The sequence below is a fragment of the Ictidomys tridecemlineatus genome, chromosome 11 (genome assembly GCF_052094955.1).
Source record: "Ictidomys tridecemlineatus isolate mIctTri1 chromosome 11, mIctTri1.hap1, whole genome shotgun sequence".
Lineage (NCBI taxonomy): Eukaryota > Metazoa > Chordata > Mammalia > Rodentia > Sciuridae > Ictidomys > Ictidomys tridecemlineatus.
The window spans coordinates 48,046,987-48,191,165 of record NC_135487.1 but is presented as its reverse complement, the minus strand read 5'-3'; the positions used below and the strand labels follow the sequence as shown (position 1 = coordinate 48,191,165).

Genomic DNA, 144,179 nt, shown 5'->3' with positions numbered 1-144,179 from the left:
TGATGGTGAGATGAAGAGATTTTCAGACCTGCAGAGTTTACGACAATTTACCAGCCAAAAACCTGTCTTAGGAGAATTACTGAACCCTGTGCTCCGACAGAAGGAAGAATCAAATCTAGGAGGAGGATATGGGATCCCTATAAAGGGGGTAAGCATATTAATGTATAAAGTTATGTGTAAAGTGTAAGTAGGGTCTTGATGAGTTGCTTAGGCCTCAGCTTTTGCTGAGGCTGGCATTGAACTAAATCCTCTTGCCTCAGTCTCCTGAGCTACTAGAATTATAGGCATGTGCCACTGTGCTTGGTTACAAGGTCTTATTGCAATAAACAGACAAGTGATGAAAGTAAGTTGTCATTTAAAATCTGTTATGTACAAAGCATCAGGGATAGCGATATAGAAGGACCAAGGTAGGCATAAAGACATCATGAAAATTTGTTGCCAATACTACTAAAGCAGGTATGAATTTTGGAATAATCATAGACAAACTTGCCTTGCTTGGGGATTAGGCCTTCACAAAGATGTCATTACTACAAGGCCCTGGGTTTGATCCTCAGCACCACAATAAAGGAAGAAAGGTTGAAGCAGTTCTCCCAGTACTTGCTCATTGTCAAAGTGGTAGTCATAGTAAATTTAAGAGAGTGAAGTGAAAATTTTAATTCTGTAAGAGCCATAAAATTTAAAATACTTTTCTTTTGACTTTCAGGGTAACGATGTAGTAAATTCAAAACAGGAAGCTGGAGGAACAGCAAGTGATGGCTTGCATTCTTTATTCATCAAAGAGGTGAAAGTCTCTAGGCCAGAAGTGAAGAGCTTAGAGACCCCAGAGGAAGAGTTTTCAGAGTGGAAGGATAAAGGAATCCCTACCTTTGAGATGACAGGAAAAGACTCAGAGACCCACAAGGATGACATCTTTTGCATAAGGGCTGAAGAGGAAGAAGGGGCCTGTGACATAGAAGAGGAGGGACAAGAGGCCTTGCAGGTGAATTTTGATACCTCCGGGGAAGAAGAGTGGTGGGAGTGTGAGTGATGGGAGGATGAGGAGGAGAGCAGATATTTCCCAATATTATGTGAGAAATGCCATGCTCCTAAGATAACTGTAAGGGTAATGAAGGGAGATTATGAAAAGATTATTACTTTCAATTGGGAATGAAATTCTGACTGAGGAGAAAGGAAGAAGGAGGGTTTTTTACATGGAAGACTGTTCAAACACACACATCCAGAGTCGCAGACCTAATCCAGGAAACAAAGAAACTATAAAACTATGATCAGTATCTTCAGAGAGATGGAAGAAGAGATTGGAAAAATTTTAAAAAATGCCTTCTAGATATCTTGGAAACTAACAATTCAATAGAGGTTCTGAGGAGTAGAATAGACATCCTTGAAGAAAGACTTTGCAATCTAGATGATGAAATGGAAGAAATCTCTAATGATACCATACAGATAGCCAAGCAGATAATAAAGAAATGCTAAGGGAGAGGGAGGATAGATTCAGAAGTGCCAACATCTGTTTGATAGGAATCCCAGAAAAAGACAGTGAAGAGAAGTAAGCAGAGGACATACTGCAGGAAATAATTGAAGAAAATTTTCTAGACCTTCAGGATTCTAGTCTTGGGATAGTGAGTATTCACCGAATCCCCAGCGTGATTGACAAAAACAGACTCACTCCTAGGCACATGTTGGTGAAGATTTTGAATTGTAGTGATAAAGAGAAAATTCTAAAGGTTTTTAGAGAGAAAAAAGAAATCACCTACAGAGGCACAAGAATCTGACTGACAGCCGACTTCTCACTTGGCACCCTGGATGCAAGAAGTTAATGGAGCAACATCATAAAGTGCTTCAGGAGACAGGCTTTCGCCCTAGAATTCTGTATCCAGCCAAACTGGCATTTGATTTCCAGGGTAAAACAAAGATATTTTTTGGATTTGGAAGAATTTAGGAAGTTTATTTCTTGTGTACTCACTTTGAAAGAATTATTGGAGAAAACAACATAGGTGGCTGCAACTGTCGCTTTCATCACCCCAACATATATTAGAAAATTGACAAATACAACATCTCTGTACAGAAGAGTGGAATCTAACTGTTTATTTGGAGACGAGGGGAAAGGAGTGGTATTACCTAGATGTTATGTAGGTCAAAGGGCATATTTTAAAAATGTAATGGTACTCATCATAGTTTGCCTAGGGAAGTTTCTGTATTACTGAGGGGGGAGGAAGGAACAGATGGGAAAGTAATAGAAATGTACAGGGGAAAGGTGGTAGGGTAAAGTAGAGAAGAAAAAATGCAAATGCTAAATGTATGAGGAAGGATATTTCATAATTTTATCATGTATCATTGAATCTGCTTTTTCCATTTGAAAATACTCATTTTGCTATTAAAAGTTTTACCTTTTCCAATGTACTTTGTCATTACTGTGTGTAGTTGAATAGTTTTTTAATTTCACTGCCTAACTCCATACAGATCAACTCTCTTCCCTGTGTTTTCAATAATTGTGCTTTATTTTTTGCAGTACTGGTGGTTGAATCAGGATCTTGCCCATACGAGAAAAGCCTTCTACCATTGAGTTGCACCCCACTCCTGATGCAGATCTTAGAAAATGAGAAATCACAGAGGGTTACAGCCTTTGGTCTGGGAAGACAGTTGGGAAGATGGGCCCCTTAGTCAGAATTGCTCCATAATCTTTCTACTCTCTCACAACTTTGCCTGGACAGCTTTACAGAATTCCCACACTTTTAAAAGACTTCTTATGGGAAGTTTTAAAAAACAACTGTCCCACATAATACTCAGTCTGCTTCCCATGGAACGAGTGTGACATTGTAACTAGATGTTTATGTTCCTATGACCACTATAAGAAATTAATAAAATTGAAATAGAACTTGAATCTCAGGTTTGGGGACCAGAAATGCAGCATCACTATCATTTGACTGAAATCACTATTACAGGCTTCAGGAAGAATGTGTTCTTACTCTTCAAACTTTTGGTGGCTGCTGGCATCCCTTGGTTTTTGGTCAGGTGCCAAGTTACTGCTGTTTGCCCTTGCAATCCAAGGCTATTCTTTCCCAGAGGCAGGAACTCTGTCCCTCTCATAAGGATACTTGAAACTGCATTTAGGACCTATGCAGATATCCAGGATCATCCTCTAATGTCCAAAAGACCACTTGGTCACATTTGCAAAGTCCCTTTTTGCCACATAGGTTTGATGTCCAGGGTCTCAAAATGGGGGCTGGATTCCTCTCCCTCCAATACTATGGATTGAACTATAGGATTCTCTGCACTGAGCTACACCTCCAGCTCTTTTGTTTTAAGACAGGGTCTTCTAAGTTGCTGAAACAGTCCTCAGTTTGTGAGCCTCCTGCCTCAGTCTCCCCGCTGGGTGTTTTGAAGAAGAGTATAGATTGGGGCCCTACAGGCTGTGGGAGGTGATAAAATGTTGACAAAGCCACCCTTCAAACATCTCTAGTCATCCTCTGTGAAAGCTGAAGGGGTAAGTGGTTGTAGATTAAATAGCATCCTTCCTCCCACCCCCAAGTCCCTTAGAATTTCAATGGGACATTGAAAAGTGGTGTGATTCAGTTAATTGAGATGAGGTCATACTAGATTAATTGTCCTTAAGCCAATCACTGGTGTCCTCGAAAGATCCACAAGAGTATGTTTAGGTGAGGTAGTTTGAAGTGATAGCTCCACTAGCCCAGGGACACCTTGTATGCCCAGCAACCAGCGAAAGCTAAAGGGCAAGGAAGGATTCTTGTGTTACTCTGTGAGCATGATCTATAAGCAAGTACCCTGACCTCCCTCCAGGCTGAACAGTCAGGCAACTTCTCTGTGAAGGTGTGGGGTGAATTGTGTGGAGACTCATGCTTCATATTACCTTCAGAACTTAGCAAACTATGGGTTTAATTACCAAGCCCTTCTTAAAGAAAAATGTATACACAGTGGCTGGGGGAGTAACTTGATGGTAGAACATCTGCTTATCCTGCACACATGTAAATGGTTCCACCCTGGGACATAAGATAAAAGCCAAACTTTCCTTTTCTCATCCATAATTTATTTGGGGGGGGGTGAATTACTGGGAATTGAACCTAGGGGTGATTTACCACTGAGCAACACCCAGCACTTTTTACTTTTGAGACAGTCTCACTCACTAAATGCTTAGGGTCTTGCTAAGTCACTGAGGCCTGCCTGTAATCCTCCTGCCTCAGCCTTCCAAGCTGCTGGGATTACAGGTGTGCACCCCTGAGCCCAGCCACACATAATTTTTGCTTACTGGACGTGTAGACTAAAAAGCATGACCTTGAATGCCATTGTATATTATTTGTAAGCCAATCTGCTACTATTGGACACGTGGGCTGTTTCTCCATTGGAGACAGCCTGGAGAGGACCCAGGAAGTGAGAAGGTGTCAGCTGAGCCTTCCCTTCATGGTAAACACTGGGGTGCTTTTTATACACACATCATTTCACCCTCACTAAAGTCTTCTGTGCCATTATCTGCCATGTTATAGGTGAGGAAATAAAAAATCATGCAAATTACTTGCCCAAATTTACAGAAGTAGATAGTAATATGAATTATCTAAAATTTCAAATGGTCCATCCTTTCCACACTTATTATATTTGCATTTCTCTACAATTCCTCCAAGTACTTATTATTCTATTTATTTTTGTTTTTCTGGGTATGGAATATAAGATTCTGCATTCGAGGTAAGCACTATACCACTGATCTAGCACAGTTATAGTTTTTTTTTTCTAAGATAGGGTCTCATTAAATTGCCTCTTTGCTAAAGAGGATGGCCTCAAACTTGCAATCCTCCTGCCTCAGCATCCTGAGCTGGTGGGATTACAGGCATGTACCATGATGTCCAGAGCCACAGAGTTTTCATTTTGCCAATTTGAAACTCTGCATGTTAAACATAACTTCCTTCCTACTCACCAGAATTTTCAACTTCATGTTTCTTTTAATTATTATTATTATTATTTTTTGCATATTCAATTCTTTTTTAAAAATTTTTTTATTAGATACACATGACATTACAATGATCTTGGCAATTCATACATGTAAATCATTGGGGAACTTTGTATTTTTATTATTTGGACTATTCTAAATACCCCATGTGAGTGGGATGATAGAATATTAGTTCTCTTGTGACTGACATTTCACTTCCATAATATCCCTGAGACTCATCTGTGTTGTAGCCGGTGTCAGCATCTCCTTGAAATAGGCTGTGGAATATTCCATTGTACAGATGTACTGCATCTTCATTCATCCATCCATAGATGGGCTTTTCTGTTTCCACATCTTGGCTATGGTGAATAATGCGGCCATCATTATGAGTGTGTAAAAATCCCTTTGAGGTCCTGCTCTGGATATATACCTAGAAGTAGAGTTGTTGGGTCATATGATAATTCAGATTTTAGTTTTACTTTTCTGTTTGTTTATTTTGTTTTTTGAGGAATTTCCTTGTTTTCCATAGTAGCTGTATCATTTTATATTGTTGACTGCATCTGGGTTTTTATTTTGACACAGGGTCTTGATAAGTTGCTGAAGGACTTTCTAAATTTCCCAGGCTGGCCTCCAACTTGAGAGCCTCCAGACTCACTGGAATTACAGGCATGCACAACTATGCCTGGCTTAAAGAAGATTTTGAGGCTTAATTTTTTCCTTCTCCTTCGTGGAGGTTCACATGCTGCTGCTAGAGCCCCCTGAGGCTCTAGCTTCTGGCTTAGACTGCAACCAGGTCTGGCCACTTGGCCTGCCCATGTCATTTGCAATCAGTACCATTGCTGCACACGTGCACACACCTTGACTTCACATGCACCCCACAAGTTGGGGCCAGCAGGACTGGGGTACAGGGCCTGTGCATTCCTGTGCCTGGAGAAAGCTGCTTCAACCTCCTTCTCTTTCATCCTTTCCTAAGGAGGCTAATTTAGTGGGCCTCCAACAGTCACCTCCATCAAAGCAAGCAAGTTTCATATGAAAGCAGGTTCTGGTTGGAAAGCCCACAGATCTACCAAATAAAAAGACCTGAACACTTGCCTCCAAGTAATCTGCATGCATCTTCTTTGGATAGAACATTATAAGAGGGGAATCTCACTCCTGATCACATTTTCTCTCCACAACCTTTTTACTTCCTTCCTCCCTCCCTCCCTTCTCTCTCTCTCTCTCTCTCTCTCTCTCTCTCTCTCTCTCTTAGTGCTGGGATTAGATCTGGGCCTCATACATGCAGGCAGATACTCTACCACTGAGATACACTCCCAGACCTGCTGATTGAATTACTAGCTGCTAATGGGATCCTCCAGTGTTTACAAAGCTTGATGCAAATTTACACTCCTTGTACTTAAAACTCTTATAAAACAAGTGTAAAACAGACAGACTCAACACTGAACCACAAAGGAAGCTATGAGTGAATTAAATCAAAAGCATTAATATAATCTTATCCACGATGGAATTTAGTAGCTACTCACAGGGTGATTATTCCTAACCACTGCAGAACAGGCACTTTTTAATTTTGCATACCTTTTTGAGTTAAAATCAATAGAAACCTTCCTTCCCCCAGTGTCAACAGAACCTACAGGTATTGGCAGTGGGGGGACAGTGACCTAGATGGGGCTGACAGCAAGTTCTTTTCTCTATCTCTCCATGAACATGTGGACTCAATCTATTGAAATATTTTGGGCTTTGATAGCAAATTGTTGAGAAATTAACATGCAATTACCTGATGCAAAACTCCTAAGTCTTCCAGCAAAATGTGCTAGGTTCCTTAAGATGAAGGGGGTTGGGATCTGCCTCAACAAATCCTCTTCTTTATTCCTACACTCTATCTCCAGGAACAAGTGGAGACCTCTGGGCTGGGTGCAGTGGTGCATGCCTGTATCCCAGCAGCTAAGAGGCTGAGGCAGGAGGATTTCGAGTTCAAAGCCAGCCTCAGTGGTTTCATGAGGCCCTATATAACTTAGTGAGAACCTGTTTCTGAAGGAAATATTTAAAAAAGGACTGGGTGTATTGCTCAGTGGTTAAGCCTCTCTGGGTTCAACACCGCAGTAAAAAAAAAAAAGGGGGGGGGGCGGGAAGGCCTCTTTGTTTAGAGTACAGCCCAGGTGCACCAGGGGCAGAATACTAATGAGTTTCAATTGTAATCTGTTTGTAATCTAATTCTAAATTTGGATATGGCTGCCCTACAGTAGGTCTCTCCAGACTAAGAATAGACTCTGCTGGAAAGAAAGGCAAATGTTATATTCTGTTATTCTAGAATTTGTGTTCTAATTCATGAAATTTGAATTTTAAAAGGTGTATATATTTAAAAGACAGTTAAAGCAAGTTTCAAAATTAAGTTCAGGCTAGGGGTGAAGCCAGGGGCACTCTATCCCTGAGCTACATCTCTAGCCCTTTGTATTTGTGGACAAGGTCTCCCTGAATTGTCCAGGCTGGGTTCTAACTTGCAGTCCTTGAGCCTCAACTTCCCCTGAGTAGTTGGCATTGCAGGTTTGTACTACAAGGCAAGAGAGATTTCTAAAGACACTAAGCAATTTCTCCCATCATTCATTCCATGTCCCCCCCCACCACCACCACTCTGGACTAGCAGTTCTGAGTGAACTATGTCCTACAGAGGTTTCTCAAGTGACTTGTGTAGTACAGGGGGGTTTAATCCTCCATACCAAGCAAGAAGAAAATGGAGAACAATAAAAAAATAAATAAAAACCCTCCTTCTTTTCTAGTGCATTAAGCTGACACGACAGAGGGCTTGGTTTGCTTGGTTGGTTTCCTGTTCTTGGGGGTTAACCTCAGGGGTGCTTTACCACTGAACTGACATCTCCAGGCCTTTTTATTTTGAGGCAGGATCTCACTAAGTATTTGAGGCTGGCCTCAAACTTGCCATCCTTCTGAGTGTCCAGTCTCTGGGATTTAGGCCTGCACTGCCACACCTGGCTAGTAAGGACAGTTTTGCAGACACCTACTAATTATAATTTTCATTCAGTCCTGGCTGAGAGTGCCTTGGAAGAATTTCTAGAACAATGTTCAATAATATTTGTAATGTCAGGCATCATCTTAACACCTGATATTATCAGAAATGCTGCACTTTAGCATTAAACTCATCTTGCCTTGGATTTAGAGAATTATTTCCTGTGGGCTAGCCCATGCCACCTGTTGATCTTCAATGGTATTAGAGATGGCCTTTTGGAATTCATAGGAATAATTTATAATTTAAAATATTTTGTTATTTAATAATATGTTGTTGTGAACAGAATGTGTTTAGTCAAAATTCATGTGTTGAAGCTGTAATGTGGTCATATTTGGAGGCTGGGTTTGGGAGGTAATTAGGTTCAGATCAGGTCATGAGTGTGGACCCTCATGATGTGATTAGAGTCCTTAGATAGAAGAGGAAGAGAGGACACACTGAAGAGAGCCCAGGGGAGCCCAAGGTGGGAAGGCAGCTGTGTGTGTGCAGGTGAGATGTGAGTGCCCCACGCCCAACTTTTTTTTACTTTAAAATGTTTTCATATCTCATTACAAGTAAAATTGGTCTGTAGTTATCTTTACTAGGTTCCCAGATGAGTGACATGTTGATTTTGTAAAATGCATTCAGATATTACCTTTATTGCTGCATTGTTTTGGATAGTTTAAACGCAGCAAAATATCAATTCTTTGACTATTTAAAGAGTTGCATGTGAAATGACATCAGACTAGAGTTTTTGAGAAAAATTTTAACATTTTCTTTCATATTCTTTAGGCTTTATATTTTTTCTAATCTAATTTTATTAATACACATGTTTTTAGAAGATCCTGCATTCATGGGCCTTCAAATTTATTAAAGTAGTACATAACAGTCTCAAGTCTATTTATTTATATTTCCTCTACATATGAAGAAATTTTCCCTTTATTATTTCTAATCTTGTGTTTTTGCTCTCTCCTTTTTCTTTTTCTCCCCCTTATTTCTTAGGCTATTACCAATGCTTATCTTGTTCAGTGATGCACATTTTATATTTACAAATTAAATTTTCATATTTTCTTAATCATTAACTTCTGACCTATAACACTATTGCACTCTTTCATATACTCTTGGGGAGATTTATTTCCTTATTTAATTTTTACTATGGGGGATTGATTGAACCCAGAGGCACTTAAGCCCTGAAGAATATCCCCAGCCCTTTTTTAAAAAAAATTGAGACAGGGTGTTGCTAAATTGCTTAGGGTCTCACTCAGTTACTGAGACTGGCCTCCACTGTTGATCCTCTTGCCTTAGCCTCTGGAGTCACTGGAATTACAGGCATTCACCACCAAGCATGGCTCATAATTTATTGTGTGTTTTTTTTTGTTTGTTTGTTTGTTTTGGTACTGGGGATAGAATTTAGGGTGCTAGATCACTACATTTATAGCCTTTTTAAATATTTTATTTAGAGACAGGCTTCCTTAGGGCCTTCCTAAGTTGCTGAGGCTGACCTTGGAATCATAACCCTTGGTCCTCAGAGTTCTTATTCAATGGGATTACAGATATGCACCACTTCCTCCAGCTTTTTTTTTTTTTAACTTCTTCAAATAGGTGAATTTTCTTTTCTTTTGGGGGTTGGGGGTTTGGGTGGGGATTGTTGTTTTTTTTCCCCACTTTTGTTATTTTCTAGTGGCAGTTAGTGACTTTCTTTGTGGTAGCAGCTATGGGCTCAACTGCATCATCTGTTGACCTTCTGGGACAGCATGCCCACTGGAGATGACCTTTTGAAACCTGACTAGTTTTCAAGGTATTTTGGAACCTATGTTCAAAAGAATAGAGAATCCTGAGCAAGATGGGAACATGCAGATACTGGGCATGGAGACATCAATGAGGCAGAAGACACCATATGGGAAATTCTTAGAGGAGGGGAAAAGGAGCCTCACAGTCTAGCAGGAGGGAGTGACCACTTTTGCGTGGTGGCTGTTAGGAAGTGGGGAAGCTGGGCCAGAACACAATGGAGTGTGAATCCAAGGCTGGAGTTCAGAGAACTTCTGTAGGCAGTGGGGAGCTATTGATGGGTCTATTGAGGGCAGGATGCCATGAGCTGAGAGAGGTTCAGCAGACGCATCGGACAACTGGGCAGTGGGCACTCCTGCCAGGTCAGTTCTCAAAGTCAGGGTGCGCTGGAACTCAGGAGCACTTTGGAAGAGTGCTAGGTACAGATGTCCTTGGGATGAAAGTATTTGGAGAGGCTCTGAGTCCCTAAAGGAAAGGAGGGAAGAGAAGAAAAGAGAATGAAAACTTTTCCATGGGTAGGAGGAGAGAGGATCTGAGATGGAGCCCTGGGGAGGACAGCCAGGGAGAGCAGCATGGCAGAAGCCCAGGACAGAGCAGCACTAAGCTCAGGAAGTCAGTGCATTAGCACTGCGCATGGTGGAGGAGTGACAAAACAGAGGAAGAGAGAATGGGAGAGACTGTTCCCAGTAGAGAGCTCCCTCATTCTGGCACCAAACCTGCAAAGGAGTGTTAAGGAGCTAAATGGAAGCAATGATGGAAAGTAGAAAGAAGGGGTCCTTACTGTTGTTGGGTGGTCAGACTTTTCCTTATCTGGCTGGATAGCACACACTTGTTGAAAATATTGACCAGTGCTTTGTTTCTTTCTTTTTCTTTCTTTCTTTTCTTTTTTTTTTTTTTTTTTTGGTGGTGATGGGGATTGAAACCAGGGCCTTGTGCATGCTAAGCAAGCACTGTACCAACTGAGCTATAGCCCCAGCCCCTGGGGCTTTCTTTTTGATAATTAATTTTGTCAAAGAGAAGTCAAGTAGATGAAAAAATCAAAGTCAAGGAGTATTTCCTTCATGTTAGAGATTTGCTTCAAGTTTCCTATAAATAGAAGTCTCTCTAAAGGTATTGGGAATTTGATTTATAAAGATTGTGGATATGTTGAACTTTTCCATGCAAGTGAGCTCTAACAAATGCCTTGTGGGCTCTCAATAAATGTTAGCCACCCCACCTTTTACTCCAAGTACTTTCTAGGTAAATCAGGCTCGGTATTCCACCCTAGGGAGGTAGCTTATTCCTGATTAGAAGGAGATCAAGTCTGCTCCTGGGGGCCAGACATGTCTGCTTCTTTTGCAGAACCAGGCTATGTGCTTGCCAACCTGGCTTGACCTTTCCAGGCACGTTAGGATTTACCTCTGCTAAGCCTGCTCACATCTTTGTCTCCTTTGTTTTTTTGGTACCAGGGATTGAACCCACCATTCTCCTGTCACCCATTTCTGATGCGTCTCCACCATTCAGTATGTCACCCCATCTTGGCATGCCCCAGTTCCTGATTCCTTTCCTGCAGGGCTTTGTCTTCATCCCCACCCAAATTGCTCTATACCCAGTGTCTCATAAGAACCTTCCAACTGATCCCTTTGCTTCCAGTCTTCCTCTGTGATCATGGGAAGAAGCAAATCTGATCAAATGGCCCCATTATTCAGAAATTTTTCATTGCTCCCACTGCTCAAAGCAATTTGCTTTTTTTTTTTTTCTCCCCTGTACTGGGCTTGAGCTCAAGGCTACTCTACCTCTAAGCTACACCTCCTGTAGTTTCAGATGATTCATCTCCAAACCTTGGGGTTCACTTATTTAATTGTTGATTCATTTGCTGATATCCAGTAGTCTCTCTGAAAGGTGCAGAATATTCACCCAGAAGCTAGAGACATGCTGCTTCCATGGGACAACATCCAGGATGATGGAAGAGCTCCTTGTTGGGCTCAGGAATTCAAGGGTGGTGTGTTCCACCAGCCATGTGATCTTGGTTACCTTACCCCATGCACCTTTCCATTTGGGACCTCAGTTTTCTGTACCAAAATGGCAGCAGCTATATCAACCTCAGAGGGTCATAGGGGGTTTAAATGATTTTGGCACAGGTTATTTATCATTATCATCATCATCGTCGTCATCATCAATGTCTTCACCTTACAGCGATCTTTATTTAAGAAGCCTGGGTCTATCAGGGCTGCTTCATAGGCTGGCTTGGTAGAATGGGCCAGTTTGCAGAGTTGATAAATATCAGAGAGGTATTTCCAGTTTCACAAATAGAGATTATTCTGTAAAGTTTGATCCTTCATCCAGTTGCCCAGAGCTGTGGGTTTCCCAGCCATCTGGCTACAAGCACTGTATTGCCTCATTAAATCTACAACAGCCTTGTGAGGTTGATTTTTTCTTGCTACCACCATATGGTGTTATAGTTAAAGCTTCATCCTAGAGTTTCATAAACTGACTTCTAAACCACTCACATATAATTGAATCAAGCCTTTATTGAAGCACACTGGTGACGACTGACCAGAACATAAAGCTGTTTCCCTGTTCAGCCCCAAACAATTGCAAGGGCACTCCTTATAAGCCTGAAAACCACAAAAGGGAGGTTCAAGGTCCAGCCTATGCAAGCAATCCATGTTACAGAAGGGGGAGAGTGCAGTCAAGTGGCAGGAAGCCTAACCCATCACAATTAACCCAATCACTCCAGTTACAGAAACAGAGCCCCGTTAACCTAGGTAGTTCCCCATTAGGTAGTTCTGTGTTCTTAAAATTTTCTATAGCAAAAGGAAAAGAACATCTGTACCAAAATGGCAGCAGCTATATCAACCTCAGAGGGTCATGGTGGGGTTTAAATGATTTTGGCACAGGTTATTTATCATCATCATCATCATCATTGTCATCATCAATGTCCTCACCTTACAGCGATCTCCCCCATGGCTCCACATGTATCAGTGCTGGGTGCAAGGTGCTGTGGAGACAGAGACTAAGATGACAGTCCCTGCCAACAACTATACAGTCCTTGAGAACAGGAGAGATTCACAAAGGTCCCGGTTATGACCCTTCTACTTGCCATGGTTGTTTTACAGAGTGGAGTCACAAAACAAAATGGAGTCACATTTTCTTTTACTATCACAGTGGTTCATTGGATTCTGCTGGCCATCAAGGCACTTTTCAGGACCAGAAGTTCAACACTAACCTACTTGTGAACTGTCCATAAGTCTCATCTTATCAGTCAGACTGCTGTTCCAAGCTGGGTGGGTCAGGAGCAGGCACACCAGGTTGGCATTGCCATGGTGACAGGCCAGCATGAGAGCCCACAATCCATCGTGGTCCTGCAGGTTGACCTCTGCCTGGCAGCTCAGTAGAACTTGGACCATGTCCTCCTGGTCATGGGTGAGTGACCCCCAGCATCAGGGCGGTCTGGCCTCCCTACACACGGGGCAATGGGGATATGGTGAGGCTGCTGCAGGTGCTGGGGTGCTCGGCAGGGACTCCTCAAGAACGTGACCATTCCTTCCAATGTGGCTTTCCTTCTCTGTCTGGCAGAATTCTCCTTCCCCAGGGTGCTAGTCAGGTACTCCATCTGCTCTAAAGGCTTTCCAACCCGCCACCACCACCCAGGTGGGACTCATCACACTGGACATCACAGCTTGTCAATCTCTCCTGTTCTCAAGGACTGTACAGTTGTTGGCAGGGACTGTCATCTTTGTCTCTGTCTCCACAGGACCTAGCACCCAGCACTGATACATGTGGAGCCATGGGGGACATGAAGGTTGAGTGCTTCAGTGGCCTGCCTTCCTATCACCGCCCTGGCCCAGCCTTCCCCAGGAAGCCTTGGTCTGCTCCACACCTCTGGCCTTTTTAGATTAATGATACCCAGAAGCCTTTGTTTCAGGGAGATCTCAGGTCCCTGTGGCTTTTCTAATCTGTAGCTGTTGACATCCCTGTGATCATGAGTGGACACAGCAAGAGAATCAGAAATCGAGTCCCATCTCCAGCTCTGCCAGCCACCAACGTGGGACCCTGGCTGCCTCGATGCCTTCCCTGAATCCTAACTTTGTTTACAAATGAATGGCCTTTCTGTGTGTATCTCACAGGACTTTTGAGGGAATCACATAAGATAAAGGATGTAAATAGAGTAACGTGTGGTGGTAATTTTTCTGATTAAAAATGAACAATATCTTATTTCCCTTATATTTTCTTGTACATACTATTTAAAATTTTTTTATTTGTTCTTTTTAGTTTCTCATGACACTAGAGCATATTTTGACATATTATACATATAAGGAGTGTGCCTTTCCATTCTTGTGGTAGTACATGACGGGGAGTTACACTGGTTGTGTATTCATATGTGAAGGAAGGAAAGTTATGTCGGATTCATTTTACTCTTTCCTGTTCCCATCTTCCTTGTATACACTATTTACATGTTGATATTTTCCTATAGTCCTCTTACAAGAATTTATTATATATATGTATTTTAATATTTTATTTTTTAGATATTGGTGGACACAATATTTTAATTTTATTTCTATGGGGTGCTCAGTGCCTCACACATGCTAGGTGAGCGCTCTACTACTGAGCCACAATCCCAGCCTGAATTGATTATATTTTGCCCCTGTGGTTCTCCTGCACTCCGGGCAGGTCAGCGCTTTCTCTCAGATGGGATACTGGGCTTTGTAAGATGGCAAAGACTGTGCTTTCCTTCCTTTCAGATTTCTTGTGGCTCTGTATGCCATGTCTAAAAAGTGCTGAGGACGTGTTTGCCGCTGTGCTGGCTGATTACAACTCCAACCTGCAGTCCCTATGCATTCTGCTGCCCTGTTCAGCACCCTGGGGCTTTGAAAAAAGAAAGGGGGCTTGGAATCAGAAAAATCCAGGCACTGCCACTTAGGACCCACATGAATGTGTGCAAGATATCCTCCATATCTCTCCCTGGTCCGGGAAGACAGGAATGAACAGCATTCTTGGTCTGGAGGACTTGTGGTGAGAGCGAGGTCTTCTGCACGCCCTGGGTATGTGTTACCTATCAGGGTCTTCATGCGGGTTGGAGATGGTTATGGCAATTGCCCAGTTCCTGGTGTGCATTACTACATGTTCTGGTCCCCTACTTATCTGAAACCCAGACACATCTTTCCAGAGAAGCCTGTATTCATTTTTTGGTGTGTTTTACTTAGCCTCAAGGTAATTCTCCACATATTTAGGTGTTTAGGTTCAAGGAGAAGGAGGAGGAATTCTCTAAATATTTTAGGTGTTTAGTTTCATTTTAGAATCCATGAGCCTTAAGCTGCTTTCTTGACAACACCAACTTCCCAGAGACACTGGCAAATGTTGTTCCTTTGGTCACCTCACCTTAAAGCTGAATAACCTAGCAGATTTGGTTTCTATTTGCCCTAATCACCTGCAATGCCCCTCCTGCTGCGGGTTGCTGGATTCTAATAAGAAAGTCATCCTCAGTCCCTGCCTGGTGTAGGTCAGAACCCTTAGTTGCATAAGCAAAAGTGTGGAAAGATTGGAGGTTCTGGAGAGTGGACATGAGATACTCCTGTGAGGCCGGTGAGAGGATAAAACTGCTTCCAGGTCCCCCTGGATCACAATGTCTGGAAGCTCCTGTGTCCACAAGACCCAGAGAAAACAGAGCATCCCTCAGCAGGATCCAGCTGCCCCCTCAGCTGGAACACAGGGAAACACTGGGAGGCCACATTGCAGTTTTCCAAACATCTCCTTTTCTTATACTATTGTTTTTCAAACTTTCTAAGCAAATGAAAATTTTTGCACCAGATTTCCCCTCCAATTTTAGGGTTTATTTATACTTATCTATTAAAGTGAACCAGAATAGTGAGATTATGTGTAGACGGAGTAGAGCGATTTTGATCCAGGGTCTTACTCAGTGGACTAAGTTGCTTAGGTCCTCACTACGTTGCTGAGGCCACACTTGAAGTTGCAATCCTCATGCCTCTGCCTCCCAAATCACTAGAATTACAGATGTGGGCCACTGCAACTGGCCAAACTACTCTTTTTGTTCTATTCAGGCCTTAAAGTGGTTGGAGAAGGCTCATAGAAGTCCACTGCTTTAAAGGATAATCTCAACCAGAAACACCCTCTAAGTTGACACATCAAATTAACTCTCTCACAACATCATGGAACCTTGAGTGGACCCCCTTAGGAATGGCCTTTGCTTAGGTAAACATGGATATCTTGTATATTCTTATATTCAACCCCATTCAATCCCTGTCCCTCTAGTATGCACAGCTGTAAGGCAGCCCTGATCACTGCTTCTACCTCCCCAGAACCCCAGAGCAGATAGCTGGAGACCTGGCCTCTGCCATCCCTCCACCCAGGGATCCTATATACACTTAGATACTAATCAGGTGGCTTGTCAGGCACTTGGGGCAATGTCCAAACACAGCATAGTTGAGGGGCCCTCCATGATTTCATTTCCATGGAAGTCTCCAGCATTAGGTTAACTCTTGTCTCAAAAAACACAACCCAGGACAAGCTGAGCTCTCTCACCATTGGCCTTTGTGAGCACTATCCCTGAGCACTGATGGCAGTTCTCCTGGCATAACATGGACCGCCATCATCAGTGTCATTGGGAGACATGTACATGTATGTTCTACTTTGGAACAACTGAGTCAGGACCTCTAGAGCGGAACGCAGAAATCTGTGTTCTGATGATCACTTAAGTTTGAGTACATTAAGCCCTCATTGCCCTTTCTTCTTCTAGACTGTGGCCATTCACAATTGCCAGGTTCTTTTTTGATAAATACAAGTGGACATCAATTTTAGAAGCAGATAGGAACACAGGTAAACCCTAGTCATGGTCTTCCTAGATGAGCTATGTCACACTGAAGAGCAAGTATCACATTGAGTCGGCAACTATATCAACATTTATTAGAAGAAGAAACAACATACAGCCCCCACCTTTCCAGAAAGCCCAGCAAGCTAATCACTCTGTTTGTTTGAGGCAGGTGGTTTTTGATTTTTTATTTCCAGTACTGGGCATTGAACCTAGGGGTCCTATATGCTAAGCAATATCTCTACCACTGAACTACACCCCAAGCCTTTTTTTTTTTTTTGAGATGGGGTGTCACTAAGTTGTTTAGGTTGACCTTGAACTTGTGATCCTCTTGATTCAGCTTCCAAGTAGCTGAAGCCTGTGCCACCACACCTGGCAGGACAGTGATTCATAGCCTCTGCTATGCATTAAAATCACCTGGGGATATTTTAAATTCCCATGCCCAGGCTACAATCCAGACTACTCAAATGGGAACTAGAGAGAGGAAGAGATGAAGAATTTTTGTTTTGTTTTCTTTGAAGCTCCTGAGAGGATCTCAGGTGCAGCCAGAGTTGGAAATAACTGTTTTAGAGCCTCCCACAAACATTTGGCTTAAAGGCTTCAGTCCCAGGCAATTACAATAATATTTTCTATCCAATCAGGTACGGGGAGGGGGGCCTTTGGGAGAAGACAAGCAGAACTGAGGGTGCCAGTTCAAGCATCTTCACAGGGTAGAGTCGAGTCCAGACAGGGGCCACAAATCCCCACAAACTTCTCCAAGGACCTCCAGCTGAGGTGTCATCGCCAGCTGCAGCCATAGACGCTTCATATGGCCACGCGGGGGCGCACGAGAGGCGCTGCGATTCTGGGTCCCTGGAATCTAACCCTCCAGCTGGAGAACAAAAGTGGTTTTAGCTGAGTCCTCAATGGAAACTGGAAAGGAGGGGAGAGGGAGGGCAGCACAAGCATGCAATAAATGTACACGGAGAGGAGAAAGGAATGGCCCCCGAGCCCGGAGTAATGAGGGGCTTCTCGACCGCCCCTGTTGCTTGGCATCCCGATGTTGGTGACCCCTGCACCCACAGCCAGGTCATTAATGGACCATACAGGAAGGTGGACATGATCTTCATACTTGTGAGGTTCCATTGCCTTCCAGTCTCCATTTTTCCTTTAGCCATTCGGATCCCTTTGTCTGGCCCTTGACATGGAGCACCTGGATACAAATGTGAGGCTTCAGGGCTTGGGCATGGATTTCAGTCCTCAGGTGTCCCCATCCCTTCCCTTCTCTTGTCCCCTTTCAAGAATTGAAAGAACTTTTTTTATTTTATTGTGTATTTAAAGCACTGAGTGCAAACAGTAGGTGAACTGAGGAGGAGGAGGAGGAGGGAGCAAAGGATGAGGAGGAGCAGAGGAGGAGAGGGAGAAAGAGAAGTAGACTGGGGATGCAGCTCATTGATAAAGTGCCCCAGGGTTAGATCCCCAACATTAACAATTGAACAATAATTAAAACTGATCTTTAAAATCCAGAGACTCCTTTGGGGCACAGTAGGGCATGGCTGTAATCCCTGAGACTCTGGAGGTTGAGACAGGAGAATCACAAGTTCAAAGCCAGTCTCAGTAACAGCCAGGCACAAAGCAGCTCTGTAAGACCCTGTCTCTAAAATGCAAAATAGGGCTGGGGACTTAGCTCAGAGGCCCAGTGCCCCTGAGTTCAATCCCCAGTACCACCATCACCACCCCAATAGAAAACCCCAAAATAGAGACTCAATTCCGGGTTTGGTGGCCCAGGCCTATAACCTTCACATCTTGGGAGGCTGAGGAGGTAGGCTCACAACTTCCAGGCCAGCCTCAGCAACTTAGTGAGGCCATGAATAACTTAGCAAAAGACCCTGTCTCAGAATAAAAAGGCCTGGGGATGTAGCTCAGTGGTAAAGTTTCCCTGGGTTCAATTCCCAGTGCTCCCCTCTAAAAAACTAACAACACATAGGAGGTACAACACAATTTTTTAATGCCTTAAGTAATGTATTACAGGTTGACTATGTGTCAACTTCAAGAGATACAAAACGGAATAAGACTCATTTCCTGGGCTCATCTTGCTGAGTCATCTGGGGAGGCAGATGGGAAACAGGGATTGCAGGAGAGGAAGACAATGCTAGTCCTACAAAGAAGCAGGGCTAGGGAGCATGCCTATGGAGCAAGGGTCAGGGAAGTCACCTGCAGAGGCTGCAGAGCAGTAGGAGTTAGCCAGGTGGCCAGAGAAGTGATGGGGGTGTGCTTCCACATGGTGTCCCTGGAAAACAGCAGCATTGGAGAAGAGCAGGTTCCACAAACCACTCAAAGTCATATGTGCCTCCAGCATGAGATGTGAGAAGCGGGTCCTCATGAGGAGCCTGCAGTTCACCCCTGCAGCATGACAGGGTCACTGAGGTGTCTTCATGTGGGGAGTTTTAGTCAGATTTGCCCTTTAAAGCAATGAAGGTTTGGCCTTCATAGCATTGTTTTGTAGTTCTTGTTTTGCAATGGTTATTTGTTTATTGATTTTGTTGCTGGGAATTAAACCCAGGGTCTTGGGCACGATAGGCAAGCCTTCTACCACTCTACTACTGATCTACACCCTCAGCCCTAATGGTATCTTTTTTTTTCTCAGAGTGTGTTCCGTAAAGAGTTCCCATTATAATCCTGGATAGGGGCAGGTGCATATTTAAGATATCAGAATCTCCCCCAGTGTGATGGCACCTCCTGTAATTTCAGCAACTCAGGAAGCTGAGGCAGAAGGATTGCCAGTTCAAGGCCAGGATCAGAAATTTATAGGGACCTTTTCTCAAACTAAATAAACTAAAAGGGAGCTGCAACTCAGTGGTAGAGTTCCCAAGTTTAATCCCCAGTACCAAAAAGTAGAATCTGCATTTTAACCTACTTCCTCAGGAGATTCTTCATTGACACACACAAACACCAAATTATAAAGAACCTCAGATTTAGCAACTGAAAAAGCAGAGGAAACCCTGCTTCTAATAATCGAAGAACCAGAAAATGTCACATCATCCTGACCAGAAGATGGTGCAGATTTTCCATTTACTGATTTCATAAGTGGCTATAAAGATGGAAATCTTGTTCAAAAGACATTGCCTGATCTCCCTGCCTAAATCCAGCAGAGGGTCCCCAGACATTGTGATGACAGAGAAGAAACTGGAAAGACTGTGGGGGTCTGGGTGGGGTGTGCTGGGGATTCAACTCAGGTCTACCTGAGCGCTAAACACATATCCTGCCCCTGAGCTGCACCCCAGCCCCAGAAAGACTCTTTCATAACAGGTGGGAACAGCCATTCATCTCCACAGAAGGCTCTTCTTTAGAGAAAAATTACCTTATAAGGACCTGTCCTCTAGGCTAGAATAGTACCAAGCCCCAAAGGAAATTTCTAATCTTCTTCTACTTAGACTGCAGAGTCAGGGTGAGAAGAGGTGGGCTTCCATAGAATTTCTGGCCTCCAGCCCTGGAAAAAGAAGAGGCTTCTAGACCCAGGGCAAGTGCAGATGGCTCCACACGGTCCCTAGTGATCCCTCCCCACCAGTTTTTCCTAGTTCCTATTTGAGTCCTGCATCCATAGGGCTGGAAGCAGAGCCACCACCTTGGCACCAATGCTGAGGAAGAGGTAAGTAGTTGTGGGTGTGCAGCAGCCATATCTGTGCAAAACGCCTTGTTCCTCTACACTCAGCATCCTCTTTTTTTGTTATTGTTGATATTTGTTTGTTTTTTTTTTTTGTGTGTGTGTGTGTGTGTGGTGCTAGGGATCAAACCCATGGCCTTGTTCATGTGAGGCAAGCACTGACCAGCTGAGGTATATCCCCAGCCCTTTTTGTTTTGTTGGTTTGTTTATTTGGTACTAGGGATTAAAGCCAGGGGCACTTAACCAATGAGCTACATCCCCAGCCCTTTTCTTTATATTTTATTTTGAGACAGGGCCTAGATAAATTGCTAAATTGGCCTTCAACTCATAATCCTCATACTTTAGGCTTCTGAACTGCTGGGATTACAGGTGTGGACCACTGCACCTGGCTCAGAGCCCACTGATGAATTCCAAAAAGTCTTATCCAGCTTTCCCTCCCATATTCCCTCTCCCTATCCCACTAAGAATCAGCCTCCTTATGTCAAAGAAAACATTCCACATTTGGTTTCTTGGGATTGGCTAACTTCACTTAACACTATCTTCTCTAACTCTTATCCATTTACATGCAAATGCCATGATTTTATTCTCTTTTATTGCTGAGTAATATTCCATTGTGTATATATGCCACATGTATTTTTATCCATTCATCTATTAAAGGTCATCTAGGTTGGTTCCACAATTCAACTATTGTAAATTGTGCTACTATAAACATTGATGTGGCTGTGTCCCTGTAGTATGCTGTTTTCAGGTCTTTTGAGTATAGACCAAGGAGAGGGATTGTTGAGTCATATGGTGGTTTTATTCCATGTTTTCCAAGGAATCTCCATAGTGCTTTCCATATTGGCTGCAACAATTTGCAGTCCCACCAGGAATGTATGAGTGTACCTTTTCCCCCACATCCTTATTGTTGTTTGTATGCATAATAGCTATCATTTTGACTGGATGAGATGAAATCTTAGAGTGGATTTGATTTGCATTTCTCTAATTGTTAGTGATGATGAACATTTTTTCAGGTGATTGTTGATTGCACATATCTTCTAAGAAGTGTCTCTTCAAGACAAGATAATATAAATGGAAGAAATGATTTACAGTAGAAGGGGTAGAGAGAGAAAAGGGGAGAGGAGGGGAGGGGAGGGGGGATAGTAGAGAATAGGACAGACAGCAAAATACATCAGACACTAGAAAGGCAATATGTCAATCAATGGAAGGGTAACTGATGTGATACAGCAATCTGTATACAGGGTAAAGTTGGGAGTTCATAACCCGCTTGAATCAAACTGTGAAATATGATGTATTAAGAACTATGTAATGTTTTGAACGACCAACAATAAAAAAAAATAAATTAAATAAATTAAAAAAATAAAAAAAAAAGAAGTGTCTCTTCAGGTCCTTGGCCCATTTATTGATTGATTTTTGCTGTCTAGCTTTTTGAGTTCTTTATATGCCTTTGTGATTAGTGCTCTATCTGATATGTGAGGGGACATGATTTGATTCGAAGATGTAGGCTCTGTATTCATGTCACAGATTCTTTTTTTTTTTTTTTTTTTGCTGAGAAGAAACCTTTTAGTTTGAGTCCATCCCATTTATTGACTCTTGATTTTAATTCTTGTGCCAGAGGACTCTTATTAATGAAGTTTAGGCCTAATACCACATGATGGAGATTAGGGCTTACTTTTTCTTCTATTAGACATAGTGTCTCTGGGAGTATTCCTATATTCTCGATTTTTTATGAGTTGAATTTTGTGCATGGTGAGAGATAGGGGTTTAATTTCATTTTGTTGCATATGGATTTTCAGTTTTCTCAGCACCATTTGTAGAAGAGCCTATCTTTCCCCCAATACATGTTCTTGGTACGTTTGTCTAATGTAAGATAAGTGTAGTTTTGTGGGGTAGTTTCTATGTCCTCTATTCTGTACCATTGAGCTATATATCCCCAGCCCTTTTTGTTTTGTTTGTTTATTTGGTACTGGGGATTGAAGCCAGGGACATTGGTCTATGAGTCTATTTTGGTGCCAATACCATGCTGTTCTTTTTATATTGCTCTGCACTATCATTTAAGGTCTTGGAGAGTGATGCCACCTGCTTCACTCTGGGGATGGAGGCCTCATTGCCTGTGTACCTGATGAAAATGGCAGAAATCAGTGGATTGGGGCTTCTGTAGTGGATGATGTGCAGAGATTTCCAACTTATTTTTTTCTGTTAACATATGATTGAAATAATATAAACAAAAATCATACATCCAAAATAAAATAAAACGTACTGTTCTTGGGGCTGGAGTTGTGGCTCAATGGTAGAGAGCTTGCCTAGCATGTGTGAGGGCCTAGGTTCAACCTCAGCTCCACATATAAATAAAGTTATTGTGTGCAACTACAACTAAAAATAAATTAGTATTAAAAATAAATAAAATGTATTGTTCTTTGGTGAAGACACTATGTAAGCTAGAAGTGGCCACAACATCCGGTTTATGACTCAGTTCTCCAACTCACAGTTCACTTCATGCTATAAATCTTTTGAGGGATTTTAATCCTAAATCTTGGCTAAACTCTTCAGGTTTAACCTGTTGGCCTCAAAAATCCTGAGCAGTCGTTTACCTCTGTGTGTGTGTGTGTGTGTGTGTGTGTGTGTGTGTGTGTGTGTGTGTGTGTTTATTACTACAGTAATCAGTTATGTGCTTTCCTTGAAATTAAAGTGAGAGGCACTGCTCCGTGAAACGCTAGGCATAAAATCCCAGGCAACTCTGCTACAGACAACAGCAAAAGAAATGCCAAGAACCATGCCAGCACAAACAGACATTTCTATGTGAGAAGCAAATCAAATGTCATTTCTTGCAACCAAAGATCTTTATGCCAAAAATTCAGTTGCGGGCTGGGGATGTAACTCAGCACTAGAGCACTTACTTGTCTAGCTTATGTGAGGCCCAGGGTTAAATTTCCAGTCCTGCAAAAATTTTACATTAAATTTTAAAAGGGTTAGTGTATGGTGCAGTGGCAGAGAGTTTGTCTATCAGGCCATGAGGTCCTGGGTTCAATGCTCAGCAGTATAACAAAAGAAAAACAAAACGAAACAAAAAAGAACAGATAAATAATTGGAGTTTGTATGTCGACAGACAATTGAGGTTGTTTTGTGTGCTTGTTGGGTGCTAGTGATGGAACCAGGAGCATCTTCACCTATGCTACATGAGGTTTTTACCACTGAGCACCAGTCATAGTGGGTAGATTTGTTTTGTTTTAGAGAAAGGATCCGAATAAGTTGCTTAAGGCCTAGCTAAGTTGCTGAGGCTGGCTTTGAACTCATGATCTTCTTGCCTCAGCCTCCCCAGTTGCTGAGATCACAGGCAGCCTCTGCCACCTCATCAGAGAGTTTTATGGGGGTTTTTTTTGTAGGAGGCTAGGGATACCAGGGATTGAACTCAGGGGCACTCGACCTCTAAGCCACATTCCTAGCCCTATTTTGTATTTTATTTAGACACAGGGTCTCACTGAGTTGCTTAGGGCCTCACTTTTGCTGATGCTGCCTTTTAACTTGGGATCCTACTGCCTCAGCCTCCCAGCTACTAGGATTACAGGTGTGCAGCCCCAAGACCAGTCCAGTCTTATATTTTTGATACTTTAATTTTGACCTGAATAATTTTGATTCTTTCCTATTGAGATATAAAACAAAACTGTGAATGCAATTGCACTGATTAAGTTTCATGAGTATTGTAAATGTTCTCAAATGCAGTCAATTTTAAAATATTGTCTTACCATTAAAAAGTAACAAGTTGGGGCTGGCATTGTGCTTCAATTGTAGAGTACTTGCCTAGCATGTGTGGGGCACTGGGATCCATTCTCAACACCACATATAAATAAATAAAATAAAGATCCATACCAACTAAAAATAAAAAAGTAACAACTTTTCATTTTCCAAGACTCCATAATGGTTTTCATGAATGTTCCAGTTGATGGTCTTTTGTTTCTTTTCTTCTTCTTCTTTTTTTTTTTTTTTTTTTTGGTGGTACTGGGGATGGAATTCAAGGTGCTTTACCACTGAGTTCCATACCCAAAGGTGCTTAACCACTGAGCCACATCCCCAGTCCTTTTTATTTTGAGATAGGGTGTCATTAAATGGCTTGGAGCCTTGCTAAATTGCTGAGACTGGCCTTGAACTTGCAATCCTCCTGCCTCAGCTTCCTAAACCTTACTGGGATGATAGGTTTGCACCTTCATGCCATGCTCAGACTGATGGTTTTAAGATTATCAATGAGCCAGTGTGTAACATACACTTGTAATCCCAGTGTAACAGTGGTCCATTGATGGTTTGGGTACAGCCTTGCTGCTCTGCCATTGCGACTGATTTTTATTGATTGATTTATTTTAAAATGGATATACATATTTTCTTTCTCTTCCTGCTTCTCACTAATCACATCATCCTCCCTAATCTCAGGGGAAACAGGATTCCTGGACAGTTTTTTGTCCCTGAGCACACACCCAACACAGGAAAAAAGTAATACTGACTTTGGGGATGGCACCAGAAGATCTCAGAAACTACTGTGTCCCAGATTTTAGTGGATTACAATTTGAGACAGAAGACTTGGAATGTAGACTTTGAATCACCTCTTTTCATTTTTTAATCTTTTTTTCAGTTGTAGATGGACACTGTGACATCAGGCAAGGTGGGCAGTGACCAAAATTGGCAGATTTAAAAAGGCCTCTGAATGAGGATTTATTCAAGATATCACTCCCAGGCGGAACTCATCAGACCCACAGAGTGGAAGGGAGAAGGGTCTGAGGAGAAACCACGTGGGAGCTTGACCAGACTGGACTTTTATGAGGCTTACAGCAGGAAGGGAAGGGCTTAGGTCAGGAAAAGGTGTTTTCAGTGTCCCTTGTCCCACTGGAGTTGGTTGGGGGAGCTGGCTGAGCTCCAGGATTGGCCAGGGGGTCCCGCTGATTGACAGGACTTTCCCTGGTCACCTGATTGTTTATTTCCTGAGCCTGCTGCTTTGTTCTAAGTCATGGCCACCGACCTGACAGACACAAGTTTTTTATTTTATTTATTCATTCTTTTGCAGTGCTGAGGATGGAACCCAGTGCCTCAGGCATGCTAAGTGAGCATTCTACCACTGAGCCCTGGCCCCACCACCTGAATAACCTCTTTAAAAACCCCCTGTTCCCCTTGATGGGCAGAATCCTCTCAAACAGGAGTCCCCTGTGCTTGTCTTTTGCTACCAAAGCAACCTAAGTTCTTTTTTTTTTTTTTTTTTTCTCAAGAGTGTATCGTCTTTGAGGACATGGGCTGAATGTTCGGTCACATCAGGATCTCAGAAGGCTGAAGCAAGAGAGCCCCAAGTTTGAGGTCAGACTGGGCAATTAGGGAAGACCTGTACCAAAAGAAAAAGTAAAAATAAAAAAGACTGAGGATATAGCTCACTAGTAAAGTAACTTTGGGTTCAACCACTAGTACAAAAAAAAAAAAATCAATGATGCTAAGATGAAAAGCAAACACCACATGTTTTTTTTCTTTGTTAGTTGTAGTTTTACACAATACATTTATTTTATTTATTTATTTTTATGTGTTGCTGAGAATCCAACCCAGGGCCTTGCAGGTGATTGGCAAACACTCTCCCTCTGAGCCACAATCCCCACCCTGTTTTTATTTTTAAATTGTATTTATTAGTTAGTTAGTGATTCCCATTTTGGGTCTTGGGTCAATTCACGGCCTTGCACATGCTAAGCATGTGCTCTAGCTATGAGCTACACATCCAGGTCCAAACATCAGGTTCTTTTTGGGCTTGATCAGAGGTTGTTGCCTGGTTTCTGTGATGATGAGGTATAGCATCAAGGAATTTGAAATCACTGATGATCACAGAGCTGGGAAAATTGTGGACTCACAAGCAGGTTAAACGGTTGGGGAGTCCTCAGCTCCAGACTTGATGTGCAACTCAAAGATCTAGAAAAACAGAATAATATGTTTTTTATCCTGTCAGGTTGGCTTCACTGTACTGATAATTTCAGGGGAAACATGAAGAAGCAAAAGAGAAACATAAGAGGGGAAAAACCCTGGACTCTTTCTAGGGATGCAATATACACCAAACCAAAATATTTCCTCTGTTTTGTTGTTGTTGTTATTTGTTGTTTGGGGTTTTTTGGGGGGTTTTTTTTGGTACTAGGGATTGAACTTAGGGGCACTCAACCACTGAGTCCCATCTCCAGACCTTTTTTAAATTTTATTTACAGATAGGGTCTCGCTAAATTGTTTAGGGCCTCGCTATTGCTGAGACCGGCTTTGAACTCTTTTTTTTTTTAAATTTACTTATTTATCTATCTACCTACTTATTTATCTATCTTGGTCCTCCTGTATCAGCCTTCTTAGCCTCCAGGATTACAGGCATGTGGGAGACCAGGCCCAGCTGGCCTAGAACTCTTGATCCTCCTGAGCCATTGGAATTACAAGCCTCTGTCACTGTGCCTGACAAAACAAAGTTTTCAATGAACAAATCATTCAAAAAACTGTTGCCAAAAGCTCAATCCTTGTACCTGTTGATGCCAGTCCAATAACAAAGACACAGTTTTGAGAAAAAGGAAAAAGAAGGTTGATTGCTTTACCAGCAAAGGAGAAACATAGGGGGCTGCTGTCCTAAAAGCTTCTGCCCATCAACAGGAACAGGAGGCTTTTACAGAGGGGATTCAGAGAAAATGAGATTAGGGAAGAGAGATCAGGAAGGTGGTGAGGGGTTAGGGAAGAGAAGCTCAAGGAAAAGAAGATCAGGGGTGAGAACATCAGGAAGAAGTTTAGGGAAAAGAAGATCAGGGAGGAGAAGATCAGGGAGATGGAGACTGGGAAAAAGAAAAAAAAATTAAGTTTCAAAGCCACAAGGGATATAGTCAATTACAAAGCTATTCAGGTCCTTTCCTTCTGGAGGGGTCAGTGTGCCCCACAGACAGCACACTGCAATTTGAAGACCTCTGCTCTAAGGAGCCATCACCCCAATGGCAGCCTACCCCCCAGCCAGCTGGCTGTATGGGAGGTGCACCATAAACAGGCTGATTAAAGCTGAGAGGCTGCCTTAGTCTTTGTAGAGGGGCTGAGTAGAGCCAGACCAGTTGGGGGTTATTTCAGTGATCAGAGGGAAGATGGGCTTGCACAGAGTTGGTGCATAGAAGAGGGATGGAAGTGGATTTAGGAATGGATGAACTGTGGGATTAAAGAAAATCTTTTGTGGGCTGAGCAGTTAGGCACAAGGAGGTGCTTTTTAAAATTATTATTTTTATTTTATTGGTTCCAGAGATTGACCAAAGGGGCACTTTACCACTGAGCTACATCCCCTGGCCCATTTTTTTTAATTTACTTATTTATCTATCTATTTATTTATTTTGAGACAGGGTCTCATTAAATCCCTAGGCTGGCCTAAAACTCATCATCTTTCTGCCTCGGCCTCTGGATTCCCTAGGAATACAGGTGTGTGGCCAAGTGAACAAGTGCCTTTCCTAGACACAAGTCTGCAGGCAGGATAGGTGGGGTGGAGATCTCAGTGGCAGGCTTAGGGAGAGACTCTAGGGAGGGGCCATGGCTGGGATGGGATTCCAAGGAGGGGAGGAATGCAGATCTAGAGGGGATTGGACCTAAAAATCTCAAAATCCTCAGGAGGGGAGGAGCCAAGGAAGAGGTGAGCAGTGAAATAGCCTTGGCTGAGACAGTCTCCCACCTTTGTTCACTGAGCAGCGCTGAGGTAGTGATCTCCACCCAGGTTCCTCCCAGGTAAGCAAGGCCAGGGAGCAGGCCCCGCAATTGGGCTGTCTCATGTCTTGCCCTGCTTCCTTCCCTGTGGGTTGTGGTTGGCTAGGACACAGGATTTTTTAAATCCCTATTTTCAAAGTGGGGGTAGTAAACTAGCAGGGCCATGAGAAGAAAATGAAGCATGTGAAGAGGTTCATACAGGTCCTGTCTGTAAAAAATTGACACCGTTGGGGGTGAGAACTTAATAGTGTCTTTTTCAGGAGCAGTGTAATAGCCAGAGCTGTGGAGCAGGCGCCTGGTTTTCCATCTTCTCCATTGCCCACAGGAAAATTTGAACTTTTTTTTTTTTTGCACTGAGGATTGAACCGAGGGGCACCCGACTATCCCCAAAACGTTTTATATTTTATTTAGAGACAGGATTTCCCCAAGCTGCTTAGTACCTCCCTATTGCTGAGGCTGGCTTTGAACTCTCCATCCTCTGCCTCAGCCTTTTGTACCTCTGGGATTAAAGGCCTGTGATACCACCCCCAGCTCTTATTAAGGAAACATAGTAGACAAGTAACTACTCTTTTCCCTCTTGATAAGATGGTAATTTCCTGCAACAGTCAAACTTAAATCTTCAATATCATGGACTTGACTTCTAGGTAGAGACTGCTGCACACATCGTTTAGACCACATCGTCCTCTGTGAAACTGGTCTGTTCCTGGCAGAGGCACCCAAGTGGGTGAGTAGTTGAGGCTTGGCCAAGGGTTTGGGGACTGGACAGTGGCGGGCAGGTCTGCAGAGTGGGGGAGTCCGCGGTGGGGAAAGGGTATCTTAGAGTGAATCAGGTGAAGTGACCCTTTACAATCTCAGGAGTTCTAGATTAGAACTTCAGTGCCCAGCTCCATGGCACACACTGTAATCCCTGCAATTTGGAAGGCTGAAGCCAGGGAATCAAAAGTTTGAGGCCAGCCTCAGACATTTAGTTTGATCCTGTCTCAAAAAATGAAAAGGGGCCATTCGAGGTAGCACAAGCCTGTAATTTCAGCATCTGGGGAAGCTAAGACAGGAGAATGGCAAGTTCAAAGCCAGCCTCAGCAAAGGTGAGGCACTAAGCAACTAGGTGAGACCCTGTCTCTAAATAAAATACAAAATAGTGCTGGGGATGTGGCTCAGCTGTCTAGTGCCCCTGAGTTCAATCCCTTGGTACAAAAAAAAAAAAAAAAAAAAAGTTGGGAGGGGCATGCTGAGGGTGTGTCTCAGTTATGGAGCTCTCCCCCCCAAGGATCAATGCCAACCTCCTTTCCTAAATAAATAAATAAATAAAAGGAGTTTAGCTTGGGGCTGGGATTGTGGCTCAGAGGGAGAGAGCTTGCCTGGCTTTCTTGAGGCACTGGGTTCAATCCTTAGACCTTAGCACCACGCAAAGATATTCTGTCCACTTATAAAACCTCAGTTTAGATACCAAGTTTATAATGATTAAATATAAATTCCAGTTTAATTAATGAAAAGAAACCCGAGCAGTGATCAATTTCCCACTCAAGATCCTAGCTACTCTGGGTGGAGAGTCCCTAGGAAAGCAAGGTAAAACAGGCTGAGCAATTTTTCTGGTTAGCATTATAACCTAAGTGAAGCTGAGGCAGGAGGCATGAGTTAGCATTATAGACCCAAGGAACTGAAAAAATGAGCTTTCTTTGTAAGTTCATTTTCTTAGTATCTATGCAATAGGAGGCAGTATCCTTAGGAAAAAGTGAGACTGTTGAGCAATTCACAGGCCTGGGGCCTTAGGGCTGGGTGGGTGGGTGAATTCTCCCTACACTTTTTTTTTAGATGTTGATGAACCTTTATTTTCATTTATTTATTCATATGAAGAGTTGAGAATGGAAGCCATGGTCCAAGGCTGTACTGGATGCAGGCCAGGGCTCCACTGCTGAGCCACAGCCTGGCCCCCTCCCTAGTTTTAGGAATGGGAAAAGAAAACATTGATTGGTGATTTATTGGCTTATGGCCTCCTTCTTTTCATAGGTTTATTAGCTATCTGCAATAAATCATTAAGGTAAATGACTTAAAAAGAGGCCTTTTTTCCTGACAGTATTAATGAATTTCCCACTCCAGGTTGGGGGTAGGAGCCTGGAGGGTCAGGCTCTGTATTTGAGGCCCTCCATTGCATCCCCAGTGTCTCACAAAAGTTCCACTTTAGTATAGGCTCTGGCCTCCTTAGCCACTCAGTTTGGTGGGCTCTTACTTAGGGGGTGCAGGGTAAGAGGATAAGGTAGAGTGCCAAGTTCAGTTCTAGTTAATGAGTATGCTTCCTTGGGTCAGGGGCCTCTCTCATTTTTTAATGACTTCATATTTTTGTTATAATTTTCTCCTTTGATACTATTGGAGTTTGGTTCTGATTCTGAGGCCAGGTGGTTGAGAACCTTTTAGTCTCTACAGATCTCTTCTCCTTGTTGTGCACTCTTCCATAGTTTGGACATTTTGGTGTCTTTGTTCTAAGTCAGAAGTGGGAATGTGGGTAATTTCCAGTTTCTCTCATGGTACCTGTGGCTTTCTCAGGACACATGACCCTAAAAAGTGAGTGTTGGGTGGTAGGGCCTCTGCCAGGTTATTGACCCCAAGATCTAACAATTCCTGGGGTCCCTTTAATTTCAGCAAGGGCTGGTTTTTGCCCTAGTACTGGCCGTAGGAGCTTTCAAATATAGGGATGTGGGTTTTTGTGTGTTATTAGGGGGAGTTTAGGGGATTGAACCCAGGGCCTTGGGCCTGCTAGGCAAGTACTCTACCACTGAGCCCTGGCTCCAGGGAACTTATTTTTTGGTACCAGAGATTGAACCCAAACTCAGAGGCGCTTAAGAACTGAACCTCATCCCTACCCCTTTGTATTTTTTACTCTGAGACAGCCTGGGTAAGTTCTGAGGCTGGCTTTCAATTCCTGATTCCACAGAATGACAGCCAGGTGCCCTGCACCCAGCTCCATGAAACTTTTGATTTGCCTTCCTCAAATTAATAAAAAATTGAGAATCTTCATATTTTTGCTCCGAGGCTTTTGTGTATATGCTTACAAATACAATTGCAGTATATATTGTTGGATCAGTCGGGGCAGGCAATGGCCAAAGGAGGCAGATTTAAAAGGACTGCTGAATAGGCTTTATTGAGATATCACTTGATCAGACCCACAGAGGGGACAGGAGAAGGGTCTGAGGAGAAACCTTGTGGAAGCTCTACTGGACTGGACTTTTATGGGGCTTACAGCAGAAAGGGAAGGGCTTAGGACAGGAAAAGGTGTTTCTAGGGTCCCTTGCCCCCTTGAAGTTGGTCAGGGGAGTTGGCTGAACTCCAGGATTGGCCAGGGGGGTCCTGTTGATTGACAGGCGTTTCTGCCAGCATCTGATTGATATTCTTTTCCAGAGCAGCTGCTTTGTTCTAAGTTGCCACTAAGTCGCCACCAAGTCGCCGCCTAACATACATTTTTTCTGCCACTTTTTTTTTAAGCTGGGGATTGAACCCAGGTGCCTTTTACCACCAATCTACATCCCCAGTCCTTTTTTTCTTTTGAGAACAGGTCTCACTGAGTTGCTGAGGGTCTCCCTGAGTTACTGAGGCTGGCTTTCAACCTTCAGCCCTCCTGCCTCAGCTTTAGGTGTGATTACAGGCATGCCCCTCTGGCATACTCATTTGTTTGTATGTAAATCTATGTATATATACACATACAGATTTATATTGTTTATTTTAAACTAGGAGAGGAGCAGAAGTGTTTCAGATTTTTGTTTTTTCAGATGTTTTTTTGTTTCAGATTTTGGAATAAAGCCTGTGTGTCTGTGTATGAAATGAGATGACAAAGTTGATTGATGTGAAGTATTTTATTGGTTTCAGTTTGGTGCTCTATAAACTCTGCATTTTGGAGCATCTCAGATTTAGGATTTTGATTTTGGAGTGCTCAAACTACATATATACAATATAATGTGCAAGTTTTAGTTTCATAATTGGCATGTCATAGATATTATATAGAATTATATGATGTGTACAAACTGTCATTGGATTAACCTTTGTCTTATCAGAGGGCATTGTTTTCTAGTCACAGCAACCTCAATATTCAAAACCTTGTTTCTAGGTTTTTTTGAGTACTGGGGATTGAACCTAGAAGTGCTTAATCACTAAGTTACTAAGGCTGGCCTTGAACTTGGAAGCCTGCTACACACTGCTGATTCTGGGATAGTAGGTGCATGTAACTGCACCCTACAAGACATTCTTTTGTTATTGTTGTAGATAGACCCAATGCTTTTTATTTTTATGTAGTGCTGAGGATTAAACCTAGTTCCTTACATGTGCTGGGCAGGCGCTCTGCCATTGAGCTGCACATTCTTAAACAATTATAATTTTACCCAGCTAGTGAAATTAATATTCCTCTCTTACTCTGTCCATCCAAAATCTCTGCTGCTTTATAATTAATCTATTCTGAAGAATAAACAAATATTACAATGCATTTGGAACATTCTGGTAAGTCTATAATTATATGGTTGTCACAAGCCACATGTAAAAACTGTTGTTCTTTTTGAACAGATTTTTTGATAAGATTTTTAAGCCGGAGTTTCTCAAACTGAAGACAATTTTAAAAAGTAAACCAAACACACACACACAAAAATTGGTCTGTTCCAATTAGAATCCAAATAAGGCACACAGGTTGCATATAGCCAGTTCTGTTATTGTGAGCTCGAGAAGGCCCCTCTCTGGCCTGGGTATGATTATTCAAGTCCTGTACAAGGCTCTGTGTTATGGGTTGTTGTGGCTGCTTCCTGATTTGCGCACCACACCTGGTGCTGTGTTGTGCTTAGTTTATTTCATTAAGAAGGTGACTTTTTTTTTTGCCACGAGTTTGTCTGTTTTAGATTTGCCCAACAACTCCACATTCCCTTTGACCCCAGCTCCCAGCAATCACCTGTGTGTATGAATTTGACTAATGTGGGAGCTCAAATGGAGTATTTCTTAGTTCGGGCCTACTTTACTTAGTTTCTATTCAGGTTTCTCTATGTTGTATTCTGTGTCAGAATTTCCTTTAAGGTTGTGTGATGTTCCACAGCATGTATATGCCGAGCCTTATTCACCTATTCACGCATGGTTAGGTATTTAGGTTATTTACCTCTGGCTGCTGTAAATAATGATGTTATGCTGTGGACTGGGATCCAGGAACAGTGGAGCCTACTTGTAATACCAGCAACTCAGGAGGCTGAGGCACTAAGATTCCAAGTTTGAGGCCTGCCTTACCAACTTAGGCCATAAGCAATCTAATGGGACCCTTGTATCCAACTCCCACCATTGCCCTGCAAAAAAATAAAATGAAATGAAATTTTAAAAGGACTTAGGACATAGTTTAATGATAGAGCAATCCTGGGTTCAATCTTCAGTATGTATATTCCTCCCCCCCAAAAAAATTATACTACAATGAACATGTGCAAATGAACAATGTACAAATATCTGAGTCCCTGCTTTTCTTCTTCTGGGTATATACACAGAAGCAGATGGCTCTTACAGTAACTATTTTTTTACAGTATCTATATTTACCTGCACATGATAATTATATGTAGTAGTGTGACGCATCATTCCATATTTGTATATGCACATAACATTTTGATTAATGTCATCACCCAGTACCTTCCCTGTCCTCCCTTCTCCATGCTCTTGCTTGTTCCACTGAGCTACCTTCCATTATTACTAATTATTATATGATGACAATTATATAATTATATGTAATAATTATACTAATAATAATTATACTAATTATTATATGATAAGGAGGTGAGGGGTATATGATGATTACATAGAAAAGTGGGGTTTATTGTGACATATATGCACATGGGCCTTGCATAATTTGGTCAGTTTTGCTCCCTGGTACTTACCCATGCCTCCCCCTTCCCCTCCTGTTTCCTTCCCTCTATGGTGGTCTCCCTTCTATTTTAGTGAGATCTTTTAATTCTTCTTTCTTTCTCTCTAGCTTCCACCTAAGGGGAAACATACAGGCATGTGCACCATGCCCAATTTCCCTGGCCTTTTTGTTTTATTGTGAGGCAGGGTCTTTCTAAATCCCACAAAGCTGGGATTATAGGGGTGTGTCATGGCACCCAGCTATTTGTTTTAAGATGGGGGTCTCTGTTGCCCAGGTTTTTCTGGAACCTGTGGGCTCAAATATTCATCCCACCTCAAACTCCCTAGCAGTTGGGATCACAGGCACAAAGGGCTACATACCTAGTTAATTCCTACTACTTTTGATAATTTACCCTGATCTCCATTCCAAGAACCACTGAACCCCTGCAAGATGGTGTGTTTTTTGGTTTTTTGTTTTGTTTTGTGTGAGGATTGAACCAGGGCTGTGTGCATGCTAGGCAAGCACTCTACCAAAATAGCTATTTCCCCAGCCCAAGGATATGATTTTTGAACAGCTTGGGAATTGTTGGCAGTGGTGAACTGGACTGATAAGACCTGAGTACCCACCAGGCCACAGAGAGGAAGAGGGTGGGACAATCTCTGCTGTCAATCAAGCCAGTTGTTCTGTGCTTTTCCTCCCTTGTGCCTGTTAGCTGCCAAATCAGAAACAGAGTGGCCTGTTGCTGAGGTCAGGCACTTGCACGATACAGTACATACAATTATTGAAACCAAAGAGGAGGGGCTGAGGCTGTGGTTCAGTGGTAGAGCACTTGCCTGGCATGTGTGAGGTACTTGGTTTGATTCTGAGCATCACATATAAATAAATAAAGTTCTATCAACAACTAAGAATATATATGTATATTCAATTTAACTGAGGCTTCTGCAGGAGGTGGGAAGAGGGGAGTGGTTTACTTCTGCAATAATATTTGTACTCTGGAAAAATAATATTCTTCATTGACTTGACAGCTAATTTTAATTTTTTTTAATTTAATTTTTTAATTTTTTTCTTTTTTTTGGTGCTCTGGGTTGAACTCAAGGGCATAGAACCACTAAGCCATATCACTATCTTTTCTTTTTGACATTTAAATTTTACTGGTAGGTGGACACAATATCTTTATTTTTTTTTTTTCGTGGTGCTAAGGATCAAATTCAGTGCCTTACATGCTAATCTAGTGCTCTATAACTGAGCCACAACCCCAAACCCCTATCCCTTTATAATGGCCTTGAACTTATGAGCGTCCTGCCTCAGCTTCCTAAGTAGCTGAGATTTGAGGTTGACACCACCACATACAGTTTGTCAGCTGATTTTGAGGAATGGTCCTAATGTTACCAATCTCTGTAATTAAAAAGACTTCTCTTCCTTGGTTTTGTGCAGGATTCCATCCAGGTTGGTATGGTACTTTGTTAAAAAAAAAAAATGTTTGTTTTGGTTAATCTGTTTGCTCGTTATGCAGAATGTAAACTGAAAAATTAATATTATGGGAAATCAACTAGTTCCACTAGTTTTAGTTATCAGCTGTCAGGCTCATCTGTTTTCTTCCTGTACTGGGGAATGAACCCAGGGCCTTGCATATGCTACGCATGTACTGTGCCACTGAGCTACATCCCCCACACTTTTTATATATATATTTGTGAGACAGGATCTTGTGAAATGGCTCAGGCTGACCTTAAACTTGTGATCTTCAAGTTCCTGAGGAGCCTCAAGTTCCCCAGCTTCCTGAGTAACTGAAATTACAGTATATGCCACCACACAGCGTGTCAATGGGTTTTAATGATCATGCAAATTGTGAATACTGACTTTTCTCATTCTAGTGTTCATATGCCCATCTCATTAGTTGTCCTCTACTTATTTTTATGGAGTACATATTGTTAATGAAGTTCATATTACTGTGAAATTCATTGGTAAATAATTTTTTAATTTATATTTCAGGATTTTATTTTTAAGGATTTTAGATTTCTGGAGCCTAGCCAGTGTGCAAGAACTAAAATTACTCTTCAAAATAGAAAACAATACGATCTGGACAATATAGACACCCTGTCAACTGTACAGTCCAAAATGTCTAGATTTGCAAGGGAACAGGAGCAAACCACCTGTGTGAAAAGAACTCAGCTAAGAGGAACTGATGAGGAGATACCTCGGATGTTAGATTTCAAGTACAAAGATTATATATCAACAACTATTGTGGAGAAATTTAAGATCTTCATGGAAATGCAGGACCTGATGTTTTTTGAGATGAGGGAAACCCTGAAAAATGACCTAAAGGAAATGCTGGTAAAAAGTAAGATTTCTGAAACAAAAGATAGAGAGCACTGTGGTAGCAGGGAAGAGTGGCAGGAAGCGAGAGATTTCGCTTCACAAAAAACAGAGTTGAGGGAACAAGAAGAAAAAAATTCTAAATTCACTGAATATACTGAAAACTTATCTTTTAGAAAAGAGGAAATAGACGAGCCGAGTTGTAAATGGGACAAAGCCAAGATGTCCACTAGCAATCAAGGGAAGAAATTACCCCAGAATGAGCCCCAAAGTTACCAAGCCATTGGAGGGATGGCAGAAGCCTCAGATATGAAGGACGACACATGTAGAAATGGCAGTCACCACATACGACTGCCCGACAAAGAGAAGAGAAAGCACAGGGAGGGTGGAGCAGTAAGAGCAATGGAGAAAGAAAACCACCAGAGCCTCAGTAACAAAGAGAAGACCGTCAAAGCATCAAAAGAAGAAACTCTGATGGATGAAGGAGCCGTGCTCACCCTGGCTGCAGACCCTCTGGCATCAGCCACCTTGGAAGTCAGTAAGCAGTGGGGCGACATCTTCAACATTTTGAGAGAAAATGGCTTTTGCCCTGAGTTTCAATGTGAGGTCCAATTAACATTTAAATATGATTTTGAGACGAAGCTATTTTCAGACCTGCAGAGTTTACGACAATTTACCAGCCAAAAACCTGTTTTAGAAGAATTACTGAACCATGTGCTCCCACAGAAGGAAGAACCAAATCTAGGAGGAAGATATGGGCTCCCCGTAAAAGGGGTAAGTATATTAATATGTCAAGTGATGTGCAAAGTGTAAGTAGTAGTTGGTGCAGTTATTCCAGAGAAAATTAGTTTTGTGGTTTTTTTTTTTTTTTTTTTTTTTGTGCTGGGCTCTGAACTCAGGGCCTACACAGGCGAGGTTAGCATTCTACCAACTGAGCTGTATCCCCAGCCTGGAAAATCAGTATTTATGAAACAATTCCATTAAAGAAAAAGCATGACATTAAAAATAATTTCTTTGACATTTCTTTACAATTTTTATTTACATTTACTTATTTGGGGTGATGAGAATTGAGCCCAGGGGTACTTTACCAGCAATTTTTTTTGTCTTTAAGTTTTTAAATTCTGTTTTGTGTGTGTGTGGTGCTGAGGATCAAACCCAGTGTCTCACACCTGCTAGGTGACTGCTCCACAACTGAGCCCCATCCCCAGCCCTTTTTTGTATTTTATTTAGAGGCAGCTTCTCCATGAGTTGCTTAGACCTCAGCTTTTGCTGAGGCTGGTTTTGAACTTACATCCTCCTGCCTCAGTCTCATGAGCCTCTAGGATTATAGGCAAGCACCACTGTGCCTGGTTACAAGGACTTATTGCAATAAACAGGCAAGTGATGAAAATAGTCATTTAAAGTCTGTTATGTACAAAGCATTAAGGGATAGGAATGTAGAAGGACCAAGGTAGGCATAAAGACATCATGAAAATTTGATGCAAGTACTACTAAAGTAGCTATGAATATGTTGGAATAATCATAGAGACACTTGCCTTGCTTGGGGACTAGGCCTTCCCAAACATGTAATTACTTCAAGGCCCCAGGTTTGATGCCTAGTACCACCAAAAAAAAAAAAAAGAATTATTGAAGCAGTTCTCCCAGTACTTACTCACTGTCAAATGGTAGTCATATTAAATTTAGAGAGTGAAGTGAAACTTTTTAATTCTATAAGAGACACACAATTTACAACAATTTTTTTTAATTTTTTTTATTTTCAGGGTAATGCTCTAGTAAATTCAAAATGTGAAGCTGGAGGAACAGCAAGTGATGGCTTGCATTTCTTATTCACCAAAGAGGTAAAAGTCACTATGCCAGAAGTGAAGAACATAGAGACTTGGGAGACGGAGTGGAAGGATAAAGGAATTCCTACCTTTGATGTAACAGGAGAAAACTCAGAGACCAACAAGGATGACATCATTTTGGTGAGGGCAGAAGAGGAAGAAGGGGCCTGTGCCATAGAAGAGGAGACCTCTGGGGAAGACGAGGAGGAGGAGGAGTGGTGGGAGGAGGAGGAGGAGGAGTGGTGGGAGGAGGAGGAAGACTGGTGAGAGGAGGAGGAGGGTGAGGATGACTCAATATTATGTGAGAAACTGGACTCAACCTTATTCCTGCGACAAGGACAAGTGTGATGGGAAAGATGGGAGCTGATGAAGAGATTATGGTGTTCAGTAAGGTAAGGAATTCTGACAACAAGGAGGAAGAGGAAGTAGGAGGGTTTTTATGGGGAAGACTCTTCAAGCACAAACATACAAAGAGGCAGACCTAATCCAGGAAACAGAAACAAACTACAGAACAACTGTGATCGGTGTCCTCCGAGAGATGGGAGAAGAGATTGGAAAAATTAAAAAATGCCTTCCAGATGTCCTGGAAACTAAGAATTCAATAGATGAACTGTGGTGTAGTATAGAAAAGCTTGAAGAAAGACTTTGCAATCTAGATGAGGAAACGTCACAATTCTCTGAGGATATCATAGATATTTTGGCCTATCACATAGCAATTAAACACTAAGGGAGAGGGAGGATAGATTCAGAAGTGCCAACCTCCGTTTGATAGGAATCCCAGAAAAAGAGAATGAAGAGAATGAAGCAGAGGACATATTGCAGGAAGTAATTGAAGATTTTCCAGAGCTTAGGCATTCTAATCTTGGGATAGCTAGGGCTCACCGAATCCCCAATGTGATTGACAAAAACAGACTGACTCTGAGACACATCTTGGTGAAGTTTTTGAATTGTAGTGATAAAGAGAAAATCCAAAAGGCTTCTAGAGAGAAAAAAGAAAACACCTACAGAAAGGCTTTTGCCCTAGAATCCTGTATCCAGCCAAATTGGCATTTGATTTCCAGGGTCAAACAAAGATATTTTTTGATATGGAAGAATTTAGGAAGTTTATTTCTTGTGTACGAACTTTGAAAGAATTATTGGAGAAAACAAAAGTGGCTGCAACTTACACTCTCCTCACCCCAACATTGATCTAGAAAATTGACGAATACAACATCATGTCTGTCTGGAAGAGTGGGAGCTAACTGGGGATGAGGAAAAAGAAGTGGTCTTACCCAGATGTTAGGAAGGTTAAAGAGCATATTTTAAAAATTTAATGATAGCCATTGTAGTTTGCCTAGGGTGAAGATTCTGTATTACTGAGTGGGGAGGAAGGAATCTGTCCATGGAACATATGGGGAAAGTAATAGAAATGTACAGGGTAAAGGTGGTAGGGTAGAGAAGAAAAAATGCAAATGCTGAATGTATGGGGAAGGATATTTCATAATTTTATCATGTATCAGTGAATCTGCTTTTTCCATTTGAATATACTCATTTTGCTATTCAAAGTTTTACCTTTTCCAACATACTTTGTCATTACTCTCTTCCCTGTGTTTTCCTTTTTTTTAATTGTTTTCAGTTTGAATTTTTAATATTTATTTTTTTAGTTGTACCCCACTCCAGATGCAGAGATTAGAAAACGAGAAACCACAGAGGGTTAAGGCATTTGGTCTGGGTAGACAGTTGGGAAGATGGGCCCCTTAGTCAGAGTTGCCCCATTATCTTTTCATTCTCGAAATTTTGCCTTGACAGCTTTATAGAATTCCCACACATTTTTAGAAGACTTATTTCGGGAAGTTGCAAAAAATAATGTTCTGCATACTACTCAGCCTGCTTCCCATAGTATCATCTTCAATATCGAGTGTGACATTGTTAACTAGATGTTTAGGTTTCTATGGCCCTAAAGAAATTAATAAGATTGAAAATAGAAACTGAATTTCAGGTTTGGGGCCGCAAGTGCAGCGTCACTATTATTTGACTGAAGTCACAATTAAAGCCTTCAAGGAGAATGTGTTCTTCCAGCTTCAAGTGGCTGCTGGCATCCCCTGGCTTTTGGTCAGGTGCCACGTTACTGCTGTTTCACTCTTGTAACCCAAGGCTATTCTTTCCCAGAGGGAGTAATTCTGTCCCTCTCATAAGGATACTTGCAACCGCATTTAGGACCTATGCAGATGATCTAAGATCATCTTCTCATGTCCAAAAGACCATTTGGTCAAATTTCCAAGTCCAATGGTGTGCCCGGGTTCTCAAAATTGGGGCATAGTTGCTCCCCCTCCAATACTATGGATTTAATTATGGGATTCTCTGCACTGAGCTACACCTCCAACCCTTATTTTAAGACAAGGTCTTCTAAGTGGCTGAAATTGTCCTCAGTTTGTGAGCCTCCTACCTCAGTCTCCCCACTGGGTGTTTTGAAGAAGAGTATGGCTTTGGGGCCTACAGGCTGAGGGAGGTGATAAAAGGTTGACAAAGCCACCCTTCACACATCTCTAGTCATCCTCTGTGAAAGCTGAAGGAGTAAGTGGTTATAGATTAAATAGCATCCTTCCTCCCACCCCCAAGTCCCTTGGAATCTCAATGTGACATTGAAAAGTGGTGTGATTCAGGTAATTGAGATGCAGTCATGCTAGATTAATTGTCCTTAAGCCAATCCCTGGTATCCTTGAAAGATTCACAAGAGCATGTCAAGGTGAGGTAGCTTGGAGTGATAGCTCCACAAGCCAGGGACACCCTGTATGCCCAGCAACCAGCAAAAGCTAAAGGGCAAGGAAGGATTCTTGTGTTACTCTGTGAGCATGATCTATAAGCAAGTACCCTGACCTCCCTCCAGGCTGAACAGTCAGGCAACTTCTCTGTGAAGGTGTGGGGTGAATTGTGTGGAGACTCATGCTTCATATTACCTTCAGAACTTAGCAAACTATGGGTTTAATTACCAAGCCCTTCTTAAAAATGTATACACAGTGGCTGGGGAAGTAACTTGATGGTAGAACATCTGCTTATCCTGCACACATGCAAATGGCTCCACCCTGGGACATAAGATAAAAGCCAAACTTTCCTTTTCTCATCCATAATTTATTTGGGGGGCGGGGTGAATTACTGGGAATTGAACCTAGGGATGTTTTACCACTGAGCAACACCCAGCACTTTTTACTTTTTATTTTGAGACAGTCTCACTCACTAAATGCTTAGGGTCTTGCTAAGTCACTGGGGCCTGCCTGTAATCCTCCTGCCTCAGACTTCCAAGCTGCTGGGATTATAGGTGTGCACCCCTGAGCCCAGCCACACATAATTTTTGCTTACTGGCCTTGTAGACTAAAATGCATGACCTTAAATGCCATTGAATATTATTTGTAAGCCAATCTGCTACTATTGGACACGGGAGCTGTTTCTTGACGGGAGACAGCCTGGGGAGGACCCAGGAAGTCAGAAGGTGGTGTCAGCTGAGCCTTCCCTTCATGGTAAACACTGGCCTGCTTTTTAGACACACATCATTTCACCCTCACTGAAGTCTCCTGTGCCATTATGTGCCATGTTATAGGTTAGAAAATAAAAAATCATGCAAATTACTTGCCCATATTTACAGAAGTAAATAGTAATATGAATGATAGAAAATTCCAAATGGTGCATCCTTTCCACATTTACACTATTTATATTTTTGTGTAATTCCTACATGTACTTATTATTTTATTTATTTTTGTGGTGCTGGAGATGGAATATAAGATTCTGCTTGTGAGGTAATCGCTATACCCCTGAGCTACCACAGCCTTAGCTTCTTTTTTCTTTTTTTTAAGATAGGGTTTCAATAAATTGCCTAGAGCTTTGCTACATTACTGAAGCTGTAATCACTTGCAATCCTCCTGTCTCAGCCTCCTGAGTTGTTGGGATTACAGGCATGTACCATGATTTCCAGAGCCACAAAATTTTCATTTTGCCAAATTGAAACTCTGCCTGTTAAACACAACTACCCTCCCACTCCCCATAAATGTCAACTTTCTGTTTTTATTATTCAGAGTATTCTAGATACCCCATGTGAGTGGAATCATAGAATATTAGTTCTCTTGTGACTGACATTTCACTTCCATAATATCCCTGAGGCTCATCTGTGATGTAGCAGGTGTCAGCATCTCCTTGAAAAAGGCTGTGGAATATTCCTTTGTACAGATGTACTGCATCAGCATTCATCATCCATAGATGGGCATTTCTGTTTCTTTCACGTCTTGGCTATGGTGAATAATGCTACAATTATTATGAGTGGGTAAAAATCCCTTTGAGGTCCTGTTCTGGATAAATATGGAGGAGAAAAATTGTTGAGTCATAAGACAATTCAGTTTTTAGGGTTTTTTGGTTGTTGTTTTGGGGGTTTGGGGGAAATTTCCTTATCATTTTCCATAGTAGCTGTATTTTTTTTACATTTGCAACTGCATCTGGGTTTTTATTTTGACACAGGGTCTTGATAAGTTTCTGAAGGATTTGCTAAGTTGCCCAGGCTGGTCTCCAACTTGAGAGCCTCCTGTCTCAGCCTCCAGAGTCACTGGAATTACAGGCATGCACCACTATGCCTGGCTTAAACAAGATTTTGAGACATAATTTTTTCCTTCTCCTTCATGGAGGTTCACATGCTGTTGCTTGAGCCCCCTGAGGCTCTGGCTTCTGGCTCAGACTGCAACCAGGCCTGGCCACCTGGCCTGCCCATGTCATTTGCAACCAGCACCACTGCTGCACCTTGACTTCACGCGCGCCCCACAAGTTGGAGCCAGCAGGACTGGGGTATCTGGTCCATGCCTTCCTGCATCTGGAGACTGCTGCTTCAACCTCCTTCTCTTTCATCCTTTCCTAAGGAGGCTAACTTAGTGGGCCTCCAAAAGTCACCTCTATCAAAAGCAAGCAAGTTTCATATGAAAGCAGGTTCTGGTTGGAAAGCCCACTGCTCTACCAAATAAAAGACCTGAATACCTGCTTCTAAGTAATCTGCATGCATCTTCTTTGGATAGTGCAGTGTAAGAGGGAAATCTCACTGCTGATCACATTTTCTCTCCACAACATTTTTCCTTCCTTCCTCTCTCCCTCCCTTCTCTTTCTCTTTCTCTCTCTCTCTCTCTCTCTCTCTCTCTCTCTCTCTCTCTCTCTCTCTCTCTCTCTCTTAGTGCTGGGGATTAGATCGGGGCCTCATACATGCAAACAGATACTATACCACTGAGCTACACCCCCCAGACCTACTGATTGAATTACTAACTACTGATGGGATCATCCAGTGTTTACCAAGCTTGATGCAAATTTAGATTTCTTGGACTTAAAACTCTTATAAAACAGACAGACTCAACACTGAACAACAAAGGAAGCTATGAGGGAATAAAATCAAAAGCATTAATGTAATCTTATCCACAATGCTGTCTTTGCTGGAATTTAATAGCTGGTTACAGTGTGATTATTGCTAACCACTGCAGAAAAGGCACATTTAAATTTTGTTTACCTTTTTTGAGATCGGATTTTAGAAGGGATTTCTCTCTTGAAACCAAAAGAAACCTTCCTTTCCCCAGTGTCAACAGAAGCTGCTGGTATTGGCAGTGCTGAGACAATGACCTAGATGGTGCTGACAGCAAGCTCCTTTCTCCACCTCTCCAAGTTGAAACACAATTCAGTTGTTCCCAAGAACATGTGGACTCAATGTATTGAAACATTTTGCACTTGGCTAGCAAATTGTTGAGAAATTAACATGCAATTACCTGACGCAAAACTCCTAAATCCCCAGCAAGATGTGCTAGGTCGCTTAAGATGAAGAGGGATGGGGTCTGTCTCAACAAATCCTCTTCTTTATTCCTATACTCTATCCCCAGGCCAAGAGCTCATAAGTGGAGACCTCTGGATTGGGCGCAGTGATGCATGTCTGTAGTCCCAGCAGCTCAGAGGCTGAGGCAGGAGGATTGTGAGTTCAAAGCCAACCTCAGCAGTTTAGTGAGGCCCTAAGTAACTCAGTGAGACCCTGTTTCTAAAGGAAATATTTTTAAAAAGGGCTGGGAATATGGCTCAGTGGTTAAACCCCTCTGGTTTCAGCCCCCAGTATAAAAAATAAATAAAAAGTGGAGGCCTCTGTGTTCAGAGCACAGCCCAGGTGCACCAGGGCAGAAGACTAATGAGTTTTAATTACAATCTGTAATCTAATTCCAAATTTGGGTATGGCTGCCCTATAGTAGATCTCTCCAGACTAAGAATAGACTCTGCTGTAAAGAAAGGCAAATGTTATACTCTGTTATTCTAGAATTTGTATTCTAATTCAGGAAATTTGAATTGTGAAAAGTGTATATATTCAAGAGACAATTAAAGCAAATTTCAAAATTAAGTCTAGGCAAGGAGTGAAGCCAGGGGCATTCTAGCCCTAAGCTACATCTCCAGCCCTTTTTATTTTGGGAGAAGTTCTCCCTGATTTCCTCAGGCTGAGCTCTAACTACTAATTAAAATTATAAGTATAATTTTCATTCATTCCTTGCCAAGAACTTCTAGAATAGTGTTCAATAATATTTGTAATGTCAGGCATTATCTTACACCTGGTATTATCAGAAATGCTGCACTTGAGCATTAAACTCATCCTTCCTTGGATTTACAGAATTATTTCCGGGGCTGGGGATGTGGCTCAAGCGGTAGCGCGCTCGCCTGGCATGCGTGCGGCCCGGGTTCAATCCTCAGCACCACATACCAACAAAGATGTTGTGTCTGCCGAGAACTAAAAAATAAATATTAAAAATTCTCTCTCTCTCTCCCCCTCTCTCATTCTCTCTTAAAAAAAAAAAAAAAAAAAGAATTATTTCCTATGGGGCTCGACACTGCCGTCTGTTGATCATCAATGGTATCACACTCACTAGAGATGGCCTTTTGGAATTAAGGATAATTTATCATTTAAAATATTTTATTATTTAATAATATGTTGTTGAGAACAGAATGTGTTTACTCAAAATTCATGTGTTGAAGTTGTAATATGGTCATATTTGGAGGCTGGGTTTGGGAGGTAATTAGGTTTAGATCAGGTCATGAGTGTGGACCCTCATGATGTTATTAGAGTCCTTAGAAGAGGAAGAGAGGACACACTGAAGAGAGCCCAGGGGAGCCCGAGGTGGGAAGGCAGCTGTGTGTGTGCAGGTGAGATGTGAGTGCCCCACGCCCAGCTTTTTTTACTTTAAAATGTTTTCATATCTAATTACAAGTAAAATTGGTCTGACATTTTCTTTACTAGGTTCCCAGATGAGTGACATGTTGATTTTGTAAAGTCCATTAAGATGGTTCCTATATTGCTGTATTGTTTTGAATAGTTTAAAATGCACATAATATCTATTCTTTGACTATTTAAAGAGTTGCATGTAGAATTACATCAGTCTAGAGTTTTTGAGGAGAATTCTAAAATTTTCTTTCTTATTCTTTATGCTTTGTATCTTTTTCTAATCTAATACAATTGCTTATTGAATACACATGCTTACTGAAGATCATCCATGCGTGGGTTTCAAATTTATTAAAGTAATCCGTAACAGTCTCAAGTGTATTTATATTTCTCTACATTGGAGCAAGTTTCCCTTTATTATTTCTTTCTTTTTTTGAGTGCATTGTCTTTTTTATGTTTTATTTTCAGCACCATCTCCAAGTGTATACACAATATGATTATGACTTGGCACAGTTTTTAAAGGTGAAAAAGGCTAGTTGCTAGTTCAGTTATAAAACATCTGGTACATAAAAGGAGCTGTATTCTACCTGCTCCAGACTGCATTTTACACCTCCAGTTAGGATGGAAACAAGCCACAAGGAGGGAATACCCACCCAAATTAATACTGAAAAGAATTAAATTTCACTTCTTATGATGCTTATAATTGCTTCACCTGGAATTAGAATATAACTAAGGACAACTAAAATAGTGCATCAAACAATAAAATAGTCATTTTGCTGACATTCTAAAAATCGTCAGTTTTAAGCTCAGTTCAGAGGCTATTAAAAAAATATACTAGACCTAGTAAAATGCCTCCATTCATAAAACGAAACACCCAAGATTAGAGATAATTTCATACCAACGCGCATCTAAAATAGGTCGACGTATACAGTAAATAAACAGCGTCTCTCGGCTGCCATATTCAGTTAGTGAAATACACACCCAGCCTTCCTCGCAGTTCTGGATGTGTGCAAACTAGAAACTAGAGACACAGTCCCCCTTGTCCATCCCACTCCAAAAAAAAAAAAAAATCAGCGTCTAGTCTCAATCTGCTTGACAGTTCTCCGCACAGCTGACCTCACGACGTTCCAGGTTGAGCCAGTGCTGACAGCTGGGCATCTCCCCAATAAACAGGGAAAGATCGTTAGCAGAACAAAACGGAGGGCAGGCAGCGACTGCGGTAGCATCAGGAGCCCCCAGACTGGACGCCGGCCCTCAGCGCAGCTTCCCGCCTGGCAGGCTGTCCCTAGCGCCGCGCAGCGGCGGACGCGCGGCAGGCAGGCTGGCACTTTGGAGAGCGGTCAGTACTTGATGGTGTGCGCGTTGTCGCCGCTGGCGCCGCTCAGGGGGCACGTGTAGCGACGCAGCACCGGGCACAACACTCTCCCGTCGGGGCCCTTCAGAATGTGGGTGGTGTAGAGAGCCACCGCCTCCTTGTAGTTCCAGCAGAACACGCACACCTGCAGCTCGGGTTTGAGCAGCCGGGAGGCGGCCGTCCCCGAGGTAGCTTGCAGTCGGGTCTCGGCCGCCCACGCTGGGGCCCATTCCTCTCGCGGCGTCACCTCGTGGGTGATGGTGGCGGCGGGCGCACAGCCCAGCAGCACCGCGGCGGCGCGACCTGCGAACGGGCTCGGGTTGGCGAAGCGCTCCTCCAGCAGACCATTTTCCAATGGGCCTGCGCAGAGCTCCAGCGCGCATAGCTCCAGCGCGCCCCCCAGGAAGCGGCTCCCGGACCCAGCTCCTCGCTGTCGTAGCGTGGTTCGCGGTCCACCGCCTTGGAGATGAGCATAGCGAGCCCCAGTCGTTCCACAAGCTGAAGGGCGCGGGGGCGCGGCCACGGCGGGGCGAGCAGGGCGCCCAGGGAAAAGCCTCCACGGGCGGGCTGCGGGTCGCTCGCCGCCTCCCAGCCAAAGGCGCAGGCCTGAGGGAAGAAATGCACAGAGCCTGCTTGCTGGCCAGCTGCTCCCTTTATTATTTCTAATTTTGTGTTTTTGCTCTCTCCTTTTCGTTCTTCCCCTTTTCTTTCTTAGGCTATTATCAATCCTCGTCTTGTTCAGTGATGCACATTCTATATTTACAAATTAAATTTTCATAGTTTCTTAATCATTAACTTCTGACCTATAATACTATTGCACTCTTTCTTCTGCTATTGGGGGGATTTAATTATTTACTTATTTTGTGGTACTGGGGATTGATTGAACCCCGAGGCACTTAAGCCCTGAAGCATTTCCCCAGCCCTTTTAAAAAAGAATTCAGGACAGTGTGTTGCTAAATTGCTTAGGCTCTCACTCAGTTGCTGAGACTGGCCTCACTGGGGATCCTCCTGCCTAAGCCTCTGGAGTTACTGGGATTTAAAGGTATTTACCAACAAGCATGGCTCAAAATGTATTGTGTTTTTTTGTTTGCTTGTTTCTTCTGTTTTGGTATTGGGGACAAAACTTCAGGGCGCTTCACCACCGAGCCATATCTCCACCCTTTTTAATATTTTATTTAGAGACAGGGTCACTTAGGGCCTCCCCAAATTTCTGAGGCCGACCTTGAACTCATGATCCTTGGTCCTCAGGCTCCTGATCCGATAGGATATCAGATGTGCACTACCTCCTCCGACCGTTTTCTGTTTGTTTGTTTGTTTGTTTGTTTGTTTTTAACTTCTTCATATAGGTGAATTTTCTTTTTGTGTGTGTGAGGTGTGGGTTTGGGTGGGGATTATTGTTTTGTTGTTGTTTTTCACTTCTGTTATTTTCTAGTGGCAGTTAGTGACTTTCTTTGGGGTAGCAGCTATGGGCTCAACTGCATCATCTGTTGACCTTCTGGGACAGCATGCCCACTGGAGATGACCTTTTGAAACTTGACTACTTTTCAAGGTATTTTGGAACCTATGTTCAAAAGACTAGAGAATCCTGAGCAAGATGGGAACATGCAGATACTGGGCTTGGAGACATCAAGGAGGCAGAAGGCACCATACAGGAAATTCTTAGAGGAGGGGAAAAGGAGCCTCACAGTCTAGCAGGAGGGAGTGACCCATTTGGGATTGGTGGCTGTTAGGAAGTGGGGAAGCTGGGCTAGACCACACTGGAGTGTGAAACCAAGGCTTTAGTTCAGAGAACTTCTGTAGGCAGCGGGGAGCTTTTGATGGGTCTATTGAGGGCAGGATGCCATGAGCTGAGAGGGGTTCAGCAGATGCAGTGGACAGCTGGGTGGTAGACACTCCTGCCAGATCAGTTCTCAAAGTCAGGGTGTGCTGGAACTCAGGAGCACTTTGGAAGAGTCCTAGGTATAGATGTCCTTGGGATGAAAGTATTTGGAGAGGCTCTGGCTCCCTAAGGGAAAGGAGGGAAGAGAAGAAAAGAGAATGAAAACTTTTCAATGGGTAGGAGGAGAGAGGATCTGAGATGGAGCCCTGGGGGAGGAGAGCCAGGGAGAGCAGCATGGCAGAAGCCCAGGACAGAGCAGCACTAAGCTCAGGAAGTCACTGCATTAGCACTGCACATGGTGGAGGAGTGACAAAACAGAGGAAGAGAGAATGGGAGAGACTGTTTCCAGTAGAGGGCTCCCTCATTCTGGCACCAAACCTGTTAATGAGCAAAATGGAAGCACTGATGGGAAGTAGGTTCTAGAAAGAAGGGGTTCTTACTGTTGTTGGGAGGTCAGACTTTTCCTTGACTGGCTGGGTAGCACATTCTTGTTGAAGATATTCACTGGTGCTTTTTTTTTTTTTTTTTTTTTTTTTTTTGGTGGTGGTTCTGGGGCTTGAACCCAGGGCCTTATACATGGTAAGCAAGCACTATACCAACTGAGCTATAGCCCCCACCTCTGGTGCTTTTTAAAAAAATTATGTCAAAGAAAAGTCCACTAGATGAAGAAACCTAAGCTAAGTAGTATTTCCTTCATATTAGAGACTTGCTTCAAGTTTCCTATAAATAGATGTCTCTCTAAATATTGGGAATATTTGATTGTGGATTGTGAATATGTTGAAGTTTTCTATGCAAATGATGTCTAACAAATGCCTGTGGGCTCTCAATAAATGTTAGTCACCTCACCTTCCACTCCAAGTACTTTCTAGGTAAATCAGGCTCAGTGTTCCATCCTAGGGAGGTAGATTATTGCTGATTAGAAAAGAGATCAAGTCTGCTCCTGGGGCCATACGTGTCTGCTTCCAGGTCCAGGCTGTGTGCTTCCAGCCTGGCTTGACCTTTCCAGGCACATCAGCATTTACCTCTGCTAAGCCTGCTCTCTTCTTTGTCTCTCTCTGTCTCTCTCTCTTTTTTTTTTTTTTTTTTTTTGGTATTAGGGATTGAACCCACGGGCACTTGTTCACTGAGCCATATTTCCAACCCTTTTTTATATTTTATTGAGAGAGAGGGTCTCACTGAGTTGCTTAAGGCCTCGCTAAGTTGCTGAGGCTGAGTTTGAACTTCTGATCCTCCTGTCTCAGCTTCTAGGATTCCAGGCATGCTCCAGGGTGCCTGGCTCCAGGGTGTCTGTCTGCAACTGGGTAATCACTTTGGAAGCTACAAGACAGTCCTCTTGCTTCCAGACTGCACATAGACCAGGAGGCATGTGGAAAAGGTCACGTGTCGTCCAATGTGACTTGTCCTCCAACAAACACTCATACAAACCATGCTGGATTCTAGTAGATAAAAGTCTGTCCAGATCTTGAACAACTCTCCTAGCCCATGATGGAACATGAATTCAAAGGGCATCACTGTGTTGTGTGGTGTGAGGGATCAGTTTCTGGTTTTCAGGATTATTTTTACTGTCTTGATGAGTGACTGAAAGGTGTCCAGGTCGACATGCTTGGCTATTCTGATGCTTATCTGAAATGCTTAGAATTAAAAATATTTGGGATTTTTTTCAGATTTTGGAATAATAACATAAACCTCATGTGTTTGGGATGGGAATCAAGCCTAAACATGAAATTTTAATTTGTGTATATGAGCGTATGTGTGGGGGTGGTCTGAAGATTGAACCCAGGGATGCTTTAACAGTGAGCTCAATTCCCAGCTATTTTTATTTTGAGATACGGTCTCATTAAATTGCCAAGTTTGGCCTTGAACTTGTGATCTACCACATAGGCAAAAAAAGGAAAATGCTTCCCCTCAAATTTGTGGCTGACCAGCCATTTCATAAATACCCTTTTATGAGTTTTCTTGGACAGCCATGTCAAAACACCACACACTGTGTGGCTTAAAGCCACAAAATTTACTTTCATAATTCTAGTTCTTTGTTTCCAGCAGCTTCTGGCTCCGGGTTTCCCCTGCACGGTGGCTGCTTCGTTCCAATACTGCCTCTATCCTCAGATGGCCTCTAAGTGGGGTCCCCTTTGTTGAGCTGTTGATGTTGGTTTGGGACATGCTGCATTTGACCTTCCTGTGGGCTAGTCAGAGGGAAGTGTCCACATGGAAGTTAGGCTGAGCAGGGGTGGTGTGGTAGATTCATGGCTTTTCATCCAGGTGAATGTGTCTACATTACTTATATCTAATACAATGTAAGTTCTATGTAAGTAGTAGTTTTACTGTATTGTAGAGGGACTCATGAGAAGAGAAATAGCCTGTATGTGTTTAGTACACATGAAATACATCTTTCAGTTCACAGTTGGTTGAATCCACAGATGTTAAGCCCTCAGATGTGGAGGGCTGGCGGACCCGGGGATGTCAAGCTGCTAAGCACATGGCCAGGTCTAGGGGAACGGAAAGCTCTCTGTGGAGCTCTGCCCTGAGCCAAGCATTGTGCTGAGTGCTCTAGCCGATTAAATGCTTGCAAGAACAGAGGAGGAACTGCCATCCCAGTTTTTAGATCAAGAGCCTGAATGGCCAAGTGGCCCACTGGGATGCAATCCCTGAGACGTCTGAGTAGACACCAGGCCTTGGTTGTCTTCTGCAGGCTGCATACCCAGAGGAGGCATGGGAAAGACACTCACCTAGGGCAGTTACTGTAGGCAAGGGAGGTATGCATCGGAGCCTTCATGGAGCAAAGGTTGACCTGGTCACATCAGGAAGTAGTTTCTCACCACTGCTCTGCTCTGACCATCTGCCCCAGTCTTTCTATCTGAAGAGTTCCTTGTGACCCTCAGCCCACATGGCTGACCTTGGCACCAGTAGCTTCTGAGATCCACATGTTACAACCTGGACACCAGAAGGGGGCTGAAGCCCTCTTCTAAATCCCAGCTTCTAGTTCCTGATTGGCACAGGTAGTGTGTGGTACCTGCCTTTTTGGGGCCAGATCCAAGTTATTTCTCTTGCAGGAACATGGCAGCTTACTAGTGCAGTCCTGGGATGAGGGATGGGTCTAGGAAGGGAAGTTTCCAGGCCAGGGGAACTTGGTAGGAAGTCCAGGAGGCAGCTACTCCATAAGCTTATACTTTGCTCTTGATCTGATCCCCCCTCCTAGTTCCTTCTTGCTCCTACCTTCAATTTGTCTTGACCTCTACTCATGCAAATTCAGCTTCTGTCCTCATGTCTCTTGCACTCTGTGGTTGCACTCTCTGACAATAATCCACCACTATTGCCTGAAACTCTACATGTTTTTCTATTCAATGGCTTTGCATCGATTTCCGCACCACGTCATTTCAAACTCACTGGTTTACTGGCTACTTTAGGGGACCCAGTTTGTATTCAGGCATCTGCCAGGTGACCCCTTTCTGTAGGTCTTTGGGCTGAGTGCTTCCACCGTGGTCATGAACAGGGGCTGGTACCAGGAGGAGACATCCACCGTACCTAGCTTTGCCATGATGCTCCTTCCAAAAGGCTTTCCTAAGCTTTTCAATGATGAAGTCCACTTATGGTATAACATTAGACCCTTGAGATTGCCACAGGGTATTGAGGACATTTGTCCAACTCTACAGAGATCCAAATGTACTGTGTCTTAAACAAGTTAGATATTATTCCTTGCTCAAATATCAAATAGGGAATGAGTAGTCCAGAGCAGATTGGATGGGGTCGAGGCTGCTTCTGACTCGATGTTCCATCATCCCTCAGGTGTGGGCCTCATCATCATGGATCAAGCTCTCTGGTTACCACATTCCAGCCAGTGGGAGGGGGAAAATGCGTCCCCTTCACTGACAATGCAGGAGCCAGAGTTTGCACCCTTTGCCTTGCTAATAGCTCATTAGCCAGAACTTATTTGCTTGGCCACACCAAACTCAAGGGGGGCTGGGAAATGGAGTCTGTCCCTTGGGTGGTTAGGTGCCCAGCTCAAATTTGGGAGTTGTGTTACTAAGGAGGAACAGAACCTAGATATGACAGACAATGGTACCACCATTCTCCTGTCACCCATTTCTGATACCTCTCCACCATTCAGTATGTCACCCCATGTTGGCAGGCCCCAATTCCTGATTCCTTTCCTGCTGGGCTCTGTCTTCATCCCCACCCAAATTGCTCTATACCCAGTGTCTCATAGAAACCTTCCAACTGATCCCTTTGCTTCCAGTCTCCCCCTGTGATCATCAGAAGAAGCAAATCTGATCAAATGGCCCCACTATTCAGAAATTTTTCATTGGCTCCCACTGCCCATCACAATTTGCTTTTTTGGTTTTTTTTTTTTTTTCTTTTCCTGTACTGGACTTGAGCTCAAGGCTACTCTACCACCACGCTATACTTGCAACCCTTTTTACTTTATTTTATTTTATTTTTTGTACCAAGAATTGTACCCAGAGAGTTTCACCACTGAGCCCTGTTCCCAGCCTTTTTACTTTTTGAGACAGGATCTCACTAAGTTGCCTAGGGCCTTGCTAAGTTGCTGAGGATGGCTTTGAACTTGAGTCACTGGCATTACAGGCACACACCACCATGCCTGGCCTTTTTCAATTTTTGTTTTGAGACAGGATCTCACGAACTTGCTGAGATGGGTCTCAAACTTGCTAACCTCCTGCCTCAATCTCCCGAGTTTATGGGATATAGCTATGAACCACTGTGACTGGCAGGGGGGTGCATGGGATTTCTGAATCTTTGAAGTTAGCAAATTTTGCACAGATGTGCATTTTCTGAGAGCTTCTATTCTCCAAGTGGTCTGTGAAGCAGACTTCTGGAGTTCTAGGCTCACATACTAATTCTTAAGATTAACACGTGACACATCTCCCCACTTCACCCCCAAATCTCATCTCTGTTCACTTCTCCCACACAACTAGAGTCATCCTGAAGTTCTCATTGCTCACCAGGCCACGCCTTTTCACAGGCCCAGTCCAGTGTCTGCTGCTCTGTCCCCAGTGCTCTAGCTAGCTCCCACCCACCCTTATGGCTTTGTCCAAAGCCACCTCCTCTGGGAGCTTTCCTGACTCCCTCTGGCAGTCAGTTCCCACAGCACTGTGCAGTCCTTACTCCCCTGTGAACCGGGAGGAGGTGTGGAACTTTGAAGAAGAGGGGTCTAGTGGGTGGTGTTTGGGTCAATTGAAAGGGGAAAGGAATTGAAAGGGGACCCTGGTTAGTTCTTTTATGAGGGGCTGTCAGAAAAGCTGGAGCTCAGACCATCCAGCTCTCCAGCTTCCTGTTTCGAGATGTGATTCTTGGGCTGGGGATGTGGCTCAAGCGGTAGCGCGCTTGCCTGGCATGCGTGCGGCCCGGGTTCGATCCTCAGCACCACATATCAACAAAGATGTTATGTCCGCCAAAAAGTAAATAAATAAATAAATAAATTCTCTCTCTCTCTCTCTCTCTCTCTAAAAAAAAAAAAAAAGAGATGTGATTCTTCCTCTTCCATGAGCTCCTATCATCAGTCATAGGTCCCTTGCCAAAGCCTGGGCCATGAGGATTAGACTTACAGCCTTCAAAACTGTAAGCAAAATAAACCTCTTTTTCTTCATAAGTAGGCTATCTCACGTATGTTGTTATAGAAATTAAACAATGAATAATATAGACCTGCACTGTGAGTTCCCAAGAATCAATAGCAGAGAAATGCACAGAAATTTTGAGACAGAAGACTGAGAGGCAGCACTTTTAATATACAAACAATAAGGACAGGCCAGAGCCCTTCTGCCTGAACTGTGGATGTAGCCCAATAGCCTCAGCATCCTCTGGAAACTGGTCAGAAATGTAGACTCTCAGTCCCCACCCAGACTAACTTCTTTCTAACAAGGTCCCAGAGGATTTATATGCACATTAAAATTTGCAAAGCACGGGGACAGAGAATGTATAATTGTAGTTTTTTGCTCTAACAACATGTTTTGTGGTCAAAATAAATCCATTTAAAGCACTTTTCCCCCTCATTATTTGCCCCAACCTCTTCACCTCTGAGCAGCATCAACACGCATGAATGCTCTTGCTCTGAGACTTGGCATCTCTTGAATCACAATAGCAAAAAGAAGTTTTCCACACCATTTCTGAGGACAGCCTTTATGCGTTATAAACTGGATTCCAAAACTTCCATCAGCAGTTTGTTGTGCACCACCTCCAGGAGGTAGGTTGTAGGATGATTTCTGCTTTTAGAGATAATGAATCCAGGGTCCCAGGAAGCTTTGTGACTCACCCAATGAGTGCCATGCAAGTTAGCATTCCAGCCACAAGGAAAACTCATGCTTTTGCGTATTCAGCAGGAGGCTCACCAACCTGGATGTCTCTTTTCTTTTTATATAAAGGGGAGTTTTGTGGGTTTTTTTTTTTTTTGGCATAAGAGATGTTCAGAAAGAACAATTCATAGATAATCTATGTGAGCTACTGAATATGAGCCATGCATGTGTGGGGCTAGAGAACAGGGAATTCTCAAGGAGGAATTGTCCAGTGGAGAGAGGTCAGTGCGGGGAGAGCCCTGCCCTGTTCACCCACTCCTGCTGCAGCTATGGCTCAAGGGCTCTTCAGCTAGGATCCCCGACACCTCAGAGCAGGTGCTTGCTCACAGGAACAGCACTGGGGATTACTGTGAGGCTAAGGATGAATGTGGTGGCTTTTGAATGACAATAATCCATCTCCAGGATCTCACTCGGATTCGTTGCCTCCATGGGCTGGGAATAGCTGATAGAACTGGACCCTGCCACTCTGTGATGCACATCATTGACTTGGACTTCCTGATTAATGCCATTTCTAGGGGCAGATTGGAGCCACTTGATGACTCAGAAATGGTCAAGAGCATTATAGTTGGCAATGATGCCAATATGCTTCTTCCCACCTTGTCTGAATTCAAGATTTCTCTGTCAAGCCCCAAATGGGACTTGATCGTTTTCACCTGACTTCATGGTGATTTCCCGAAGGTCCTCTTGAGAATGATTCAAACCCTTGCCATCCTCTCAAGACATGCATATTCAATGGGACATATATGTATATATTTGATTAAAAACAAAATGACAGTGCATTTTAAAATTCCTTGTAAAAAGTATTGCTTTTCTAACGTGTGAATGTGCTCCTGCCTGCCTGCCACACGGTGTTGCCAAGGCAGAGTCACAAGGAATTCAAAGCTGAAGATGTTTGGTATTTGGGAGAAAGCTAATGTACCCTGCACTCTGCACCTTGCACTCTGCTCTGAAACCCTTGAAGTTCTGAAGCTTGGCCTTAGGCGTAAACTACAAAGCATCCTAATGACCAGAATTTCACAACAGGAATGTATGTACATATGACATAGTTTCTTCTCTTGAGGGGCAACCCTCAGGCTGTAACCCTGTCCTCTCCAAGGGTGAAGGAGGAGTGCAGAGAAGGAGCCTTTTCTTCCTGGCTGCTGGTTCCTCTGCAGCCTCTACAGCCCCAGGGACCTGCTCTGCGTGGGCCTGCAGAAGGCCTGCAATTTCCACATGGGACGGTGATTGCAGAACGATGGACAGAGCGGTGTGGCCAGCCTACAGAGGAGGAAGAAAGGAGAAACAAATTGTACCCGATCTGCCTCCAGATCCAGCGAGAGAGGGGGATAGGGGGCACGCCTGGGGCGGAGGGGTCTATGTCAAGTAGCCCAGGGAATGTGCCCTGTGCCTCTGCCGGGAGTTCTGTGTTGAGAGCAAATGTTCACTGTTGATGAGAGATGCTGGGCCTCCGAGCCCCCACAGGAAAGACTCCAGGAGCAGAAGGGCTGCCCTCTCCTGTAAATGCAGAGCAGCAGGCACAAGCCTCAGTCCCCACCAGGCACCTTCCGCTGGAAGGAGACACTGTTCTCACCCAAGTCACTCTGGGTGTGAATTCTGGTGTGAATCCTGAGGGAAGCCTGAGCCATGTGACTGGCCCCTGGTGGGGTCTAGAACCCATCTTCATGCTGCTCACACTGCCTGGCTTTCCTACCCTGACCCACCTCTGCTAAAGCAGATACCTGCCTCCCTGTTCTACCTAACATTAATGTCCCTCCTTCCAGGTTAGAGCCTTGCCCTGCCCTGCCCTGCAGCAGACCTGGCCCTCAGAGCTGCCCTGGCACCTCCCCACCCAGCACTTGGGGGGGGTTGGCTGTCTAAACTCACTTGGATTTCAGTACGCGCCCAACCCAGGTTCTCACCAGCGGCTCTATTGACATTTGGGGCCAGATAACTCTGACTTCACTGCTGTCCCTGGGCACCGTCAATGTTTAGAGCACCCCGGGCCTCTGCCCACCAGATGCCAGGAACACTCCTGCGCCCCTGGTGATCCATACAGATGGCTTCAGACATTGTCAAATATCACCCGAGGGGCAAGATGACCCCCACCTGAGAACCACTGGACTAAACAAAGTATGGCAGCCAGCTGGCTTCTCCTTCAGAGGCCTGTCTCCCTCCACTGAGTGACACCCCCTGCCCCACTCCAAACCTTCACCCTCCCTATTCCCTCTGGATACTGCCTGTCAATGCTGATGTGCCAGCTGTTTGGTTTTCGTGTCACTGTTCAATTAGTCATAATCATCACAATGACCATCAACAATATACGTCACAGAAGTCCAGTATGGTGTTGTGGTCATTACAGCCTTAGGCATAGTATACTGCTAAACCCATTTTACTGATGAGCATCACAGAGGCTCAGAAGGGGTAGGTGACCTTCCCAAGGCAGAGTCACTGGACCCAGATTCAAACTCCTGGGCTTTGAGTTTTAAAGTCAGTGCTTTTAACAATCACTCTTGAGGTGTCCAAAGAGCAAAAGATACCCACCCCCATCCCCACCCCATGGCTCTTCTACCTCTAGAAAGTGGCCACTTAGCTCTCTTACCTGTGACAGAGGTTAAGGGCCCAGGAGAACTCTCACATTCCCTCCTTGATTATCTGGGCTAACCAGGAACTCCCCAAACTCACACCCTGCCGGTCCCACAGCCCTCCCCTCTCAGCCCTCTTCTGGGCAGTAGTGGTGGTCACTTCTGAGAGTGCTCTGGGCCTTTGATGTACAGCCCTGTTTTAGGTTAAGGCTGCCTCCTTCATCCGCAGGGCACCCTGGTAGGGAGCTGGGGAACCCAGACCTTCTGACCTCATGATATTTGGAAAGGGGCTTGTATCTTCAGCAGCCCACCCTGTTCCTGTGTGAATTTCAAGAGGGTCTGTGTTTTCTAATTATTTCAGAAATGACTTTGGGGCACAGCTGGGGTTTGCAGGACATGGGGACACTGGACAGGGAGCCTGATGTCTGGTGTGATGCAGGGGACTCGGCTTGAAAGCTGAAGGGTCAATCTTGGGTAGTTCAGATATGACCAGGGAAAGGTGCTATCCCTGGGCAGGGCTCCCCTCTCCAGGCTTTTGTTCCCCTAGAATTGAGGATGTTAAGAAAGCTTAAGATGTCTGCTTGAGCCCTGGGATTGGAATGCCAGGGTAATGGATGCCGGAGTCAGGCCGGAGCTGGGATCTCTGCTCTAAGGATGGGCTCCCTGTAGCTTGAGCATGTGAGGGAACATTTCTAGGCCTGTTTCCCTATCAGCAAATGTGAGGAAAACTGTGCCTGCCTCGCTGGACCTTGAAGAGGATGAGCAATGATGCGTGGGAAAGGTTTAGTTCCCATGAGCACTTCAGAAACTGTGCCTCCTGTAGCTTCTGATGAGTGGTCTCTAAAATTTGGGGTTCACTTATTCAACTGATGATTCATTTGTTGATATGTGGTAGACTCTCTGAAAGATGCAAAGATTCACCTGAGACCTAGAGATATGCTGCTTCCATGGGACAACAACGAGGATGATGGGAGAGCTGGATGTTGGGCTCAGGAGTTCAAGGGAGGTGGGTTCCACCAGCTGTGTGATCTTGGGTACTTTACCCCATGAATCTTACTATTTAGGAGCTCAGTTTCCTCTAGCAAAATGGTGGCAGCTATATCAACCTCAGAAGGTCATCGTGGTTTTAAATGATTTTAGCACAGGTTAGTTATCATCATCATCATCATCTCATCATCATCATCATCATCATCAATGTCCTCACCTTACCGAGACATTTATTTAAGAAACCTGGGTCTAGCAGGTCTACTTCACAGGCTGGCTCGGTGGAATGGGCCAGTTTGCAGAGTGGATCAATATCAGAGAAGTATTTCCATTTTCACAACTAGAGATGACTCTGTGAAGTTTGCTCCTTCATCCAGTTGTCCAGAGCCATGGGTTTCCCAGCTGTCAAGCTCCAAGCACTGTATTGCCTCATTAAATCTACAACAGCTTTGTAAGGTTGATTTTCTTTTTTTTTTTTTTTTTTTTTGCTACCACTGTATGATTCCCTGGATTCTGCTGGCCATCAAGGCACTTTTCAGGACCAGAAGTTAAACACTAACCTACTTGTTAACTGCCCATAAGTCTCACCTTATCAGTCAAGGTGCTGTCACAAGCCGGGTGGGCCAGGAGCAGGCGCACCAGGTCGGCATTGCCATGGTGACAGGCCATCATGAGAGCTGACAATCCATCGTGGTCCTGCAGGTTGACATCTGCCTGGCAGCTCAGTAGCGCTTGGACCATGTCCCCCTGGTCGTGGGTGACCCCCAGCATCAGGGCAGTCTGGCCTCCCTGCACACGGGGCAACGGGGATATGGTGAGGCTGCGGCCGGTGCCAGGGTGCTCGGCAGGAACTCCTCAAGAAAGTGACCATTCCTTCCAACGTGGCTTTCCTTCTCTGTCTGGCAGAATTCTCCTTCCCCAGGGTGCTAGTCAGGTATTCCATCTGCTCTAAAGTCTTTCCAACCCCACCCCCAACACCACTACCCAGGTGGGATTCATCACACTGGGCATTGCAGCTTGTCAATCTCTCCTGTTCTCAAGGCTACACCTTCTGTAATTTCTGATGATTGGACTCCAAAAGTTGGGGTTCACTTATTCAATTGTTGTTTCATATGCTGATATATTGGCAGGGACTGTCATCTTTGTCTCTGTCTCCACAGGACCTAGCACCCAGCACTGATACATGTGGAGCCATGGGGGACATGAAGGTTGAGTGCTTCAGTGGCCTGCCTTCCTATCACCGCCCTGGCCCAGCCTTCCCCAGGAAGCCTTGGTCTGCTCCACGCCTCTGGTCTTTTTACATTAATGATGCCCAGAAGCCTTTGTTTCAATAAGCACTCAGGTCCCTGTGGCTTTTCTAATCCATAGTCATTGACATCCCTGTGATCACCAGCGGACAAAGCAAGAGAATCCGAAATCGAGTCCCATCTCCAGCTCTGCCAACCACCAACGTGGGACACTGGCTGACTCGATGCCTTCCCTGAATTCTAACTTTGTTTACAAATGAATGGCCTTTCTGAGTGTATCTCACAGGACTTTTGTGGGAATCAAATAAGATAAAGGATGTAAATAGAGTAACGTGTGGTGGTAATTTTTCTGATTAAAAACTGACAATTTCTTACTTCCCATAGATTTTCTTGTATATTCTATTTAAATTTTTTTATTGGTTCTTTTTAGTTTCTCATGACAGTAGAGCGTATTTTGACATATTATATATATGTCCAAGAATGGGAAGTTATACTCCATATATATATATACCTTATGACTCTGAACGCCATGTCTAAAAAGAGCTGAGGACGTGTTTGCTGCTGTGCTGGCTGATTACAACCCCAATCTACAGTCCCTGTGCATTCTGCTGCCCTGTTCAGTGCCCTGGGGCTTTGAAAAAAAAAGGGGGTTTAGAATCAGAAAAATCCAGGCACTGCCAGTTAGGACCCACATGAATGTGTGCAAGATATCCTCCATATCTCTCCCTGGTCAGGGAAGACAGGAGTGACCAGCATTCTTGGTCTAGTGGACTTGTAGTGAGCCCTGGGCATATGTTACCTGTCAGGGTCTTCATGCTGGTTGGAGATGGTGTATGGCAATTGCCAGTTCTTGACAGTTATGCCATCATCTATGTTCACTCCAAATGGATAGGGAAGGGGCTAGGGTTGTGACTCAGTGGTAGAGCCCTGGCCTAGCATATGTGAGTCCCTGGATTTGATCCTTAGCACTACATAAAAATAAATAAATAAAACAAAGGTATTGTATCCAAGTACAACTGAAAAATAAATATTAAAAAAAGGGAGACAGGAGAGTGAAATGTACCTATTCATTCCTGTGTGGTCAACATGGCAAGTGACCTCTGGAGGGGTCCCCACTATTCTATGTAGTACCTTGTCCAATTCAAAGCCCTGCTAGGTAAGACCACTCCCCTGCCCTGTGTTCTCAAGAAGAGGATTCCAGGCCCCAAGGCTCTGATTGCCTTGAATACCTTTGCTGTTCACAAGATCTCTCTTGGTGTGAATCTCAAACAACTTCTACCTAATCACTCTATGGGAAGTTCAGAACACTGATTTTGGGTCACTTTACACATTTATCAGAGTTGTTGGGGTAACAGACAGGCTGCTTGAGAAGAGCATAGGGTTCCTGACATTGCAGGTCATGGGCTCAGAGAGCATTGTAATGAAGCTGGAGGCTGGATGCCTGGCATATGCCTGTAATCCCAGCAGCTCAGGAGGCTGAGACAGAAGGATGTGAGTTCAAAGCCAGTTTCAGCAATTTAGCTAAGCCCTAAGCAACTGGGTGAGACCCTCTCTCTAAATAAAATACAAAAAAGGGCTGGGGATGTGGTTCAGGGGTGAGTGCCCCTCAGTTCAATCCCTGGTAGTAATAATAATAATAATAATAATAATAATAATAATAATATTATTATTATTAAGATGAAGACTATTTGGTATTTTACAAATTAAAAAAAAAAAGGGAGGGGAGGAACTCACCGAGGTGACTTTCAAGTGTTGTTCTTACCAGAGGCAAAAGTACCCAGTGAATTAGTGGGCCCATGTGTCCTAGTAGACCCTAATGTCCTGACTCCCTGGCTACTACCTTTGTTGTAGGGCCCTTTTAGCTCTGGCAGAAATTACTCTCATCATCTTGACCCACAGGACTGTTCCTGGGAACCACAACATGATTTATGTGCCCAAAACAATGTCATCACACTGGTTGGTGGAGTGGGAAGAAACACAGGGGCATTTTCTTTATTTTTATGTTTTCTTTTTTGGGTACCAGGGATTGAACTCAGGGGCACTCAACAACTGGTCCGCATTCCCAGCCCTTTTTTGTGTTTTATTTAGAAACAGAGTCTCGTTGAGTTGCTTAGGCCTCAGCTTTTGTGAGGCTGGCTTTGAACTCACAATCCTCATGCCTCAGTTTCCAAAGCTGGTGGGATTGCAGGTGTGCACCACTGCACCTGGTCCTCAGCGATGTTTTCTTTTCCTTGTCTTTTTTCCTTTTTTTTTTTTTTGTTACCAGAAATTGAACTCAAGGTCACTTAACCACTGAGCCACATTCCCAGTCCTTTTTTTATGTTTTATTTTGAGACAGGGTCTTGCTAAGTCCTTAGAGCCTCATGAAATTGCTGAGGCTGGCCTTGAACTTGAGATCCTCTTGCCTCCGCTGTCCAAGTTGCTGGAATTACAAGTGTGTGGCATTGTACTCAGTGATGGGTATTTGAGATCTGGTTATTTCAAGGACTGTGGAAGTGTGCCAGGCAGAGTGCTCACTCACCAGCAAACTCTCTAATGATGCTCTCATCCAAGCTGAAGCCTGGGAAATGAGCGTCCTTATCATTCCTGGGACTGGTCAACAACAGTTCCTGTATGTCCTGGCTATCTGTCAATTCTGTCCACCAGGCTGGAAACTGATGACTTTGTTAAAAGCCTTTGGAAAGGAGGAATGACAGAGGTGGTAACTTTCTTAAAGGACTAGGCCTCCAAAGAGCATCCTCACTGGCTAGATGCCTGTGGGTCATGATCAAGGTAGACTGCCAATGGGGCTTATTTTTTTATTTCTCAAAAGGCTAATGGTAGAAATGTTTGGTTCAAAAAGCCAAGTGCAGGTGGAATATGCTCAGCTTTAGAAGGTCACTGACCCATTCCCTGGCTGTCTGGGTCTCAGGAACCTTTAAAGAAACCAAATGTTCTACCTCTAGCAATTAGAGAAATGCGAATTAAAAGTACACTGGGATTCCATCTCAGTCCAGTCAGAATGGCAATTATCAAGAATACAAGTCACAATAAATATTGGCAAGGATGTGGGGGATAATGTATGCTCATATATTGCTGGTAGAACTTCAAATTGGTGCAACCTATGAGGAAAGCAGTATGGACATTCCTAAGAAAACTTGGAATGGAACCACCATTTGACCCAGATATCCCATTCCATGGTTTATACACAAAGGATTTAAAATCAGCACACTACACTGACACAGCCATATCAATGTTTATAGCAGCTTAGTTCACAATACCCTTAACCTAGGTACCCTTCAACAGATGAATGGATAAAGAAAATGTGGAATATATATACAATGGGATACTACTCAGCCATAAAAAGATGACTTTATGACTTTGCCAGTAAATGGATGAATCTGGGCACTATCATGTTAAGCCAATCTCAGACAATCAAAGGTCAGATGTTGTCTTTGATATGTGGATGCTAAAATACAACAAGGGTGGAAGGGAGAATGGAAGGTCAGTGGATTAGACAAAGTAGAATGAAGGGAAGGGAGGGGAATGGGAATAGGAAAGACAGAAGAATGAATCAGACACCACTTTCCTATACTTATATATGAATACATGACAAACGTGACTCATATCGTGTACAATCTCAAGTATGGGATCCTAATTAGAATAAGCTATACTCCATGTATGTATAATATGTGAAAATACACTCTACTATCATGTCTGTCAACAAAGAACAAATAAAAATTAAAAAGAAAACCAAATATTCAGGCTTTGGATGGATGAGGATTGGAGGCCAAGCCTTCTTGGGTGAAAAATTCTCCATGAATCTGTATGGAATTTCTTGCCTCACCGGCAGACTAAAACTTGAAGGTTTCCCACATCTATTAAACAAGAGAGAGATCTCCTTCACGCCACCTACCTGAGTTGCTTGGATGTTCACATTTCCTTCTCTTAAGAGCTTCCAGACAACAGCCATGTCTTCATCGGTCTCCGCAGAAGCCAAGGGAGTGATCATCACGGCAGTATAGCCAGCTTTGTTTTGGTGGTCGACATTGCAGACCCCTGCAAGATGAGCAACCAGGGATGGAATAGCCCCAAGGGGCCAGAAGGCAGCCTCCACTTTAGCCAGGTCAACAAGACGCTGCTTGCTGGTTAATAATCCAAGGAATAGAGCCTCGCCACCCACAGCAGGAGTCACTGGTTTACAATTCTGGCAGCATTTAAAGCTGGCTACCTTTCTTTAACAACTTTTCTGAGGATACCCAGGAAGGGAGGTCCACAGGAGGCCAGAGATGGCCAAAGGGTCAATGACCATGACTTTACTTTCTAAACCTGAGCATATGACATTATTCTCATTTTACAGATGAGGACTCTGAAAGGCTAAGAAGATGCATAAACTATTCATGTGCAGGTGAAGCAGAACCAGGGCTCAGGACTGTCTGGGTCCTGAGCCCATCTGTCACCAGCCACATGTACCCACAGCTGTGCACTGCAGGTCTCACTCTCACTAGCTCATGTCTGTATGTAACTCAAGCTGGTGGCTGGGCATGTAAGTCCTTTAGGATAAACATAGAAAATCTTCCAGAAATGACCATCTCACTTGAAAAACAGTGAGATAAAAACACCATAACTTTTGAATAAAAGAAGAATAAACCTTTCACAACAGAATGAAAAAATGTGCGAAAAATTCTCAAACATGCACACACACATTTTAAATTTTATGTTTTTTTTTTAAACATATTTCTGTTTTTGAAACAGGGTCTTGCCAAGTTGTCCAGGCTGGCCTTGAACTTGTGATCCTCTTGTCTCTGCCTCCCCAGACACTGGGATTACAGGTGCGTGCTACTGCACCCAGCTAAAACTGGTATACTTTTTGAGATGAAGTAATAAAGAAGAAATGAAAAGAAATTCTTGGTTTGTGGTCCTGAGGCTATCCAAAGGAGAAGTAAGGATTGTGAGACACAGATGTCTCTTATGTAAATGATGTCACTTCTCCAGGGTAGTATTGTGTGCAAAACCAAATTGTCCCTGTGCAGTTGTTCATTAGAAAAGCCTAGGTGGCTCTTTTGGGCAAAATAACAAAATTATCTCAGTAGATCAAGACAGTCTTTCTTAGGCTGCCCTCCTCTGTGGAAAACAGTGAACTACAGAACCTACCTCATAGGTTTATTGTGGAATTTATAGTTAATGTATTTAAATCTCTCAGAGCATGCCTAACACATAGTAAAAGCTTAGTGTTAACAATGATTATTCAGAATAGTATTCTTGTAGATTAGGAATTCATTAGAAGAAATCTAATTATGGAACAATGTCAATTAGGGCTACTTACAGGTTCTGTGCAAGGAGAGAACCCAGCATTTGTTTGATATTCCCTCTGCTCCACCCCAAGCATTTTTAGGAAGTGTGCCATTGTTATACCTGAGTGCCAACGGATCTGCAAACCTTGGTCTGGCTGACTCATTAGCAGTTTTTCCTCTCAGCCCCTCTGACCATGGCTGTGATCGAGTGGGTTACGAACCTTGAATGATAACCCAGTGCACCACCTCAGCAGCCTGTCCTGATTAGGAGTGAGGGTGGACACTGCTGTGTTAACAATTTTTGGTTTTACCCCTACTTTTAGTTTGCTTTAAGATGTGAATAGGCCTCAGGTTACCAGCGCTCTTATCTCTTCAGAACATGATGTGCCCCACACTGCAGTGAGGTCCTCACCAGGGGCCCAGAAAAGGGCTGAGGATCCACATTCATGCCACATACTTCTGAAAGGCTCGCCATTGAGCATGCTCCAACTCAACAAGCTTGTACCACTAGGGACACAGCTTATGGAGGTGTACTCTGTGGTTCTATTCTCAATAACAATGAGTCACAGCCTGGCTGGTGGTGCACACCTGTAATCCCAGCAGCTCCGGAGGCTGAGGCAGGAGGCCCATGAGTTCAAAGCCAGTTTCAGCAAAAAGGAGGTGCTAAGCAACTCAGGGAGACCCTATATTTTAAATAAAATATAAAATAGGGCTGGAGATGTGGCTCAGTGGTTGAAGATCCCTCAGTTCAATCCCAGGTAAGAAGAAGAAGAAGGAGGAGGAGGAGGAGGAGGAGGAAGAGGAGGAGGAGGAGAAGTCACTTTCTGTACAGCACTTTACAGTTTGTAATGTGCTTTTCATATACTTCACAATGGCCTCTGAAGGGAGCCCAGGTTTGGGAGTGTGACAGATCTGTCACTCTCAACACCCTTTCTACTGATGAGAGAAAGTAATGGCATTTTGGGCCTGTTCTCCACAACCCTTTTCACCCTCTATGCTAGTACATCAAAGGGGAAGCTTCCAAACCACCTTAAAGTTGATGAGTGTTAGCTGGATGTCTAATCAATGGTAGCAGAAATTTACAGCACCCAAATCTTAGGGTGTCTGCTCACTGTCCTGGCCTAGCCCACCTAGAACTCCTAATAGGCTACAAGTCTGGGAGCTACTTAAGACAGGGCTCCATGTTACTAGTCTTTGGATTCTTCACACACATATTAGGTGCTCTCAAAGCCTCAGACTATCCCTGTAAACCACTTGAGGATAGTAGAAAAAGTCTAGATTGGGAGAGTGACAGAACTTGGTTTGAATTCTGGCTTTGTGACAGATTCTGGGATCTCAACCAAATTTACTGACATCGCTGGGCCTCAGTTTCCTCACTTGGAAAATGCAATTAATATCTGTTTCACAATCTCCACAAGGATTGTATATGTGAACATGCATGTCATACCTAAACCAGTTTTGGGGATGGGGAAGACACTCAAAAGACTCTAGCTACTGTTCTTCATGTTCTCAATTGAAGGCCCAGAATACTGGGCATGGTAAGGGGAATACAGAGGCATGCTCCACTGAACCATGTGCCTCCCTCAACTGAGCTACCATGTTGATGGTACCCAGGAATCCATGAATAACTGAAATCAATAACATTGACTCAATCTTAGAACTGGAACTTAATTGCTGGGATTGAACCCAGGATCTTGTGCATCCGAGGCAAGCACTCTACCAACTGAGCTATATCCCCAGCCCCAATGGAATTTAATTTCTTGATGATGTGAGAATTAGAGAGAAGTTTAGGCTATTTTTACATATGTCACCTTTCTGGTTTGGAAGAGCCTAGAGGCTGCTTAAAAGAAGAGTGGAGAACTGGAAGTACACTGGAGTTTAACTGAACTCCAAGAGTCATCCATTACTCATTCCTTTAACAGAGAGCATCATCCAGGAACTGGATTAGGAACTTGGACAGAAAGGGACAGACAAGAGCCCCTTTTTACAGAATTATTCTATTGGGTAGAAATACATAAAAAGATCATCTAAAGAAAAATAAAACAGGTGTTCCTCTAGAGCAACAGATGGGGTGTAACCCCTTTAAATAGAGTCACCAGAATGACTTTAGGTGACATTTGGGCTGTGACCTGGGTAATAAGGAGCCAGTCCTACAAAAAGTTTTAGGAGAAAGAATCTAGATAGAAATAAAATACAAAGATCCCAGGAGCAATGAGCTAGGTGAGTCTGAGGCCAGCATGGCTGGGTGGAACACAGGAGGAGAGTGTGGTGACACAGGGACAGCTATGCCAGGTGGGATCCTGCAGGGCAGACCATGGAAGCAGGCAGAGGAAGTTAAGTTAGATGAACAAGACCTGAGAAGTGGGAAAGCTGTTGGTTTCTGAGATCAGACACTGCAACCCCCACTCCACCCCCACCCCGCCCTATGCTTCCTTAATAAGGGAGCAGATCAGCCTCTGCTCCAATTCCTGGAGCCAGACTCTCCCAAGACTCCAGTGCTTTTGCTCTAGCCAGCCCCTCCCGAAACTCTACTACTTTAAATTTTGGATTTGGAATTCTCAATAGCTTTCTGGACATTTCCGCTTGGATGACCACTAGAAACTGAAAATCTGCCTCCCCACACTTGCTCCTTTCCCTTTTACAACACCATCATCTTCTCAGCCATCGAAGCTTGACAGAGAGCTCTGACTCCCCAGGTCCATCACAGCCAGGTGGTCACTAACTCTCCAGTGACTTTTTGCTCTTCTATTCCTGCTATGATCATCTAGTCCTCACTACCTCTCTGTGGACCCTTGCAGTGGACTCCCAACTAGCCTGCCACCTCCTCCTCTCTTCTTCCACTAATCTGCTCCTACCACCAAATTATGCTTCTTAGAGAATTGCCCTGGTGATAGAGCTCCCTACACAAAAATCTGTACTACTTCCCAGCACCTTTCAAACAGGTGTCAGTCTAGCACACAAGGACACAAGGTGCTCCATGCCAATGGCTCCAACTTACCTTCCCAACTTTTGTTCACATCTTGTCCAAACCAGGAGCCATTCTGACCTCCAGGTGTCTTGTCTTTTCTTTCCCTCTATGGTGCTCTCCTCACCTGGACACTTCTCTGCCTGTGGAACCCCATCTGCTTCAGGGCACCTTTCCTGCTCATGCATTGAATATTATCTCACTTCTTCTGCATCCCTAAATCACATTCTGCATCTCTCTTCGGAGCCATCTTGCCCTGCTCTTTTGCATATCAGGTTGTAGCCAGTATTGACCTCATAAGTAATCAATAATTATCTCGCAAACAATAAAGGAGTCCAATTGGTCAAATGGAGCCAAGACCTTTGTTAAAAAGTATCTTAGAAAGACAAGAAATAGTGACCTTTCCTAAGGCAGTGTGGTAGAGCTCTGAAGTTGAAAAGACCAAATCTAGAGTCTGCTCTACTATTTATCAGCACTGTGACCTGAGTAAGTTTTAGAACTCTCTGAGCCTGCAAATTGAGAATAATATCATAAGTCTATTGTGGAGAATGAATGACATGATATAGGCAATGTGGCATAGTCCAGTTTCTGGAGTAAAGAAGGAACTCTGAGGAGTGAAGAATTTTCTTGCTGGAAAGAGGTATGGTACAAGAATGGCCCTCAGCTACAGAGGAGGCTGAGAGAGGAGGATTGCTTGATCCTAGGAGTTGGAGGCCAGCCAGGTAACAAAGTGAGATCCTCTTTAAAAAAAAAAAAAAAAAAAAAAAAGGTCTGGGATCCAGACTGCAGGTGCAGTCGTTTCTGACCTGTGTCCAGCAGCAGCTTCACGATGGAGAAGTTGGAGTGGGACACACTGTAGTGGAGGGCTGTGTTCCCGTTATGATCAGCCAAGTTGACAAGCAGCTTCAGGAGATGTGGGGAGTGAGGCTGGACTCCAGCGAGGTAGGTGGCCACCATGGCAGGGCTAGATGACTTCCGGCTGGAAACACGGAACCACTCTTGACTGATGGTGTTCAAGCTTTGCCTCTGAAACCCCAAAAGATTCCAATTCTGAGAGGTTCCCTGGTCTAGGATGTCCCACTTGACACCAGGACGTGTCAGCTTTGAATGTTTCTGCCTCCATCCCTTATCTCCCTGTATCCCTGCAGGGGATTTATGCAGAGGACTGACAGACAGCAAGTTTGATAATGCAGGAACACATGGGACCTGTGATCAACCCTCCATGGGAGGTAGCAAGGTGTTCTGGGATGACACTGCAATAACCAGGAACAACTCCCTTTCCTAGGTGATGGCCTGAAACTAGTGTAAGTTGAGGTCACATCCTGTGTGCACCGGATTACTAAAACTCTCTTTCATGCCCACATGGTCAGTCTACATTGACTTACCCCATATGGCATGAGGACTCTTGCCTTTTTATACTAGGCATAGCTGGAAAGTCACAACATTATACAGACAATCATACGCAATTTATGCTGGAAATAAAACCCAAACACTTGGGCTTGAATTATTCTTGACTTTCTTTTCCTTTTTTTTTTTTTTTTTTTTTTTGTGGTGCAAGGACTTGAACCCAGGGCCTTGTGCATTCTAGACAAGCACTCTACCTCTGAGCTACATCTCCAGCCCTGTTCTTGGCTATGAGTTTTGTTGGGCTCTCCAAAGGGAAAAGTTTAACAACCCATGACAGGACCCCTGCTCTCTGTAGCATCTGGCTCCCCTGGACCATAGGAGTGTCAAAGTCAATGACATCAACTCTGTATGTAACATGACCTAAGGGCTTAAGATGACACAAGTTTAGATTATTTACCTAAAGGGGAGAGGAAGCTATTGGGGTATGGTTGTTATGAATGATTTCATGCTCATTCTGGAAAGAGCACTGGGTTTGGAGTCACTAAGTCAATGTGATTAGGTTTGAGTCCTGTTTCAGCTTGTGACCTTGGAAGTATATAACGTTTTTGAATACTACTTGTCCCTATTACAAACTGGGAATGGAAAAATGGGCTGTGTTCCTTATTTCCAAGTCTCTGCAGAGTGGGGTTCTTGCATAGCCTGTGTTGTCTCTCCTGCAGGGGCAAGGAGGGAGCACAGGGGGACATCCATGCTCAGATCCTAATGTGGGTGTGGTTGTGGGGTTGCACATACATGGCCTCTGATCACTTGCTTTTCCAAGTCAGGAACAGAGAAATCACTTGTGGCCAAAAGACTTTTACGTATCAGAATCTCTCCCTGCCTTTCTCCTTCTCCCTCCACCTTCCTTTCCCTCTCTCTCTCTCTCTCTCTCTCTCTCTCTCTCTCTCTCTCTCTCTCATCCTAGAAAGGAATATCTGCTTCACCCAAGGAATCTTCAAGAAAATCTGGAGAAAGACCCTCATAGGAAGGAACATAGCACTGGATTTTAAATGAAGACGTAAGACTTAGTTTCATAATTTGTTTAAGAACAAGAAACAGGAGTTTCAATTCACATCCACACCGCACACTGCTTCTTTAAGTCTGGGAACTGCCATATGCCAAATCAGCTACAATAAAATAATAAAAATTGCCTGGCCAAGTAATAAACTCTGCTGAATTGATATTTTTACTCTTTGGGCTCTTCTGCAGAGGAGAGCAAAATAGGTTTTAAAACGCTTACAGGTTGTTCTGCTGTGTTTCTGACAGCTCTCTCCTACCGTGGGAAATGTGCCCATGTCAGTAGCTCTTGATTAAAAGTAGGACCCAATCATCGCATGTTCAAATCTCCATGGGCCATGAAGGTACAAAGGATCAAACATGGATTTTCTTGTTTCTGGACCCATAGGTGCACTTTAAGAAAAGCAGTAATAACTATGGAATTAAGTGTCAGAGCTTCAGGGGGTGGACACACATCACTCATCACCACTGTTGTGTTGATGAGGAGGCAGGCTCTGAGCCTTGCCATCACACACTTCTTGCCTCACAGGTGAGGTTCTGGGACCAGAACCCACAGCTCCCATTCCACGAGCTCTTCCCACTCCACCCATATGTTTCCCCAACCTCAGGGCAGAGGTTTGAGCCTCAGCCACAAACACTTTGGTGACAGACACTCGGGTGACCATGCCAAATCTCGCTTGGTAAATGCCTCTGAGCCCCTGACCTACTTTCTCATGCAGATTGTTCCTTCCACATCCTCAGCATAATCCATCATTTTAGGTGGCAGCATTTGGGTAAATGACAAAATTCCCTGAGGACAGGGACTCCTGTGTGCACACTCACACCCAGGCAAAGTCACACCAGTGGGAAATCTTTACACGACAATGGAAAATCAGAGTACCAAGAGCTGGTCGGTGGTGTCCCAGTTTCCGGCAGATACTGGCTCAATGCTCGGCATGCATTAAGAAATTCTTCTGAGGGTTTATATCTAAAGAAAACAAACACACACACAGAGAGAAGCACATTTATGTAATCATTCTCCACGTTGATAAAAAACAACCTTCATTTTCCTCTTTCACTTCTCAGCAACTCAAACACCCAAACCTGGTAACTCCCCCAGGATAGGGAACATTCCTCAGAAGTGTGGGGTGATCTGAGCACCCTGCTGATGTGGCTCTGAAGAGCCTTTGCATCCTGCTCTTGTTGGAACAGATAAACCAAGTTGCAGAGGCTGTGGGCTCAACACAATGCCTGACTCACTGGGGACTGGAGGGCTGCTGTTCTGATGCTAGATGAAATTTTTCTTCCTGGGTGGACTAGAAAAAAAAAATCCAACGAACCCAACACATACCAGCAAATCTCTTCAGGTCCTTCTTCCACAAAGGAACCACAAGGGCTCAGAGTTCACAAAATGAGAATCACTGACACTGGGTGCCACAGCGACATGCACACAGGCCTCAGTGGGCTCTAATGGCACCGATCCCCAAGAGCCCACTCACTTTTATTTATTTTTAATTTTTTGCAGTACTGAGAATAAAACCCAGGGGCGCTCTACCATCAAATTGCCATCTCAGACATTTTTATTTTTTGAAAGACAGAGTCTCACTAAGTTGCCCAGGTTGACCTAGAACTTGAGATCCTCCTGCCTCAGCCTACCAAACAGCTGGGATTGCAGGTGTGCACCACCACGCCTGCTTGCTCAGCACAGTCTTATTGGGCTGCCATACAGAGCACCCTGTGCACCTGCTCACAAACCAGCCTCTGTTGCTGCTCAGCATTCCCCCAGGAGCAGGCTGCAGGTGGTGATGATGATGATAGTGGTGGTCCTGACTCAGCTATTGCTACTCTCATCGGGATCCCATTCCATGGCAGGAACTGTGTGAGGCACCTTAGTGCTTTTTCTTACACAATTTTCAGATCAAATCTAATAATAGTGATAATAATAGTGATTATTATTATCTACATTTTTTCAGATAAGGAAAGGGATGTGACCCAAGCTTAAGGACCTTGCCAAAGAATACCATGGCAGAGGCAGTTCTTGAATCAAGGTGTGGTCAGCTCCAAAGGCTGGTCACTTTCTTTTCAAAGTAAGGAAAAGAAAAACTCCCCCTCTCCTTTCTTCTTCTCCCTCACCTTGCTTCTCTTTCTCTCTCTCTCTCTCCCCCCACCCTCCCCGTCACATCACGTACCTCCCATCACTTTACAGGGTGGTGTCACCTGGCCAACAAGAGAGGCAGAGAAGTATGTGGTCAGAACCGGCAGGTCCAAACTGCTCTGCTAGAGCATCACTTCCCTCCACAGCCTCCATCTCCACACCTGTAAAGTGGGGATCATAGTGATGGCTGCCTTGCAGGATGGTGAAAAGGCTTATATAAAATAATACTTGTCCCTCCATCACATTTCCAGGGCTAGGTGAATGTTGGCTTTATCCTCAGAGCTCTACCTCTGACAGAATATTCCAGGAGTCATGTCTGTTTAGTTCAGCCACTGCCCAGAGCCCAGCCTGGAAGAAAATTCAACAAACTCTGCCCAACGGGTGGATCAACAAATGACCCAATGACCGGATGGAAGGGTGAGCGCATGCCCTCGCCCCTCACCAGAGGAGTGGCTGTCCCCTCTACACCCACCTGACTCACCTCTCAGCCTTGAGATGGGGGGCTTCTTCCCCAAACCCGCTTTCCTGGCCTGTGCTGTCAGTGCCTTCAGGGACATCCCGTCCAGCCTCGCAGCTGGTGGCATCTTTGCCCCGCCTGTGTTCTGGGCCACCACATTTCTTCTCAGCCTCGCTGTCAGACAAGTCCTCTGGAGAGCTGTCCTCACCACTGGTCTCCTCGCTGGAAGTGGTCTCATAGCTGGAGAAGGAGAAGAGGTCACTCGTCCTGTCCTACCTGCCCAGGGCTATGTCATCACCAAGGAGAACAAGGCAGGTCTCAGGTCACACTCCCCAGTTTACTAACCACATCCCGCAGGCCAGGATGAGGAGGCTCCCAGGAACCCTACAGTCAGAGAAACAGGCTCTGGTGCTGGATACCATTTGTGAAGAAAAGCTAATTTTTGTCTTTGCAGCAAATACACCAACACCCTATCCCTGAATTGGCTGATGATTTGATGATTCAGACAGGCAATCCAAGGTTCTCACAGAGCCATTTGCTTCTGGAATCCTAATGTTAGGTCCAGAGAGGAGCCCAAGTATAGGTTAGCATCCCCACCTCCACCCTGAGTTCCCTGAATTGCCGACAAGTCTTCACATCTCTGGGTGGAAGGCAGGCCTCCTGCGGCTCTCTCCTCCCCAGCCCAGGGTGAGACTGGTAAGGGGTGAGCTCACCTGCACCTGCTCCCAGCAGGACTCAGATACTCAAACACACACCTGCTTTTCTCACCTGAAGCCTGTTAGAACTACAACTTGGAGCAGCAAAAGTGTGGTCTCAGGTACTTGTGGCTTTGCTCCTGACAGTGATTCTTACATTCAGCTATAAAGGATCCTATTGCCTTGTCACAACCAGAGACCAGGGGCATAGTACTGGACGATTTACCGATTCCCCTGCCGATATTCAACAGGAGATCCCAATGGAGGATGCTGGTATTAAGATCTGGGATTTGAGGACACTCCACAGACCCACAGGGATCAGTGACTATGGTTGCTGCTGAACCCCTAAGGTCCTTTATCCATCAGTGGCTTCTACATAAGAACTCTGTGCTCACTGGATCTGCAAACCCAGCAGTCTCCCGGGTATGCCTGCATTCTGTTTTGCTAATTCTCAGATATTTCTTCTCCATTGTGTTTGGAATAACAGTTTCCTTTTGTGATAAAGAAATGGGGGACATACTATGTTTACCAAGCTGTGTTCATCTTAGAATTGCTTCCATAAAAACTTCACCTAGGGCTAGAAGTGTCATTCTGTGGTAGAGCACTTGCTTAGTATGTGCAAGGCCCCAGGGTTTTGATCCCCAGCACCACAAAGGAAACAAAACACAACAAAAACCAATTCAAATAAAATTTTTACCTGGAAGAAATTTATTGAGCACCTACTATGTGCTAGGTAGTGTTCTAAGTGCTTATATCAAAGCCCCTGCCTTAGGGGAGCTTATATTCTAGTAGAGAGAGGCAGATACAGACATGCAACAAATATTATATACAGAAAGTGATAAGAATAATGCACAAAGTTAAAAAGGGCCATGGGATAATGATGGGAGAAGAGCTACTTCAATTAGGACATGGGTTCTTAACCTCAGCTGTACATTAGAACTCTTGGAGGTGGGTAGCATTCCCAGTAGGTGGACTGTCTCCCAGACTAATTAAACCTGAGTCTTCAGGAAGGAGATCAGGATTATTTATGCTCCCACACCCCAGGAGGGGCTCAGTCTAAGCAGGGGAAGCAAATGCCAGGGCCTTGAGATGGGCCTGAGCTCAGCATGTTGGAGGGAGGCGAGGCAGGAGCTGAGGTGGAAGAGAAGGCTGAACCATGATCTAGTTCCTCCAGGTTTGGGCACAGAGAGGGACTGTGAAGGGCATTTAAGCTGGGCAGCAGCATGACGTGCATTAGGCTTGGAGATTAGGCTGATCCTCCTCCTCTGCATGTGAACTGGTAAAAGCACAAAACATGGTTCTTCATGGGCCAGAGGGTCACACACCAGAGGAAGTGGGAGCAGCAGCCCACCTGACAACCTGCTTCATCATTTCTGATGTTTCTCTCACAGAAACTACAACAATGATGCCACCCCCGATTGTGTCTAGTGTTTTGTGTGACTTAAGTTTGCAGGATCCCCACTTTTTCTGGGCAGTCTCCTGGACACACCGCCTGCTGGGCTGGACCCATCCTTGGGCTTCCACAGCATCCTGTGCTTCCTTGACTAATACAACTGGCCTTGGCACGTCAGCATTTCTCCCTTGTTTCTTGACGTATCTGAGAGCTAAAGGTAGGGACCTTGATCTATTTGACTTTTTTTTTTTTAGTACCCACGACCTAGCATATTGCTGGCATTTAATAAATGCTGAATGAGCAATTTAGAAAATACATTCATGTGCTTAGTGACATCATAGATGTTTTGAATTTTGTAAGTACTTTGTGGTGTCCCATAGTGACAAAAAGTGCCTAATGCTGCATTTCTTAGAGGTATCCCTGGTTGTTAGGTGACATGTGACTGTAATTTTCTTTCTTTCTTTCTTTCTTTTTGGCACTGGGGAATGAGCCCCAGAAGGTTTTACCACTGAGCTACATCCCAGATCCTTTTAAAAATATCTTTTCTTTTTAGACAGGGTCTCACTAAGAAGCTGAGGCTGGCCTCAAACTTGCAATCCTCATGCTTCAGCCTCATGAGTTGTTGGGATTAGAGGCATGTGCCACTGTGCCCAGCTGCAGGACTATATTCTAAATCCAATGTTTAAGTCCCTAGACTACAGAAGGCTTGGTTCATGTTCTTTATCAATAGACTGGTTGTTTCCCTTCATTGCCCAAAACTTGGGTTTGGTTTGCAGTAAGTTAAAGGAGAATCATTTTAAACACATTCAATTGTACTAGTTTCAGTGTCATGGTTCGGGTTAAAGACCTTCCTCAAAGGGTCCATGTTCCCCAAAACTCCCAGAAACCACCCAGAGTCCTGGCCCTGGGGGAGACCAAAGCCAAGTATATTAAAAGCAGAGGTTCCAACAAACCAGCACATCTGGCAAAGAGCCAAACATGTGCAAACCCGACATGGAGTTTTAAAGGACCTTGGAGATTAATTCCCTTGCAGAAGAACAAAAACCAGATGCTTCCCCCTAGAAAAGAGAGCACCGAGGACAACAGCAAGAGAGGTAGCAGGGAAGGCAGTCGGGGCTTCACAAGCGATGCTTACCCACCGTTAACCCCAACAAACTGAAGGTTCTTTTTGGTCCCATTACCTCCTGCACGGAAGCCATAGTCTTTCTTTTTCATTATGGATTTAAGGCTGGTCGGCGGGGAGCTCTCTAGGTAGATACAACATCACAGGTTAGAAAGATCTTGGAGTAGCAAAAGCAGGGCTTTTCCTTTAAGGGGATACAGGTTACAGGTGTGTGAAAAGGTGGACAGGGACAGAAACAGATAATGCAAATCAAATGTTTTGAGGACTTTGGGCAGAAGTCTGGCTTTCTGGTGGCTGTCAACAGAATGGTTCCTGTTAATGATGCCCCTCTCTGTATGGCTGAGTAGAGAGACTGGAACATTCTCCCAGGGAACCACATGGGCACATGTCACTGTTGTCCCTATCTTATGGCTAGGAAATCTGAGACTCAGGCTTCCTTGGGGAATGGCAGAGCAGGAACAGAACTGAGGTCTGTGGACTCATGGTCCAGTACCCTTCTCCACTCAAGGGCACCTCAGCAGTCCTTTCTAGCTCATGTGCACATTGACACTTGTGATGTGGGGGTAGTGATGACACTGGAGACATGTGAGCAAGGGCACAACCTCATGCTGTGCTCAGTGGTATGGGAGGCATTTCCCAAGGGACAAGATGGAAACTAGTGCCAAAATGAGAAGGCAGCCAACCTGTGACCTGTGGCAGGAAGCAGACTTGCATGCTGCCCACTGAGCCAAGCATGGTAATGGCTCCACTCTACTCAACAGTGAAGAGTGTGAGATGGGTCAGAAGAGGAGGAGCTGCTCTGGCCCATGTGAGCCCCTGCCCCCATGCATTCACACAGAAAATACAGTGAACAGTTCCCAATCTCTATATAATGCTCATCCAAAACCAGGCTAGAGAAAACCTCTGATGTGGGAGAGCCAGAAAGCGTTTTCCCTGTTCCAGCAGGAATGCTGGAACCCAGGAAACCAGCAGGGAGGCTGAGGGGAGCACCCAGGGCAGGACCACCCTTGGCCAAGACTTTGCCTTTGTGTGATGAAATGAGAACAGCGCCCCCTCTGCATAGACCCAGTGCTGCAGGCACATGGTTTGGCAAAGGGAGCCTGGGTTGGATTTCAGCTCCTATTTGCCCTCCCTGGCTGGCATCTTTGTGGCTGACACTATCTGTACAGCTGTATGTGGTGGCCCTGCAGTCAGACTCACACCTACACAAGGAGAGTAGAGGTGCGGCCCCCATGGTTACACAGGTCACTTTTTATTCCACTAGGCTCCTGGAGGTGCTCAAATCTTTTTAGAAATCTACTCATGTAACCCAAACCCCTTTTCCCTTGGATTTGTCATATAAAGGAGAAAAGGTTCCCTGCCTTGGGCACCAGTATTTACCAGTTGGAGGGGAGGAGGGCGGGGCTGCAGGCTCCTGTGGGGGAGCCTGGGCTGAGTAGGCAGACAGCAGCTGGTTGAGGGAGCTGAGCAGCTGGCTCTGGATGCTGCTGAGCTTGGAGGCAGGCTGCTTGATGGCTCTGGCCAGCTCCGGGTACCCATGCTCCAGGCAGCTCCACTGCTCCTGCAGGAGCTCCTGGATCTTTTTCACATATTGCCCAATGGTGGCATCTGTTGGAGAGCTTGAGGGCCTTCCAGGGTGCTCCTTCCCAGGGAGCTCCTCCCTGACCCCTGGGGCAGCCTCTCTGTCACTACTCCAAGAAGAACCTTGTGCTGCCCTGGCCAGGCTCTCGCCTCCTGCCTGCAGGCCTCCCTCGTGCTCAGAGCCTGCTTCTTCAATCCTGAGTTCAGTGGGGAGGCAGCAATGTAAAGGGGAGGCAAGGACCTTCTCGGGTCCCTGTGGCAGTGAGAGCTGGGGCGGTAGCACAGGCTCTGCCAGTCTCTGACCCGCTCCAGTGTGACCATTTTGCCCCCATAGGAAGCCATTCTCCTCTCCCCCGGCCCCCCAGCTTTCAGAGCCTGTGATGCTCAGAAGGTTGACCCCGATGCTCTTGTCACATGACTCCCCTGGGAAGAGCCCATGGGGAGGGTCAGTGTTCACCATGGCATCAGCCTGGCCCTGGGCATCTCTGGACGTCTCTTGGCTAAGCTTTTCTTGCAACTGGGCTACAGTGCACTCCAGCTCTCGAATCCTCCGCTCCCGCATCTTGATTTCCTCTTCCTGCTTCTGAAGGGCAGCTCGGACCTGGGTCAGTTCCTTGGTTCTGCCAGACAATTCACCCTCAAGGGCTGAGACCTGCTCCTTCAGGGTGGAGATGCTGTTGGGGTCCACCAGGGCAAGGCCCAGGCTTTCCTCAGTTACCCGGATGCCGATGCTTCTCACATCCAACTCTATGGGCGGGGGTGGGATCTCACTGATGTTGAGCTCGATTTCCTCCAGAGGGAGCTCATGCTCAGGGATGGGAGATGGCAGAGGTGGGGGGCTGGGTGTTGAGGATCCAGGGGTGAGAACCCCCTCTGCTTCTCTGGTTTGGTGTTCCCCTTCCACATCCTCTAGGAGTGCATTCTGGACTGCAGGAGGAGGCCCTGGGAGAAACAGGTGATTTGGAGCCTTCACTTCCCCCTCTGCAGGCTCAGCCCCCTCCTGGACCAGCTCTGGGAGCCCTGCCACCAGGTCTCCCAAATCGCGGACTGTCAGTTGGGCTGATGCTCGAGGGCTGGAGCTGTGAAAACCTGCAAATCCTTCCGCTGGGCCAAAGGTGCCATCCCAGATGCTGCCGTCCCCCTGCAGAGGAGGGAAGGCAGGAGGTGCTGGAAGACCCGAGCTTAGGTTTGGCTCCTCCAAGGCCCTGTTTTGTGGCAGCGTGGCTGGCATGCTGGATGCTCTCAAAAGCTGGGGCCGCCCACTCCCAGAAGTGAGCTGGGCTTCCTCTGGAGCAGCAGCCTCCAGCTGCCTGGAGGCCTCCGCCAATAGGGCCTTCCTATGATAGCTCACCTGGCTCCCACTGGCTGAGACATGGGGAGGATCACCTAGCAGCAGTGACTGGGTTTGCTCCTGGGTCCTGGGTGACACCTTCCTTGGCACTGCGGGAGACCAGTTTTGCTGGGGGATAGTAACATGGGGGCGAGCCCCACTGTCGGGAAGGCTGAAATTGCGGGGCAACGTGCTAAACTTGGCCTGCTTGGCTCTTCTGTGGATAGGAATCCTTTTGATGGTGTTCCCTTTCTCAATGTCATCTACATACTTGAGGAAGTCCAGGTCCAAGTGAAAGCCATATGGGGTCTCCACAGAGAACGGGTGGCTCCTTGGAGGGTCTTTCTCTTCATTCCCCCGAGAGATCTGGTCTTTGGCTGAGAGGAAGAAGAAGGAGGTGGGGGAGGGGGAGGAGGAGGAGAAAAGTTAACAAAATTTACAGTGATAAAAGTTAATATCTGTGATTTCAACTTGACAATGTCACATGAGATTTCTCCCAAATGTTCTTGCCTCTAAATTGTGCTGAGAAGCTCACAGTCCTTTTGGCTGTACTGGGAAACCATCTTATTAAAGCAATGTGTATTTAGCCAGTGCCTGCAAGGGAACAGGTAGAGGGAATGATTTTTAATTTGCAGTATGTCATCTCAGATGTTGCTGTGGAATCTGCCTGTAGACCAGAGAAACAACATTATCTCATACTTTTTTTCCCAGTTGGAGTCATGTAACCATTGGAATGAAGTGGCCAGGAACTGGCACATCAGGGGGACTAATTGGCAATTATGGATATGGAAGGTTTAGAAAGATGAGATACACAATTTGCTCAGCATAAATAAGAAACTTGCATTACTCAAATGGGAACTAGTAAATCTTGCTACACTGGAGGTATCAAGGAGTTACGCCCTCTACATTATTGAAGCTTCCTCCCATGCCTGAGCCTCCAGTTACAAGAAGATCAGAGAGAACTGCAACAAGTGAGCCTGCATAGCTAATGCTCTTTCCCCCTGAAAATTGCCTAGTGCTTAACAAGTGATCATGCGTAGCTGAATTCCACTTTCAAACACCATGCCCTGTAAGGGAATACATTTTTCATAGGTTGGAAAAAAGGCAGGGAGGGAGAAGGGCCAACAAATGTCAAAAGGGACACAGGGCCAATGTTTTCCAAGAGATATGGACTCTGTGGATCCTGTGGCTTTTAAGGCAGCCTGAACTATGGGGGATGCTATGGGGAACTTTACACCAAGGTGCCATTGGGCTCCTTGCAGCATCGACCTACTGGCTCCCTCAGAGGCCACTAAGAACAAGTCAGTCCTTCAACTGTTGGAGTCCCTAGCAACTTGTCTCCAGGCATCCTCTTCTTCCGGTCAGAAGAACCGGGTTCTTTCAGCATTCCTCATGTGATACTATTACCTCTGACATTCTGCTGAGCATATTCTGAAAATGCTGAGCTCAAAAGAAGTTCAGAATACAGATTCTGGAGCTCCATCTATTTCTCTACTCCTAGCCTTGCTGCATCTCATCATCTGTAAAAAGGGAAAAATAATAGGTAATATAGCATTATTATGAGACCTAATTAATTAATAATGAATATTAGGTGCCTGACACAATGCCTAGCACATAATAAACACCTGATACTTGCTCAGTAGTGATTATCTTTGTGGAAGACCAAAATATTGAGAACTGAGGCTCCAGGATGGAAATCAACTCGTATGATTCACTGTTGCATATTCTGGGTCCACAAGTTCTTTGTGATCGATTCCTTGGCTCTAAGGGGAGGGGGCCCCTGGGTGGAAAAAGCAGCATAGCAACAAAGCAGCAGTAATTCAATTGACTTCCCTCAGCCACGATTTATTCAGCTCCCATGGGTCAGTTGCTAAGCTAGGTCTCAAGAGCATGAGGATGAGTCAGGTATAGCTGCCCTGCCCTCTAGGGATTGATGTGATCCTGTAGGAGTACTGCCACACGTGCGGTATAGGAGGGTAAGGGGTGCCAAATCAGACTCAAGGTACAGTCTTCTCTGACTTATTTTTCCAGTTTCTCTAAAAACGATTTTCTTAAACATGGAAGCTAATTTTGCCTTGGTGAGAGAGTAGAAATCACAAAAGTGACATAGGACTGGGTGTTAAATGAACAAACTGGAATTTATCAGGAGAATTGGAGGCTGAAAGATATTATACCAGTTATCTCCAGATGGTACCATCAATTCCTACCCTCTTTAGACAAGCAAGCAAATTCCACATTGAGAGGTGGAGTCTGTTTCTCCATGCCTTTGGATCTGGGCTGATCTGTGACTGCTTTGACCAAAAGAATATGGCAGAAATGATGCTGAGAGAATTCTATGGTGGGTCTCTTAGGATGCCCAGTTGGTGGGAAGTTGGCTGCCATGTAAGTCCAACTTCCCTTAAGCTGCTTTTTGGTGAGGAAGCCCACAGAGGGAGAAAGGTCCTGCAGAGAAAGGAAGAGTAATGTCTCACCAGCTCTCAACGATTCCAGCCATCCTAGCCCAGGAGCTAGGCAGGAGAAAAACAGTCACCAACTCAGCTGGGCACAGATGGCACAGGCTTGTAATCCCAGTGATTCAGGAGGCTGAGGCGGGAGGACTGCAAGTTCAAACCTCAGCAACTCAGCAAGACCCCCATCTCAAAATAAAAGTGTAAAGAGGGCTGAGGCTAAATATCAGTGATAAAGTGTGACTGGGTTCAGTCTCCAGTACTGCTAAATAAATAAACACACATAAATAAAAGTCACTAGCTGTCATCCAACTTCAACTACAGGAAGGGCCCCAAGTGAGGAGCACTCAGTTGAATCTGCATCAATATTAAATTATGGGGGTAAACCACCAAGTTTCGGGGGGCGGGGGTTGTTATCATCCAATAGATAGCCAGGACAGATATTCTAAATAGACACCAGAATGTGCAAAGACATGAGACATGGAATTGCATTGTGTGCCAGGGCTCTGTAAATGCAGCTCACATGGCCAAAACCTAAAGTGTGGAAGAGAAGAACAAGGAGCAGAAAAAAAAATTGGAAAGGGAAGCAAGCGCCAGGTCATGGAGGAACCTACATACATGCCAATAAGTTTTGATCTTATTCTCTAGGTAACAGGAGTCAATAAGGGTTTTAAACAAGGGAGTGGGGGGCTGGACTTAGCTCAGTAGTAGAGTGCCAGCTCAGCATGCATGAGGCCTAGGATTCATTCCCCAGCATTCCAAGAAAAGATTAAACAAGGAGGAGACTAAGTCAAGTGTGATTTCAAAAGGAGCATCTTGCAGAGGACTGTTATTATTCTGTGCTGCTAGGAGTTGAACCTATGACCTTGTGCATGCTGGAAAAGTACTCTGCCCCTGAGTAATACCCCCAGCCCTCTCAGAGAACTGGAAGAAGGATAAAACCAGGGACCAGCTGGGAGACTGCTGATGTGGTCAAGGTCAGAGAAACTAAAGGTAATGGAGGGAAAGGGACAAGATGAAAAAAGGTACAAATGATGGTGCTACCTGGGGCACACTGGGGCTTGATTTTCCCTGAGGATGATGACAGATTAGGGCTGAGCTCTTCCCATGTGCCTGCCTGATACCTGCTTCTTCTGGCTAATGCCACATGTGGGCCAGGTGGCTCTCTGTGCTTAGGGAAGTATAGTTGCCTCCAAAAAATGAGACAAAGCCAACTAGACATATGAAGACTGAACTCGTGAACATGGACACAACAGAGCCTGCCAGCCATCATTACTGAGCAGAGCCACAGGCCTGTGGGCAACTATATCACAAGCATAGCATGGTAGGGAACAGGATTGTGTTGCTGCTGATCTACACCATGCTTCCTATTGGGTTTTAGAACTTCTGTAGCAGGTATCTGGCCTCCAGATAGAAAAGGAGAAAACACTCTTCTAGCATTTCCCCCAAACTCCCTATCACTTCCCATTCACTCACATAGTTTTTCTTATACCAATTACATCTCCCTTCCACCCCAAAGCAGCAGGCTGCTTCAGTAAATGAGAGCAATGATTCCAATTACACTCAGCTATATTCTTAAGTCCTTTGATTCACTCAAAAGCCTCCTGGAGTACAAGGACAGGACAAATCAGAGAGGAGACATTTGTCTCAAGTTAAGTGGAAAACAGATTTATGACCCAGAAAGCAAAGACCTCTCCTAAAGGAGAGTCTGCATTATTTACCCTTATTGCCTCTGTTCAGTAGAAATGCACTGATTTGCCCAGAGGCCTCTGGGAGCAGGTTCAGAACACAAATGCAATAATAGCATCAAGTAAGAAACAGCAGGTTCAGAGGCAGAATCTTCCACAGGGAGGCAAGGGGAACCAAAGGAGTCAGAGAGTAAGCAGTTATCATGGATGAGAGGTTTAATAGGCACTTTCTTAAACCCATCCTCATGTGCATGCATGCGTGTGTATGCATGTACGTGTGCGCGCACTCACACACACAGAGTGTCACTCATGATCCATCACGCTGCCCTGGCTGCCACATGCCACTCTTCAGCTCTTTTCTTTTTCCCAGTGCAGGCAGAATGTTGGATCTCCATGATGGAGCTTGAGCTGATAGGCAGGAAGACCCAGCCTCACCACATGCTCCACTCCTGTTAATTCTACCTGGTGACAGGTATGCAGGAGCTCACAATTCCAGGCATGGGGCCAGGACAAGAATTAATTAGGAGAACTGTCTGTACTCAAAATGACAATTGGATCAGATAAGCCAAGCACAGCTAGCTGGCTGGATTTGAATTCTAGTTGTCTCCTACCTGTGAGGCTCTAGGCAAATTTTTTCTTTTCTCTATGCCTCAATTTCTCCATATATAAAGAGAAGATAATAATTCTTAGAATTGTCGCACTATTAAGGCTCATGGCACAGAGTAGGTACTCAATGAGCATCCTAAAGGTGGTGGAGTGGCAGGGCGGGGGGCTTGGCTCTGAACAGGTGGGGGAGGAATTTGCTAAAGGTTCTCTCCCTAACTCTGTGAGGACTACAGCCTCAGGAGGGAATGAGAGCCCAAGAAAATAATTCTGGAGAAAAAGGAAAAATGAGTTTTGGCAAAAGAAAAATGTAAGATACAGGAGGCTCGAAGCTACCAGGAACTGTCTTTTTCTGAAAATAAAGCCAAGCCTCAGAGTCACACACAGGCAGAGGAAGAGGGCTGGGAAGGGACAAGGTAAAGAGGGAGTGCCACAGAATCATCTGGAGGGACAAAAGAAAGTTCAGCAGGTGTCTAAACCAATTAGAGGCACTGAAAGTGAGAAAGAAACATTCAAAAGTCTGTCATCAGTGTCTGGAGGAAATGGGAAAAACAGAAACAGGAGAGAAAAATGGCTAAAAATAAAGCCAGAAAGAACGGGAATTAAGTCAGCCTCTTCAAAAGGCCAAGGCAGCCAGGGAGGCTTTCCTGCTTGGCCTTCACTCTGAGACGCTGTGCTTGCAGGGAGGGGCGCCTCTTGGGAGCTGCTGTGGGTAATCTGTGGAGATGGGTGATGCTGAGGATGCAGAGCAGGGAACAATGAGGCCAGGTGGCAGGACGACAGGCCCCAGGCACTAAGGTATTAGCTGGTGCTCTGTGGGAACCACTTCCAGTGATGCACTGCAAAGACAGCTCTCTGGGGAGAAAGGTAGGCCCTTGAAATATATGGCAATGCATCTGGAAAAAGGCAAGAGGCAGGGCTGCAGCTGATGTCTGCTCCCTAGGTCCTGGGCCAAAAAGGGCCATGTGATGCATTGGGGATTCCAGGCTTTCCTATTTCTAACACTGGGTGATCTGGAAAAAGAATTTCATCCAAAGTCAGAAGATCAGGGTCTAGACTATGACCTTCAGCAAGTTTCTTGGGAGGGGAAGAGGGAAATATTTATCAAGACATCCACTGTGCTTGATAGTTGTTATTCAACAACTTTACATGCATTATCACATTCAGTTCTTTACCAATCCTAGGAAATAATATTCATACTTGTTTATAGAGGGGGTATGATAGACAGTTTTCAGAAATAGCCACAATATTACCCCAGCCTTGGTACCCAACAACTACCCTGACCACAGGGTGGGACTGTGACTGGCATTGTCCATGAGGGCAATGGCAAATGTGGCATACGCAGAGATGAGCATTGGTTGTACATTGAGATTTGTCTCTTCTTGTTGTGTTTGAACATTTCTGCCACCATGTGTGAATGGGCCCCAGCTAGCTTCCTGGATGATGAGCAACAGTTGAGTAAGTCGGCCAACACCAACCATCACTGACAGCCCAGGTGACATTCTCAACCATCAGACGTGTGAATGAGGCCATTCCAAACTGTCCAACCCAGCCAAGCTACCCAGAACACCATGTGAATGCACCTAGGCAGCTCAGATCAGGATAACAAGCCTGCCAACCCAAAGAATCTTCTGACAAATAATAACTGGCTTTAAATCACAAAAATTTTAGTGGTTTAGTAAGTGGCAAAGCTATCTTACCTACAAGGGGACTGAGGCTCAGAGACATTAAATGACTTGTAGAGTCACAAAGCTGTGAATGGAGACACTTTCGCCACATGCCTCTTGACTTCAAATTCCTCATCTATAAAACAAAGGTAATGAAGGAGGGTACCCTGCTCCCTTCCTGATGCTTGAATGAGATGAGAAGATGCTCTGAAAATTACACAGGTCCAATATTTTGTATTTTATGATTTCATTTTCATTCTCTATTCTTCTGTAGTTCACACCTGAAATACATGATCTGGGCTTCCCTACACTGCCTGTTTAGGGAATGTCTCCTACAGGCCTCTCATAGGCTATTTCCAGGATTTATGGTAACTATCCCATTCCAACCCAAGTGTCCCTTTAAACAAGGGAATAGTAAGCCTCCTGCCTTCCATCTGTCTTCTCCATCTTAGGGAATGTGACTGTCTGCCTCTCAGGCACTCTTCATTCGCTCAGTCTGAAAGAAAGAAGGGTAGAGGGTGGAGAGTTCCTTCAAATTTAAGAGCTGAGAAGGGGCTGTGGCTGTGGTTCAGTGGTAGAGCACATGCCTGGCATGTGTGAGGCACTGGGTTAGATTCTGAGCACCATGTATAAATAAATAAAGATCTATCAACAACTAAAAAAATAAAAATAAAAGAGTTGAGGAAACACAGCATCAAAGAAAATAACACCCATCTCTGCCTTTCTCCCAGAGTTCATAGACCCCTGAGGAAGGAAAGAAAGAGCCTGAGCACATTTGTAGAGCCCAGTTCTGGTGTGTCTTTGTGGATTGTGAGTGATGGTTGACAGTGAAGGAGCACTTGGTCCAACCCCCTAGTATGGGAGATAAGGAAACTGAGGCTGAGGAGAAAAGGGTCTGCCCAAGGTCTCTCACGCTATTAAAGAAGGAGCTGAAACCAGACCCAAGACTTCTCACAACCAGCACAGTGCTCATTCCATAAAATCAACAGCTGACATTTACCTACCCATAACCTGGTAAGAGACTTCCAATGCATTTTGTGAAAAGGTTAGAATAAGAATACCTGTCAATGACCTGCAACACCCCAATCAAATACAAGACAAAGATGAGATAATTGTAAGTACTGACAAGGGGCTGACACATATGGTGATTTCTTACTGTGGGCAGAACAGAGGAAGTTCAACCCAGGTGGTCAGAAGACATCAGTATTTATCCAAGTAGAACATTGTCCTGGCTGAATTAGTGTCCCTTGAGGTTTGGCCATAAATTCTCCCAGAAGTTTTAATCCATTCCCAGGACTGGACTCTTAAAATGGTAAACAACCTTGCTCCTGCCCCCATTACAATAAATCACCCAGGAAATTGTCTTTTTATGATTATAACTCCATACACATCAAATAATGAAATTTCTGTGATACCACAGCAGTGAAAGCAGGACTGTTTTAGGAATTCCAAATTGCTTAATAACAACATCCAGATCAGAAATGTGAGCTACTGATGAGGGAAGGGCTGGCGGAACTGAGAGGAAGAGAGATCCATGAAGAGGGTGGAAAACAGGGAACCAATAAGTAACCAGAGAAGAAAAATATCAGGCCTGTCAAGTAAGAGAGAAATGCTGTTATAGTTTGGATGTGAGGGTCCCCCAAAAGCTCATGTGTGAGACAACATAAGAAGGTTCAGCAGAAAAATGGTTGGTTTAGGAAAGGCTTAAGCCAATCAGTGAATCAATCCCCTAATGCGGATTAACCATGGTAACTGGAGGCAGATGGGGTGTGGCTGTAGGAGATGGGTCACTAGGACATGCCTTGGGGATACATATTTTGTTTCTGAATAGTGAAGATCTCTCTCTCTCTCTCTCTCTCTCTCTCTCTCTCTCTCTCTCTCTCTCTCTCTCTCTCTCTCTCTCTCTCTCCCTCTCTCCCCCTCTCTCCCCCTCTCTCCCTCTCTCTCCCTCTCCCCCTCCCCCTCCCTCTCCCTCTCCCCTTCCCCCCCTCAGTGCTGGGGATTAGATCCAGGCCTCATACATGTAGGCAGATACTCTACCACTGATCTATACCCTTCAGACCTGCTGATGGGATTACTAGCTGCTGATGCGATCCTCCAGTGTTTACCAAGCTTGATGGAAATTTACATTCCTTGGGCTTAAAACTCTTATAAAACAAGTGTAAAACAGACAGACTCAACACTGAACCACAAAGGAAGCTATGAGGCAATGAAATCAAAAGCATTAATATAATCTTATCCATGATGCTGTCTTTGCTGGAATTTAGTACCTGCTCACAGTGTGATTATTCCTAACCACTGCAGAACAGGCTCTTTTGAATTTTGCATACCTTTTTGAAACCAGAGTTTGGTAGGGATTTCTCTCTTGAAACCAATAGAAACCTTCCTTTCCCCAGTATCAACAAAAGCTGCTGGTATTGGCAGTGCTGAGACAATGACCTAGATGGTGCTGACAGCAAGCTCCTTTTTACACCTCTCTAAGGTGAAACACAATTCAGTTGTCCCTGAGAACATGTGGAATCAATCTATTGAAACATTTTGAGCTTTGCTAGCAAATTGTTGAGAAATTAACATGCAATTACCTGATGCCAAACTCCTAAGTCCCCTAGCAAAAATGTGCTAGGTCCCTTAAGGTGAAGGGGGTTGGGGTCTGCTCAACAAATCCTCTTCTTTATTCCTACACTCTATCCCCAGGCCTAGAGCCTTATAAGTGGAGGCCTCTGGGTTGGGCACAGTGGTGCATGCTTGTAATCCCAGCAGCTAAGAGGCTGAGGCAGGAGGATTTTGAGCTCAAAGCCAGCCTCAGCAGTTTAGAGAGGCCCTAAGTAATTCAGTGAGACCCTATTTCTAAAGGAAATATTTTAAAAAGGGCTGGGGATATGGCTCAGTGGTTATGCCTCTCTGGGTTCCACCCCCCAGTATAAAAAAATAAAAAAAGTGAAGGCCTCTGTGTTCAGAGCACAGCCTAGGTGCACCAGGGGCAGAAGACTAATGAATTCTAATTGTAATCTGTTTGTAATCTAATTCCAAATTTGGGTATGGCTGCCCTACAGTAGGTCTCTTCAGACTAAGACTGTGCTGGAAAGAAAGGCAAGTGTTACACTCTGTTATTCTAGAATTTGTGTTCTAATTCAGGAAATTTGAATTTTAAAAGGTGTATATGTTCAAGAGACAGTTAAAGCAAGTTTCAAAATTAAGTCCAGGCAAGGGGTGAGGCCAGGGGCACTCCAGCCCTGAGCTACATCTCTAGCCCCTTATATTTGGGGACAAGGTCTCCCTAAATTGTCCAGGCTGGGTTCTGACTTGCAATCCTCCTGCCTCAACCTCCGCCAAGTAGTTGGCATTGCAGGTTTGTGCTACAAGGCAAGAGAGATTTCTAAAGACACTAAGCAATTTCTCCCATCTTTCATTCCATGTCCCCCCGAAACACTCTGGACTAGCAATTCTGAGTGAACTATGTCCTTCCCTCTACCTGTTCTCCTTGGGTCCCACATTTGCAAAGCCCTTCTTCCTATCCTCATCTGGGAATTCTTTCCACTTCTCAGCTGTTGCCTCCACCAGGAAGTTGTCTCCGGGCCCCCAAGTTTAAGATAAAACAGCCCTTTTCATTCTCTTTAAAACCAGTTACCTTGGCCAGGCATGGCAGCCCATGTCTGTAATCAGAGTGGCTCTGAGACTGGAGACTGGAGTATCGTGAGTTCAAAGCCAGCCTCAGCAAAAGTGAGGCTGTAAGCAACTCAGTGAGACCCTCTCATTAAATAAATACAAAATAGGCATGGGGATGTGGCTCAGTGGCTGAGTACCCCTGAGTTCAATTCCTGGTACTCCCCCCCCAAAAAAAAAATTAGCTACACTGTAGAGTCACACTGATGAGGTGGGAAGATTGACAGTCTCTTAGGGACAGCAGAAAACTGGATGGAGCTTTTTCAGTTTTCTTGACAAGCAATAAAAAAAAGTTGATCTTTGAAATTAGAAAATCCAAACTCTTTCCTGTATTCCCAATCTGATTTCTCTACATTCCACATGGAAAAAAAACAACAACTAAATATATAAGGTGTTTTAGAGAGAGCTCAGCTCACCATATATGCAAATTATTCCATACTGAGTGATGTTTGTATTCATGTACAAAATATAAGGGATGACCCTGAGTTGGATTTAACAAGAAATACACAAGTGTTGGGCACAGTGGTGCATCTGTGTAATCCCAGAGATGCAGGAGGCTGAGGCAGGAAGATAGCAAGTTAGAGGCCAGCCTCAGCAAATTAGAGAGGCCCTAAGCAACTTAGAGAGATGTGTGTCAAGATAAAAAATAAAAACGGGCTGGGGATGTAGCTCAGTGGTATAGGCCCACTGGGTTCAATCCCAGTACCACCAAAATGATGAAAATTTTAAAAAGGAAAAAAAAATGAGGGCTGGGATTGTGAGTCAGTGGCAGAGTGGGTTCAATCCTCAGCACCACATAAAAATAAATAAATAAGTAAACAAATGTATCGTGTCCATCTACAACTAAAAAAATATTAAAAGAAAAAAAAAGAAAGCAAGAAGCAGGATACCATGGGAGTGGCCCTGAACCACTTGAGGAAGGAAATAAGAAGATGTTTTCTGTATCTGTCAGTGTCACTACCTTTTCCCACACACCTTGCTTTACTGAGCTCTGGATGAATAACAGAATAACCTAAAGGGACAAGGAGGAATGGGATCTGCCTCAACAAATGGAATGGATTGAGGCCTGCACAACCCCTGCTATTGGGAATTCATATTCAGGGAATGCTGTAGGAGTGGGTTATGGTGCCTTGACACCCAAGGATCCCAAAGGGGATGTTACATTGTGTAGGCGGGCGTTGGGGCTATGGAGGGAACCCCCACAGTATGTGGCTAAAGTGTGTGCCTCATTGGCCCAGGACATGCTTGCAGAGTCACCTCTTCCTTCTATGATCCTTTGTTTATCTGAATATCTTCAATATATTTCAATATATTTTTCAGATTGCACTAATAGATTTCTTTTCCAGGCATAGGGTCTCTCATTTGGTACGTAGATTGTGGTCAAATGGCAATGGACTTCTCTGCCACGCGACCAGCACAGGCTTCATGAAAGAAGGTTTGGTTCATAAGAAATTGCTAGTGAGTTTTAAATTAAGGAGACAGACTCTCATTACCTTTAATATCAGCTCCGAGATGGCTTCTCCTAGCTCCCACCTTCAGCCATCTAATGCAGTGGCGAGGTTTACAGAAGAGACTAGTGAGAGAGGGAGAGCATGCCAGGGAGTGAGCTTTTATTGGGGAACAAAAAATTCCAGGGAAATTCCCATCCAATGAAGGTTAAGGGGGGCAGCATCCCAAGGTCAAGGACGATGATTGGGTCTTCAGGTCAGTGGCTAGGCACACCTCTGCATGGACAAGCCCTCGGACCTGGGATAGGGTGGGGAAGGCTTTTAACACAGCTGTATCTAAGCTTCTGTCACCCAGCCAGGGAGGTAACTCAAATCACCTGCAAGGATGGCCTCCCACAGACTTCTTAAGTATGTTGTAATTCTTGCTGGAGAGGTTTCTCAAGCGACTTTTGTAGTACAGGGGAGTGCAATCCTCCAAACCAAGCAAGAAGAAAAAGGAGAACAATTAAAAAAAATATATCTCCTGCATTAAGCTGTTTCTGTTTTAAGATTATATGGTCAGTAAGTAATGACAGAGGGTTTGGTTTGGTTGGTTGGTTTCCTGTTCTTGGGGGTTAACCTCAGGGGTGCTCTACCACGGAACTGACATCTCCGGTCCTTTTTATTTTGAGGCAGGATCTCACTAAGTATTTGAGGCTGGCCTCAAACTTGCCATCCTTCTGAGTGTCCAGTCTCTGGGATTCAGGCCTGCACTGCCACACCTGGCTAGTAAGGACAGTTTTGCAGCCACCTACTAATTATAATTTTCATTCAGTCCTTGCCAAGAGTGACTTGGAAAAATTTCTAGAACAATGTTCAATAATATTTGTAATGTCAGGCATCATCTTACACCTGATATTATCAGAAATGCTGCATTTTAGCATTAAACTCATCCTGCCTTGGATTTAGAGAACTATTTCCTGTGGGCTCGACACCGCCATCTGTTGATCTTCAAGGGTATCACACTCACCAGAGATGGCCTTTTGGAATTCATAAGGATAATTTATCATTTAAAATAGTTTGTTATTTAATAATATGTTGTTGAGAACAGAATGTGTTTAGTCAAAATTCATGTGTTGAAGCTGTAATATGGTCATATTTGGAGGCTGGGTTTGGGAGGTAATTAGGTTTAGATCAGGTCATGAGTGTGGACCCTCATGATGTGATTAGAGTCCTTAGATAGAAGAGGAAGAGAGGACTCACTGAAGAGAGCCCAGGGGAGCCCGAGGTGGGAAGGCAGCTGTGTGTGTGCAGGGCAGATGTGAGTGCCCCACGCCCAGCTTCTTTTTTTTTTTACTTTAAAATGTTTTCATATCTAATTACAAGTAAAATTGGTCTGTAGTTGTCTTTATTAAGTTCCCAGAGGAGTGGCATGTTGATTTTGTAAAATGCTTTCAGATAGTTCCTTTATTGCTGTATTGTTTTGAATAGTTTAAAATGCAGCAAAATATCTATTATTTGAATATTTAGAGAGTTGCCTGTAAAATTACATCAGACTAGGGTTTTTGAGGAGAATTTTAACATTTTCTTTCATATTCTTTAGGCTTTATATTTTTTTCTATACTAATTTTATTAATACATGTGTTTATAGAAGATCTTGCGTGCATGGGCTTTCAAATTTATTAAAATAATACATAACAGTCTCAAGTCTATTTATATTAACTCTACATATGATGAAATTTTCCCTTTATTATTTCTAATTTTGTGTTTTTGCTCTCTCCTTTTTCTTCTTCCTCCCTTTCTTTCTTAGGCTAGTTACCAATCCCCATCTTGTTCAGTGATCCAGATTTTATATTTACAAATTAAATTTTCATAATTTCTTAATCATTAACCTCTGAGCTATAACACTATTGCATTCTTTCTTCTACTCTTGGGGGGATTTATTTCTTTATTTAATTTGAGGTGCCAGGGATTGATGGAACAAGAGGGACTTAACCCCTGAAGCATATCTCCAGCCCTCTAAAAAAAATTTTGAAACAGGCTGTTGCTAAATTGCTTAGGGTCTCACTCAGTTGTTGAGACTGGCCTCCAGTGGTAATCCTCTTGCCTAAGCCTCTGGAGTTGCTGGGATTACAGGCATTTACCACCAAGTGTGATTCATAATTTATTGTAGTTTTTTTATTTGTTTGGTACTGGGGATAGAACTCAGAGGCACTTGAGCTACATCTCCAGTCCTTTTTAATATATTATTTAGAGACAGAGTTGCGGAAGTCCTCCCTAAATTGTTGAGGTTGACCTTGAACTCATGATCCTTGGTCCTCAGAGTCCTGAGCCTCTGGTATTACAGATGTGCACCACCTCACCAGGCTGTCTTTGTTTGTTTGTTTGTTTATTTATTCTTCAAATAGGTGAGTTGTTTGTTTTTTTTTTTTCATTTTGGTGGGGCAGGGGGAAAATTGTTTTGGGTTTTTGTTTTTCCACTTTTGCTTTTTTCTAGTGCAGTTCATGACTTTCTCTGGGGTAGCAGCTATGGGCTCAACTACGCCATCTGTTGACCTTCTGGGACAGCATGCCCACTGGAGATGACCTTTTAAAACATGACTACTTTTCAAGTTATTTTGGAACCTATGTTCAAAAGACTAGAGAATCCTGAGCAAGATGGGAATATGCAGATATTGGGCATGGAGACATCAAGGAGGCAGAAGACACCACACAGGAAATTCCTAGAGGAGGGGAAAATGAGTCTCACAGTCTAGCAGGAGGGTGTGAGAACAGCTTTTTTTTTTTTTTTATTGATTGTTCAAAACATTACAGAGCTCAAGACATATCATCTTTCATACATTCGACTCAATTGGGTTTTGAACGCCCCAAATACATAATACAGACTCACTTCTGTTACATGCTCACATTTTTACATAATGGCATATTAGTGACTGTTGTATTCTGCTACCTTTCCTATCCCCTACTATCCCCCCTCCCCTCCCCTCCCCTCCCATCTTCCCTCTCTACCTCCTCTGCTGTTGTTCAATTCTCTCCCCTTTTTTTCCCCCCACCCCCTTGCCCCTCATAACCTCTTATAATTTTGTGTATCACTGAAGGTCTCCTACCATTTCCATATGTTTTCCCTTCTCTCTTCCTTTCTCTCCCCCCATTTGTCTTAGTTTACTGTTAGTCTTTTCCTCATGCTCTTCCTTCCTGTTCTATTCTTAGTGGCTCTCTTTATATCAAAGAAGACATTTGACATTTGTTTTTTAGGGCTTGGCTAGCTTCACTTAGCATAATCTGCTCTAATGCCATCCATTTCCCTGCAAATTCTATGATTTTGTCGTTTCTTAGTGCTGCATAATACTCCATTGTGTATAGCTGCCACAATTTTTTTATCCACTCATCTATTGAAGGGCATCTAGGTTGGTTCCACAGTCTAGCTATTGTGAATTGTGCTGCTATAATCATTGATGTGGCCGTATCCGTATAGTGTGCTCTTTTAAGGTCCTCAGGGAATAGTCCAAGAAGGGCAATAGCTGGGTCAAATGGTGGATCCATTCCCAGCTTTCCCAGGAATCTCCATACTGCTTTCCAAATTGGCCTCACCATTATGCAGTCCCACCAGCAGTGAACAAGTGTGCCCTTTTCCCCACATCCTCGCCAACACTTATTGTTGTTTGACTTCATAATGGCTGCCAATCTTACAGGAGTGAAATGGTATCTTAGGGTGGTTTTGATTTGCATTTCTCTGATTGCCAGAGATGGTGAGCATTTTCTCATGTGCTTGTGGATTGATTGTATGTCCTCCTCTGAGAAGTGTCTGTTCAGGTCCTTGGCCCATTTGTTGATTGGATTATTTGTTATCTTATTGTTTAATTTTTTGAGAGAACAGCTTCTTATATTGTATTTAGAACAAATGCTAGCAGGGTACCATGGCACATGCCTGTAGTCCCAGCACACTGGAGGCTGAGGCAGGAGGATCACAAATTCAAAGTCAATCATCAATCTCAGCAATTTAGCAACCCCTGAGCAACTGAGGGAGACCCTGTCTCAAAATAAAAATTGAAAAGGGATGGGGATGTGGAGCTGAGGATATAACTCAGTTGGTAGAGTACTCACCTTGCATGCACAAGGCCCTGGGTTCAATCCCCAGCACCACCAACAAAAAAAAAAAAAAAGGAGGGCCGGAGATATGATTAAGTGCTCCTGGGTTCAATTCCTGGTACATGAAATAAATAAATAAATAATAAAGAACAAATGCTGCCATGCATAATTGCACAACCTTTAATCCTAGCAACCTGGGAGTCTGAGGCAGGAGAATTGCACATTTCAGGACAGCCTGGGCAACTTAGCAACAACCCATCTCAAAATTAAAAATAAAATGGACTGGGAACTTAGTTCATTCATGAAGCACCCCTTTCAATCTCTACTACCACATATGTAAAATAAAAAAAATGCTTCCCCTCAATATGTGTGGCTGACCAACACTTTCATCAATACCATTTTAAGAGTTTTCTTGGTCAGCCATGTCAAATTACCACACACAGTGTGGCTTAAAGCCACACAATTTACTCTCATAGTTCTAGGTCTTTGTCTCCACCAGCTTCTGGCTACAGGTTTCCCCTGCATTGTGGGTGCTTCATTCCAATTCTGCTTCTATCCTCAGATGGCCTCCAAGTGTCTCTCCTCTGAAAGTCTTTTATATAAATTTGTCATTGACTTAACTTCATCTGGATAATCTAGGGTCATTCATTCTGAGATCCTTTATTATATCTGCAAAGACCCTTTTTCAAATGAGATCACCTTCACCGTGAATGTGAAATAAGATGTGGACACATCTTTTTAAAGGCCACCATTCAATTCACTGTACCAGTAAAAATGAATTAATAGGGAAATAAAATGGAAATCAGACACCAGAGAAGCACACAGATTGTAGGCCTTTGGCACTGAGACCTTAACCTGAGGGATCTGACTCAACTCCAGGTAGATGGGCACCATTGGTATCTCCTAGAGAATTGCTTGGTGGGTGGGGAATGATTTCTACAATCAGAGTGTTCTATGTTGATTGTGTAGGTTTTGAATAGGATCTTGGGAGAGGAAATACTGGAGGAGGAATTGGTTTCAGAGGGTCCCCTGTGTTGAGCTCTTGATGTTGGTTTGGGACATGCTGCATTTGACTTTCCCATGAGCTAGTCAGAGGGAAGGGTCCACATGGAAGTGAGGCTGAACAGGGGTGGTGTGGTAAATTCATGGCCTTTCATCCAGGTGTGAATGTTAATCTCTGTCAATCCTAGTTCCAGCACGCATTGGCCGTGTGGCTTTGAGCCCTATAGGGTAACAGGGAGAATTAATACGGGGAAACAGCATTGGGTGGGGCTTTTCATATACCTTGGAATTGGTGAGAGCCCTCAATCTGAGGACCTAGCACAAAACTGGCCCATGCTTTGGAGAGCCAACTGACACTTTTCTGGACTTCCTATGAAGGTGAGTGCCATCCCCATGGACCTCCCTCCCTTCTCCCTGGCCTACCTTCAGGATCCTGGAGGCATTCAAGGAGACTGGAGTGATTTTAGAGGCGGGGGTGGGTAATGGGGATTGAACCAGGTGCTATACCACTGAGCTACATCCTCAGTCCTTTTTTACATTCTTTATTTTGAGACAGGACCTTGTGAGACTGACCATGAATCACTATCCTCCTGACTCAGCCTCCTGCATCACTGGGATAAAGGTATACACCACTGCCCTGGCCAGGGCTGAAGTGATTCTGATGCTATGAGTCTCACAGGGTATGTGGTGCTGCCCAGTCACCCCTCTATCCAACAAGACAGTGGACTTCCCTGGATCAGAGGCCCAGGAACTGTCTCCATGCCTTCCCCAAGCATGGAAGTGGGATGGGGGCCAAAGGTAGAGACAGAGACGATGTCAGGGACCTCCTGGAACACCAGCTGGGCTCCCTGGGGCTCCAGATCCATCTCTCTCCAGGATGAGGGTGGTGGTAAAGAAACTAAACTGCAGTGTAGAGAATATCTTCCTTAGGGCCAATTGAGGAAATGTGGGGTTCAAACATCGGTGCTCTTGGCAGAGGCCCTTTCCTTTCTAGAAATGCTGAGCATATGGGCATACCAACATCTCAACAGTTCCAGTCTTAAACACTCTCCTTCTTTATCCTCTCTGTCCAGTGGCCGCCCAGCAGGACCTGCAGGTCAGTAACTGACTTAATGTTGGGTCCCTGAAGCAGCTTTGTTCTTTCAGCAGTGTTCACCCCCTGCTGTCAGGCGCTCCTTCCCGAGCCTGGGTCACTGAGAAGGGAGCAAGAAGTGCTCTGGTGCATGAGTGTGGGGTGTAGTCTCCAAGCCTGATCAGCTGGCTTCAAATCCCAGACCTGCTCTTTACTAGGCAGGTGGCCTCAGATGAGTTACTCAACCTCTCTGTGCTTGAGTTTCTTCATGTAGAAAACAGAAATAATATCAGTACTTATAAGGTTATTGTGAGAAGTACATGGCTGTGTATGAAGTCATTAGAATCAATGCCTGGGCAGTTCTAAGTACAGTTGCCCTAGGTGTTGGAGGGGTCTTGGTTCTAAGAATCCCTGAGGAAACCAAGATCTGTGGATGCTCAAGTGTCTAATATAAAATGGCAGGGTTGGCACCTCACTGTTTATAGCAGCTCAATTCACAAGAGCTAAACTGTGGAACCAGCCTAGATGCCCTTCAGTAGATGAATGGATAAAGAAATTGTGGTATATATACACAATGGAATATTGTGTGGCTTTAAAGAATGAAATTATGGCATTTACAGGTAAATGGATGGAAATAGAGAATACCATGTGGAATGAAATAAGCCAATCATAAAGAAACAAAGGTCAAATATTTTCTCTAAGTGGATGCTGTTTCACAATGGGCAGGGGGCAAGGGAAGAAGAGAGGAACTATGGATCGAGCAGAGGGGAGGGAGGAGAGGGGGAGAGGAGGGTGAGTGGAGGGGGATGGTAGAATGATATGGACATTATTACCCCTCTGTATGGGCATGAATGCCCAAATTGTATAACTCTACATCATTTACAACCAGAGAAATGAAAAGTTGTGTTTGTGTAAAAAAAATGAATAAATTAATAAAAATTTGTTTTTTAAAAAATGTCAGGTCTGGGATGTACCTCGGTAGTGGTACACCATTTGTCTTACATGTTTGAAGCCCTGGGATCAACCCCCAACACCAGAAAAGAAAGACAAATGAACAAAGGCATAGTATTTGCATATAACCCCCACATATACCCTCCTGAGCACTTTCTTAATTTATTTATTTTGAAGTGCTGGAGATTGAACCTCTCATATACTTTGTATTTATTTATCCATTTTTTGTCACCAAGGATTGAACCCAGGGGCTCTTAACCACTAAGAGATACAGGATCTTGTTAGTTGCTTGAGTTGCTTAGTGCATCGCTGAGCTGCTTAGGCTGACTTTGAACTCATGATCTTCTTGTCTCAGCCTCCTAGGCCTCTGGGATTACAGGCATGTGCCACCGCACCAGGCTCCCATATATTTTAAATTGTCTCTACATTACTTATACCTAATGCAATATAAATGCTATGTAAGTAGTTATTTTACTGTATTGTGGAGGGACTCATGAGAAGATAAAAAGCCTATGTGTTTAGTACACATGAAATATGTTTTTCTAAACATGTGTCAATTCACAGTTGGTTGAATGCACAGATGTGAAGCCCTCAGATGTGAAGGGGTGGAGGACCCAGGGAAGTCAAGCTGCTAAGCACTTGGCCAGGTCTAGGAGAAGGGAAAGTTCTCTGCAGAGCTCTGCCCTGAGCCAAGCATTGTGCTGAGTGCTCTAGCTAATTAAATGCTTGCAAGAACAGAGGAGGAACTGCCATCCCAGTTTTTACAACAAGAGTCTGAATGGTCAAGTGGCCCAACTGGGATCTAACCCCTGAGACATCTGAGTAGACACAAGGCCTAGGTTGGCATCCGCAGGCTACATACCCAGAGGGGACATGAGAAAGACACTCACCTAGGGCAAGGGAGTTATGCATTGGAGCCTTCATGGAGCAAGGTTGCCCTGGTCACATCAGGAAGTAGTCTCTCACCACTGCTCTGCACTGAGCATCTGCTCCAGTCTTTCCATCTGAAGAGTTCGTTTTGGTCCTCAGCCCACATGGCTGACCCTGGCAACAGTAGCTTCTGAGATCCACATGTTACAACCTGGACACCAGAAGGGGGCTGAAGCCCTCTTCTAAATCCCAGCTCCTAAGTTTCTGATTGGCACAGGTAGTGTGTGGTACCTGTCGTTTGGGGGCCAGAGGCCAAGTTAGTTCTCTTGCAGGAACATGGCAGCTTACTGGTGCAGTCCTGGGATGAGGAGGGTCTAGAAAGGGAGGTTTCCAGGCCAGGGGAACTTGGTAGGTAGTCCAGGAGGCAGCTAGTCCATAAGCTTATTCTTTGCTCTTGATCTGATCCCCACTCCTAGTTCCTTCTTGCTCCTACCTTCGATTTGTCTTGACCTCTACTCACGCAAATTCAGCTTCTGCCCTCATGTCTCTTGCACTCTGTGGTTGCACTCTCTGACAATAATCCACCAATACTGCCTGAAACTCTTCATATTTTTGTATTTGAAATGCTCAGATAATTCAATGGCTTTGCACAAATTTCCACACCAGGTCATTTTAAACTCACTGATTGGTTTAAGGACTGGCTGCCTTAGGGTTCCCAGTTTGTATTTAGGCATCTGCCAGGTGACCTCTTTCTACAGGTCTCTGGACCGAGCGCTTCCACATTGAGCATGAACAGGGGCCGGTACCAGGAGGAGACATCCACTGTACCTAGCTTTGCCATGATGCTCCTTCCAAAAGGCTTCCTAAGCTTTTCTATGCTGAAGTCCACTTATGGTATAACATTAGACCCTTGAGATGGCCACAGGGTTCTGAGGACATTTATCCAGCTCAACAGAATTCCAAATGTACTGTCTTAAACAAGTTAGAGTATTATTCCTTGCTCAAATATCAAATAGGGAATGAGTAGTCCAGAGCAGATTGGATGGGTACGAGGCTGCTTCTGACTCTCTGTTCCATCATCCCTCAGGTATGGGCCTCATGTTCATGGACCAAACTCTTTGGTTACCACATTCCAGCCAGTGAGAGGGGGAAAATGCATCCCCTTCACTTTAAATTCGGGAGCCAGAGTTTACCTCCATTGCTTTGTTAAGAGCTCATTAGCCAGAACTTAGTTGCTTGGCCACACCAAACTCAAAGGTGGCTTGGGAAATGGTGTCTGTTCCCTGGGTGGTTAGGTGTGTAGCTAAAATTTGGGAGTTGTCTTACTAAGGAGGAAAAGAACCTAGATATGGTGGACAATGGTACCACGATTCTCCTGTCACCCATTTCTGATACCTCTCCACCATTCAGTATGTCACCCCATCTTGGCATGCCCCAGTTCCTGATTCCTTTCCTACAGGGCTCTGTCTTCATCCCCACCCAAATTGCTCTATACCCAGTGTCTCATAAGAAACTTCCATCTTATCCCTTTGCTTCCATTCTCCCTCTGTGATCATCAGAAGAAGCAAATCTGATCAAATGGCCCCACTATTCAGAAATTTTTCATTGGCTCCCACTGCCCAAAGCAATTTGCTTCCCCCCCCCCCCCCACCGTACTGGGCTTAAGCTCAAAGCTACTGTACCTCCAAGCTACACCTCCTGTAGTTTCTGATGATTGGTCTCCAAACATTGGGGTTCACTTATTCAATTGTTGATTCATTTGCTGATATGCAGTAGGCTCTCTGAAAGGTGCAGAAGATTCACCTGTGATCTAGAGACATATCGCTTCCATGGGACAAAAACCAGGATGATGGAAGTGCTGGATGTTGGGCTCAGGAGTTCAAGGGAGATGGGTTCCACCAGCTGTATGGTCTTGGGTACTTTACCCCATGCACCTTACCTTTTGGGACCTCAGTTTCCTTTAGCAAATTGGCAGCAGCCATATATCAACCTCAGAAGGTCATCGTGGGGTTTAAATGATTTGGGCATAGGTTAGTTTTAGTTGTCGTCCTCGTAGTCATCGTCAATGTGCTCATCATACTGAGATCTTTATTTAAGAAACCTGGTTCTAAAGGGGCTACTTCACAGGTTGGCTCAGTGCAATGGGCCAGTTTGCAGAGTGGATCAATATCAGAGAGGTATTTCAAGTTTAACTACGAGAGATGACTCTGTAAAGTTTGCTCCTTCATCTAGTTGCTCAGAGCTGTGGATTTCCCAGCTGTCCGGCTCCAAGCACTGTATTGTCTCATTTAAATCTACAACAGCCTTGTGAGGTTGATTTTTTTCTTGCTACCACCATATGGTGTTATAGTTAAAGCTTTTCCTGGGGTTTCATAAACTGACTTCCAGACCACTCACGTATAATCGAATCGAGACTTTATTGAAGCACACTGGTGACGACTGACCAGAACATAAAATCGTTCCCCTAATCAACCCCTACAATTTCAAGGCACTCTGTGTAAGCTTGAAAACCAGAAAAGGGTTGTTTGGGGGTTTAGCCAATGCAAGCAATCCAGGTTACAGAAGCAGGAAAGTGCAGTCAAGTGTGAAGCCTAACCAATCATAGTTAGCCCAATCACCCCAGTTAGAGAAACAGAGGCCTGTTACCCTAGTTACAGAAACAATGCCCCATTAGGTACTTCCATGCTCTTAAAAGTTTCTATAGCAAAAGGAGAAGAACAGCTTATCCCAGTCATGACCCTTGTACTTAGCATGGTTGTTTTACAGAATGGAGTCACAAAACGAATTGGAGACACTTTTGCTTTTACTATCACAGTGGTTCCTTGGATTCTGCTGGCCATCGAGATACTTTTCAGGACCAGAAGTTAAACACTAACCTACTTGTTAACAGCCCATAAGTCTCATCAGTCAGGCTGCTGTCCCAGGGAGAGTGGGCCAGTAGCAGGCGCACCAGGTCGGCATTGCCAAGGTGACAGGCCAGCATGAGAGCCCACAATCCATCGTGGTCCTGCAGGTTGACCTCTGCCTGGCAGCTCAGTAGCACTTGGACCATGTCCTCCCGGTCGTGGGTGACCCCCAGCATCTGGGCAGTATGGCCTCCCTGCAATCAAGGCAATGGGGATATGGTGAGGCTGCTGCAGGTGCTGGGGTGCTCAGCAGGGACTCCTCAAGAAAGTGACCATTCCTTCCAATGTGGCTTTCCTTCTCTGTCTGGCAGAATTCTCCTTCCCCAGGGTGCTAGTCAGGAACTCCATCTGCTCTAAAGGCTTTCCAACCAGCCACCACCACACAGGTGGGATACATCACACTGGGCATTGAAGCTTGTGAATCTCTCCTGTTCTCAAGGACTGTACAGTTGTTGGCAGGGACTGTCATCTTTGTCTCTGTTTCCACAGGACCTAGCACCCAGCACTGATACATGTGGAGCCATGGGGGAGATGAAGGTTGAGTGCTTCAGCGGCCTGCCTTCCTATCACCGCCCTGGCCCAGCCTTCCCCAGGAAGCCTTGGTCTGCTCCACGCCTCTGGCCTTTTTAGATTAATGATACCCAGAAGCCTTTGTTTCAGGGAGATCTCAGGTCCCTGTGGCTTTTCTAATCTGTAGCTGTTGACATCCCTGTGATCACGGGTGGACACAGCAAGAGAATCAGAAATCGAGTCCCATCTCCAGCTCTGCCAGCCACCAACCTGGGACCCTGGCTGCCTCCCTGCCTTCCCTGTATCCTAACTTTGTTTACCAATGAAAGGCCTTTCTGAGTGTATCTCACAGGACTTTTGTGGGAATCACATAAGATAAAGGATGTAAATAGAGTAACGTGTCGTGGTAATTTTTCTGATTAAAAATGAACAATATCTTATTTCCCTTAGATTTTCTTGTACATACTATTTAAAAATTTCTTATTTGTTCTTTTTAGTTTCTCATGACACTAGAGCATATTTTGACATATTATACATATAAGGAGTGTGCCTTTCCATTCTTGTGGTTGTACATGACGGGGAGTTACACTGGTTGTGTATTCATATGTGAAGGAAGGAAAGTTATGTCGGATTCATTTTACTCTTTCCTGTTCCCATCTTCCTTGTATATACTATTTAGTCCTCTTACAAGAATTTATTATATATATGTATTTTAATATTTTATTTTTTAGATATTGGTGGACACAATATCTTTATTTTATTTCTATGGGGTGTTGAGGGTTGAACTCAGTGCCTCACGCATGCTAGGTGAGCGCTCTACCACTGAGCCACAACCCCAGCCTGAATTGATTATATTTTGTCCCTGTGGTTCTCCTGCATTCCGGGCAGGTCAGCTCTTTCTCTCTGATAGGATACTGGGCTTTGTAAGATGGCAAGAATCAGGCAAAGACTGTGTTTTCCTTCCTTTCAGATTTCTTGTGGCTCTGTATGCCATGTCTAAAAAGTGCTGAGGATGTGTTTGCTGCTGTGCTGGCTGATTACAACTCCAATCTGCAATCCCTGTGCATTCTGCTGCCCTGTTCAGCACCCTAGGGCTTTGAAAAAAGAAAGGGGCTTGGAATCAGAAAAATCCAGGCTCTGCCACTTAGGACCACATGAATGTGTGTAAGATATCCTCCACATCTCTCCCTGATCTGGGAAGACAGGAATGACCAGCATTCTTGGTCTGGTGGACTTGTGGTGGGAATGGGGTCCTCAGCAAGCCCTGGGCATGTGTTACCTGTCAGGGCCTTCATGCAGGTTGGAGATGGTGTATGGCAATTGCCCAGTTTGTGGTGTGCATTACTACATGTCCTGGTCCCCCACTTCTCTGAAACCCAGACACATCTTTCCAGAGAAGCCTGTGTACATTTTTGGTGTGTTTTACTCAGCCCCAAGGTAATTGTTGTTCACTGGATGAACCCAACTGTGAGTCTCCATCCAGACCCCTCTCCCCAACTGTTTTTTAATTCAAATGGCATTTGCAGCTTGCCCTCCCGTCTGCCCCTCTGCTTGACTCTGGGTCCCTTCTTCCCTCACGGTCTTTGTGGTCTAGATCAATACACTCCACACACAATTCAGTGGTCATTTACAGAGTCCTACTGGTCGCCAGGCTCTGCACTGACCATAGAGATACAAAGACAAAAAAGTAGCTTATTCCTATGAGACTCTCCACTTCATTCCATTTTACATGGCCTCTCCACCTGTCCTCATATTCAGAGGTTCCATAGTAGCCACAGGGGACAGCTACAGCTATGAATTCCCATCCCTTGTTGGGGGAGCTGGGGCAACTCCCTTTCTCTCCTAGAGCACAGGTGTTTCCTCTGTAAAAAGAATAGCTTGGCCTTGATCACTGCTAAGCATCCCTCTTGCAAGAGGCCAGGTTAGAGAAAAAAATCACATTTATGGGAAGAATATTATTTAAAATGAAAATAGCTATAGGGAGTCTTGTGGAATAGGAGTTGTAAGTGAGTGAAAATACTTTGAAAACCAGAAAGTGATCTACAAATATCTGTGTGTGGCTATTAGGAGGATGGCTATTGGATGGACGAAGTGTCCAAAGTGGCTTTGCCATCAGGTTAGATCACTGTCTGCAGTTGCGTTGGGGGAGTGTGGAACAGTGGAGCTGAGTATATTGTCGGGAGTCAGTTTTCCATGGGGTTTCTTACCTTTCTGCATATCTAGACTCAGCTATTATCTGCTTATTCTCTTTTTTCTTTTTCCTTTTCTGTTACTAGGGATTGAACCCATGAGCTCAGGAGCATTCTGCCACTGAGCTACATCCCCAATCCTTTTCCTTATTTTATTTTGAGACTCTCATTAAGTTATCCAGGCTGGCCTCAGATTGTCATCCCCCTGCCTCACTCAGTCTCCTGAGTTTCTGGGATGACAGGCATGTGCACCCAGTTTAGGGTGTTTGTATAGCAAACAGCCCTGGAACATAGAGGTGGTATCTTCTCCTAAAACAGGGTCAGACTGTCCTACTGCCCATTACAAGAGATAAAAGGCTGAGGCAGGATGATCTCAAATTTGAGCTCAGCCTCCTAAACTTCACAGGACCCTGTCTCAAAATAAAAAAGAAAAAAGGGCTGGAGAGGGGCTGGGGTTGTGGCTCAGTGGTAGAGCACTTGCCTTGCACATGTGGGGCATTGGGTTTAATCCTCAGCATCACATAAATAAATAAAATAAAGATTGTGTGCATCTAAAACTAAAATTGAAAAAAAGAAGAAAGGTCTGGTATGTGGCTTAGTGGTTAAGCACCCCTGAGTCAATGCCTGGTACAAAAAAAAAAAAAAAGATGAAATCCGAGGTACTTCACAGTCCTTGACAGTTATGCCATCATCTATGCTTACTCCAAACGACAGGAAAGGGGCTGGGGTTGTGCTCAGTGGTAGAGTGCTGGCCTAGTGTGTGTAAGACCCTGGGTTCAATCCTTAGCACAACATAAAGATAAATAAATAAAACAAAGCTATTGTGCCCAGTACAACTAAAAAAGCAAGTGACATTTCCAGGGGTCCTCACTGTTCTATGCAGAATATTGTCCAACTCAAACCCTACTAGGAAAGAGCACATCTCTCCCTGTGTTCTCAAGAAGAGGATTCCAGGCCCCAAGACTCTGATTGTCTTGAATACCTTTGCTATTCACAAGATCTCTCTTGTGTGAACCTCAAACAACTTCTACCTAATCACTCTATGAAAAGTTCAGAACACTGATTTTGGGTCACTTGACACATTTATCAGAATTGCTTGGGGTAACAGACAGGCTGCTTGAGAAGAGCATAGGGTTCCTGACATTGCAGGTCATGGGCTCAGAGAGCATTATAATGAAGCTGGAGGCTGGCACCATGGCCCAGGCCTGTAAACCCTGTAGCTCAGGAGGCTGAGTCAGGAGGATGCAGTTTGAAGCCAGTTTCAGCAATTTAGCTAAGCCCTAAGCAACTGTGTGAGACCCTGTCTCTAAATAAAACACAAAAAAGGGCTGGGGATGTGGCTCAGTGCTTAAGCAACCTGGGTTCAATCTCTGGTAATAAGAAGGAGGAGGAGGAGGAAGAAATGAGAAGAAGAAATTCTCCACAAATTTAGGTGTTTATGTTCAACAAGAAGGAGAGGAATTCTCCAAATATTTTAAGTGTTTAGTTTCTTGTTAGAATCCATGAGCCTTAAGCTGCTCTTTCTTGACAACACCAACCTCTGAGAGACACTGGAAAATGGTTTTGTATTTGTTTTTGTTTTTGTTTTTGTTTTGTTTGGTCACCTTAAAGCTGAATAACCTAGCAGATTTGGTTTCTATTTGCCCTAATCACCTGCAATGCCCTTCCTGCTGTGGGTTGCTGGATTCCAATAAGAAAGTCATCCTCAGTCCCTGCCTGGAGTAAGTCAGAACCCTTAGTTGCATCAGCAATGGTGTGGAAAGATTGGAGGTTCTGGAGAGTGGACATGGGATACTCCTGTGAGGCCAGCGAGAGGATAAAACTGCTTCCAGGTCCCCCTGGATCACCATGTCTGGAAGCTCCTGTGTCCACAAGACCCAGAGAAAAGAGAGCATCTCTCAGCAGGATCCAGCTGCCCCCTCAGCTGGAACGCAGGGAGACACTGGGAGGCCACATTGTGGTTTTCCAAACATCTCCTTTTCTTATACTATTGTTTTTCAAATGGATGAGGAGGGGGAGAAGAGGAGAGGGAGAAAGAGAAGAAGACTGGGGATGCAGCTTATTGGTAAAGTGCCCCAGGGTTCAATCCCCAATACTAACAATTGAACAGTAATTAAAACTGATCTTTAAAATCCAGAGACTCCTGTGGGGTTTGGTGGGGCATGTCTGTAATCCCTGAGACTCCAGAGGTTGAGACAGGAAAATCACGAGTTCAAAGCCAGTCTCAGCAACAGCCAGGCGCAAAACAGCTCTGTGAGACCCTGCCTTTAAAACACAAAATAGGGCTGGGGACTTGGCTCAGTGGCCAAGTGCCCCTGAGTTCAATCCCCAGTAACACCACCACCACCATACAAAAAAGCAACCCAAAATAGAGACTCAATTCCGGGTTTGGTGGCCCATGCCTGTCCCTTCACATCTTGAGGGGCTGAGGGGGTAGGCTCACAACTTCCAGGCCAGCCTTAGCAACTTAGTGAGGCCATGAGCAAGTTGGCAAAAGTCCCTGTCTCAGAATAAAAGGCCTGGGGATGTATCTCAGTGGTAAAGGGTCCCTGGGTTCAATTCCCAGTGCTTCTCTCTAAAAAAAGTAAAAACACATAGGAGGTACAACACAATTATTTCATGCCTTAAGTAATGCATTTCAGGTTGACCATGTGTCAACTTCAAGGGATACAAAATGGAATAAGACCCATTTCCTGGGCTCAGCTTGCTGAGTCATCTGGAGAGGCAGATGAGGAAATAGTGATTGTAGAAGAGGAAGACAATGCTATTCCTACAAAGAAGCAGGACTAAGGAGCATGGAGCTAGGAAAGCCACCTGCAGAGGCTGCAGAGCAGTAGGAGTTAACCAGGTGGCCAGAGAAGTGATGGGGGTGTGCTTCCACATGGTGTCCCTGGAAAACAGCAGCATTGGAGAAGAGCAGGTTCCACAAACCACCCAAAGTCATATGTGCCTCCAGCATGAGATGTGAGAAGTGGGTCCTCATGAGGAGCCTGCAGTTCACCCCTGCAGCATGACGGGGTCACTGAGGTGTCTTCATGTGGGGAGTTTCAGTCAGATTTGCCCTTTAAAGCAATGAAGGTTTGGCCTTCATAGCATTGTTTTGTAGTTCTTGTTTTGCAATGGTTATTTGTTTATTTATTGATTTTGTTGCTGGGAATTAAACCCAGGGTCTTGGGCACGATAGGCAAGCCTTCTACCACTCTACCAGTGATCTACACCCTCAGCCCTAATGGTATCATTTTTTCCTCAGAGTGTGTTCCATAAACATTTCCCATTAACATCCTGGATAGGGGCAGGTGCACATTTAGACATCAGAATCTCACCTAGCGTGATGGCACCTCCTGTAATTCCAGCAACTCAGGAAGCAAAGGCAGGAGGATTGCAGGTTCAGGCCAGGATCAGAAATTTGTAGGAACCTTGTTTCAAACTAAATAAATTAAAAGCTCAGTGGTAGAGTTCCCCTAAGTTTAATTCCCAGTACCAAAAAGTAGAATCTGCATTTTAACCTACTTCCTCAGGTCATTCTTCATTGACAGCATACACACAAACACATACAAACACCAAATTATTAAAGAAACTCAGATTTAGCAACTGGAAAAGCAGAGGAAACCCTGCATCTAATCATTGAAGAACCAGAAGTCTACAGAAAATGTCACATCATCCTGACCAGAAGATGGTGCAGATTTTCCATTTACTGATTTCATGAGTGGCTATAAAGATGGAAATCTTGTTCAAAAGACATTGTTTGATCTCCCTGCCTAAATTCAGCAGAGTGTCCTCCCCAGACATTGTGATGACAGACAAGAAACCGGAAAGACTGTGGGTGTCTGGGTGGGGTGTGCTGGGGATTCAACTCAGGGCTACCTGAGCGCTAAACACATATCCTGCCCCTGAGCTGCACCCCAGCCCCAGAAAGACTCTTTCATAACAGGTGGGAACAGCCATTCATCTCCACAGAAGGCTCTTGTTTAGAGAAAGATTACCTCATAAGGACCTGTCCTCTAGGTTAGAATAGTACCAAGCCCCAAAGGAAATCTCTAATCTTCTTCTACTTAGGCTGCAGAGTCTGGGTGAGAAGAGGTGGGTCTCCATAGAATTTCTGGCCTCCAGCCCTGGAAAAAGAAGAGGCTTCTAGACCCAGGTGTCTAGCTTTTTGAGTTCTTTATGTAGCCTAGTGATTAGTGCTCTATCTGATGTGTGAGAAGTAAAGATTTTCTCTCAATATGTAGGCTATCTATTCCCCTCACAGACTGTTTCTTTTGCTGAGAAGAAACTTTTTAGTTTGAGTCCATTGTTGGAGACCAACCTTGCACATGACTGAGTCATACTCCCCAGCTGGGTGCTGAGGCACTCAGTCACAGAAATGTGGCAGAGCTTTCCCCACCCTTCTTGGGTTCCAGGGACAGTTTCCAGTACATGGGTGTGTCTTGCTACAGCCCCATGGATGAAGCTACAATCACCTGTTACTTTGTAAAATAATCCCTTGCCCTGTTTAGGATCAAATCTTCCATGGAAGTGTCTTGTATGTGTCCCCTTCTCTTACTGGGCCCTTGAGTGTGGCCTACCCAGGTGTCAGTCAACCTGCTGACAGTGGACATCAAGAAGATAGACTCAGCCCTCTGAAATCTGGCCCCTTGCTCATTTGAATAGCTTCTCCTCAATAAAATGCATCAGTTCATGCTCTCTCTCTCTCTTCTTGCAGACCCTTAAGGTCAGAGGAGGCCTCACAGCAACCCCAAAGAAAAAGGTATTTGTGTCTCCTGTGTGTTATGTTGAGGAGCCCAGTTAGCCCAGTTGACCTGGAGTGACCCCTGAGCCTTTTAGTCCCGAGAACAAAAACCCAGCAGTCCATCCCATTTATTGCTTCTTGATTTTCAGTCTTGTGCCACAGGAGTCTTATTAAGGAAATTGGGGCCTAATCCCACATGAAGGAGATTAGGGCCTAATTTTTCTTCTATTAGACATAGGGTCTCTGGTTGTATTCCTAAGTCCTCAATCTATTATGAGTTGAGTTTTGTGCATGGTGAGAGATACGGCTTTAATGTCGTTTTGTTGCATATGGATTTCCACTTTTCCCAGCATCATTTGTAGAAGAGCCTATCTTTTCTCCAATGCATGTTCTTGGCACCTTTGTCTACTATAAAATAATTGTAGTTTTGGGGGTTAGTTTCTGTGTCCTCTCTTCTGTACCATTGATCTACCAGTCTGTTTTGGTGACAATATCATGCTGTTCTTGTTACTATTGCTCTGTAGTATCATTTAAGGTCTGGGATAGTGATGGCACCTGCTTCACTCTGGGGATGGAGGCCTGTTTGCCTGTGTACCTGATGGAAATGGCAGGGATCAGTGGATTGGGGCTTCTGTAGTGGATGATGTGCAGAAATTTTCAACTTATTTTTTTTCCTGTTAACACATAATTGAAATCATATAAACAAAAAGCATGCATTCAAAAAAATACAATAAAATAAAATGTGCTGTTCTTGGGGCTGGAGTTGTGGCTCTATGGTAGAGAGCTTGCCTAGCATGTGTGAGGGTCTGGGTTCCATCCTGAACTCCACATATAAATAAAGGTATTGTGTGCAACTACAACTAAAACGTAAGTAAATATTACAAATAAATAAATAAAATGTACTAATCTTTGTGAAATTACTATGTAAGCTAGAACCAGCCACCACATCTAGTTTATGGCTCAGTTCTCCAACTCCCAGGTCAATTCATGCTATAAATCTCTTGAGGTCTTTTAATCCTAAATCTTGGCTAAACTCTTCAGGTTTAACCTGCTGGCCTCAAAAATCCTGAGCAGTGGGTTTACCTGTGTGTGTGTTCATTACTACAGTAATTATGTGCTTTCCTTGAAATTGAAGTGAGAGGCACCTCTCCATGCAACTACAGTTATAAAATCTCAGGCAACTCTGCTACAAACAACAGCAAAAGAAATGCAAGAACCATGCCAGCACAAACAGACATTTCCACATGTGAAGCAAATCAAATGCCATTTCTTGTAGCCAAAGATCTTTATGCCAAATATTCAGCTGTGGGCTGGGGATGTAACTCAGCAGTAGAGCCCTTACTTGTCTAGCATATGTGAGGCCCAGGGTTAAATTTCCAGTCCTGCAAAAAGTTTAAATTAAATTTTAAAAGGGTTAGGCTCAGTGTCAGAGCTTTTGTCTACCATGCCATGAGGTCCTGGATTCAATGCTCAGCACATCAACAACAAAACAAAACAACAACAAAAAAGAAAAAAAGAAAGAAAGAAAGAAAAGAACAGATGAATAATTGGAGTTTGTATGTCAACAGATAATTGAGGTTGGCTTGTCTGCTTGTTTGGGTGCTAGGGATGAAACCAGGGGCATGTTCCCCCATGGTAGATGAGGTTTTTTTTACCACTGAGCACCAGTCCTAGGGGGTAGTTTTGTTTTGTTTTAGAGACAGTGTCTGAATAAGTTGCTTAAGGCCTAGCTACGTTGCTCAGGCTGACTTTGAACTCATGATCTTCCTGCCTCAGCCTCCCCAGTTGCTGACATCACAGGCAGCCCCCGCCACCTCACCTGAGAATCTTATAGCTTTTTTTTTTTTTTTTTTTGCTGGAGGCAGGGGATACTGGGGATTGAACTCAGGGGCACTCGACCACTAAGCCACATCCGCAGCCCTATTTTGTATTTTATTTAGACACAGGGTCTCACTGCATTGCTTAGCGCCTCACTTTTGTTGAGGCTGCCGTTGAACTCAGGATCCTTCTGCCTCATTCCCCCAGCTGCTGGGATTACAGGTGTGCACCCCCAAGAATAGTCCAGTCTTATGTTTTTGATAATTTAATTTTGACCAGAATAATTTTGATGCTTTCCTATTGAGATGTAAAACAAAACTGTAAATGGAATTGCTCTGATTCATGAACATTGTAAATGTTCTCAAATGTAGTTAATTTTAAAATATTGTCTTACCATTAAAAAGTAACAACTTGGGGCTGGTGTTGTGGCTCAACTGTAGAGTATTTGCCTAGCATGTGTGGGACACTGGGATTAATTCTCAGCCCCACATATAAATAAACCAAATAAAGGTTCATTACCAACTAAAAATAAAAGATAAAGTAACAATTTTTCATCTTCCAAGCCTAAATAATGGTTTTCATGAATGTCCCAGCTGATAGTCTTTTCTTTGCTTTTTTTTTTGGTGGTACTGGGGATGGAATTCAAGGTGCTTTACCCAGGGGTGCTTAACCACTGGGCCACATCCCCACTCCTTTTCATTTTGAGATAGGTTTTAATTAAATGGCTTAGAGCCTTGCTAAATTGCTGAGACTGGCCTTGAATTTGCAATCCTCCTGCCTGAGCTTCTCAAGCCTTATTGGAATGATAGATGTGCACCTCCACGCCCTGCTCAGACTGATGGTTTTAAGATTATCAATGAGCCAGTGTATTACTCACACCTGTAATCCAGGTGTAACAGCGGTCCATTGATGGTTTGGATATACCCTTGCTGCTTTGCCACTGTTACTGGTTTTTATTGATTGATTTATTTTTAAATTATTTTTAAATGGACATGCATGTTTTCATTCTCTTCCTGCTCCTCCCTAATCTAATTCCTTTCCTTAATCACAGGGAAAACAGGATTCCTGGACAGTTTTCTGTCCCTGAGCACACACCCACCACAGAAACAAAGTAATCCAGAATTTGGGGATGGCACCAGAAGATCTCAGAAATTACTATCTCCCAAATTTTAGTGGATTACCATTTGAGACACAAGACTTAGAATGTAGACTTTGAATCACCTCTTTTCTTTTTTAAATCTTTTTTTCGGTTGTAGATGGACACTGTGTCATCAGGCAAGGTGGGCAGTGACCAAAGTTGGCAGATTTTAAAAGGCCACTGATCGAGGCTTTATTCAAGATATCACTCCCAGGCGGAACTCATCAGACCCACAGAGTGGACAGGAGAAGGGTCTGAGAAGAAAACACATGGGAGCTTGACCAGACTGGACTTTTATGAGGCTTACAGCAGGAAGGGAAGGGCTTGGGACAGGAAAAGGTGTTTTTAGTGTCCCTTGTCCCACTGGAGTTGGTTGGCGGAGCTGGCTATGCTCCAGGATTGGCCAGGGGTCCTGCTGATTGACAGGAGTTTCCCTGGTCAACTGATTATTTCTTTCCTGAGCCTGCTGCTTTGTTCTAAGTCACTGCCACCAACCTGACACACACAACATCTTTATTTTATTTATTTATTCTTATGCAGTGCTAAGGATGGAACCAGTGCTTCATGCATGCTAGGTGAGCACTCTACCACTGAGCCCCAGGCCCAACGCCTGAATCACCTCTTTAAAAGCCCCCTGTTCCCCTTGATTGGCAGAATCCTCTAGGACCAGAGTCCTCTGTGCTTGTCTTTGCTACCAAAGCAACAAAACTTCTTTTTCCTTTTTCTCAAAAGTATATCATCTTTGGGGACATGGGCCAAATATTCGGACACATCAGGATCTCAGAAGGCTGAGTCAAGAGAGCCCCAAGTTTCAGGTCAGCCTAGGCAATTTGGGAAGACCCTGTCTCAAAAGAAAAAGTAAAAATAAAAAAGACTGAGGATATAGTTCAGTAGTAAAGTACCCTTGGGTTCAACCCCTAGTACAAAAAAAAAAATCAATGATGCGAAGATGAAAAGCAAACACCAGTTTTTTTTTTTTCTTTCCTAGATGTAGTTGGACACAATTCCTTTATTTTATTTATTGATTTTTATGTGTTGCTGAGGATCGAACACAGGGCGTTTCATGTGATAGGCAAGCATACTCCCTCTGAGCCACAACCCCCATTCTGTTTTTAATTTTCTAAAAAAATTATTTATTTATTTAGTTAGTTAGTTAGTTATTCCCATTTTGGTGCTTGGGTAAATTCAGGGCCTTGCACATGCTAAGCATATGCTCTAGCAGTGAGCTGCACCTCCAGGTCCCAACATCAGGTTCTTTTGGGGCTTGATCAGAGGTTGTTGCCTGGTTTCTGTGATGATGAGGTATAGCATCAAGGAATTTGAAATCACTGATGATCACAGAGCTGGGAAAATTGTGAATTCACAAGCAGGTTAAACAGTTGGGGAGTCCTCAACTCCAGATTTGATGTGAAACTCAAAGATCTAGAAAACCAGAATAATGTGTCCCATCCTGTCAGGTTGGCTTCACTGCACTGATAATTTCAGGGGAAACATGAAGAAGCAAAAGGAAAACATAAGAGGGGGAAACCCTAGACTCTTTCTAGGGATGCAATATATACCAAACCAAAACATTTCCTGTTTTTTTTTTTGTTGTTGTTGTTGTTTGTTTGTTTTTGGTACTGGGGATTGGACCTAGGGCATTCAAACACTGAGCTCCATCTCTAGATTTTTTGTATTTTATTTAGAGAAAGGGTGTCACAAAATTGCTTAGGGCCTCGCTATTGCTAAGGCTGGCTTGGAAATCTTGGTCCTCCTGTGTCTGCCTTCTTAGCCACTGGAATTACAGGTCATGTTCCACCAGGCCCAGCTGGCCTAGAAATATTGACCTTCCTGAGCCATTGGAATTACAGACCTGTGTCACTGTGCCTGGCAAAACAAAATATTTCAATGGACAAACTATTCAAAAATCTGTTGCCAAAAGCTTACTCCTTGTCCCCGATGATTCCAATTCAATAACAAAGACACAGTTTTGAGAAAAAGAAAAAAAAAAGTTTGATTGCTTTACCAGCAAAGGATAAACACAGGGGACTGCTGTCCCAAAGGCTGTGCTTCTGCCCATCAGCAGGACCAAGAGACTTTTACAGAGGGGATTCAGAGAAAAAGAGATTAGGGAAGAGAGATCAGGAAGGAGGTGAGGGGTTAGGGAAGAGAAGCTCAAGGAAAAGAAGATCAGGGGTGAGAACATCATGAAGAAGTTTAGGGAAAAGAAGATCAGGGAGGAGAAGATCAGGGAGATGAAGACTGGGGAAAAGAAAAATTGTTTCAAAGCCACAAGGGATATAGTCAAAGCACCAAGTGAACCCCTGTTACAAAACTATTCAGGTCCTTTCTTCTGGAGGGGTCAGTGGGCCCCACAGACAGCACACTGCAATTTGAAGACCTCTGCTCTAAGGAGCCATCACCCCAATGGCAGCCTACCCCCCAGCCAGCTGGCTGTATGGGAGGTGCACCATAAACAGGCTGATTAAAGCTGAGAGCTGCCTTAGTCTTTGTAGAGGGGCTGAGTGGAGCCAGACCAGTTGGGGGTTATTTCAGTGATCAAAGGAAGATGGGCTTGCACAGAGTTGGTGCATAGGAGAGGGATGGATTTAGGAATGGATGAACTGTGGGATTAAAGAAGATAGAAATCCTGAGTGAGCTGAGCAGTTAGGCACTGGGAGTTGCTTTTTTAAATTATTATTTTTATTTTATTGATACTGGAGAATGGCCCAAGGGGCACTTTACCACTGTGCTGCATCCCCTGACCCATTTATTTATTTACTTATCTATCTATCTATCTATCTATCTATCTATCTATCTATCTATCTATCTATTTTGAGACAGGGTTTCACTAAATCCCTAGGCTGGCCTAAAACTCATCATCTTCCTGCCTCAGCCTCCAGAGTTGCTGGGACTGCAGTGTGCAGCCACGGGAACAGGTACCTTTGCAGAGACACAAGTCTGCAGGCAGGATAGGTGGGGTGGAGATCTCAGTGGCAGGCTTAGGGAGAGACTCTAGGGAGGGGCCTTGGCTGGGATGGGATTCCAGGGAGGGGAGGAATGCAGATCTAGAGGGGATTGGACCTAAAATCTCAAAATCCTCAAGAGGGGAGGAGTCAAGGAAGAGGTGAGCAGTGAAATAGCCTTGGCTGAGACAGTCTCCCACCTTTGTTCACTGAGCAGCGCTGCTGTAGTGATCTCCTCTCAGGTAAGCCTGGCCCAGGAGCAGGCCCTGCAGTTGGGCCCTCTTGCGTCTTGCCTTGCTTGTGGGGTGCTAGGAAACAGCATTTTTTAAATCTCTAATTTCAAAGTGGGGATAGTTAACTAGCAGGAAGAAAATGAAGCATGTGAAGAGGTTCATACAGATCCTATCTGTAAAAAGTTGGTGCGGTGGGGGATGAGAACTTAATAGTGTCTTTTTTCAGGAGCAGTGTAATAGCCAGAGCTATGGAGCAGGCACCTGGTTTACCATCTTCTCCATTGCCCACAGGGGAACTTGAACTTTTTTTTTTTTCCACTGAGAATTGAACCGAGGAACACCCGACTATCCCCAACCTGTTTTATATTTAATTTAGAGACAGGGTTTCCCTGAGCTGCTTAGTACCTCGATATTGCTGAGGCTGGCTTTGAACTCTCCATCCTCCTGCCTCAATCTTCTATGCCTCTGGGATTAAAGGCATGTGACACCGTGCCTGGCTCCTGTCTTTTTAAGGAAGCAGAAGTAGACAAATAACTGCTCTTTTCCCTGTTGATAAGGTGGTGATTTCCTGCACAGTCAAACTTAAATCTTGACTTCAATATCATGGCCTTGACTTCTAGGTAGAGACTGCTGCTGTGTGAAACTGGTCTGTTCCTGGCAGAGGCATCCAAATGGGTGAGTTGCTGAGGCTTGGCCAAGGGTTTGGGGACTGGACAGTGGCGGGCAGGTCTGCAGGGTTAGGGGAGCCCACGGTGGGGGACGGGTATCTTAGAGTGAATCAGGTGAAGTGACCCTTTACAATCTCAGGAGTTCTAGATTAGAACTTTAGTGCCCAGCTCCATGGCACACACTATAATCCCTGTGATTTGGAAGGCTAAAGCCAGGGAATCAAAAGTTTGAGGCCAGCCTCGGACATTTAGTTTGATCCTGTCTCAAAAAATGAAAAGGGGCCATTCCTAGTGGCGCAAGCCTGTAATTCCAGCATCTAGGGAAGCTGAGACAGGAGAATGGCAAGTTCAAAGCCAGCCTCAGCAAAGGTGAGGCATTAAGCAACTGGGTGAGACCCTGTCTCTAAATAAAATACAAAATAGGGCTGGGGATGTGGCTCAGCTGTCTAGTGCCCCTGAGTTCAATCCCTTGGTACCAAAAAAAAAAGGTTGGGAGGAGGGCACTGAGGATATGTCTCAGTTATGGAGCTCTCCCCCAAGGATCAATGCCAACCCCCATTGCCAAAATAAATAAAAGGAGTTTAGCTTGGGGCTGGGATTGTGGCTCAGAGGGAGAGAGCTCACCTGGCTTTCTTGAGGCACTGAGTTCAATCCTTAGACACCACATAAAGATATTCTGTCCACTTCTGAAAACTCAGTCTAGATACCAAGTTTATTTTTATTTTATTTTTTTTTTAATATTTATTTTTTAGTTCTCGGCAGACACAACATCTTTGTTGGTATGTGGCGCTGAGGATCGAACCTGGGCCGCACGCATGCCAGGTGAGCGCGCTACCGCTTGAGCCACATCCCCAGCCCTAGATACCAAGTTTATAACAATTAAATATAAATTCCAGTTTAATTAATGAAAATAAATGTGATCAGTGATCAATTTCCCACTCAAGATCCTAGCTACTCTGAATCAACCCACAGGCACTCTGGGTGGAGAGTCCCTAGGAAAGCAAGGTAAAACAGGTTGAGCAAAATTTCTGCTTAGCATTATAGACCTAAGGAACTGAAAAACTGAGCTTTATTTTTAAGCTCATTTTCTTAGTAACTATGCAATAGGAGGCAGTATCCTTAGAAAGAAGTGAGACTGTTGAGCAATTCACAGGCCTGGGGCCTTAGGGCTGGGTGGGTAGGTGAATTCTCCCTAGTCTTTTTTTTTTTTTTTTAGATGTTGATGAACCTTTATTTTCATTTATTTATTCATATGAAGAGTTGAGAATGGAAGCCAAGGTCCAAGGCTGTACTGGTTGCAGGCCAGGGCTCCACTGCTGAGCCACAGCCTGGCCCCCTCCCTAGTTTTAGGAATGGGAAAAGAAAACATTGATTGGTGATTTCTTGGCTTATGGCCTCCTTCTTTTCATAGGTTTATTAGCTATCTGCAATAAATCATTAAGGTAAATGACTTAAAAAGAGGCCATTTTTCCTGACAGTATTAATGAACTTCCTACTCCAGGTTGGGGGTAGGAGGCTGGAGGGTCAGGCTCTGTATTTGAGGCCCTCCATTGCATCCCCAGTGTCTCACAAAAGTTCCACTTTATTTAGTATAGGCTCTGGCCTCCTTAGCCACTCAGTTTGGTGGGCTATTACTTAGGGGGTGCAGGGTAAGAGGATAAGGTAGAGTGCCAAGTTCAGTTCTAGTTAATGAGTATGCTTCCTTGGGTCAGGGACCTTTCTCATTTGTTAATGACTTCATATTTTTGTTATGATTTTCTCCTTTGATACTATTGGACTTTGGTTCTGATTCTGAGGCCAGGTGGTTGAAAACCTTTCAGTCTCTACAGATCTCTTCTCTTTGCTGTGCACTCTTCCATATTTTGGACATTTTGGTGTCTTTGTTCCAAGTCAGAAGTGGGAATGTGGGTAATTTCCAGTTTTTCTCTCATGGTACCTGTGGCTTTTGCAGGACACATGACCCTAAAAAGTGAGTGTTGGGTGACAGGGCCTCTGCCAGGTTATTTACTCCAAGATCTAACAATTCCTGGGGTCCCTTTAATTGCAGCAACGGTGGACTTTTGCCCTAGTACTGGCTGTAGGGGCTTTCAAATACAGGGATATGGGTTTTTGTGTGTTATCTGTGGGAGTTTAGGGGATTGAACCCAGGGCCTTGGGCCTGCTAGGCAAGTACTCTACCACTGAGCCCTGACTCTAGGGAACTTATTTTTTGGTACCAGAGTTTGAACCCAAACTCAGAGGCGCTTAAGAACTGAACCTCATCCCTACCCCTTTGTATTTTTTACTCTGAGACAGCCTGGGTAAGTTCTGAGGCTGGCTTTGAATTCCTGAATCCCGAGAATGATGGCCAGGTGCCCTGCACTCAGCTCTAGGAAACTTTTGATTTGCATTCCCAAATAATAAAATTGAGCATCTTTTTGTATTTACACTCTGTGACTTTTGTGTATATGCTTACAAAGAACATGACTGCAGTATATATATTTTCTGCCACTTTTTTTTTTAAGCTGAGGATTGAACCTAGGTGCCTTTTACCACCAAGCTACATCCCCAGCCCTTTTTTTCTTTTAAGAACAGGTCTCTCCGAGGTGCTGAGGGTCTCCCTGAGTTACCATGGCTGGCCTTGAACCTTCAGCCCTCCTGCCTCAGCTTTAGCTGGGATTACAGGCATGCTGTTCTGGCATAGTCATTTGTTTGCGTGTAAATCTATGTATATATACGAACAGATTTCATATTATTTATCTTAAATTTGGAGAGGAGCAGAAGTGTTTCAGATTTATTTTCAGATTTTGGAATAAAGCGTGTGTGTCTATGTGTGTATAAAATGAGATGACAAAGTATAATGATGTGAAGGATTTTACTGGTTTTGGGTTGGTGTTCTATAAAGTATGTATTTTGGAGCATCTCAGATTTAGGATCTTGATTATGGAATGCTCAAACTACATATATACAAAATAATGAGCAAGTTTTAGTTATATAATTGGTGTGTCATGGATATTATATAGAATTACATGATGTGTACAAACTGTCATTGGATCAACTTTTGTCTTATCAGAGGTCATTGTTTTCTAGTCACAACACCCTCTGTATTCAAAACCTTGTTTGTGGGTTTTTTGTTGTTGTTGTTTTTTGGTTTTTTATTTTTATTTTTTAGTACTGGGGATTGAACCCAGGAGTGCTTAATCACTGAGGCTGGCCTTGAACTTGGAAGCCTGCTATACCCTGGTGACTCTTGGGTAGTAGGTGCATGCCACTAGGCCCTACAAGACATTCTTTTGTTGTTGTAGATGGTTGTAGATGGACACAATGCTTTTTATTTTTTATGTGGTGCTGAGGATCAAACCCAGTGCCTCACAAGTGCTAGGCAAGTGCTCTGCCATTGAGCTACACATTCTTAAACAATTATACTATTACTCAACTAGTGAAATTAATATTCCTTGATATCAGTTAATACTCTGTACATCCATAATCTCTGCTGCTTTACAATTTTTCTATTCTGAAGAATAAACAAATATTACAATGATTTGGAACATTCTGGTAAGTCTACAAGTATATGGCTGTCACAAGCCACATGTAAAAACTGTTGTTCTTTTTCAACAGATTTTTTTATAAGATTTTTAAGCCTGAGAGTTTATCAAACTGAAGACAATTTTTAAAAGTGAGCCATACACACACAAAAAAGTAAGCCATACACACACAATACTAATTGGCCTATTCCAATTAGAATCCAAATAAGGCACACATGTTGCATATAGAAAGTTCTGTTATTGTGAGCTAGAGAAGGCCCCTCTCTTGCCTGGGTGTGAATTTAAGTCCTATACAAGGCTCTGTGTTGTGGGTTGTGTGGCTGCTTCCTCATTCGTACACCACTCCTGGTACTGGCTTTTCCTTAGTTTATTTCATTAAGAAGATGATTTTTTTTTTGCAACCAGTTCTTTGTTTTAGATATGCCCAACAACTCCACATTCCCTTTGTCCCCCAGCTCCTAGCAATCACTTGTGTGTCTATGAATTTGACTACTAAGGGAGCCTAGCTACAATGAACTATTTCTTAGTTCCAGTTGGCTGTATTCAAGGTTTCTCTGTTGTATTCTGTGTCAGAATTTCCTTTAAGGCTGGGTGATGTTCCGCAGCATGTATATGCTGAGCCTTATTCACCTATTCACCTTTATGGTTACGTATTTAGGTTATTTACCTCTAGCTGCTATAAATAATAATGTTATGCTGTAGAATGGGAGCCAGGAGCAATGGAACATACTTGTAATACCAGCAACTCAGGAGGCTGAGGCTGTAGGATTCCAAGTTTGAGGTCCGCCTTACCAACTTTGGCCATAAGCAATCTAATGAGACCTTTGTATCCACCTCCCACCTCCCACCAATAAAGTAAAATGAAATTTGAAAAGGGCTTGGGATGATAGAGCACTCCTGGGTTCAATCTTCAGTGTGTATATTCCTCCCCCGCCAAAAAAAAATTATGCTGCAGTGAACATGAATGAACAAATACCTGTGAGTCCTTGCTTTTCTTCTGGGCATATACACAGAAGCAGAATTGATGGCTCTTAAAGTAACTATTTTTTTTACAGTAACTATATTTACAGGGACATAATTATATGTAGTAGTGCGATGCATCATTCCATATTTGTATATGCACATAACATTGTGATTAATCTCATCCCCCAGTACCTTCCCTGTCCTCCCTTCCCCATGCTCTTGCTTGTTCTACTGAGCTACCTTCAATTATTACTAATTAGTATATGATGATTATATAGGAAAGTGGGGTTTATTGTGACATATATGCACATGGGCCTTGCATAATTTGGTCAGTTTTGCTCCCTGGTACTTACCCATGCCTCCCCTTCCCCCTCCTGTTTCCATTCCTCTATTGATGGCCTGCCTTCTAATTTAGTGAGATCTTTTTTAATTCTTCTTTCTTTCTCTCTAGCTTCCACCTGAGGGGAAACATACAGGCATGTGCACCATGCCCAATTTCCCCAGCCTTTTTGTTTTATTGTGAGGCAGGGTCTTGCTAAATTTCCCAGACTGGCCTTGTAAAGTTCTGGCGATACATCGGAGAGGGAGACCACCCAAGAGACTGACTCCATGCAATTGGCAAAAGGGGATATTTATTGGGGATCCATTCCAGCGTGCTGGGGCTCCGTGCTCACTCAAGAAGGGAGAGCAGCCCAGAGCCCAGAGCAGAGTTCAAGCGGAGCTTAAGTACACTTTTCGGAGAGGGTGGGGGGCTTTGCATACATCAGAACAAATCATCATGAGGCGCGGGAAAATTGGACAACAACCCTGAGTCAGGATTAGTGTATACATTGGCGGGTACAATCAGGGCAGGAATGATTGGTGCTCCTAGGTGGCGTACACATTCAAACTGATTGGTTTGGACCCTGAATATCTACGTGACAAACTGCACAGGGTCTTGAATGCTTACGTGAGGAGTTGCACAGGACCCTAGTCCATAAATCACTAAATGGCCAGTAGGGCCTTGTCCTAACTGCCTCAGGAATTTAACCCATGCTTTGCAGTTTTAGAAGCAGGTTTACAAGCCTGGTCCTTTACACTTTAATTCAGGCTCTGCGGCTCAGAATCAGCTTGGAAATTTTACCTTTACAGCCTCAGAATTGTGGTCCTCTTGCCTCAGCCTCCCACATAGCTGGGATTATAGGGGTGTGTCATGACACCCAACTATTTGTTTTAAGATGGGGGTCTCTGTTGCCCAGGTTTTTCTGGAACCTGTGAGATCAAATATTCATCCCACCTCAAACTCCCTAGCAGTTGGGATCACAGGCACGAAGGGCTACATACCTAGTTAATTCCTACTCCTTTTGATAATTTACCCTGATCTCCATTCCAAGAACCACTGAACCCCTGCAAGATGGTGTGTTTTTTGTTTTGTTTTGTGTGAGGATTGAACCAGGGCTGTGTGCATGCTAGGCAAGCACTCTACCAACATAGCTATTTCCCCAGCCCAAGGATATGATTTTTGAACAGCTTGGGAATTGTTGGCAGTGGTGAACTGGACTGATAAGACCTGAGTACCAACCAGGCCACAGAGAGGAAGAGGGTGGGACAATCTCTGCTGTCAATCAAGCCAGTTGTTCTGTGCTTTTCCTCCCTTGTGCCTGTTAGCTGCCAATTCAGAAACAGAGTGGCCTGTTGCTGAGGTCAGGCACTTGCACGATACAGTGCATACAATTATTGAAACCAAAGAGGAGGGGCTGAGGCTGTGGTTCAGTGGTAGAGCACTTGCCTGGCATGTGTGAGGTACTTGGTTTGATTCTGAGCATCACAAATAAATAAATAAAGTTCTATCAACAACTAAGAATATATATGTATATTCAATTTAACTGAGGCTCCTGCAGGAGGTGGGAAGAGAGGAGTGGTTTACTTCTGCAATAATATTTGTACTCTGGAAAAATAATATTCTTCATTGACTTGACAGCTAATTTTAATTTTAATTTATTTTATTTTTTATTTTTTATTTTATTTATTTATTTTTTTGGTGCTCTGGGTTGAACTCAAGGGCATAAACCCACTAAGCCATATCACTATCCTTTTCTTTTTGACATTTAAATTTTACTGGTAGGTGGACACAATCTTTATTTTTTTTTTTTCCGTGGTGCTGAGGATCAAATTCAGTGCCTTACATGCTAATCTAGTGCTCTATAACTGAGCCACAACCCCAACCCCCTATCCCTTTATAATGGCCTTGAACTTATGAGCATCCTGCCTCAGCTTCCTAAGTAGCTGAGATTTGAGGTTGACACCACCACATACAGTTTGTCAGCTGATTTTGAGGAATGGTCCTAATGTTACCAATCTCTGTAATTAAAAAGACTTCTCTTCTTTGATTTTGTGCAGGATTTCATCCAGGTTGGTATGGTACTTTGTTAAAAAAAATGTTTGTTTTGGTTAATTTGCTTGCTCGTTATGCAGAATGTGAACTGAAAAATTAATATTATGGGAAATCAACTAGTTTCATTAGTTTTAGTTATCAGCTGTCAGGCTCATCTGTTTTTCTTCCTGTGCTGGGGAATGAACCCAGGGCCTTGCGTATGCTACACATGTACTGTGCCACTGAGCTACATCCCCCACACTTTTTATATATATTTTTGTGAGACAGGATCTTGTGAAATGGCTCAGGCTGACCTTAAACTTGTGATCTTCAAGTTCCTGAGGAGCCTCAAGTTCCCCAGCTTCCTGAGTAACTGAAATTACAGTATATGCCACCACACAGCGTGTCAATGGGTTTTAATGGTCATGCAAATTGTGAATACTGACTTTTCTCATTCTAGTGTTCATATGCCCGTCTCATTAGGTGTCCTCTACTTATTTTTATGGAGAACATTATTGTTAATGAAGTTCATATTACTGTGAAATTCATTGGTAAATAATTTTTTAATTTCTTTGTATTTCAGGATTTTATTTTTAAGGATTTTAGATTTCTGGAGCCTAGCCAGTGTGCAAGAACTAAAATTACTCTTCAAAATAGAAAACAATACGAACTGGACAATATAGACACCCTGTCAACTGTACAGTCCAAAATGTCTAGATTTGCAAGGGAACAGGAGCAAACCACCTGTGTGAAAAGAACTCAGCTAAGAGGAACTGATGAGGAGATACCTCGGATGTTAGATTTCAAGTACAAAGATTACATATCAACAACTATTGTGGAGAAATTTAAGATCTTCATGGAAATGCAGGACCTGATGTTTTTTGAGATGAGGGAAACCCTGAAAAATGACCTAAAGGAAATGCTGGTAAAAAGTAAGATATCTGAAACAAAAGATACAGAGCACTGTGGTAGCAGGGAAGAGTGGCAGGAAGCGAGAGATTTCGCTTCACAAAAAACAGAGTTGAGGGAACAAGAAGAAAAAAATTCTAAATTCACTGAATATACTGAAAACTTATCTTTTAGAAAAGAGGAAATAGACGAGCCGAGTTGTAAATGGGACAAAGCCAAGATGTCCACTAGCAGTCAAGGGAAGGAATTACCCCAGAATATGCCCCAAAGTTACCAAGCCATTGGAGGGATGGCAGAAGCCTCAGATATGAAGGACCACACATGTAGAAATGGCAGTCACCACATACTACTGCCCGACAAAGAGAAGAGAAAGCATAGGGAGGGTGGGGCAGTAAAAGCAATGGAGAAAGAAAACCACCGGAGCCTCAGTAACAAAGAGAAGACCGTCAAAGCAACAAAAGAAGAAACTCTGATGGATGAAGGAGCCGTGCTCACCCTGGCTGCAGACCCACTGGCATCAGCCACCTTGGAAGTCAGTAAGCAGTGGGGCGACATCTTCAACATTTTGAGAGAAAATGGCTTTTGCCCTGAGTTTCAATGTGAGGTCCAATTAGTATTTAAATATGATTTTGAGATGAAGCTATTTTCAGACCTGCAGAGTTTACGACAATTTACCAGCCAAAAACCTGTCTTAGAAGAATTACTGAACCATGTGCTCCCACAGAAGGAAGAACCAAATCTAGGAAGAGAATATGGGATCCCCGTAAAAGGGGTAAGTATATTAATATGTCAAGTTATATGCAAAGCGGAAGTAGTAGTTGGTGCAGTTATTCTGGAGAAAATTAGTTTTGTGGGGTTTTTGTGTTTTTGTTTTTTGGTGCTGGGCTCTGAATCCAGGGCCTTGCACAGGCGAGGTTAGCACTCTTCCATCTGAGCTGTATCCCCAGCCCAGAAAATCAGTATGTATGAAACAATCTCATTAAAGAAAAAGCATGACATTAAAAATAATTACTTTGACATTTCTTTACAATTTCTATTTACATTTATGTATTTGGGGTGATGAGAACTGAGCCCAGGGGTACCTTACTACCGAATTACATCCCACCCTGTTTTTGTCTTTAAGTTCTAATTTTTTTTGTGTGTGTGTGGTGCTGAGGATCAAACTTAGTGTCTCACACCTGCCAGGTGAGTGCTCCACAGCTGAGCCCCATCCCCAGCCCTTTTTTGTAGATATTTAGAGGCAGCTTCTCCATGAGTTGCTTAGGCCTCTGCTTTTGCTGAGGCTGGTTTTGATCCTCCTGCCTCAGTCTCATGAGCTGCTAGGATTATAGGCAAGCTCCACTGTGCCTGGTTACAAAGACTTATTGCAATAAACAGATAACTGATAAAAATAGTCATTTAGAGTCTGTTATGTACAAAGCATCAAGGGATAGGAATGTAGAAGGACCAAGGTAGGCATAAAGATATCATGAAAATTTGTTGTGAGTACTATAAAGTAGCTATGAGTGTGTTGGAATAATCATAGAGACACTTGCCTTGCTTGGGGACTAGTCCTTCATAACATGTAATTACTTCAAGGCCCCAGGTTTGATCCCCAGCACCATGAAAAAAAAGAAAAAAAAGAAATATTGAAGCAGTTCTTCCAGTACTTGCTCATTGTCAAAGTGGTAGTCATATTAAATTTAGAGAGTGAAGTGAAAATTTTTAATTCTGTTAGAGACATACAATTTACAAAAAAAAAAAATTGTTTTTTTTTTTTTTTTACTTTCAGGGTAATGCTCTTGTGAATTCAAAACATGAAGCTGGAGGAACAGCAAGTGATGGCTTGCATTTCGTATTCACCAAAGATGTGAAAGTCTCTAGGCCAGAAGTGAAGAACTTAGAGACTCAGGGGGAAGAGTTTTCAGAGTGGAAGGATAAAGGAATCCCTACCTTTGAGGTGACAGAAGAAGAATCAGGGACCCACAAGGAAGACATCTTTTATGTGAGGGCAGAAGAGGAAGAAGGGGCCTGTGCCATGGAAGAGGAGGAGGAGTGGTGGGAGGAGGAGGAGGAATGGTGGGAGGAGGAAGAGTGGGAGGAGGAGGAGGGCGAAGATGACTCAATATTATGTGAGAAACAGGACTCAACCTGTCGCCTTGTTCCTGCAACAAGGACAAGTGTGATGGGAAAGATGGGAGCTGATGAAGAGATTATGGTGTTCAGTAAGGTACAGAATTCTGAGAAAGAGGAGGAAGAGGAAGTAGGAGGGTTTTTTATGTGGAAGACTCTTCCAGAGGCAGACCTAATCCAGGAAACAGAAACAAACTATAGAACAACTGTGATCGGTGTCCTCCGAGAGATGGGAGAAGAGATTGGAAAAATTAAAAAATGCCTTCCAGATGTCCTGGAAACTAAGAATTCAATAGATGATCTGTGGAGTAGAATAGAAAAGCTTGAAGAAAGACTTTGCAATCTAGATGAGGAAACGGCACAATTCTCTGAGGATATCATAGATATTTTGGCCCATCAGATAGCAATTAAACACTAAGGGAGAGGGAGGATAGATTCAGAAAGGCCAACCTCTGCTATTTGCATTTCTGTAAAATTCCTCCAAGTACTTATTATTTTATTTATTTTTCTTGTGCTGGGTATGGAATATAAGTTTCTGCATTCGAGATAAGCACTAAACCACTGAGCTGGCACAGCCTTAGCTTATTTTTTTTTTTTTTTTAAGATAGGGTCTCAGGCTGGGGATGTGGCTCAAGCAGTAGCATGCTCGTCTGGCATGCATGCGGCCTGGGTTTGATCCTAAGCACCACATACCAACAAAGATGTTGTGTCTGCTGATAACTAAAAAAATAAATATTTTAAAAAAATATACGGTCTCATTAAATTGCCTCTTTGATAAAGAGGCTGGCCTCAAACTTGCAATCCTCCTGCCTCACCATCCTGAATTGCTGGATTACAGGCATGTACCATGATTTCCAGAGCCACAGAGTTTTCATTTTGCCAATTTGAAACTCTGCCTGTTAAACACAACTATGCCCCACGCTCCAGAAATGCCAACTTCCTGTTTTTATTATTCAGACTATTCTAGATATCTCATGTGAGTGGAATCATAGAATATTAGAATATTTCTTGTGACTGACATTTCACTTCCATAATATCCCTGAGGCTCATCTGTGATGTAGCAGGTGTCAGCATCTCCTTGAAAAAGGCTGTAGGATATTCCATTGTACAGATGTACCACATCTTCATTCATCATCCATAGATGGGCATTTCTGTTTCTTTCATGTCTTGGCTATGGTGAGTAATGCTGCCATTATTATGAGTGTGTAAAACTCCCTTTGAGGTCCGGCTCTGATTATATACCTAAAAGTGGAGTTGTTGAGTCATATGATAATTCAGATTTTAGTTTTACTTTTGTTTGTTTATTTTGTTTTTTGAGGAATTTCTTTATCATTTTCCATAGCAGCTGTATTTTTTTACATTTGCGACTGCCTCTGGGTTTTATATTTTGACACAGGGTCTTGATAAGTTTCTGAAGGACTTGCTAAGTTGCTCAGGCTGGCCTCCAACTTGAGAGCCTCCTCGGCCTCCAAAGTCACTGGTATTACAGGCATGCACCACTATGCCTGGCTTAAAGAAGATTTTGATGAGTAATTTTTTCCTTCTCCTTCGTGGACATGCTTTGTTCACATGCTGCTGCTGGAGCCCCCTGAGGCTCTACCTTCTGGCTCAGACTGCAACCAGGCCTGGCCACCTGGCCTGCCCATGTCATTTGCAACCAGCACCACTGCTGCACCCGTGCACATACCTTGACTTCACATGAGCCCCACAGTTGGGGCCAGCAGGAGTGGGGTACCTGGTCCGTGCCTTCCTGAGCCTGGAGACTGCTTCTTTGAACTCCTTTTTCATCCTGTCCCAAGGAGGCTAACATGGTGGGCCTCCAACAGTCACCTCCATCAAAAGCAAGCAAGTTTCATATGAAAGCAGGTTCTGGTTGGAAAGCCCACTGATCTACCAAATAAAAAGACCTGAATACTTGCCTCCAAGTAATCTGCGTGCATCTTCTTTGGATAGTGCAGTGCAAGAGGGGAATATCACTGCTGATCACATTTTCTCTCCACAACATTTTTCCTTCCTTCCTCCCTCCCTCCTTTCTCTCTCTCTCTCTCTCTCTCTCTCTCTCTCTCTCTCTCTCTCTCTCTCTCTCTCTCTCACACACACACACACAGTGCTGGGATTAGATTTGGGCCTCATACATGCATGCAGATACTCTACCACTGAGCTACACTGCCAGACCTGCTGATTGAATTACTAGCTGCTGATGGGATCCTTCAGTGTTTACCAAGCTTGATGCAAGTTTACACTCCTTGTACTTAAAACTCTTATAAAACAAGTGTAAAACAGACTCAACACTGAACCACAAAGGAAGCTATGAGGGAATGAAATCAAAAGCATTAATATAATCTTATCCATGATACTGTCTTTGCTGGAATTTAGTACCTGCTCACAGTGTGATTATTCCGAACCACTGCAAAACATGCACTTTTGAATTTTGCATACCTTTTTGAAATCAAGAGTTTGGCAGGGATTTCTCTCTTGAAACCAATAGAAACCTTCATTCCCCCAGTGTCAACAGAACCTACAGATATTGGCAGTGGGGAGACAGTGACCTAGATGGGGCTGACAGCAAGTTCTTTTCTCCACCTCCCCATGAACACGTGGACTCAATCTATTGAAACATTTTGGGCTTTGATAGCAAATTGTTGAGAAATTAACATGCAATTACCTGATGCAAAACTCCTAAGTCCTCCAGCAAAATGTGCTAGGTCCCTTAAGATGAAGGGGGTTGGGATCTGCCTCAACAAATCCTCTTCTTTATTCCTACACTCTATCCCCAGGCCTAGAGCCTTACAAGTGGAGGCCTCTGGGTTGGGCGCAGTGGTGCATGCCTGTAGTCCCAGCAGCTAAGAGGCTGAGGCAGGAGGATTTTGAGCTCAAAGCCAGCCTCAGCAGTTTAGAGAGGCCCTAAGTAACTCAGTGAGACCCTGTTTCTAAATGAAATATTTTAAAAAGGGCTGGGGATATGGCTCAGTGGTTAAGCCTCTCTGGGTTGAAACCCCTAGTATATGAAAAAAACAAAAAGTGGAGGCCTCTGTTCAGAGCACAGCCCAGGTGCACCAGGGGCAGAAGACTGATGAGTTTCAATTGTAATCTGTTTGTAAACTAATTCCAAATTTGGGTATGGCTGCCCTACAGTAGGTCTCTTCAGACTAAGACTGTGCTGGAAAGAAAGGCAAGTGTTACACTCTGTTATTCTAGAATTTGAGTTCTAATTTAGAAAATTTGAATTTTAAAAGATGTATATATTCAAAAGACAGTTAAAACAAGTTTCAAAATTAAGTCCAGGCAAGAAGTAAAGCTAGGGGCACTCTATCTCTGAGCTACAAATCCAGCCCTTTGTATTTGTGGACAAGGTCTCCCTTAATTGTCCAGGCTGGGTTCTGACTTGCAGTCCTCCTGCCTCAACCTCCCCTGAGTACTTGGCATTGCAGGTTTGTGCTACAGGCAAGAGAGATTTCAAAAGACACTAAGCAATTTCTCCCATGTTTTATTTCCCTGTCCCCTGCCCCCTGACCCCTCTGGACTAGCAGTTCTGAGTGAACTGTGTCCTTCTCTCTACCTGATTCTCCTTGGGTCCCACATTTGCAAAGCCCTTCTTCACATATTTTACAGAGGTACTGCTTTAAAAACACACAACCTGGGTTAATTTAAGAAAATAAGCCATCAGACAGATAGGATAATACAGACCTAAATTAATAAAAAAGATAAATAATTATAAAGGTATAGACATTAAAGCCCAGTACTCTTAATATAAGGCTGTTAAAATTTATTTACTGGATGTTTAAGATGAAGGGTTTTTTTTTATTGGTTGTTCAAAACTTTACAAAGCTCTTGACATATCATATTTCATACATTAGATTCAAGTGGGTTATGAACTCCCATTTTTACCCCAAATACAGATTGCAGAATCACATCGGTTACACATCCACATTTTTACATAATGCCATAATAGTAACTGTTGTATTCTGCTACCTTTCCTAACCTCTACTATCCCCCCTCCCCTCCCCTCCCATCTTCTCTCTCTACCCCATCTACTGTAATTCATTTCTCTCCTTGTTTGTTTTCCCATTCCCCTCACAACCTCTTATATGTAATTTTGTATAACAATGAGGGTCTCCCTCCATTTCCATGCAATTTCCCTTTTCTCTCCCTTTTCCTCCCACCTCATGTCTCTGTTTAATGTTAATCTTTTCTTCCTGTTCTTCCTCCCTGCTCTGTTCTTAGTTGCTCTCATTATATCATAGAAGACATTTGGTATTTGTTTTTTAGGGATTTGCTAGCTTCACTAAGCATAATCTGCTCTAGTGCCATCCATTTCCCTGGAAATTCCATGATTTTGTCATTTCTTAGTGCTGCGTAATAATCCATGGTGTATAAATGCCACATTTTTTTATCCATTCATCTATTGAAGGGCACCTGGGTTGGTTCCACTGTCCAGCGATTGTGAATTGTGCTGCTATGAACATCGATGTGGCAGTATCCCTGTAGTACAATCTTTTAAGGTCTTCAGGGAATAGTCCCAGAAGGGCAATAGCTGGGTCAAAAGGTGGTTCCATTCCCAGCTTTCCCAGGAATCTCCATACTGCTTTCCAAATTGGGCGCACCAGTTTGCAGTCCCACCAGCAATGTACAAGAGTACCCTTTTCCCCACATCCTCACCAGCACTTGTTGTTGTTTGACTTCATAATGGCTACTAATCTTACTGGAGTGAGATGGTATCTTAGGGTGGTTTTGATTTATTTGCATTTCTCTGACTGCTAGAGATGGTGAGCATTTTTTCATGTGCTTGTGGATTGATTGTATGTCCTCCTCTGAGAAGTGTCTGTTCAGGTCCTTGGCCCATTTGTTGATTGGGTTATTTGTTATCTTATTGTCTAATTTTCTGAGTTCTTTATATACTCTGGATATTAGGGCTCTATCTGAAGTGTGAGGAGTAAAAATTTGTTCCCATGATGCAGGCTCCCTATTTACCTCTCTTATTGTTTTTCTTGCTGAGAAAAAACTTTTCAGTTTAAGTAAGTCCCATTTGTTGATTCTTGTTGTTAACTCTTGTGCTATGGGTGTCCTATTAAGGAATTTGGAGCCCCACCCCACAATATGTAGATCGGAGCCAACTTTTTCTTCTATCAGACACAGAGTCTCTGATTTGATATCTAGCTACTTGATCCACTTTGAATTAACTTTTGTGCATGGCGAGAGAAAGGGATTCAGGTTCATTTTGTTGCATATGGATTTGCAGTTTTCCCAACACCATTTGTTGAAGATGCTATCCTTCCTCCATTGCATGCTTTAAGCTCCTTTATCAAATATAAGATAGTTGCAGCTTTGTGGATTAGTCTCTGTGTCCTCTATTCTGTACCATTGGTCCACAAGCCTGTTTTGGTACTAGTACCATGCTGTTTTTGTTACTATTGCTCTGTAATATAGTTCGAAATCTGGTATCGCTATACCGCCTGATTCACACTTCCTGCTTAGAATTGCTTTTACTATTCTGGGTCTTTTATTTTTCCATATGAATTTCATGATTGTTTTCTCTATTTCTACAAGAAATGCCTTTGGGATTTTGATTGGCACTGCATTAAACCTATAGAGAATTTTTGGTGATATCGCCATTTTGATGATGTTAGTTCTGCCTATCCATGAACAGGGTATATTTTTCCATCTTCTAAGATCTTCTTCTACTTCTCTTTTTAGGGTTCTGTAGTTTTCATTGTATAAATCTTTCACCTCTTTTGTTAGGTTGATTCCCAAGTATTTTATTTATTTTTTTTTTTGAGGATATTGTGAATGGAGTGTTATTCCTCATTTCCGTTTCAGAAGTTTTGTCACTGATATACAGAAATGCCTTTGATTTATGCGTGTTGATTTTATATCCTGCCACTTTGCTGAATTCATTTATTAGTTCTAGTAGTTTTTTTGTAGACCTTTTTGGGTCTTCTAGGTATAGAATGATGTCATCTGCAAATAGTGATGATTTAAGTTCTTCTTTTCCTATTTTTATGCCTTTAATTTATTTCATCTGTCTAATTGCTCTGGCCAGTGTTTTGAGAACTATATTGAATAGAAGTGGTGATAGAGGGCATTCCTGTCTTGTTTCAGATTTTAGAGGGAATGCCTTCAATTTTCTCCATTCAGAATGATGCTAGCCTGAGGCTTAGCATAGATAGCTTTTACAATGTCGAGGTAAGTTCCTGTTATCCCTAGTTTTTCTAATGTTTTGAACATAAAGGGATGCTGTACTTCGTCGAATGCTTTTTCTGTATCTATTGAGATGATCATATGGTTCTTATCTTTAAGTCTATTGATGTGGTGAATAACATTTATTGATTTCTGTATATTGAACCATCCTTGCATCCCAAGGATTAATCCTACTTGATCATGGTGCACAATTTTTTTGATGAGCCTTTGTATCTGATTTGCCAGAATTTTATTGAGGATTTTTGCATCTAGGTTCATCAGAGATATTGGTCTGTAGTTTTCTTTCCTTGAGGTGTCTTTGTCTGGTTTCGGAATCAGGGTGATGTTGGCATCATAGAATGAATTTGGCAGAGCTCCCTCTTTTTCTATTTCCTGAAATAACTTGAAAAGTATTGGTATTGATTCTTCTTTAAAGGTTTTATAAAACTCTGTATACCCATCCGGTCCTGGGCTTTTCTTGGTTGGTAGTCTTTTGATTGCTTCTTCTATTTCATCCATTGATATTGGTCTGTTCAAATTGTGTGTATCCTCCTTACTCAATCTTGGCAAATCATATGACTTAAGAAATTTGGGGCTGGGGATGTGGCTCAAGCAGTAGCGAGCTCGCCTGGCATGCGTGCAGCCCGGGTTCGATCCTCAGCACCACATACCAACAAAGATGTTGTGTCCGCCGAAAACTAAAAAATAAATATTAAAAATTCTCTCTCTCTCTTCTCTCTCACTCTCTCTTTAAAAAAAAAAAGAAATTTATCATTGTCTTCACTATCTTCTATTTTATTGGAATATAGGTTTTCAAAATAATTTCTAATTGTCTTCTGTATTTCTGTAGCATCTGTTGTGATATTGCCTTTTTCATCCCGTATGTTAGTAATTTGAGTTCTCTCTCTTCTTCTCTTCATTAGCATGGCTAAGGGTCTGTCGATCTTATTTATTTTTTCAAAGAACCAACTTTTAGTTTTGTTAATTTGTTCAATAGTTTCTTTTGTTTCAATTTCATCCGATCTGATTTAAATTATTTCTTGCCTTCTGCTACATTTGCTGTTGTTTTTCTCTTCCTTTTCTAGGGCTTTGGGAAGAAGTGTGAGCTCATTTATTTGTTGGTTTTTCCTTTTTTTGAGGAATGACCTCCAGGCGATGAATATCCCTCTTAAAACTGCTTTCATTGTGTCCCATAGATTCCGATATGTTGTGTCTGTATTTTCATTTATCTCTAAGAATTTTTTGATTTCCTCCTTTATGTCTTCTGTAACCCATTGATCATTCAGTAACATATTGTTCATTTTCCATGTGATGTAGGATTTTCCTTCCTTATTTTATCATTGATTTCCACTTTCATTCCATTATGATCAGATAAAATGCATGGTATTATCTCCACCCCTTTATATTTACTGAGGGTGGCCCTATGGCATAATATATGGTCTATTTTTGAGAAGGATCCATGTGCTGCTGAGAAAATAGTATATCCACTTGATGATGGTGGATATAGTGTTGTGGTCTATTTGATTATTGAACTTGAGGAGAATTTGTTTTATGAATGTCGCAGCACCATTATTTGGTGCATAAATATTGATAATTGTTATGTCTTGTTGGTGAATGGTTCCTTTTAACAGTATATAATTTCCTTCCTTATCCCTTTGGATTAACTTAGTCTTGAAGTCGATTTTATTCAATATTAGGATGGCCACCCCTGCTTGCTTACGAGGTGATATATTTTTTCCCAACCTTTCACCTTCAGCCTGTGTATGTCTTTTCCAATCAGATGTGTCTCCTGGAGGCAACATATTGTTGGATTTGGTTTTTTAATCCATGTTACCAGCCTATGTCGCTTTATTGGAGAGTTTAAGCCATTAACATTTAGAGTTACTATTCATATATGGTTTGTACTGCCAGCCATGTTTGATTATTTATCTTTTTTTTTAATTTAGTTTGTTTCTCCATGATTAGCTTTCTCCCCGCCCTCTGTCATTACCGTCATTATCGAGGCACTTCCCACTGATGGTTTTGGTTGTTGTTTTTCATTTCTTCCTCGTGTAGTGTTTTGCTCAAGACGCTTTGCAATGCTGGTTTTCTGGCTGCAAATTCTTTAAGCTTTTGTTTATCATGAAAGATTTTTATTTTGTTGTCATACCTGAAGCTTAATTTTGCTGGATACAGAATTCTTGGTTGGCATCCATTGTCTTTCAGTGTTTGAAATGCGTTGTTCCAGGATCTTCTCGCTTTCAGCGTCTGTGATGAAAAATCCGTTATTAACCTTATTGGTTTACCCCTGAATGTAATCTGCCTCCTTTCTCTTGTAGCTTTTAATATTTTCTCTTTGTTCTGTATATTGGATATCTTCATAACAATGTGTCTTGGCATTGGTCTACTGTGATTTTGTGTGCTCGGTGTCCTGTATGCATCTACAATTTGTATATCCGTTTCCTTTTTTATTTCTGGAAAGTTTTCTGTAATTATTTCATTCAGCAGGTTACTCTTTCCCTTGGTTTGAATCTCTGTACCTTCCTCTATCATGATGACTCGTAAGTTTGGTTTTTTTATGTTATTCCATATCTCTTGGATGTTTTTCTCGTAATTTTTTATCAGCCTTTCTGAGTTGGCTAGACTCTTTTCAAGATGATATATTTTGTCTTCATTATCTGACATTCTGGCTTCTACTTGCTCCACTCTGTTAGTGATACTCTCAATTGAGTTTTTAATTTGGTTTATCGTTTCCTTCATTTCTACAATTATTGTTTGATTTTTTTTAATAATCTCTATCTCCTGACAAAGATGCTTAACTTCTTCTTTTATCTGTTTATGTAATTCATTTTCAATGTATTCTTTCACTGTTTGGATTTGCTGTCTCGTATCCTCTTTAAGGTTCCACTCCATCTGTCTAAGGTATTCCTTGAGTTCTTTATATGACCATTTTTCTGATGACTCTAGGTCTTCCTGAATATTTAGGCTGTCCTTCATTGTTTGTACTCCTTTTCTTCCTTGCTTTTTTATGCTGCTCATGTTACTTCTTGTTCTGTTTGAATGCTGAGTTACTGTTTACTCTTATAAATTTATTTGATGCTTGGGAGGAAAGATATTAGAAGAGAAGGGAAGAAGTCACTAAAGAGAATGAGATTAGGCAAGTAGAATTCAAGGAAGGGGGAATAAGAAAATTGAAAAGAAATGAAAAGACAAAAGAAAAATTAGAAAATAAAGAAAGAAAGAAAAAATTTTTAAAAAAAATAATAATGATAATTAAAAAATGAAAATTAAAATTTAAAATAATAATAATAAAATTTAAAAATTAATAAAAATTAAAAACATTTAAAAAAGGTTAAAGAGCAACAACAAAAAAAGAAAATAAAAGAAAAAAAAACAAATTAAAAAATAATAATAATAATAATAAATGCAGTCATAGAGTTCGATTAACTTCTGTTCCAGTAGGTGGAGCTGTGCCCACTGGGCCAAGCTTCTCCTCTCAATAGGTGGGAACCAATCACTGTGCAGCAGCTCTTCCTCCCAGACTGGGCATGTCTCCAATCTTGAGTGCCTAGGGCCTTCTCTTGTGTTTCCTCAAGCCTGGCCCTGCTCACTGGTGACGCTCACCACAATATTGGCTACATGCCAGGTCTGCTGCTCCTGGGAGCCCTGTTTTCATGAACGCCTGGGCACACTCTCCCTGTTTGCCTCCCTCAGACCCTAAGTTTGTAGAGCTTGGGGCTGAGAACCCCCAGCGAATTTGCTTGCCCTCCGGTAGCCACGCCCCCGGTAGCTGGTGTAAGAGACCTCAGTTGTCAGCACTGGAGGGAGTGGTAGGCGGGAGTTCCACGCACGAGTCCAGCACCACTCCTGATTCCCTCGTTCTGGCTATCGCACTCACGGGAGAGCTGGGAGGGGCCCTTAAGGTTTCCCCGCTGTGTGGAGACAGATGGCTAGGGGATTACATACCTGTCACCACTGGTTTCAATGAAGTTATCTCCTCCGCCCGTGACGTCAGTTCTCTGCCATGGTGGTATCCCATGCAAATGGTGACCGTTCATTCCCTTTGCTGGGTGACCAATGCAATGGGTGGGTCCTGACTGTCTCTCCCAAGCCCCGTTTCAATCCTGTGGCCACTACTTATGAAGGCTCCATTGGCTTTTACCTCTATAATTTCAGAAGGGCCAACCAGTTATTTCAGCGGGATCATTAGTGCTGAGTCACGAGAAGCAGACGAACCGGAGCTTGAATGCAGCCAATTTGGGCTCAGTGTGTGTTCTAGAGACCCAGACTCTTCGCCCCAGATCCATGTCAGCTCAGCATTGCCTAGTGATCCTGAGCAAACAGCATTTAGACAGTTTACGACTCTCTATGCCCACGCAGCTAAAGAGGTCAGAGACTTGATCTCTCCGCGCCCACCGCCATGTTGGATCTCCCTGGACACTTTCTTAATTTACTTATTTTGAAATGCTGGAGATTGAACCTCTCATATACTTTGTATTTATTTATCCATTTTTTGGCACCAAGGATTGACCTCAGGGGCTCTTAACAACTGAGAGATACAGGATCTTATTAGTTGCTTGAGTTGCTTAGTGCCTCACTGAGTTGCTTAGTCTGACTTTGAACTCATGATCCTCTTGCCTCCTGGGCCTCTTGGATTACAGGCATGTGCCACAGCACCAAGCTCCCATATATTTTAAATTGTCTCTATATTATTTATACCTAATGCAATTTAAATGCTATGTAAGTAGTTGTTTTACTGTATTGTGGAGGGACTCATGAAAAGAACAAAAGCCTATGTGTTTACTACAGATGAAATACGTTTTTCTAAACATTTGTCAATTCACAGTTGGTTGAATCCACAGATGTGAAGCCCTCAGATGTGGAGGGCTGGTGGACCTGGGGAAGTCAAGCTGCTAAGCACATGGCCAGGTCTAGGGGAAGGGGAAGCTCTCTGCTGAGCTCTGTCCTGAGCCAAGCATTGTGCTGAGTGCTCTAGCTAATTAAATGCTTGCAAGAACAGAGGAGGAACTGCCATCCCAGTTTTTAGATCAATAGCCTGAATGGCCAAGTGGCCCACTGTGATCCAAACCCTGAGACATCTGAGTAGACACCAGGCCTTGGTTGGCTTCCACAGGCTGCATACCCAGAGGAGGCAGGGGAAAGACAATCACCTAGGGCAGTTACTGAAGGCAAGGGAGGTATGCATCGGCGCCTTCATGGAGCAAGGTTGCCCTGGTCACATCAGGAAGTAGTCTCTCCCCACTGCTCTGCACTGAGCATCTGCTCTAGTCTTTCCATCTGAAGAGTTCCTTTTGGTCCTCAGCCCACATGGCTGACCCTGGCAACAGTAGCTTCTGAGATCCACATGTTACAACCTGGACACCAGAAGGGGGCTGAAGCCCTCTTCTAAATCCCAGCTCCTAAGTTTCTGATTGGCACAGGTAGTGTGTGGTGCCTGTCTTTTGGGAGCCAGAGGCCAAGTTAGTTCTCTTGCAGGAACATGGCAGCTTACTGGTGCAGTCCTGGGATGAGGAATGGGTCTAGAAAGGGAGGTTTCCAGGCCAGGGGAACTTGGTAGGTAGTCCAGGAGGCAGCTAGTCAATAAGCTTATTCTCTACTCTTGATCTGATGCCCACTCCTAGTTCCTTCTTGCTCCTACCTTCAATTTGTCTTGACCTCTACTCATGCAAATTCAGCTTCCGTCCTCATGTCTCTTGCACTCTGTGGTTGCAGTCTCTGACAATAATCCACCACTATTGCCTGAAACTCTTCATGTTTTTGTATTCAAAATGCTCAGATAATTCAATGGCTTTGCATAGGTTTCCACACCAGGTTATTTCAAACTCACTGATTGGCTTAAGGACTGGCTGCCTTAGGGACCCAGTTTGTGTTCAGGCATCTGCTGGGTGACCCATTTCTGTAGGTCTCTGGGCTGAGTGCTTCCACTGTGGGCATGAACAGGGGAGGGTACCAGGAGGAGACATCCACTGTCCCTAGCTTTGCCATGATGCTCCTTCCAAAAGGCTTTCCTAAGCTTTTCTATTCTGAAGCCCACTTATGGTATAGCATTAGACCCTTGAGATTGCCATAGGGTGCTGAGGACATTTGTTCAACTCAACAAAGATCCAAATGTACAGTGTCTTAAACAAGTTAGAATATTATTCCTTGCTCAAATATCAAATAGGGAATGAGTAGTCCAGAGCAGATTGGATGGGGATGAGCTGCTCTGACTCACTATTCCATCATCCCTCAGGTGTGGGCCTCATCTTCATGCATCAAGCTCTTTGGTCACCATATTCCAGCCAGTGGGAGGGGGAAAAACCATCCCCTTCACTTTAAATGCAGGAGCCAGAGTTTGTACCCTTTCCCTTGCTAATAGCCCATTAGCCAGATCTTAGTTGCTTGGCCACACCAAAGTGCAAGGGGGGGCTAGGAATTGGATTCTGTCCTGTGGGTGGTTATGTGCCCAGCTAAAATTTGGGAGTTGTGTTACTAAGGAGGAAGAGAACATAGATATAAGCACAATGGTACCACCATTCTCCTGTCACCCTTTTATGATGCCTCTCCACCATTCAGTGTGTCACCCCATCTTGGCATGCCCCAGTTCCTGATTCTTTTCCTGCAGGGCTCTGTCTTCATCCCCACCCAAATTGCTCTATACCGAGTGTCTCATAGGAACCTTCCAACTGATCCCTTTGCTTCCAGTCTTCCCCTGTGATCATCAGAAGAAGCAAATCTGATCAAATGGCCCCCATTATTCAGAAATTTTTCATTGGCTCCCACTGCCCAAAGCAGTTTTTTTTTCTTGTACTGGGCTTGAGCTCAAGGATATTGAACCTCCTTGCTACACCTCCTGTAGTTTCTGAAGATTGGTCTCCAAGCATTGGGGTTCACTTATTCAATTGTTGATTCATTTGCTGATATGTGGTAAGCGCTCTGAAAGGTGTAAAGATTCGCTTGTGAAAACTAGAGACATGCTGCTTCCGTGGGACAACAATGAGGATGATGGAAGAGCTGGATGTTGGGCTCAGGAGTTGAAGGGAGGTGAGTTCCACCAGTTGTGATCTTGGGTACTTTACCCAATGCACTTTTCTATTTAGGACCTCAGTTTCCTCTAGCAAAATGGCAGTAGCTCTATCAACCTCAGAAGTTCATCGTGGGGTTTAAATAATTTTGCAACAGGTCAGTTATCATCATCATCATCATCATCATTGTCATGGATGTCCTCACATTACCGAGATCTTTATTTAAGAAGCCTGGGTCTAGCAGGGCTACTTAGCAGACTGGCTTGGTGGAATGGGCCAGTTTGCAGAGTAGATCAATATGAGAGAGCTATTTCCAGTTTAACAAGGAGAAATGACTTTGTAAAGTTTGCTCCTTCATCCAGTTGTCCAGAGCCATGGGTTTCCCAGTAGTCAGGCTCTAAGCATTGTATTGCCTCATTTAAATCAGCCTTGTGAGGTTGACTTTTTTTTTTTTCTTTTGCTACCACCATATGGTTCGTTGGATTTTGCTGGCCATTGTGGCACTTTTCAGGACCAGAAGTTAAACACTAGCCTACTTGTTAACTGTCCATAAGTCTCACCTTATCAGTCAGGCTACTGTTGCAGGTCTGGTGGTCCAGGAGCTGGTGCACCAGGTCGGTGTTGCCATGGTGACAGGCCACCATGAGAGCCGACAATCCATTGTGTTCCTGCAGGTTGACTTCTGCCTGGCAGCTTAGTAGCACTTGGACCATGTCCTCCCGGTCATGGCTGACCCCCAGCATCAGGGCGGTCTGGCCTCCCTGCACACAGGGCAATGGGGATATGATGAGGCTGCTGCAGGTGCTGGGGTTCTCAGCAGGGACTCCTCAAGAACGTGACCATTCCTTCCAATGTGGCTTTCCTTCTCTGTCTGGCAGAATTCTCCTTCCCCAGGGTGCTAGTCAGGTACTCCATCTGCTCTAAAGGCTTTCCAACCAGCCACCACCACCCAGGTGGGATTCATCACACTGGACATCACAGCTTGTGAATCTCTCCTGTTCTCAAGGACTGTACAGTTGTTGGCAGGGACTGTCATCTTTGTCTCTGTCTCCACAGGACCTAGCACCCAGCACTGATACATGTGGAGCCATGGGGGAGATGAAGGTTGAGTGCTTCAGCGGCCTGCCTTCCTATCACCGCCCTGGCCCAGCCTTCCCCAGGAAGCCTTGGTCTGCTCCACACCTCTGGTCTTTTTACATAGAAGCCTTTGATTCAATAAGATCTCATGTTCCTATGGCTATTTCTAACTTGTAGTCCTTGACATCCCTGTGATCACCAGTGAACACAGCAAGAGAATCAGAAAGAAAGTCCCATCTCCAGCTCTGCCAGCCACAAGCTGGGACTATGGCTGCCTTGCTGCCTTCCCTGAATCCTAAACTTTGTTTACAAATGAATGGCCTTTCTGTGTGTATCTCACAGGACTTTTGTGGGAATCACATAAGATAAAGGATGTAAATAGATTAATGTGTGGTGGTAATTTTTCTGATTAAAAATAGACATTTTCTTATTTTCCATAGATTTTTTTGTATACACTATTTATTTTTTTATTTGTTCTTTTTAGTTTCTCATGACAGCAGAGAGTATTTGACATATTATACATATAGAGAGTATAACTTCCCATTCTTGTGGTTGTACATGACATGGAGTTACACTGGTTGTGTATTCATATGTGAATGTAGGCAAGTTATGTCTGATTCATTCTACTCTTTCCGATTCCCATCCCCCTTTTATATACTACTTACATTCAATATTTTCCTCTTACAGGAATTGATCATATTTTGCCCCTGTGGTTCTCCTGAGTTCCATGCAGGTCAGTGCTTTCTCTCTGATGGGATACTGGGCTTTGTAAGACGGCAAGAATAAGGCAAAGACTGTGTTTTCTTTCCTTGCAGATACCTTGTGGCTCTGAATGCCATGTCTAAAAAGTGCTGAGGACGAGTTTGCTGCTGTGCTGGCTGATTACAACCCCAATCTACAGTCCCTGTGCATTCTGCTACCCTGTTCAGCACCCTGGGGCTTTGAAAAAAAGAAAGAGGACTTGGAATCAGAAAAATCTGGGCTCTGCCACTTAAGACCCACATGAATGTGTGCGAAATATCCTCTATATCTCTCCCTGATCAGGGAATACAGGAATGACCAGCATTCTTGGTCTGGTGGACTTGTGGTGAGAACTGGGTCCTCAGCAAGCCCTGGGCATGTGTTACCTGTCAGGGTCTTCATGCGGGTTGGAGATGGTGTATGGTAATTGTCCAGTTTGTGATGTGCATTACTAGATGTCCTAGTTCCCACTTCTCTGGAACCCAGAAATATCTTTCCAGAGAAGCCTGTATGCATTTTTGGTGTGTTTTAATCAGCCCCAAGGTAATGGCTGTTCACTGGATGAAACCAACCATGAATTTCCATACAGACCCCTCTCCCCAACTAACAGTTATGCCAAATGGGCATTGCAGCTTGCCTTCCCATCTGCCCCTCTGCTTGACGCAGGGTCCCTTCTTCCCTCACTGTCTTTCTGGTCCAGCTCAATACACTTTAATTCAGTGGTCATTTACAGAGTCCTACTGGTCACCGGGCTCTGCGCTGACCCTTGAAATCCGCAGACAAGAAAGTAGCTTACTCCTAGGAGACTCTCCACTCCATTCCATTTTTTTTTCTGCTACTCTTTTTTTCTATTCAGGCTTTAAACTGGTTGGAGAAGCCCTATCCACATCATGGAAGGCAATAGAATTCCACTGATTTAAAGTAAAATCTCATCCAAAAACAACCCTCCAAGTTGACACATCAAATTAACTCTCCCACAATATCATGGAACCTTGAACAGACCCCCTTAGGAATGGCCTTGCCTTAGGTAAGCATGGAAGTATTGTGTATTCTTATATTCCACCCCCATTCAATCCCTGCCTCTCTACTATCCACAATTGTAGGATATGATCACTTCTTCTACCTCCTCAGAACCCCAGAGCAGACAGCTGGAGACCTGGCCTCTGCCATCCCTCCAGCCAGGGATCCTGTACACCCTTAGATACTAATCAGGTGGCTTGTCAGGCACTTGGGGCAATGTCCAAACACAACATAGTTGAGGGGCCCTCCATGATTTCACTTCCATGGGAGTCTCCAGCAGTAGGTTAACTCTTGTCTCACAAAACACAATCTAGGACAAGCTGAGCTCTCTTGCCATAGGCCTTTGCGAGCATTATCCCTGAGCACTGATGGCAGTTCTCCAGGCATAGCATGGACCACCATCATAGTGTCATTGGGAGACAAGTACATGTATGCCCTACTTTAAAACTACTGGGTCACAACCTCTAGAGTGGGAACTGGAAAGGAGGGGTGAGGGAGGGGAGCACACATGTAGTAAAAGTATACAGAGAGGAGAAAGAATGACCGCAGAGCCCAAGCTGTAAAGAAAAGCTTCTCAACCACCGCTGCCACCAAGCCTCAGGATGTTGGCGACCCCCCCCCCCAACCAGGTCGTTAACAGGCAGGTGTTAACAGGTGCTCTGAGGATCATCTAAGTTTGAGTACTTTAGGCCCCCATTGCCCTTCTACTTCCAGTTTGTGGCCATTCACAATTGCCAGCAAGTGCACACTTTTGAGAAGTGCCAGTGGATATCAATTATAGAAGCAGATAGAAACACGGGCCTACTTCAGGGGTATGTCACACTGGAGAGCCAGCTTCACATTGAGTCTGCCAACTATATCAACATTAATTAGCAGCAGGAACAACATACAGCCCCCACCTATTCAGAAAGCCCAGTGAACTACCCACCCTGTTTGTTTAAGGCAGATTTTTTTTTTTCCCCAGTACTGGGTATTGAACCCAGGGGCTCCTGTATGCTAAGCAAGATCTCTACCACTGAGCTGAAACCCCAGACTTTTTTTTTTTTTTTTTTTGAGGTAGGGTCTCACTAAGTTGTCTAGATTGACCTTGAACTTGTGATCCTGCTTCAGCTTCCAAGTAGCTGGAGTCTGTGCCACCACACCTGGAAGGACAGTGATTCATAGCCTTAGCCATGCATTAAAATCACTTGGGGATATTTTAAATTCCCATGCCCAGGCTACAACCCAGACTACTCAAATGGGAACTAGAGAGAGGAAGAGATCAAGAATTTTTGTTTTGTTTTCTTTGATGCTCCTCAGATGCTCAGGTGCAGCCAGAGTTGGAAATAACTATTTTAGAGCATCCCACAAACACTCTGCTTAAAGACTTGCAGGCAATTGCAACAGTATTTTCTATTCGATCAGGTAGGACAATGTGGGCCTTTGGGAGAAGAAATGCAGAACTGAGGGTTTCAGATCATGAAGATTTTTGGTTCCTTTGTGCCAGTTCAAGCATCTTCACAGGGTAGAATAGAAACCAGACCAGAGCCACAAATTCCCACAAACTTCTCCAAGACCTCCAGCTGCAGCCAGAGATGCTTTATATGGCCACGTGGGGGCACACGAGAGGTGCTGCAATTCTGGGTCCCTGGAATCTAACCCTCCAGTTGGAGAACAAAAAGTGCTTTTAGCTGAGTCCTCAATGTGAAGTGGCATCCCCTTTCTTCACAGAAAAGCCCTCTCTTCACCATGGCCATCAGCAAAAGAGTCTCTGAAAAATAGTTCAATGTAGATAAACTTCCAATTTTCATGTGGCCCTGTTTTACTTGGCCACTGGCCAGGAAGATACCAGCACTCCAGGTGCTGGACACCCCCTTACTAGTTTTTCACAAACATATCCAGTATAGTACTTTGTACAAATGTGCAAACAAGGCTTCTGGCCTTGAGCTGGGCTTCACAGAGATGTCTACATTTTGAAGATAAGTTACAAATGGGCTTCATGGTAACAGCTGGCAGGGGGAGGAAAGAAAAAGGGAGAAGAAGCTCTCTCCTTCTCGGATGTTGTCCTTGAAGGGTTAACTTGCCCAAAACAGTGAAAGAAGAAGCTGCTTTTATGTGAACTTCTGCAGACTGTGAATTTCTGAGCCCCTCCCTTTGCATGCTGGCTATAAAACTCTGAAACTCCTGAACTTGAGGTTCAGGGGATTAATTGATTACACCAAAAGCTGTGCCCTCTGAACCTGGCTGCAGCCAAATAAAACTGTTTCCTGCTATCTTTGGTGCCTTGCCTCATTTGTCCCTACGACAAATGGGAACTGGAAAGGAGAGGGAGGGAGGGCAGCATACATGTGTAGTAAAAGTACATAGAGAGGAGAAAGGAATGGCCCGGAGCCCCGGCTGTAAAGAAAGGCTTCTCGACCTCCCGTGCCGCCAAGTTGCCCAGCCAAGTCATTAAATGACAGTACAGGAAGGTGGCCATGATCTTCATACTTGTGGGGTTCCATTGCCTTCCATCTCTGTTTCTCCATTAGCCATTCAGATCCATTTGTCTGGCCCTTGACACTGAGCACTAGGATACAAATGTGAGGCTTCAGGGCTTGGGCATGGATTTCAGTCCTCAGGTGTCCCCATCCCTACCCTTCTCTTGTCCCCTTCCAAGACCTGAAAGAACTTATTATTTTGTTGTGTATTTATAGCACTAAGTGCAATTGTAGGTGCACTGAGGAGGAGGAGGAGGAGGGAGAAAAGGAGGAGGAGAGGGAGAGGAGGAGAGGGAGAAAGAGAAGAAGACAGGGATGTAGCTCATTGGCAAAGTTCCCCAGGGTTTGATCCCCAATACTAACAATTGAACAGAAATTAAAACTGATCTTTAAAATCCAGAGACTCCTGTGGGGTGTGGTGGGGCATGGCTGTAATCCCAGAGACTCTGAAGGCTGAGACAGGAGAATCTTGAGTTCAAAGCCAGTCTCAGCAACAG

At 43.8% G+C, this 144,179-nt stretch overlaps 1 protein-coding gene and 1 pseudogene across 1 annotated transcript; both read right to left on the bottom strand.

Moving 5' to 3' along the window:
- Positions 1-45,359: 45,359 nt before the first annotated feature.
- On the bottom strand, positions 45,360-51,038 carry LOC144368567 (nanos homolog 1-like; annotated as a pseudogene).
- Positions 51,039-53,995: 2,957 nt separating this feature from the next.
- LOC144368566 (KN motif and ankyrin repeat domain-containing protein 4-like) lies at positions 53,996-139,128 on the bottom strand. Its single transcript, XM_078027762.1, is given in 12 exon segments — positions 53,996-55,758; positions 55,760-55,839; positions 58,716-58,916; positions 63,270-63,412; positions 68,419-68,638; positions 70,896-70,915; positions 70,918-70,982; positions 72,631-72,846; positions 75,830-75,941; positions 77,198-79,105; positions 101,088-101,307; positions 138,946-139,128. Coding segments are annotated over 12 exon segments (3,849 nt in total). The 3' UTR covers positions 53,996-55,277.
- Between the last annotated feature and the right edge of the window lie 5,051 nt (positions 139,129-144,179).